The sequence below is a fragment of the Myxocyprinus asiaticus genome, chromosome 46, assembly GCF_019703515.2.
Source record: "Myxocyprinus asiaticus isolate MX2 ecotype Aquarium Trade chromosome 46, UBuf_Myxa_2, whole genome shotgun sequence".
In the NCBI taxonomy this organism is placed as follows: domain Eukaryota; kingdom Metazoa; phylum Chordata; class Actinopteri; order Cypriniformes; family Catostomidae; genus Myxocyprinus; species Myxocyprinus asiaticus.
The window spans coordinates 6,403,030-6,504,930 of NC_059389.1; the positions used below are offsets into that span (position 1 = coordinate 6,403,030).

At 39.1% G+C, this 101,901-nt stretch overlaps 2 protein-coding genes across 4 annotated transcripts; both read left to right on the plus strand.

The window, feature by feature from the left end:
• Positions 1-41,429: 41,429 nt before the first annotated feature.
• On the plus strand, positions 41,430-52,469 carry LOC127436007 (high mobility group protein 20A-like). 2 transcript variants are annotated; one of them, XM_051689884.1, is made up of 9 exons: positions 41,434-41,648; positions 42,099-42,174; positions 42,673-42,882; positions 43,286-43,418; positions 48,239-48,276; positions 49,330-49,405; positions 49,487-49,702; positions 51,767-51,899; positions 52,019-52,469. In XM_051689884.1, the coding sequence occupies exons 2-9, from the start codon at positions 42,109-42,111 to the stop codon at positions 52,020-52,022; spliced, it is 876 nt and encodes a 291-aa protein (XP_051545844.1). In that variant the 5' UTR covers positions 41,434-41,648; positions 42,099-42,108; the 3' UTR covers positions 52,023-52,469. The 2 variants fall into 2 exon arrangements, with proteins under 2 accessions (XP_051545845.1, XP_051545844.1); XM_051689885.1 differs by lacking the exon at positions 52,019-52,469 and having other exon boundaries at positions 41,430-41,648; positions 51,767-51,903.
• Positions 52,470-56,977: 4,508 nt separating this feature from the next.
• Positions 56,978-101,471, plus strand: peak1 (pseudopodium-enriched atypical kinase 1). 2 transcript variants are annotated; one of them, XM_051689847.1, is made up of 5 exons: positions 56,978-57,165; positions 88,387-91,651; positions 93,979-94,196; positions 96,012-96,745; positions 97,309-101,471. In XM_051689847.1, exons 2-5 carry the CDS (start codon positions 88,473-88,475, stop codon positions 98,464-98,466), a joined length of 5,289 nt encoding a protein of 1,762 aa, XP_051545807.1. In that variant the 5' UTR covers positions 56,978-57,165; positions 88,387-88,472; the 3' UTR covers positions 98,467-101,471. The 2 variants fall into 2 exon arrangements, with proteins under 2 accessions (XP_051545807.1, XP_051545808.1); XM_051689848.1 differs by lacking the exon at positions 56,978-57,165 and adding an exon at positions 70,257-70,278.
• Positions 101,472-101,901: the final 430 nt, after the last annotated feature.

The following is a 101,901-nucleotide window of genomic DNA, read 5'->3' on the forward strand; positions in this document are numbered from 1 at the left end:
TTGTCATGCAAGCGTGTGCATGTTTACGTCCGGTCGTATGAGCGCTCATTGAAACTGAGTGAGATCACACAGTGATCACAGTGTAAGCAGGGCTTTATTGTTGCTTTGAGAAGAGACATCCAAGGAGACTTGTTCAAGACTTGGTTGAGACCATCTTGAGCGTGTTTACAAGTAAAGAAAGAGAGGAGAGTGGTTTATCAGCAACAGGAGACTGCATCCTCTTTACAGTGTTGTGCATCTCAACCAGCAGCGAGGAGCTGACCTACTGTATATATAGCAATAGCTAACAACTAACAATACTTTTACAGCATGTATTAATCTTGATTAATGTTCATTTCTATCTATACATTAACATGAGGCAATATATTGTGAATGGTAATTAACAATGAACAATAGTATATTTAAATGAAGCATTAACCTAGATCAATGCTGTAAAAATGTTTTCATTGTTAGTTTATTATACCAAATGCATTCACTCTGGTTTATTAATTGAACCTTATTGTAAAGTGTTACCAAAAAGTGACTAGTTCCACATGTGTGTAATCAGAAGTAAGGTGTTAACAGAAACATGTTTGTTGTCATGCAGATGACGTCTCTGACATTATTTACACTGCTGCTGTATATCCAACTTAAAATTGTATATCTTACCAAATCTGTATACAAGCCTAGCATTGTTTATTCATGTTCACAGAAACTTAGATAAGCTACTGCTGTTTCTGATGTTTATTATCATTTCTTACTTTCATAGTCATCAATGTAACTGCATGCATACTGTAATGGGTTGAAATGTTAAGAGAAATTTGTTGTATTATGCATTTGACTGGCTTGCAATGAGAGCTGTTCCTGAATGTTTCTTGTACTGTATGTGTGTGTAAAGGGGGAGAATGTGTGCAGAAGGGATTCACCACTGTTTCATGTGTGTTTCACTTAACAATTACAGAGTGTACGACGTGGTTGTGGCCAACAACAGCCTTAAATAAACACATTGTTTATGAGATCGGTCTCCTGTGTCTTCACTGTGATGCTACAATACATTTTAAATCCCTTTTCTGTAAACACCTTATATAAAATGCCATTTTCAGCATTCTCTAGACCGGTAGTGGCTATGCGCACACTCTCTAAACCAGAAATCAAACATGCCGTCTTTTACAACTAGCCCATAAGGGACTTAAATATAGATCTGTTTCTCACCCACACCTATTATTTAACTTCTGAAGATATAGATTAAACCACTGGAGTTATATGGATTACCTTTACGCTGCCTTGACGTGCATTTGGAGCTTCAAAATTTTGGTCACCATTCACTTGCATTGTATGGACCTACAGAGCTGAGACATTCTTCTAAAAATCTTTGTTTGTGTTCAGCAGAAAAAAGAAAGTCATACACATTTGGGATAGCATGAGGGTGAGTAAATGATGAGAGAATTTAAATTTTTGGGTGAACTATCTCTTTAATTATTCTTGGTTAATTTTAGTTGATATTAATACAATAGTCCATTGTTAGTTCTCGTTAGTTCATATTGTATTAACTGATGTTAACATATACAACTTTTAATAAAAATAAAAAAATGTAGGCTATTAGTAAATGTTGAAATTAACATTAACAAATGCTGTAAAAGTATTGTTCATTGTTAATCTTGGTTATTCGTGTTAATAACTGGAACCTTATTGTAAAGTGTTACCCAAAAATGTAAAAAAAAAAAAAATTAATCTAAAGTAATTTCACACAGTACAGAATTTGAGATGTGGCATCAATAACGCTGTAGTGGGAATTTTCATGACTAAAAATGACAAAAATGGTCCACTGTTGGACATTGTTAGTAGACAAATAAAAAAAAAAGTTGTAGAGTATGAAAAATGTTTTAACAAGACTTTAACGGAAATAAACATTACATATTATAGTATACTAGCCTATTTAATAATAGCAAACGAGACATATACAAAATTGCTCAAATTAAATGAACATTTACTCAAAATTCACCAACAAATGTTTAAAAACATAAAATGTGCATTATCAATGGTTATCAAGAGGACACTTATCTGTTAACCACAGATAATCTCAAAATAGCGATATCCGCAGATATTTAATGGGCCTGGCCGATATATTGGTCTATCTCTACTCCGAAGGACCATATAGCATCAAAAACCTATATAGCGAAAAACTATTCTTGATTGAAAGAGGGCTACTGCAAAGAACCATTGAAGAACCTTTATATCAGAAAGTGAATAGAAAGAAGCATTCAATTTAGTGTCTGAAATTCAGTTTCCAGGCCACTTTATTGCAGAATTGAACATACCATCTTTGTAGAAGCTCCCATTTTACTCTCTCTAACTCTCACTCTTACATTTACCACAGTGTGCAGGAGCAATCAGTCTTAAACAATCCTCTCCCAGACATCTGCAACAGATCAGGGTCATCCACACCTGCAAATAAACCCTCGACCATTCTATCTATTCCGTGTCCTTTACCATTAGACTAAAACAGCAACCGGTCTGAGTCACTCCTTGACATTTATTGCCATAATACACACAGGCACATACACACACCATCATGTTTAATTGTTCAGTGTCTGAGTGATTTACAAGCAGATCATGCAAGACTGCAGTATCAGCCCTGACCGGAATAATCTAAATGGACAAATACAATGGACACACACACACACACACACACACCGAGTGTCTGTCCTGAGAATTCTGTTACAGTCAGTGGTCACGATCCAATCAAACTTCCCTGAACACTGTAAATAAATCTATGGTAGGTCCCGCTATTGCAAATATAGTTATTCAGCACACTCTTAATAAAATCTGCCATTGCACAGCTTAATCAATAAACAACACTGACACCTTAAATAATCTAACCGCAGAGCTGCAAGATTACAGAGTCCAGATCTCCACCAATCATCTGTTAGTGGGATGCTTTGATTAGAAAGTGTTTTATTGCTGATTCTGGTTCAAATCCTCTGCAGAACAAAATGGAAAACAATTCAGTATAAATTTGGATGTTACAACTAGAATATAAAGATCTGACTTTAAAGAACCCTTTTCATATTTCCAGGTTTGCAACATGGTAGTAAAGGGCCTGTTCACATGAACAATTATACTCTGGTGATGTTTGTGCATTATTATATTCATTACAAGCTAGTTAAATAGGATTCAAAGAGTTTTAAACAACCTAGTCTCATAGAATGAACGTTACTATAACAAGATTTTAGCCAAATGACTTTTACGTGCTGCGTTCTACGTTTCGCCACAGTTAGCCAAACACTAGAGGCGCTACAACAACTGTGCACTTTATTCACTTTCACACAAATCACGACTACTACAGCTGATTATGACTTTATAAACACTTATTTTTCGCTCTTTTACTCACACTGCTATTTTATGAAGCTGAAACACTTTTACTATAACGTATCATTTGAAAAAACGATACATTTTAACACTTGTATTACAAACCCACCTATATATAAACACTTATTCTTACATAATTAACATGTGCGATAGTTTATCTGATAGAGTGTAGGACTTTGGACTGAGACTTGAGCCCATACAAGCACATAAGCTGTCACTTGAGACGACAATGTCTTAAAAATGACACAAAAAGACGTGGTTGCTTGACACTATCAGTTAGGTTTAGGTGTTGGTTTAGAGTAAGAATGTCTGTTTTGTTTACCTCTCAGTTTCTTTTTTAAAACACTATTGGTTAGATTTAGGTTAAAGTTTTAGGTTAGGGAGGTACATTTTACTCATTAAAACCTCTATCTAATGTTCACCTTGAAACCTTGTCTGATTACGACACCATTTCAAATCAAATCAAATCAAATCAAATCCCTTTATTGTCACACAGCCATATACACAAGTGCAATGGTGTGTGAAATTCTTGGGTGCAGTTCCGATCAACATAGCAGTCGTGACAGTGATGAGACAGTGCCAATTTACAATAACATCAAATTAACACAACACAATTTAAACATCTGTTATACATAATTAAACTCGACTTAAAACATCAAATTAACACAGCACAATTTAAACATCTGTTATACATAATTACACAACTTAAAACATCAAATTAACACAACACAATTTAAACATCTGTTATACACAATTACACTCAACAATATACAAATAATAACATACACTGTACAGTATACAATATGCTGTTTTTGTTTTTTGTTTTTTACTATATAGATACTATATAGATACACATTATTCAATAAAAATTAAAATATATATGAAAAAAGTATATATATAGAATGTACAGTATTGTACTGTATTGACATTCAGGCTGTCGGTTGATAGTCAGTTGTTAAGAGAGACATAATATAATGACAGTAATATAATTTATGACAGTCCGGTGTGAGATATAAGAGTAATAAAGTGCAGGGATGATGTATTTTGATCGTGGGAGATCAAGAGTTCAGAAGTCTGATTGCTTGGGGGAAGAAGCTATCATGGAGTCGGCTGGTGCGTGTCCTGATGCTGCGATACCGCCTACCTGATGGTAGCAGTGAGAACAGCCCATGGCTCGGGTGGCTGGAGTCTCTGATGATCCTCCGAGCTTTTTTCACACACCGCCTTGTATATATTTCCTGGAGGGAGGGAAGCTCACCTCCGATGATGTGTTTGGCAGTTCGCACCACCCTTTGCAGTGCTTTGCGGTTGTGGGCAGTGCTATTGCCGTACCAGGCGGAGATGCAGCCAGTCAGGATGCTCTCCACAGTGCAGGTGTAGAACCGTGTGAGGATGTGGCGGTTCATTCCAAACTTCCTCAGCCGTCTCAGGAAGAAAAGGCGCTGATGAGCCTTCTTCACAACGACTTCAGTGTGGACGGACCATGTGAGTTCCTCAGTGATGTGGACACCCAGGAACTTGAAGCTGCTGACTCTCTCCACTGGTGCTCCATTGATGGTGATTGGACTGTGTTCTCTGTCTTTTCTTCTGAAGTCCACCACAAGCTCCTTTGTCTTACTGACGTTGAGGGAGAGGTTGTGCTCCTGACACCAGTGTGTCAGAGTGTGCACCTCCTCTCTGTAGGCTGTTTCATCATTGTCAGTGATCAGACCTACCACCGTCGTGTCATCAGCAAACTTAATGATGGCATTGGAGTTATGTGTTGCCACACAGTCATGTGTGTACAGGGAATACAGTAGTGGGCTGAGAACACAGCCCTGTGGGGCTCCAGTGTTGAGGGTCAGTGATGAGGAGATGTTGCTGCCTATTCTAACCACCTGGCGTCTGCTTGACAGGAAGTCCAGGATCCAGCTGCACAGCGAGCTGTTTAAGCCCAGAGCCCGGAGTTTCTCATCTAACTTGGAGGGCACTATGGTGTTGAATGCTGAGCTGTAGTCTACAAACAGCATTCTCACATAAGTGTTCTTTTTTTCCAGGTGGGAGAGAGCAGTGTGTATTGTAGATGCAATGGCATCATCAGTGGAGCGGTTGTTACGGTAAGCAAACTGCAGCGGGTCAAGATTGAGTGGTAATACAGAGCAGATGTAATCTCTGATTAGTCTCTCAAAACATTTGCTGATGATGGGGGTCAGAGCAACAGGACGCCAGTCATTTAAACAAGTTATTTTCGATTGTTTTGGAACAGGCACAATGGTGGATGTTTTAAAGCATGTGGGGACTACAGACAAAGAGAGGGAAAGGTTGAAAATGTCCGTAAAAACACCAGCCAGCTGGTTCGCGCACGCTCTGATGACGCGGCCCGGAATGCCGTCTGGACCCGCGGCTTTGCGGATATTCACCCGTCGGAATGATCGGGTTACATCCGCTACAGAGACGGAGAGTGAACTAACCTCTGTAGCTTCGGCCGTGAGAGCTCTCTCCGCGAGGGCGGTGTTATTTCCCTCGAAACGAGCATAAAAAGTATTTAGCTCATCCGGTAGAGAGGCAGCGGTGTTCATGGCGGAGTTTTTATTCCCTTTAAAGTCCGTGATGATGTTAATTCCCTGCCACATGCTTCTAGAGTTGGTGGTGTTAAACTGTCCTTCAATCTTACTCCTGTACTGGCGTTTTGCTGTTTTGATAGTTTTTCGGAGGGCATAACTGGCTTGTTTATGCTCCTCCGCGTTCCCGGAATTAAAAGCGGAGGTCCGCACATTAAGTGCTGCGCGAACATCGCTGTTGATCCACGGCTTCTGATTCGGATAGATTCGCACAGTTCTGGTCGGAATCACTTCCTCTACACACGTTCTGATGAAGCACATTACGCTATCAGCGTAAAGCTCGATGTCGTCATCAGAGGCGGACCGGAACATCTCCCAGTCCGTGCGATCAAAACAGTCTTGTAGCATAGAGTCTGATTGGTCCGACCAGCACTGGATCGTTCATTTCACTAGATTTTGGGGGGGTTGGCTGAATAAATTAATTGGTATTTAATTACAGGGACTAAAAACGGTTCAAGGAATGAAAACGAAAACCGAAAACGAATGAAATTATTAGCAGAACGTAACTGAAAACCGGAAACAAAGTGATTTTCAATTGTTCCAGAGTGAAAACTTTATTTTTAAATGCTGGTAATCGGTTATAACTGGTTAATTTAATTCCGATATTTTTTTCATGAAATCAAAGGCCAAAGGGTTTATCACAGTACATTTTTGGAACTACACCACTTCATGTTGCATGAAAAAATTATATGTGCTTTGATCCTGAAGGAAACATCACACATTTCTTTGCCTAGTTGCCCATTGTGGATGTCGCATTCTCTGAATGAAGACATTTTTAACAACTATGTATAAATACTACTTGCAGTATACATGCACAGCTAATCCAGATACAAGGAAAACATTATTAGAGGTAAAAAGTACTTTTCTCAGTTGTTTCCAAGTCTTCACTGAATTATTGTAAGATATGATGCATTAATACAGATTTGATGCTGCCGGGATTTGACCGAAGCAGATGTGTAAATAAAATTATACTTAACTGTTAATTAACTGTATGCTTGTTATGATTTGTATGTCGATAAATCCACCACACAGGGGAAAAAATGTATAGCTTATTTTCACTTATTTTGGGCTTGTTTTCCCAGACCATGATGCTTGTTTCTCTTGCAAGATCTGGCAACACTGTAATTGGTATTTCACCTTTTGGTAACCTTTTGGAAAGGAGGCTGCGGAACTTCTGAACCAGAACAAAAAAGAACAGTTTTTGCTCAGAATGAGCCGAAATTAAAAACATTTAGTTTTTAGTCACTGCTTAATTAATCTAGTTATGTTTATATGTTTATAATATAGGTTTGCCTAAATAAATTTATAGGTACACTACTGGTCAAACGTTTTGAAACACTTGACTGAAATGTTTCTCATGATCTTAAAAATCTTTTGATCTGAAGGCGTATGCTTAAATGTTTGAAATTAGTTTTGTAGACAAAAATATAATTGTGCCACCAAATTAATTTATTTCATTATGAAGCTAAAATTTAATTTAAAAAAATGTTTTTGAAATTGATGACTTGGACCAAATAATAAAGAAAAGCAGCCAATATGCCCAACATAGATGGGAACTCCTTCAATACTGTTTAAAAATCATCCCAGGGTGATACCTCAAGAAGTTGGTTGAGAAAATGTCAAGAGTACATGTCTGCAAATTCTAGGCAAAGGGTGACTACTTTGAACAAAATCCAAAATAAATCAAAACTATGTTATATTTTAGCATCTTCAGTCACAACATAATTCCCATAGTTCCATTTATGTTATTCCATAGTTTTGATGACTTTACTATTATTCTAAAATGTGAAAAAAAAAAAAAAAAAAAAAAAAATATATATATATATATATATATATATATATATATATATATATATATATATATATAATAAAGAATAAGTGTTTCAAAACTTTTGACTTGTAGTGTACTTAATTAATCTAGTTATGTTTATATGCTTATAATATAGCAGCGTAATATCTGTTGCCCAATATTTGTAGCTTTGGTGCTGCTGGCTGAAATATTCAGACGGTCCCTTACCACACCCTCTACAGTTTTAGCATGTTTTAGCACAATGTGTGGACTTTTCAGATGGTCCCTTACCCTAGTAGGCACAATTTCCAACGAATATGAAGGTTAAATTAAATACGGGACAAATAATTTCATCTTTAAATACGGAACGATCCCGTATTTTACGGGACGGGTGGCAAACCTACTTGGGACTACCCTATTTCTAGAATTCTATTATTTATGTAGAATATATGTAAAACATAAATTGCGTTAATACATATGTCTGTTTGCGTTTTGTGACAGATGAAGTGCGTGCATCCCCTACTGAGTCAATGAACGAGGAAATACTGACATTATTTTGAATTCATTGAGCGAAAAAACAAACTCTTTTTCTGTGAAGAGTTTTAGTAAGTGACTTAAAATTAATTAACAAGTAATCTGATTACAATTTAAGAGTAGTAATTAGTAATTTGTAGTGAATTACTTTTTTTGAGTAACTTGCCTAACACAGCCAAAACTTTAAACCTAAACCTAACCAAGAGTGTCATAAAAAGCAAATGTGACATGAAAAACGCAATTGCTGTAGAAAAATCAAAAGCATTTTGCAGAAATGTAGGTAAAGAAACGGGTACTGCCTAACATTTCCTTTTCTGTTCCACAAAAGAAAGAAAGTCATACGGGTTTGAAGAAACTTGTTGGATGAGCAAATTACAGAATTTTCATTTTTGGGTGAACTATCCCTTTAAGATTATTTAATCAGGAACATTTCTTTAAATCTAAGAAATAAAAGTTTAAGGCCTCCAACTCTACAGTGATGTAACAGACTGACAGTAAGCAGCCCTACTAAAATCCCTCTCTCTTTGATCCAAATGTTTTCGGTGGTTCTGGGCTCTTGAATGATGACTCTAAATGCAAGTATTGATTAACTCTCATGCTAAAAATGCAGAGTCTAAAACTCTGCTGCTTAAAAGCTTCAAGTGTTTCTCCAGAGAACAGTACAGTCTATTTTTATTCAATCAATGACTGCGGTATTCTAGAGCAGGACCCTGAGTTCGTCTGGGGGTGGGGAGGTTCAAATGTTCTACTGCAAAACTTTGGACTTCCTATTATCTCAGACTGAATGGAAACATCAAAAACAGAATATTGCATCTCGATTGATAAGAGTCAGTAGCTCTACATGGTTAGGCCTACTGAAAACATCCTGATGTGTGTCATAGACACAAAGACAATGTGTGTCTGTTTAGACCTTAAATCAAAATGGCGCTAGCGTGAATAAGGTCTATAGTATATACTGTATATAGGATAAGTAGTGGGTTGACAATTTAAATGCAATGGAAAAAAAGATACCCCTTTATTTTTTTTTACTTGATGAATTCATTAATTAATTTCATTTATTTAATTGGTACATTCATTGGTTACATTCTCATTATAAGAGTTTTGGATTTAAGTATCTTATTTGTTCCTGAGTATAAGCTGAATCAATGTTAGCGCTGGCTTGAAAAAGGTGCTGTGCAGGTCTGGCCACAGTCAATTAAACACTGCCAGAGCTTGCATCCGCCTCCCTTGTCTCACTGAAGTTCTCTTACGGCTTTTGACATTGCATCAGGAGTATAGGGAATGTCCTTCTATACGACCTAGTTGGAACCTTTTACAATAACACCAATTCTAACATTGGCTATGGTGTTTAAGCTCCACTCTTTTAGGCGTGAAGCTGTAAAAGAGGGTGCACAAATTCCTCCGAATTTTCTTCCTTCAAAACAGCGATTCATCTCTCATCTAGAAGCCTTCTACTACTTCGCCATCAACATACACAAGTCGCGGGCAGGATCTTCACGGCAACAACAAGACTCTCCGCTCCCTTGCAGTGTTAACTCTGACTCGCAACTTGACGCTTCACTGGTGAACGGGCCGTTTCAGCATCCTGATTCCCCGCAGCGCTTCGGCAGGAGATTTGTATCCTTATAAGCTATTGTGATATTGTGTGTGTGTGTGTGTGTGTGTGTGTGTGTGTGTGTATATATATATATATATGTATGTCTGTATATTATACTGTATACTAAAAGAGCCGCTTACGTGTTTGCGTCTTTTTATAGATGTCATTCCATAAGTGTTCCTTGTCTGTGAGGGCATGAGTCTCAAGACGCTTCCTTCGCGAATCGCCCTCATTCTGAAGGACAATTCAGCCTCCCGCGCCCTCCCACCCGCCTCTTCTGTGACTCCCGAGGGATCATACGAGGAGGCATGTGGGGCCGCGAGGTCGAGCAGGATAAATTTAAGGTGGACCCTGTGCTAACACACCCCGCAAGCCCCTCAATCTCCATATGCTACATCTATGCCGATACAGTATGTACATGACAAGCTTCGGCCTTCTGCAGGAGAACACGACCTTGCCACGTTCTGCGGTTTTGATGCTGGGGATGATGTTATGTCTCGCTGCATCTGGCGAGTGGTCAATAGAGGACGTTGCTGCCCCTTCCCCCGGTGGGGGTGAGGAGTGTGCACGCGCCACTGATAAGGAGATGCTTCTCGTCTTTTCAAGGGCAGTTGAAGAGCTTTGTCTCGAGTGGTCTCCTCCAGATGAACCTGAAAAATCTCACCTTGATGAATGGTTCTTGCAGTCCACATGCCGTCAAACGACTGTGTTCCACAGATCTGCCCTGTTCTTCCCGGAAGTTCATAACGAATTAACAAAATCCTGGCGCGCACTCTATTCAATTCACTCGCCCAGCAATTCCACTCTCCTCACTAAAGTGGACCATGGGGAAGACAAAGGTTACGCCCAACTACCCCCTGTGGAAGAGGCGGTAGTGGCACATCTCTGCCCAGCGATGAGTAGGGCGTGGAAATCACGCCCCGTTCATCCTTCCAAGCCACGTCGACTGACGTCTGCACTGGCTGGAAAAGCATACTCAGTGGCGGGCAAGCTGGTTCAGCACTCCACGCGATGGCAGTGCTCAAAGTTTTCCAAGCAAAGCTCCTCAAGATAATGGACGAGCAAGGCTACGATCCAGAGACGAATGTCGCCACCGAGCCACCGGTAAAACCACACAAACCATGCCCAAACGAAGGCAGCTGCCTCAGTGCAAGCCCTGCGCCAAGGGGAAACCCCCCCCCCCCCAGCAAAAGACACATAATGCTGTTCCCCTCTTCCCCACAGGTGTTTGTCCAAAAAGGAATATTGTTGTTCAAAATGTTGTTCATTATGTTGTTTCTCTGTCTCACATTCAATCACATGCAATAAGGAATGCAAAAAAGAGTATAGTGCAAGTTGCACATGCACGAGACACTCTTCAATAAAGAGCTTTCCCACTTCAGAGCCCACACATTATGCACAACCACTTCCCAATGGTGAGCGGCGCATTATATCATACAATGAACAAACCAAATTGCCCTCTGAGCCGTTATGCGGACGTGTGGCGTGTGCTAAAAATGATTGAACATGGGTATACGATCCAATTTGCACGTCGGCCGCCCCGTTTCAAAGGTGTTCCGTCCGAAGACGTGCCGGTGTTACGAGCTGAAATACACAATCGTCTCGCAAAGTATGCGATAGAGGTTGTTTCAGATGAATTAATAAGCCTGCTGTCCTGCTGCGCGAATACGTGGCAAGTCCTCATGGGCGTGTCAGAACTGGGTGATAAAAGGATCGAGCATGGTCATGCAATTCAGTTTGTACGCCGGCTACCTCGCTTCACTGGCGTTTTGCAATATGTGGTCCGACCACAGGATGTGCCGGTGTTGTGCGCAAAGATTCACAGTTACCTAGCAAAAAACGTGATAGAGACTGCCCCAGACTGCGACACACACAGCAGGATTTACAGCTGTTATTTCCTTGTTCTGGAGAAGGAAAGTGGGCTTCTTCCCATTCTAGTTCTGAGACGCTTGAATCACACGCTCACGACGCGCCCATCCTAAATGTTAGCTCAGAAACATATCTTATCGCACATCCGTCCTCAGGACTGGTTTGCATCAATAGATCTGAAGGACGCGTACTTCATTTACCAATCGCACCGCATTACAGGTGGCTTTTTAGATTCGCGTTCGAGGGAACTGCATATCAATTTAAAGTCCTTCATTTCAGTCTGTCTCTGGCTCCCCGCATGTTCACGAATGTATCGATGCGGTGCACGCCCCATTGAAAGTGAACGGTGTGCATGTTTTGAATTACCTCAGAGAGTGGTTATTACTAACCAATCAGAGGGACTACTAAGCAAACACAGAGACTTGCTGCTTTGCCATATGGAAAATCTGGTCTAATGTCAACTTATGACACACTTTTCCCCAGCCAGCAAATCTCCTTTTTAGAAGTTCATCTCGACTCTTAGAGCATGCGTGCACACCACACAAACGAGCGCTTTCAGACCATTTTTCTGTATCTGTCTCAGTTCAAACTGGAAAAACATTACTACTGAAATCATTTCAGAGAATGCTGGGTTTTATGGCGGCAGCATCCGCTGACATACCATTAGGTCTGTTACACATGAGACCTCTCCTGTACTGACTCAATCGATGTTCCACATTGTGTCTGGAGCCTCGGGCGCATGCGCATCGCAGTGACTCACCACTGTCTGGCTGCTCTAGCACCATAGACAGTGCCGAACTTCTAGCAACAGGGTGTTATGCTGGGTCAAATTTTCAGAAGAAAAGTGCTGAACACAGATGCATCCAACACAGGTTGGGGTGCGGTGTGTGATGGACGCCCGACTTTCGACACCTGGACAGGTGTGAAACAGGCTTGGCATGTCAACCACCTATAGCTACCGGCTGTCTTTCTAGCTCTGAGAGCTTTTCATTCCGACATAGTGAATCACCACATTCTGATTCGTTCGGACAACACAACAGTAGTAGTATATAATTCGCCAGGACGTGCTGGCCCACGTATGGCCGGCGAAACACAAGTACATTTCCCCTGGTGTGCCTCCATTTTGTCATCAGCAAAGTCAGAGTGAACATGGAAACAATTCTGTTATTTGCGCCAAAATGGCCCATTCAGTCCTGGTTTCTGGAGATGGTGAAAATACTGGACGTGCCTCCATGGGAAATACAGCTGAAGAAAGGCCTTCTCTCTCAAACACAAGGCACAATTTGGCATCCCCAGCCAGAGCTGTGAAGCCTAAACGTGTGGCCTTTGAATGGAGCACAGCGGTTATGAACACCATTTTACAGGCTAGAGCACTGTCCACGAGATGCCTTTACGCACTGAAATGGAATGTGTTCACTAATTTGTGCTTTTCACACAGCAAAGACTCAGTGAACTGCCCCATACCTGAAATGTTTACATTTCTTTATTCCAATATTACAATTCTGTTGTCATGACGACATATCGCTGGTAAGCCATTTTATCGCATGTAGAACAAATCATGTAGAACAGAAATTGTATCACACTAACAACATGCTAACATGTGTAATGTTTACATCTTGTGGCTATACTTTTGAAATAGTGTGTATTTTAATGTTTATGGACACCCCATTCACTGTCATTGTAAGTGCCTTATTGTTTTATATATATATATATTGTGGCAGGGTGAGCAAGAGACAGACACAGTGGGTGTGGTGTCAAGCCTCGGAGGCATTTATTGGAAACAATAATAAACATAAAAATGTCCAAAAGGGGTAATAAAGTGTCCAAGGGGTAATAGTGTTCATAATAAAAGGGGGAATCTGGCATCCTCGTGGTGAATGGGGCTCCGTGAAAGGGGCAGGGTAGTGTTCATAGGAAAGCCCAGGCACGGGCTGGGTCAGTTGGCCGCTCACGCTCCCCTCCAAAGTCCACGGCGCATGGGGTGGCGGTGTCACTGGCAGCCTGTCTTCCCAGGCCCATGGCAAGTGTGAGGGGAAGGCGGCCCAGCATCTAGCCCGTCAGCGGCAACATGAGCAGTTCACCCCCGGGAACTCATTACGGCATCCTGGGGTCCGAAGTACGGGACCGGCAGCGCGTCCACTCATCCAATCCCTCCCAGCTCTTGTCCTGGGCGTGCAAGGATGCCAGTGTGTGCACACATGGAGATTTGAAGCCGGCTCCCCGAGAAGAGGTGCGCACTGCGTTTTAAAGACAGCAGTGATGAAGCATTATCCCCATCAGGTGTGCTTCATTCACCGCTGACCAAACGAGGCTTATTATTTATGCACCTCTTCTCGCTCTCCCGCCCAACTCCCGTTGTGAGCCTGGCTGAAGGGCGGCCATAAGAGGCGGGGTGATGATGACGAGCCAGAGGAGAGGATCATTCCACCACATCCCCCCCTCAAGCGTCACCCCGTCGGCAACTCCTCCCACACTCACATCCAATCATGGAATCCAGAGCCGGAGGTGCACACTCTTTAGCCGCCCACACGGGAATGCTACTTCCTCAACCAGGCCCTATGGTCGGAGTGGAAGTAAGGGGGATACCTTTCCGGGCCAACTCCTCCTCTCACACGCACCCAGGTGGGAACAGAGATAAAACACAAATTAATATGACAGCCTCAGCCAGCTACAGGTTAAATGCTTATTAAGTGCTACTTACCCATTGCTGCAGCTGGGAGGCCATCTTCGTGTTTTCTCCATCCCACTCCAGGCTTTCCATCGAACCGGCGAATGAGAGGAAGAGTGACGTAACTGTTGGTGCCCAAATTTGCCATTTTTGCCCACAGACAGACACAGTGGGTGTGGCATCAAGCCTCGGAGAGGCATTTATTGGAAACAATAATAAACATAAAAATGTCCAAAAGGGGTAATAAAGTGTCCAAGGGGGAACAGTGTTCATAATAAAAGGGGGCACTGTGAGTGTATGTGAATGAAGTAGAGACAGAATTGTTGTCGGCAGAGTGCGTGAGAAGGTGGCATTTGTTAATGCAGAAATAATGCCAAAACTCGGAAGATTTTTAAATGGAACCTATGATGACCATACACCCTCTTTTCACGAACATGTCCTTTTTCCTTAAAAAAGCATCTGGTCGGATTTCTAGATTTCCTAAATGTCCGGGATTTGGTTATTTTTATATTGAAGTGCACAACAAGAAACGCAATGAAATCTAGCGCATCATATTCGTGGATTCTCTCTCTCTCTCTGCATGCTGTATGTCTGTGTCTCTCTCTCTTTCACACACACACATACAGGGTGCGTGCAGCGAACGCTAGAGTCCAGTAACTTTACCATGCAAATGTGTGTGTGTGATTGTGTTCTCATCTATTCAGGCTTGCCATCGAAACCTAATGTCCATACGAAGACATTAGTGAGAAAGTGATTTACGTTAAGTAAACACAGACTGTTCTTCCACTTTTGACTGTTGTTAGTGATATTATAGTACTTGGTAATGGGAATAAGTTGCAAAGCAGAAGTCTGTTGCATCCGCATTGGAAGAACACGCTAAGCATAATGGGTAATTTCGCTGCCTGTGAAAAAGGTGTGTGTGTGTGTGTGTGTGTATATATATATATAAATGAGAGACGAGTCAAAATTAACTGTCGTACACTTGTGATGTAGATCCACTTTGATTCATGTGCATGTTCATATGCGTAGAAGTTTTGTCTTTCTCTGCATAATAAAGTTCAAGTTTGGTACACTCTGACTTCTGAATTCTTACAGCGAAACATGTTTGACAAACAGAGGACCTAAATATCACAGATTGAACTTTGGCTGGATATCAAACATGGAGGAAACTTTCATTTAGACAGTTTTTCATCAATACAAGTTTAGAAGAATTAAATATTTTACTAGATAGGTAAAGTTTGTTAAGACAAAAGAAGTGTACTTGAAGTACCCGGATGATGCACTTTTTCAACCGTCAAAACGGAAAGTTGAATGTTGGACACATCATACACTCAGCGCTCGCAGCTTGCCGTACATAGCGGAAGGGGTGGAGTTACCTGGCTGCGCTGTTGGTCTAACAAAACAGTTGTAAATAATGAATAATGCAGCAGCAAGCGAAACTTCAGTGGAAATGTAAGTTGAATGCTTTACCATCACCCCAAGCTGTGTGAAAATGTGCGTTGTTTAAGATAAAAGTGTTGAACTGAGGTTGGCTAACAAGCTAAAGCTAGCAGCAACACATCACGTGCGATTGAAACGTCACTTCCGTCAGTTGTTAAACGGTGAATGCTTCCGTGTAGTAAAAAGCTGTTAATTGTTCCACACTTTGAAAATTCATATACTACATGGCTGAGTGCATAGTATATTTTGTTAGTTCATAGTGTATAGTGTGTCGTTTGGGACACAGCTTCTGCCTGTTTGAACATTCAGTCAATGTAAGTCTATGGGAGTTTTTTCATTTTTGATCGTCCGCTGTGCAAAAAACTTATTTTCATTTGGTTAGAAAAGAAACAGGTTTATAGGGCCACGTACACACTGCAAACAGTGACAACCGTATTTAAATGCGGGAGTGAATCCCCTAAATTTAATTCCATGTGTGTACTGAATACAGGAGTTACTCCTGCAATTGCAATGTGATAACATGTGATAACAATAGCAACGCTGCAGCATCTCGCCCCTGTGAACAAGAAACATGAATGCCACCAGTTTAACTGATTTGTGTTCGCTATTTTTGAGCAAAGAGATTATCCACCAGAGATATATTATCATCCGCGCTCTCTCTCTGGACTGTAATGTACAGGTTATCCCGAGACTGCAGGGCTGATGAAAGAAACTACAGAGGAGAGAGACAGACTGGAATTTAAGAATGAATGAAGACACGTATTTCTGTTTGCGTGATTTGAAAGAGGAGAAGACGGACACATCTCGCATGTGCTATTAATCACATCATTAACAGCTAGTTCACTTCTGTACCACTACAAGGAATTTATGAAAATGTGGTTGTAACTACCTGAATTTCTTTTTCCTGAGTTAATTCGGTTGTAGAATATGTTTGTCACTCCCGTAAATTTCAGAAATGTGTGTCTACAGAACAGGATTAAGCACTCAAAGGTGAACTGAGTATTTAGCTGGAGTGTGTACATGGCTTAAGTCTGAACAGTCTGAAGGTATGTGCCAAGTTTGGTGGATGTAACTCGAAACCTCTAGGAGTTAGGCATTTTGATCTTGGTTTAGGTATTTTGGAAAAACCCTAAACCATGTCTGTAGAATAATATGTCAAGCCAACATATGGTAATTTAAAGGGATAGTTCACATTATCCATATCCTTTTTCCATACAATGAAAGTAAATGGTGACTGAGGCATATGGCTTTGGAACAATATGAGGGAGAGTAAATGGTGACATAATTTTCATTTTTGGGTGAAATTATAGACATGGTCTGGGAATGCTGGAACTACAGTCCAATTCTGACAGATTTTTTATGATTTATGTGCTTTATAGCTCATCATTGTGTTGAAGTGGTCCCTCGCTCTCTCACTAAGGGGTGAAACCACAGAGTTGGACTGCTGTGTGGTGCGGTTTAAGTTTGGCAGCTCTCCTCAGCACCTGAGCTCTGTGTCACAGCTGCTAATTACTGCAGTGTGTGACACATGGCTGTAGTACACACAGACACACATACAGATCTCTCTCTTCCTAATCAGCAATCAAGAGCTCAAACGCTCCTCCACTTCAGATCATCCCAGATGCTCCAAACATTTCCACCAATTTGCTGGACAGCGTCTGGACTGTGATTTTCATCAAAACATGCATGTTTGATTTCTTTTCCATTAAACGAGCCCAGCGCCTAGTCTGATAGTCAATCTTTCATAATTAAAGTGAATAGAGGTCCTTCCCTGCTGAAAAGACCGGCTTAGACTAGCATGAATTTCCAGGTTTAGCTAGTTAAAAGGCTAGTTAAAGGGTTCACCCAAAAATGAAAATTCTCATAATTGAATCACCTTCATGTTGTTCCAAATCCATATGACTTTCTTCTGTGGAACACAAAAGAAGATCTCTTTCTTTAATTAGTAATCACACCACTTACGAACACATTGAGCAGTTTTAAAAACACAAACACACCCTCAATCAGAAGAGCAGCAATTTAACACATGAGATCAGTGTGTGTAGGGGTCAGATGGAGAAGCCTGTGTTTCACAAGCTCTGAGCATAGAAGACATCTGTGTTTCTCATTCAACATCTAAACATCTGTGAGATAATGCATTGGGCACAAAGCTCAGGCTGAACACATCTGGATGTTGTGTTGTAGTGGCTGAAGCTCAAAGATGGTTTTAGAAAGTTGCTGGTTCAGTCCCTCCAAGGAGTGCTATGAGCTTTCACTATTGCGTTCCTGAACAAGGTTCTTAACCCCAGGTTGCTCCGGGATGGAATTGTCACTCTAATACGTTTGTGGCAACATCGGGGAAATTATTTTAATTGACCTTGGTTGAGTGGCAATAAATAAAGATTCTATTCTGTGGATATAAATTGGTATCTGAGAAATTGGCTGTTGACAAATGTTTTATTATAAATGAAAATGGATTAAAAGTAAGGCTATCGATTTTAATGCGTTAATTCAGTGTGATTAACCCTTAAATGCATGGGAATTTCACCAAACACTCTTACATACTCAGGTCTTTAGAGACCCGGCACATATATCTATCAAAAATGGATCTACAACATGCTCAGATAGTGTAAAATTTTCAAAATATTGTCAAAACAATTGGAAAATAATAAAATATATTTTGAAGTTTTATTTTTCATATATCAAATAGAAAATGCAACAAATCAGGACAAATCTAGAACAGGATTAATTACTTTCACACTGGCTGTCAAACACATATTGAGCTACACATAACACATAAGATACACATAAGTTACACATAAGTATTTTCTCAGGCACTTGTTGAGTCTAAATAGATGCACAACTTACAGAATTCCAGTAGTACACCCAAATAACAATAGTCATATCATACTTTCCATGTGTTGTACTTGCTTTAGTTTACTTCCATGTTGTTTCTTCATCGAATAGCAAAGTCAAATGTAAATCAAGTCAATCACTGAAACAATAGTGCCACCTTGAGTTAGAAATAACATGCGTAATTCACCATTGTTGCACAGAAAATCAACGTGATCTATAGTATTTATTTGTATGAATATTGTACAAATTTCTGTCGCAATAAACAAAGAAATAGATATCCAGTGATTATCTGATTATCTAAACTTATTTAGGTATGAAAATCATTAAAAATATAATTTATGTAAGTGCAAAAAAAAAAAAAAACATACACTATTACATACATGGGGTCTCTAATGACCCTACACACTTTTGGTACTTTAACCATTATCAAAATATGTATTCATTCATTCATTCATTCATTCATTCATTCATTCATTCATTCATTCATTCATTCATTCAATCAATCAATCAGTCAATCAATTATGAGTGGGGCCCTGGGTAGCTCAGTGGTAAAATACACTGGCTACCACCCCTGGAGTTCGCTAGTTCGCTAGTTCGAAGCCCTGGGCGTGCTGAGTGACTCCAGCCAGGCTTCCTAAGCAAACAAATTGGCCTGGTTGCTAGGGAGGGTAGAGTCACATGGGGCAACCTCCTCGTGGTCACTATAATGTGGTTCGTTCTCGGTGGGGCGCGTGGTGAGTTGAGCATGGATGCCGTGGTGAATGGCGTGAAGCCTATGTCTCCGTGGCAACGCGCTCAACAAGCCAAGTGATAAGATGCGCGGGTTGGCGGTCTCAAATGCGGTGGCAGCTGGGATTCGTCCTCCGCCACCTGGATTGAGGCGAATCACTACACGACCACGAGGACTTAAAAGCACATTGGGAATTGGGCATTCCAAATTAGGGAGTAAAGGGAAAAAATAAAAAAATAAAAATATGTGAATAAGGGGCTGTTCAAACCAAACACATATTTGCATCTATCCATGCTGTTTTTAGTTGTTTTTCTACGTAAACGTGCTAAACAGACGTCTTTGACATTTGTGCCGCATATTGCAGTTTCTGGTGTCTCACACATGAGCACCACATTATTTTAAAGTTCTTTTGTCAATTTAGAATGAACTTCAACTGTTAAAAACTGTGTTCTGCGGGGTCACGTGACGCCATGCAAGGAGCAGATGTGTGAGCAACGAGCTCTGCGCACTTTGCTGAATTTTCGATTCTTTTCATATTATAATCTGGTGAAATTTGTTACACCCAGTTACACATTTGCTCTTTGTTGCAAAACATGGCAAAGAAGTCAAAATCCTCGGGCTCGGGAGACATTAAAAGACACTTACGTGTTCAGGACAGGCCTATAGACCGGGGACTCGATTTGGATGGCGCGGCGGGAGAAGGAATCCAGCGTCAGTTGTCCAACATGTCGGTGATGTTGACGAAGATTCTTGCTGACTTGGAGGATCTCGCAGTAATACGTTGATCAATCACGGCGATGGAAATAAAATTCTCCGAGTTAGGTACAAGAGTGACTGATGTTGAAAAACGAATCGATTTTCTGGAATCTTCGGAGAGGGAATTAACCGCTAATCCACCCGCGACCAAAGCTGATCTGGAACATCTCCTTGAAAAGCTTGAAGATCTTGAAAATAGAAGCTGCAGGAATAACGTTCGAATTGTTGGAATTCCTGAGCATGAGGAGGGCAGAGATATGGTGAAATTCCTAGACAAGTTTTTCCCGAGTCTGCTCGACATAACAGGTCACAAGCTGGAAATCGAGCGAGCTCACAGATCTGCTGAGGGAGACAGGCCCAGATCAATTCTGGCCAGATTTCTGAGATCATCCGATAAAGATCTTGTGTTGCGCCAGACGAGGAGCAAAGGAAAGCTTTCTTGGAAGAACCATAATATTTTCTTGTTCCCGGATTTTGCGAGTTCGACAAGAGACAAACGCGATCGGTTCAAGGAATGTAAGAAACTCTTACATCAGAAAAAGATCTCGTTTGCTCTGATGTTTCCGGCCAAACTGAGAATAGAAACGAAGGTCGGTCGCAAAGTATTTACATGTCCAAATCTGGCAGTGTCTTTTATAGAATCAATGACTGAGTAAACCATTGGATGTTTCTCATGTGAGTGGGCCTGACTCGCTGTAATATCTCTTGAGGATGCTGGGCGACATTTTGGATTTTTTGCGTTGGCTCCGCCGAGCAGCTGGAGCTTGTTTTGTGAATAACACTTTTCCTTAAAGAAACTTTTGCATTGATAAAAGATTACTTTTGCATTGAAGTTCCCGGACAGATTGAGAGTGGACACTACGGATGACCGCAAAATATCTACATGCTGCTCACACAAAGGATGTTTTTTATGAAGTCGACGGATTATGTAAGTCATGGTATATACTTTTATGCAGCCTCCGAGTGAGTTGACCCGATCATCCGGGGAACCGGGATGCCGGTTTTGTTTCTTTTTGTATTGGTTCCGCCTAGCGGCTGGAGCATGTTCTGTTGAATAACATTCCTTTGGAACAGCTGTGGATTAATCTGTTCATTCTTCGTGCTTATTCCTCCTGCTGGCTGTAGTTGTTTTGTTGAGTTTTTTTTACGGGATATTGGAATGATTACATCATCCGCTGAACTCATAACAACCAGCTGACTGAACATTTGTTTGTCTGTCCGAGGAACCTGAATGGTTTTATATCAGCTGGAATTTGTTTTGTGGAAGATCACACCTTTAAAACAGTTCTGTGAATGAATCTACACGTTCTTAGTGTTCATTCTTCCTGTTGACTGGGTTTATTTTACAAAGTATTTTCTGTTATGTAATTTTGCCTCACAAATTTGTGAGGCAAAATTTAGCAATCCGATGGCAAAGTTGTCGTGGGGACTCGTGTGCGTTCATGGACCTTTTGAGTTTAGAGAGATTGTCGCCGGTTGGCGCTGTCGTGCGCGGGGTTAATGTGCACGTTTTTCTTTTTTCTGTTTGTTTTGTTTGGGGGGATGTTCGGCGGTTGATTGTATCACTAATGGGGAATGTGGTCTATATAATTTTGTTTTTGACACACAATTTATTTTTTCTACTATATCAAAATGTCAAATGTTAATATGAGTGTACTATCTCTCTCCACATGGAATGTAAATGGGTTAGGGCACCCCATAAAAAGAAGGAAAGTTATTACTTTTCTTAAACGTAAGAAATATGAAATAGTGTTTCTTCAAGAAACGCATGTTTCCCCGCAGGAAGCTGACAAATTTGGGAAGATATGGGGTGGACATGTTTTCTTTAGTGTTGGCTCAAGTAAGAGCAAGGGAGTCATTATATTGGTAAATAAACATCTACAATTCAAATGTCTCAAACAGATTAAAGATAAATTAGGAAGAGTAATTATTGTGTTAGTTGAAATTCAGGGGCAAAGGTTGATTTTGGCTAATATTTACGCACCTAACGCTGATGCTCAGGGCTTTTTTATAGATCTTGAAGGGATGTTGCAAGCCGCTGGCACCCCTCATGATATAATATTGGGAGGAGACTTTAATATTTTGATGGATTCAGTCCTTGAGCATAGTGAAGCAAAAGTGTGTAAACCCCCTAGAGCAACACTGACACTTCACAGGATGTGTAAAAATCTTGGTCTTACAGATATTTGGAGACTTTTGAACCCATCTGGTAGGGACTATACATTTTTTTCATCAGTCCGTAAGATTTACTCTAGAATAGATTTATTTTTGATATCCAAATCCCTCATTTCATCTGTTGTTGATTGCTCAATTGGAAATATCTTAGTCTCAGATCACGCCCTGGTGAGTTTAGAGGTGATGCCACATATAGAGAAAAATAAATCTTATAGTTGGCGCCTTAATGTGTCCCTTTTGCAAAATCCTGATTTCCAACAAATGTTAAAGACTGAAATCAATGTTTATATGGAGACCAACTGGTCCTCGGTATCCTCTGTGGGCGTGGCTTGGGAGGCACTTAAGATGGTTCTTAGGGGTCGGATCATACAGTATGCCTCATTCATTAAAAAATCCAAAGCACAAGAACTTGTGGAGTTGGAAGGAAATATTAAAAGTGCAGAGGCAGAGCTGAAGCGCCATATGTCAGCTGATGGCCTCAGAGAATTGACCCGACTGAAATACAGGTATAATACTATTCTGTCGCAGAAAGTGGAGTTTTGGTTGTTCAGGGCAAGACAGTCATACTTTGAGTCAGGTGATAAAGCAGGAAAATTTTTGGCTAGATATATAAAGCAGAGAGAGTCTTTTTCTATCATTCCCTCAGTGAAATCTGCTTGTGGTGAAATATTTACCTCAGCTACTGATATTAATAATGCCTTTAAAGAGTTCTATCTTGATCTCTATAGGTCCACGTCTTCATCCACTGATGAAGATATTAGGAACTTTGTGGAACCATTAGATCTCCCTAAACTGACGAATGAGCAAAAAAATTCTCTTGATTCTGAGATAACCTTGGAGGAGCTTGCTGAGGTAATTAAAGCCTTGCCTACAGGCAAGGCTCCGGGGCCTGATGGATTTGCTGCAAAGTTCTTCAAATCTTATGCTACAGAACTGGCTCCACTTTTGTTAGAAGTTTATACAGAATCATTAAAGAATGGAAAGCTTCCGCCAACCATGACACAAGCCCGGATCAGTTTGATTCTAAAAAGGACAAAGATCCAAGCGAGTGTAAAAGTTACCACCCAATTTCCCTGATCCAGTTAGATGTAAAAATTGTGTCCAAAATTCTGGCTAATCGATTAAGTAAAGTTATGACATCACTTATACATATAGATCAGGTGGGATTTATTCGGGGCCGCAGCTCTTCTGATAATATTAGGCGTTTCATCAATATCATGTGGTCAGTAGCAAATGAACAATCTCCGGTTGCTGCCATCTCTCTTGACGCCGAAAAGGCGTTTGATATGGTAGAATGGGATTATCTTTTTAAGATTTTGGAAAGGTATGGGTTCGGGAATACATTTATTGGTTGGATTAAGTTACTTTATAGACACCCTGTAGCAGCGGTACAAACAAATGGATTAATTTCAGATTATTTTACTCTGGATAGGGGCACCCGGCAGGGTTGCCCTCTTTCCCCATTATTGTTCTGTCTTGCCCTGGAACCATTAGCAGCCACGATAAGAAAGGAGGATGATTTTCCAGGGGTGACGGCGGGAGGTGTAACGCATAAGCTTCTGCTTTACGCAGATGATATTTTATTATTCGTCTCCGACCCCACTAGATCCATGCCTTGCCTCCACAGAATTATTAACTCCTTTTCCAAATTCTCAGGATACAAAGTCAATTGGTCTAAATCCGAAGCTTTGGCTTTGACAGCGTACTGTCCAGTAATGGCTTTTCAGCCGGTTGCCTTCATGTGGCCCAAACAGGGAATTATGTATTTGGGAATTTTATTCCCAGCAAATTTGTCTGATTTAGTTAGTTAATTTTGATCCCTTAATAAAAAGGTTTTCAAATGATGTGGACAGGTGGGCTTCATTACACTTATCGATGATTGGGAAGGTTAATGTTATTAAAATGAATTGCATTCCAAAATTTAACTATCTGCTACAATCTCTCCCTGTAGATGTCCCTCTCTCTTATTTTAAGCAATTTGATAGCATAGCGAAGTCCTTCATTTGGAATGGAAAACGTCCCAGGTTAAATTTTATTAAATTACATAGGCCGATTGACAAAGGTGGGTTAGGCCTACCCAAGATTTTATTTTATTATTATGCATTCAGTCTTAGACATTTGGTTCATTGGTCGCTTCCACCTGAGAGAGCTCCTCCCTGGTTTTGTATTGAAAAGGAAGTTCTTGCCCCTATCTCGCCACTGCAAAGCCTTTCAATTAAACTAGCTGGAGAGGTTAAGTCGCACCCCGTTATTTTGCATTTGCACTCGATATGGACAAAAGTGTCCAGAGTGTTTAATTCTGATATTTATTTAAAATTCTTTATAAATTCTTATATATGGCTGAACCCTAAACTATGTATTAATAAGTCCCCTTTCTGTTGGTCAGATTGGATTGTGAGGGGGGTTAATGCACTTGGTGACCTGTATGAGGGTGGAGTATTGAGGTCTTTTGAAAATTTGATTCAACATTTTGGGATTCCCAGATCTCAATTTTATAAGTATTTACAGCTGCGCCACCTGCTCTGCTCTGTTTTTGGGAGTAGCATACACCCCCCTAGAGCGGCAGATACTCTGGAAGTGGTGATTGCTGCTTTTGGGAAGCGTCATGAGGCATCAGTGTATTACTCCTTGTTAATTCAGAGTCTGGGGGACAGAGCTTTAAATTCTCTTAAAAGATTATGGGAGAAAGATTTAACCTTGTTATTGGAGGATGGAGTGTGGGCAAGGATTCTAAAAAACATAAAGTCTGCAATTAGAGATGCAAGGGTTCGCCTTATGCAATTTAAGATTTTACATAGATTTTATTGGACCCCCTCTAGATTGTATAGGCTTGGTCTTAAGGACACACCCATCTGCTGGCAATGCCATACTGAAGATGGAGACACCATCCATGTTTTTTGGGGGTGCCTTAAGATCCAAGAATTTTGGCTGAAGGTGCAAAGTTTTGTGTGTGATGTGTTGGGCACTCAGGTCTCATTCTGCCCCAGACTCTGTATTTTGGGAGATAGGGAGGTCATGGATTTGGTAGATAAGTACATGAAGGACTGGGTTTTGACTGGTGTGATGATTGGTAGACAGGTTATTTTGAGGAGTTGGAAGTCGGATGGAGCACCCTCGTTCCCGGAGTGGTGCGCGAAGATGGGGAGGGTGGCTGCCTTTGAAGAGGGGTCGAGCATTAGGATGGGGGTTAGGGAAACTTACAATAAGAAATGGGGCAATTATTTAGCATTTTTGATGGAATCTCGAGGTGGGGCGGTGAAGGGAGTATTTTTTTTATTATTATTATATTTGATTATTGTATGTTATTTTATGTTGTTGTTTTAGTTTTTTGTGTGTGTGTGTGTTTCTATATTCTATTGATCACAGGGGTGTTCGTGGGGGGGTCAGGGTGGGTTGAGAGTTTGGTAGGGGAAGGGGATGTAGTGGGGGTTTAATGTTAAAGGTTTTTGATTCATTATATAGATGTTGTTGTATTTCTTGTCAATAAAAATTTTAATAACAAAAAAACTGTTCTGCTCTATTCGTTGCACTGTCTTCTTTTTTAGTGCAAAAAACATGTTCTGTCTGAAAGGACTCTAAGTCTTTTAGAAAACTTTAGCTATTAGTTACATGAATGCTACACATGCTAAATAAAAAAAAAAAATAAATACTTCTCTCAATGTCATCAGAATTAAATGGTTTGGTGCTGTTTTTGCAAAAACAACAAAAAATGTATTTTCTGTGCTTACCCCTGAGATTAAATCCTGCAGGCAGAGGTAAGCAGAAATGCATTCTTACAACTTACAATGAATGGAATATAGAAGTGCAATTGAGGAAATTGTAAATAAAATGAAAGTAAAGGTTTAGATTCATATTCTGCATAAACAGTATGGCATATTTAATACATTATTGTTTGTTTTTAGGTCTATTTCAGTTATTGTACAGTAATACTGTATTTTGTATAGCAGACATTTTTATTTGACTTACAATGTATAGAATAATAATAGCACACTGTAGCTGGTAGTTTGATTTGCATTGCAGAGCACACAGGCGCAGCTTTCATCTTTGAGTTTTCTACTGACATATTGTTAACACTGACATATCGTAATTGTAATACAATTGTGTTCACTTAACCTAGGATGTGGCATTTATTTCATTTTTATTCTTGACTGGTAATATTGTTTAACCAACTTAAGCTTAAGCAAATAGTATATGAGGTATATTTTATATATGAGCCTAGAGTCAACTCAGACTCGGCCTCTTCTGGGGCGGGTTGCACCAACTATATGTAAGTTACAGCTTAGCCTAGTTGTGGCGTAAATGGGCACTAAGTCATAATTTATGCACTACTAAATATGTGAGTGTTGCATCATTAAACTTCGGTAGAATGTTACCCTATGTATAAAATAAATATTTAGGGAAGCCTCCGACCAGGAGTAATGGTTGGAATGAAAAATCAGACTGATATTTTATGACATCAATGAGCTCATGTTTTGGTTGACAGGCTTCAGTCCTTTCGATATATATAATGATGTTGGAATTTACACTCATTTACATTTACGGGAGAAAACATTATGTAAAAAACGTACTTTTTCAGCATGAAACCAATATAATGGTACACTTTCCTGTGTACGCCGCCCAATGTCAAGTTTCAACATACGAAATAGATATTAAAATGAATAAATGTCTGTTTTTCCAGCCTGTTGTATTAGTATTTATTTATTTATTGTCATGTATTAATTTTAGATACAGTTATTAAATATTATTATTTACATAGGCTAAATTTTAAAAAAAATTATTAGGTATCATATTTTAATGGGGATATAATTTATTACAGCTGACAGTTACATGAGCAAACAAGGTTTGAACATCAACCGTAACAAGATCAAACTGAAATTCATGGCTTTTTAACACTTCTGTGTACAAATTTGAAGGCTGTTTATTGGATCAATACAGGTAAACATCATATTATGTGACTACGCATTACTTTACAGAGAGCTTATGACCTACTAGTTACAGTAAGTCTTGCCTTATGAACAGGTGGTGCAACCAAATTAAGCACTGACTTAGTTACAAACTAACTAGTAGTTATTAAGCCCTTAGTGAGATCTTTACATCTCAACTTAAGTGAGACCTTACGCACAGCTGGTGCAACCCTACTCTGGTCTCGCTCTTGACTCGGATTCGACCCTCTTCTTTTCTCGGCCTGGACTCAGACTTGGATATGCTAAAACATTAATTCAATTTTCAAATTCTTAAAAGTATTATAAAACTATAATTTTCAGTAGTTTAAGTGGCCCTAGGCATTACTCATACTTAGGGTTAGGGTTTTTACAAAATCCCTTAACCCACGTATTAAACTTGTCATGCATCATTTGTTCTACAGACATAAAATCATCATCAAATCACGCAGCTTAAGGAGAGGTGTGCTATTACTTTTAAAAGTGTTCAGACTTAGAATTTTTGCTTGGGGAACAAAATAAATCCCATCGGCTTACATTGAAAGAGGGACCTGAGCCATATCAAGGGGCCAGAATATTATAGCGACTTGCAGGGGTGTAGATTCCGGGGGGATAGGGGTAGGTAACCCGCCCCCCAATAATCAAAACAAACAAGTACAAGCCCCCCCATTATTTATACCATGATCAATGGAAACATGTAAATGCTTCACGCTGTAACCACTCCAATGTTCAAACCAAATCTACACCCTTGGCGACTTGGGAGTGGGCTTGTTTGACTTTTGCCAGTAAGCAACCAACTAGCAACCACCCAGAAATCTTTAGCAACCACATAGCAACACCATGACAACTACCAACAACACCCTAGCATCATGAAAAGCACTACTGACAGTGTCATCAGAAAATTTATAAATCTAGTTTGCAATAATTCTTCATGGAGAATTCCAGTGCCCTGGAGTTCAGTTCTAGAATGAGATGCAGGGACTCTAGCTGAGTTTAGTTTCAGGCACGCAGTATAATTTCTGTCAGTGACTCCCTTGAGTTCTGTTGGTGGCATATATTGATCCTACAGCTCAGTGTGTGAGTGAGTGACAGCAGCTCAGCATAGCAAGAGACACTGTTTACATGAATCTCCAAAGATTTACCACCATGTTGCCTTACCATGAATAAATTAGCATCTCATTTTTTACAGTAAAATTAAGCATATTAATACAACTGAAGTTCTAAGAACAGTAGATAATTGCTTATGGACAGACTGCTTAATTTTCAAGACCCTTCCAGGGTGCAAAGTTAATGGGGTGTTTGGATAAGAATTTTTAGCATCAATCAATATAGGCTACTGCATCAGAATTTTAACTGTCAGCCAATTACAGATTTCTGTGACACCTCAGACACATGTATTCGCCCACGGACCATTCACAGGCCGTCTGATCCATATTACACACAATAGTGGCAGGAATATTTCCAAATGGCAAGTTCCAATCTGACTGGATGTCCTTACAAAAAATTTAAACTAGCCGCAAACTTGCCACAGATTTGCTGCTAGTTATTTTCACATGCAAATGAGCTTGTGATTCTCCGCAAATGTTTGCCAGAATTTTGCAGCTCTTCACCAGTAGTGGTGAACCTCTGGCAAACCTTTGGCAACAATGGACAATTCGCTGCAAGTTTCCCACAAAGCTCATTTGCATGTGAAAATTATCTGTGGCGAATTTGCAGCAAGTTGGTGGCTAATTTGCAGTGAACTCTCAATTTTTGAAGAGTGGCTTTTTCTGGTCCATTGCATTGTTGTGACGGTAACAAATATCAAGGGGCTGTTAGCGTTATCTCAAAAGTTCTGTGCCATTAAACTGGATGTGTTATTATTCAGGTAAGTTGCTATGAATATTTTAACTTTACCTTGCTCAGCAATATTCTCTTAAAACTGTTGCTCCGCCAAAACTTAGGCCCTGTCCCAAATGGCACACTCCGCCCTTGCGGTCTTCCTCTGAGTGCAGACTTTGATGGAGTAAGTGAGTGCAGACTGATGGGGTGCTAGTCAGCAAGTCCATGAGGGGGCATGAGTGCTTACAACAATAAAATGTATAGAAAGAACAAAAATATCTATAAAATACACACAGCCACACTTCTGCAGGTATAAATATCACTGCTAGACCGAATGTTGTTATATCAATAAATATAAGCCAACTTACAAGCTACAGCCATGTGCATTCAATTATTCTCTCTGGTATTTTAGAGACTCACAATAATTCTAAAATTCTCTTTGAAACAACAATAGCAAAGGTTTAATGTTGTTACTTACTTTTATGAACTAAAAAAAAAAAGAAACTTCTCCAAGAAAAACCATTCAATAAATTGAATGGGAGTAAATCCAAATCTCTGGAAATGAACGAACACATTTTTGAACCAGTTACACTAAAAGTGATACTATATACACATGATAAGCAAGTGATCCACCGTTGACAATCATTAAAAATCGATTATTAATATACATTTTTAATGTGATTGATCGTTGTCTCGTCCGCCATTTTTTTCCTCCAACTCGTAAACTCCAGTCTGCTGTGATTGTTCAAGAGGATCAGTAGTGGTGACTGTTGGGTAATAGTCCGCTGTGGAGCCCGAACTGACACAGCCGAAGGGCGCATTGGAGGTGCAAAGGGAGCGCTCGCAAGCACCCCTCGGAGCGCTAAAATGTCAAATGGGACACCCAACGGTCTCGTGGTCTTTGCAGGAATGCGCAAATGAAGGCCACGAGACAGCAAGTCAACATCAAATGTGCCATTTGGGACAGGGCCTCACTCACAGACAGCTCACACTAAAGTCCGCTATAGTGCCCCTTGTGGCAACGTTGATAATGCATCATGTACTTCCGCTATGAATTGTGGTCTTAAACCGTTTTGGAATGCAACAACACAGAAAGTTGAGCTTGCATATAGAAGCATCTGCATTTCCCTACAAAATTTTGATTGGGGTTTAACAATTTCCACGCAGAAATTGCTTATAAATTTAACAGACCATATTTTCCAGAAAAGGCTACACACAATTAGTGGTGGCTTTAATTAGAAATTCTCAAGTAAAATTAACTTTGCAGTACTCTGTTTCAAGCAAATTTTACTCACTCTTTTTTGTGGATATTTTACACAAGCAATGTCACACTGAAGTTATGCTTTAAAAACTGTACTAGCATATCAATGTTTTTATACGTACTTAGTCATGTAACACATGATACATGGCAGCCTTCAACGGTGAAGCTTATTGCATGCTATGTTATCTATTAGACTAAATCACCTTGCTTTAATGGTGATAGAAACAAGATGTAGAGCTGCGTACACATACCTAAATACTTGGTGCACTTGGAAGACGGTAACAATGAATCAACAGATCCTTTTTTTTTTTTTTTTTTAATCATGAATGGGCAATTTTGAGAAGAAGATGAACATCAGACTTCACAAAACAAAAAGTTATCAAACGCAACAACAAAATCACCAATAAAAATGGTGTAAATCAACTTGCAAACAGTGAAACCATGCAAGCTGATTAATTATTCAAGCCCGGTGCATGCTGGGAACACCAGCTTAGAAAAGTTAAGTAAAATTTACTCAAATTAGCAAATAAATATGACAAAGTTTTCTATGAAACATGATGACGCATTGCAAAGATAACAAACAATCATAAATAATATTTACTTATGAGCTAGAGCAGGGGTTTTCAAAGTCAAAGACAATGGGCCTCCCTTGTGACACAAGGTACACAATGAAAAAATAAATGGAATCCAGACTTCCTAAGGCAACACTGTCTTTCCAAACAGATCAGACTGCTGCACAGCCTGCACCGCCACCCGCCGCTGCTTCCATGAGCCCAGCACTCACTATAGTCAACAATACACAGTGTTTGTGATGATTATGATCTGTGTGTTGACACTCGTAAATAAATAAAAAATACATTTTTCTCAGAGTGTTGATGTGTTTTCGCCTTATTTAGCAGCGTAAATCTAGAAAACTTTTTTATGTTTTCAAATTTAAAAGTTGATCAAAGCCTTCTGGAAACATGCAAAGTCTTTGAAATATAATTCAAGGTCAAGTTGATGGAGGAAAAGTGCATAAAAAAAGAGGGAGAGTGAGAACCTTTTTTTTAGGTTACAAACTGGTAATTACAAGGGTATTATGTTATAAATGTAGTTTATGAGGACATTTCTAGTGTCCCCATAATTCAAATCACTTAAGGTAAGGGGATAGAATCTATAGTTTGTACAGTATAAAAATCATTATGTCTATGGAAAGTCCTCATAAGGATAGCCGCACCAACGTGTGTGTGTGTGTGTGTGTGTGTGTGTGTGTGTGTGTGGGCGGGCAAAGGACTATTGAATAAAAACTCTTGGATTCGTCGATCTGGAGTGCAAAAAATGGGCTGTGCTGATGTTGTCTAAGACTTGCTCCCTCTCATCCTGTGCCATGTCAGAGATGCACCGACCCACTGTGTTGTCAGAGAGTGGAATAGAATCAAGCTTAGAAGCCGCTGCCTCTCCAACCATCAAGGAACACATGTCTTTGGCTGCCTGCAGAATCAATGTCTCTCCGATGTTATGTGCTTTGCCTGCCTTGGCAATATGCAGCACAACGTGATATGAAGCTTCAGTGGCCTTTACATTTAATTTGACAAATTCTCCGACAACTTTTTTCTGACCTTGAAAGGCTTAAAGTTTTCTTTGGAAAAACTCAGGATGTTTTCCCGCTACCTCAGCATGCTTGGTGTCAAGGTGTCTGCGGAGTTTATCAGGTCATATGCTGTCATTAGTTAAAATCTCCTGACAAACGACACATAAAGGTCATGGTGCATCAACTGATCCTGTCCATGTAAATCCTAAACTTAAATACTGCTCATCATATCATCGTCTTTTGGGTTTGACCCCTGAAACTAAAGGATTTGAATTTGGTGGTCTCAGAAACCGCTCTATTGTAATTACAGACTAAAACGTCACGTCTGCTTTATTGGCGGGCTTGACAAATATCAGAGTATCTTCACAAAGATTCTTGATTTTTTTCAGAACTGTTTAAATAATGTTTTAAATATAATACAATAAACTAAACACACACACACACACACACACACACACACACATATTAATTATTTAATAAAAAAAAAATTACCACACTCTACTCCCTGACATGCTCTAGTGCCCCCATGGGGAGGCGCACCCCACACTTTGAAAACCCCTGAGCTAGAGCATTAATTTTTAATGTTTAAATGTTTAAATAGAGAACAATTTTACTTAATAAGGATTTACTTAATATTTTCAAGTTCATGCTAAAACTAACATATTCAATGTAGAAAGTACTGAATTTTTACTGCTATATTTATTTCACGGCAAAATAATTTTTTTAGTGTATGTTTCGGCCATTAGAGATATCGTTGAGCAAACCAGTATATTCTGGCTTTTTTCAGGGGCAGGGGCGTGTCTAGGGGTGGGCTAGGATCAGACGGTGAAAGGTTGCCCACCCCAAAGATAAAAACTGTCATGTGGACTGTCATTGGTCGCTTTACATGTTGGCCCCTTCTGTCTAAGTGGGCGGTTCTTGGCTAGAATAAGCTGCAGTATGGACCAGACTTTATGCTGACAGTCAAAAGTCTGGCTATGTGACCCTACCACACATGTGACTAATTTGATAAAAAGACCAGCTTTGACAAGCATGAATCAATTCCATGCTGGTCAATGCTGGTTTGGTGCTGGTCAAAAAACAGCATGATCTTGTTGTCGAATGAAGTCTTTCTGTGGGGACACCAGCACACCAGCATCTAAAACACAACATATGCTGGACTTTTCCACAGGGTATGAGAACAGTGATGGAAAGCAATCATTCGTTTCTGCCCTTTCATGAAGGTGAGGCAGATTTTCAGATGGCTTTAATCTTCAGATGCCGCTGAGCTGCTGTAATTATGAGTGCCTCAGAAAGGGAAGATTAACACTCTACTTTTCAATTAACATCCTGGAAATGTGATTATACAGCAGCACGTCTCTCAAGGGGGGAAGGTTTGTCCTGGCCTCTTGATTCCTCTTTGCTGTCTTTGTTTTAATGGCTCTTGGTAAAACAAACAGCAGAGAGCATTTCTGGCTTCATTAGAGAAGAAACTAACACTTATCACATTCCCCAAAAGTTTCAGAGCTAGGGAGAGTTGGGAAATGAGTGTGTGTGTCCGCGGATTAGACTGCAGGATTAACATTGATGCAAAACAATGAAGAACCAACAATTAAAACAGATTAATTAGGGGGAAAATTTGCCTCTCAGGGGTCAATACAAACACTCCCGCAGCCCTGGAGGAACGAACAAACAGCTCAGCACTAAGAAAGCTTACTGAGCCCCAGATAAATTAGCTAACAGCTGTTCTGTTCTAAATGTCCTCTGAGTTGCTCTTGTTCTTAAGTGAATGTTTTGGTTTCAAGAAGAGCTGGTTCCTTACTGAGTGCCTTTTTAGAGTTATGCTGGTAGGATCATCACTTTCTGAGGATTTTAAGAAGAGATTTATAGTGTGTCAAATTAGAAAGTCAGGCTTTCTGGATACATTTACCCTTTTTAAATGTGTATATACTCTCAGAGCAGCAGATGTCACTACATTTATTATAAACTTGGAACCGTGGTAGAACCATTTTTTTATGACACCTCAAGTGTGAATAGTCGAACTCTGTACTTGCAATTGCATGGGTCAAGCACTTGCATCTGCATTTGCATAGAGTATATTTCTTACTAGTGTACAGTGTTTATTATTTGCATAGAGTATGTTTATTACTTGCGTAGAGTATGTTTATTAGTTGTGTAGCATACGTTTCTTAATTGCGTAGAGTATGTTTATTAATTGGGTAGAATATATTCCTTACTTGAGTAGTGTTTATTATTTGCAATGTTTATTACTTGCATAGAGCATGTTTATTAGTTGTGTAGCATTTCTTATTTGATTAGAGTATGTTTCTTACATGCATAGAGTATGTTTATTACTTGCATAGAGTAGGTATGTTTCTTGCACAGAGTATGTTTCTTACTTGCTTAGGGTATGTTTCTTAATTGCGTAGAGTAAAAGTATGTTTCTTTCTTGTACAGAGTATGTTTCTTGTGTAAAGTATGTTTCTGCATTGAGTATGTTTATTACCAGCGAAGAGTATATTTCCTGTGTAGAGTATGTTTCTTAATGGCCTTAGAGCATGTTTCTTACTTGAGTAGAGTAAGTTTATTAATTGTGAAGAGTATGCTTTTTTACTTGCGTAAGAGTATGTTACTTATGTTAATTATGTTTATTACTTGCGTAGAGTAAGAGTATGTTTCTTGTGTTGAGAGAGTATGTTTTTTACTTCTGTAGAGTATGTTTGTTACTTGTATGTTTATTAATTGTGTAAAGTTTATTTCATACATGCATAGATTATGTTTATTAATTTGGTAGAGTAAGTTTCGTACTTGCCTAGAGTATGTTTATTAACTGCGAAGAGTATATTTCTTACTTGTGTAGAGTATGTTTCTTAATTGCCTTAGAGTGTGTTTCTTACTTGTGTAGAGTAAGTTTATTAAATGTGTAGAGTTTGTTTTTTTACTTGTGTAGAGTGTTACTTACGTTAAGTATGTTTATTATTTGCCTAGAGTATGTTTGTTACTTAGGGTATGTTTATTAATTGTGTAGAGTATGTTTCTTAATTGTGTAGCATAAGAGTATGTTTCTTACTTGCGTAGAGTATGTTTCTTAATTGTTGAGTGTTTGCTTGTTATTTGCATAGAGTATGTTAATTACTTGCATAGAGTATGTATGTTTCTTGCATAGAGTAAGTTTGTTACTTGCTTAGGGTAGGTTTATTAAATGTGTAGAGTTTGTTTCTTACTTGCATAGAGTATGTTTATTACCTGCAGAGAGTATATTTCTTATACCAGGTCCACGACATGGCCTCCGAGCCAGAGGTCGACGACATGGCCGCCGAGCCAGAGGTTCACGACATGGCCGCCGAGCCAGAGGTCCACGACATGGCCGCCGAGCCAGAGGTCCACGACACCGCCACGCCTGAGCCTGCTCCATGCCATGTCACAGCAATGCCTCAGCCTGCTCCATGCCACATCACAGCAACGCCTCAGCCTGCTCCATGCCACGTCACAGCCACGCCTGAGCCTGCTCCATGCCACGTCACAGCCACGCCTGAGCCTGCTCCATGCCACGTCACAGCCACGCCTGAGCCTGCCCCATGCCACGTCACAGCCATGTCTGAGCCTGCTCCATGCCACATCACAGCCACGCCTGAGTTTGTTCCACGACATGTCATGGCCACATCTGAGCAGTTGGACCTGGAGATGTTTCCCACCCTTGTACCCACCCTAAGTTCTCCTGAGTAGGCAAGGGGAACTTTCATCCCTCCGGTCCGTCAGCTCCACCAGGGACCTCCTTCCCTACAGCTCCGCCTTAGTCCTCAGTCCCACTGGCTCCGCCTCAGTCTTCCGATTCCTTCAGCTCCGCCTTGCTCCTCCAAACCTCCAGCATCCCCTTGGTCCTCCCTGCCATCAGCTCCACCCTGACCCTTCGAGTCTTCGGCTACTATGGAAGGTGTCGCCCTTCAAGTCTCTCATGGCTCCGCTTTCCATGGCTCCGCCCCTCAAGTCTCTCACAACCCCACCTTCCACAGCTCCACCCCTCGAGCCTCTCAGGGCCCCACCTTCCATTGACTCTGCCCTGATCCCATGCCCCATATCCTGTCTCACCAGGCCACGCCCCATGCCTCAAGACTCCCCCCCCCCCCAGCTCCCTACAGAGCTTTGGAACTATGTCATGTTTAATGTGTGTGTTCATGTTTTGCAACATCATTACATAGAGTATGTTTTATTACTTGTGTAGAGTATGTTACTTAAGTGTGTTTATTATTTGCAAAGAGTATGTTTCTTGCATAGAGTATGTTTATTACCAGCGGAGAGTATATTTCTTACTTGCATAGAGTATGTTTCTTTCTTGCGTATAATATGTTTTACTTGCATAGAGTATGTTTCTTACTTGCGTAGAGCATGTTTCTTACTTGCGTAGAGTATGTTTAATACTTGCATAGAGCATGTTTCTTACTTGAGTAGAGTATGTTTCTTACTTGCATAGAGTATGTTAATTAGCTACCTAGGGAGAGTATTTGTTTTACTTGCGTAGAGATTGTTTCTTGCGTAGAGTATGTTTATTAGCTACCTGCTGAGAAAATATTTCTTACTTGCATACAGTATGTTTCTTACTTGCGTAGATTATTATTATTACTTGTGTATAGTATGTTTCTTATTTGCCTACAGTGTTTATTATTTGCGTAGAGTGTTTTTATTACTTGCATATAGTATTTTCTTAATTGCCTACATTATGTTTCTAACTTGCATAGGCTATGTTTATTTCTTATGTTGAGTATATTTCTTACTTGTGTAGAGTATGTTTCTGGCCTTAAAGGCGACCAGAGCCACAGGTGTGTGACGCATGACTGATTCTGAGGGCAGCACAGCGTTTGCACTTAAGAGCTGTTACTCCCCTCCATAAAAGAAATCATAGCACTTTTTAACACACACACACACACACACTTTCAAAATGCCCTTAAAGGGTCATTCTTCACATTGGTGTTTCAGAGCTACCAATCAATATCACTCTGATGCAGAACTCTGGGTCTCTCTGGGTCGGGGTCGGGCTCTCTCTCTCTCTCTCTCTCTCTCTCTCTCTCTCTCTCTCTCTCTCTCTCTCTCTCTCTCTCTGTGTGTGCTCTACTTGCTAGGAAGTTTTTAGGTACGTGTCGTTTGGCAAATGTTCTAGCTAGCATAATGAGAGGAAGGGTAAATATTTTCCAGGCAAATTCTGCCATCTGGTTGGCAGCTGGGACTTCCTGGTGGCAAAAGAGAGAAAGAGAAAGAGAGAGAGAGAGAAAGAGAGAGAGAGAGAGAGAGATGACATACTTTTTGCAGAAACTTTCCATGTTGTTGCACAATATATTTATATACTTCTGCATCACTGTGTCTCATTCACCCAGTTAGCATGAATAAGCTAATAGCAGAGTCTATTCATATCATCTTAAATCGTGTGGCTTGTAGAGGGATTTGTGCTATCACTTTTGTAAGCAATAATACTTAGGATTTTAACTTGGCGGATGATAAAACATGCAAACAATATCCGATAAACATACAAGTGGCAAAAAAAAGTATGTGGACTCTTTGGAATTACCAGCATTTCTGCTTTAAAAATTCAGAAGCTTTGTGAAGCATCTAGGTGGTCTTTTGCAAACTTGAGACGTGCAGCAATGTTTTGTTTTGTTTTTGGAGAGCAGTAGTTTCCGCCATGGTGTCCTCCCATGAACACCATTCTTGTTCAGCGTTTTTGGTAGAGTAGACACATGAAGAGACTTTAGCAAGTTCAAGAGATTTCTGCAGATCTTTTGCTGTTACCCTTGGGTTCTTTTTTACATGCCTGCCACGATTAACGAGCCAGTGCCCATGCTTGCCACGGTTATTTTGTATTTTTGCATTATAATTCAATCATACAACCTTTTAGGCTGTTTGGAAAGTTTGGAGTGCATCTGGCCTGTGAGCTGTGTTTTCTTGCTCTCCTCAATCAGGCGTGAGATGGATATGATCTCACAAAAATCTCTTTCTCCCCAAAGAGACACTTTTAAATAACACTTTAAAAGAACCTTTTAATTTTTCAAACTTTTTCCAAGAACCACATCACTTTGGATTTCAATGGTGTAAAAAACTCATCTAATGGAATTTGCCCTGGAACATTTAAGGTCTTCGATAGCGCCGTTCTTCATAAACTCCTGACACTGTTAATCATTTTCAGCATTGCCGGAGACGTTTTAATGTATTTCCCTTTGAGTGTTTAAATATTAAGATTTCATTAGTAAGAACATTGCTGTGGTTTTGTTCTGGGCTAATTACAATAATCTGCCACAGTGAATTATGGCCCTCTTTGGCAACATCACACACATTTTGAAGGAGTCGAGACATGCACACACAAGAGAAATAGAGAGATTAAAGATGACATTTTCTTTATATCAGAGAGTTCATTAAGTGTAACAGTCAGCAGATTATAAGAGCATCTGATCTGCTGACTGTTTATATGCAAAACATCAGAGACATCTGGACTGACGGTCTGTGTCCTCTAAACTGTTTTGACCTCTGACATGTTCAACTCCGCCAGAAATGTTCTCTGAAGTTTTATCCTCCTTCGACCTGATATTCATGAATTAACCATCAGGATTAATTGAACTGTCAATAAAAACATAAGTGTAGTCTCAAAAATTGGTCTGGAGCTAATACTTTTAATTCAGCTATGTGTGAGTGTGTTTTTAAAAAATAGGTGATATTCTGAACAGACATTAACACCAGCCAATAGACTCAAATGGCTGTCAAAAAGCTGTCAGAAACACAGGTATAAAGAGATCCATACATCATAAAGAGAAATTCAGTGTGAGGTTCTGACCCAGTTCTGCTCTATGAAATCTCACCTGACTGAACAGACGTGGAATACTTGCAGACATACACTGGATTTTGGATTTCTGACCTCTTAGAAGAGAAAAAAAATACAATTGAGGTCTAAACAAAAGCTTGAATCTCCTTTGCATCATTCTGTTGATTAAACTTCAGATTTACTTTTTAAATAAAATGCAATTCATGATGCTTTTTTGAGACATAGGCGTTTGAATTTATTGCTGGTATATGGCTATATGACAGACAGACAGACAGACAGTTAGATAGATAGATAGATAGATAGATAGATAGATAGATAGATAGATAGATAGATAGATTACTGTAACTGATCAATAACCTTGAATTGATTAATTCCCCAAATAAGATCATGTAATTTTATGTCGACCAGCCCACTACCGCCCCCTATTGGTCATTACACACTAAAACACAGCTACTTAATTCTTCCAAAATGATAAAAATAAACAAGAAAAACATTCAACCAAGGGTCACCTCATTAACTGCATGAAATGATGTTTCCATTACTGAAGCCCTGAGGCCTGAAAGGTAGCTGTTGAAATACAATCTGTCAGTGAGAGATCATTTCTATGGAACCTGTAAATTGAACCCTCAGACCACATGGATTAATTACACCCTTCAGCTAATTTCTGGACTGTCTGTAATTCTTTCTGACATACTGGAAAGTGTTTATGGAAACATGAATTGTCTTCACCCCCTAAGACACACAGACACTCACTCTGTATTTCACACCTTCACTCGGCTCTTTAAATTACCAAGAACTACTGAAGAAGGTGCAATTCTGCAGATTTCGATTTGCGGTTCAAGTGCGGTACAACATACCAATCTTTATAAAAAGTCTTTCTCTGACAGAAGAATACGTAATTTTCATGTGTATTTAGAAACCTCGAAATATTTTGCAATGTAGAACAGTAACACGCATTTTAATCAATGTGATTATAATTGTCTTCTTGAACATGAAGCAGGCCTATATGACCAGAAGATGGCAGTGCGGTAAAAATATTACATCTCTAGAGCAGAAACTAACCAAAAAGGAAAGTTACAAAGTGGGCGGAGCGTAGTGGCTCGTAAATATGACGTCAAATGGCAAAAGGACAAATTCACAAAAGCATCAAATCTTCAGTCTGTGTGTGTGTGTGTGTGTGTGAGCTGCCTGTTACTCCTATTGTCTCTGTAATGTAATGTTATATCTTAAAAACAAATAAATGTTAAAGCTCTTAACACTTTATGCTTGATACTGTAAAACCATAATATTTTAATGTAGGATCTCCTTCAAACACTCTGAGAAACTGTCTGAATCTCTTTTTTTTTTTCTTCATTATTTTGTTTAATTTATTTTCTTTAGGACAATAGACCAATCCCATTGTTTACAAAATTTTCAGCGTATGCGCAGTAAGTGGTGGCAGAAAGCCGTCAACTGTTGTTAGATTTGACAGATTAGACAATTAAATGAAAGTACAACCATCAAAACCATCATATATACATAAATATTCTTAGCTATACAGTTGTTAAAATGCTAAGCGTTAATAACATACCTGTAATAATGTTCGCTATAAATGTTTGCACCATAAGTTGAAATGATCTTCTCTGTCCAGTGAGCACTGTTGATGGTTTGATGCCACAGCTGCCTACGAGAACCCCCGAAATAATTTTTTAACAATGTAATTCGATAAAATGTTACTGTTTGTGCACGTTTTTTGCCACGTCTTCCATGTGTGACGTAAGCGGTGATGTTGCCAAAGGATTGGTCTATAGAACTTATTCACAGTAGCGGCAACTTTGATGTTTGACGTGAATGAAAACGAGGTCGTGAGGGATAGACTAACAGTCTCTATCTGCTGTATAAAGATATAAAACTCGTAGATTACATCGCATTTTCCACAACTCATGTTTTCCGTGTTTTTTGTCAACTAAAAATTGATTGGAGAGATGGGTTTTTTTTTTCAATATTTTATCAGCAAGATGATCCAAAACACTTTAAAACTGAAGTATGTAATTTCTGCGACACTTGCGCAACTGAAATGGAACTGCAAAAATAAACAATGTTTTCAAAACGCCTCTTTATCTGGCGTTGATCGAACTAACAAATAGCCCTGCTAATAGCGCCTGTCTGCTAATCTTCGACATGTTTTACACTAAACAGTAAACTATATTTTCAAGTGTACTACTCTAAAATTGCTGTTATAAAAGATAAATCACTGACAATTTTGGGACAGGTAGGTGTCAGTTTACGGGCCCTACCCATTCATTTATATGGTATCCACAAACAATGAAGTGCTATTGTAACATGCTAGTTGACCATTATGCTCTTTCCTATGGTAGAGCGGCAGAGGTTGGTATCTCAGTATAAAAGAATCTCTTGTGATAGTACGAAGGTATTAGAGTCACAATAACTGTAATAAGTCTGTTGTTTTGACGAAAACTAAAGTTACAGTGGCAACTTCTTCGTTGTGGCTCTGTGATCTTTGGGCCACACAGTGCCCTCTGCAGGAGCGGAGTTGTTACGACAGCTGCACACACAGTGGCAAGTTGAGGCTGCAAAACGCCTCTAAATTATCTTCAGTACAACCAGTGTAAACTAACGCGTTTCTCTTGCGTTTCAAACAACACAGCTGCATAAAAGCTGTTTTACTGGGGTGGAGAGGAGGAGGAGGAGGAGGAGGAGGATGATGGTGATGCTTGTAATGTTGAGGAAAAATCAGGGATCTGGAAGTGTAGGGCGCGCATGAAAGTGCCGTTTGGGCTTCCTGTCGTGGCGTGATGACGTCAACCGGCTACCTGCATTGTTTTGACTCGGAAAAATTTCCTCTGTAAAATTCCACAAAAAACGCCTGAAAAACACAGTGAAGCCACAGTAATAATAAAAAAAGGACTCAAGCTTCAGATCTGACGGCAGGTGAGATGATTGATGTTTGACGGTGTTTACATTATTCAGAAGCACCTCTCGGGTTATATATATGTATACTGTATGTTCTATGACAATCTTTACACAAAGTACTATGGTGGTACCATGGTACTGAATCATTACCATGCTTAAATACCGCGATTTTTCATGGTACTCAAAGGAATACAACGATATTACCGTGGTTTATGCCCAAACAACATCAACTTGGCATTACCATGGTTCCGCTTTTTTACCATATTATATTGTACCATGGTATTTACATGGTACTCCAAATGATTTCAAAGAATTATTACCAACATGTGCAAAAGACCATGGGATTACCATGGTAAGTTTTTTTAAGTAGATCTCTATGATGTTTAGGCTAAATGCTAAACGACATATTTCATCCATATGGTGGCCCCTTTTTTTTTTTTTACATCACTGTAATGTTTGGCACTCAAGGTCAGAGGTCATGGGGGACCAGAGTGGGTCACCAGGGGTCAACACGGACAACAGCAGCCAGCGGAACGGGGACGAGGTAAGCAGATCATGTGATCGATGAGTTAATTGTATAGTTCACCCAAAAATGAAAATTCTCTCATCATTTACTCACCCTCATGCCATCTCAGATGTGTATGACTTTCTTTCTTCTGCTGAACACAAAGATTTTTAGAAGAATATCTCAGCTCTGTAGGTCCATACATTGCAAGTGAATGGTGGCCAATGTTGATCTGTTTCTCACCCACACCTATCATATCGCTTCTGAAGACATATATTTAACCATTGGAGTCGTATACATCACTTTTATGCTGCCTCCTTTATGTGATTTTTGGAGCTTCAAAGTTCAGGCCACCATTCACTTGCATTGTAAGGACCTACAGAGCTGAAGTATTCTTCTAAAAATCTTTTGTGTTCAGCAGAAGAAATAAAGTCACAGACATCTGGGATGACATGAGGGTGAGTAAATGATGAGAGAATTTTCATTTTAACAGGAACCATCCCTTTGATGTGTCATGTGAAATGATGTTTTTGCCAGAAACCTCGCCGGAGCAGCTGGACGAAAGGCAGGAGAAGAAAGAAGCCGCTGAAGGACAGTAACGCCCCCAAAGCTCCGTTAACAGGATACGTGCGGTTTATGAACGAGCGCCGCGAGCAGCTGAGGGCGGAACGACCAGACATGCCTTTCCCAGAGATCACCAGAATGCTCGGGAATGAGTGGAGCAAATTGCCTCCTGAAGAGAAACAGGTGAACCTTTTATTTCCATGATGTCCCTGATGTGTTTTTAAGTTATCCATGTGGAACCTTTGGCAATCTCTCTTTGTCTATGTTTAATGTATAACATACATGAGGAACAGGACTTTGGTCCAGTGAGATTTTAATGTAGGTGGGGCTCCACAGTACGACGGCACAGAAATAGAAACCAAGTCGTTTCACTGTCGAGCCTGGTTATGACAGAAATTCAGATTAACGTGGAAGAGATTTTAACTCATGGTGCTTTATTGCATTGCGCCTTGTTAGGACAGTGTATAAAATCAGATGAAATGACACACGGACTGCCATCAGAAGTGTGTTGCTTGTGTGTGTGCATGCTTTCATATGATGTTCAGCTAAATTTACACACACTGATATACATCTCTCTCTCTCTTAGCGGTATCTGGATGAAGCAGACAGAGATAAGGAACGCTACATGAGGGAACTGGAGCAGTATCAGAAGACTGAAGCTTATAAACACTTCAGCAGAAAAGTGCAAGAAAAACAGAAGGGAAAGAGACACAGAGGAGGTACAAACATACACACCTATACTAAGGGTTGCCACTCATCCAGGATTTACCTGGATTGGTTTTTGACCATCTGTCCTGGAAAAATTCAATTCCATTCCAAATGTCCAGGAAATGTAATATTTTCCTGACGTGTTCACACATGTGAACCCTTGTTTATAAGCACACTATGCAAGGAAGAGAATCAAACATGTGAGTTCTTATATGAGTCTTAAGAAATTAATTTTTCATAAGAAAATAATTTTTAGTGAACTGGTTTGTTCAGATGATTGAGATTGAGAATTTTCACTTTTGTGTGAGCAATTGTTTAAACTATAGTCTACTTACTTTAATGCTTTAACATGTAGAACATTCTGGAAAACATGTCCAAAAAGGAAAGTCCTTCCTTTTACTGTAAGATCTCTTAGGTTCATAATACCTAACACTCAAAAACAAAACAAAAAAAGGGCTATTTTTTAAAGATTTTTACATTTAAACCAAAAGAAATAAAATAAATGTACACTGGCGGCCAAAAGTTTAGAATAATGTACAGATTTTGCCCTTATGGAAAGAAATTGGTACTTTTATTCACCAAAGTGACATTCAACTGATCACAATGTATAGTCAAGACATTAATAATGTGAAAAATTACTATTACAATTTGAAAAATATATTCAGAACTTCTTAAACTACTTCAAAGAGTTCTCATCAAAAAATCCTCCACATGCAGCAATGACATGCTTTGCAGATCCTTGGCATTCAAGCTGTCAGTTTGTCCAGATACTCAGGTGACATTTCACCCCACACTTCAAATCAAATCAAATCAATCAAATCACTTTATTGTCACACAGCCATATACACAAGTGCAATGGTGTGTGAAATTCTTGGGTGCAGTTCCGATCAACATAGCAGTCGTGACAGTGATGAGACAGTGCCAATTTACAATAACATCAAATTAACACAACACAATTTAAACATCTGATATACACATAATTACACTCAACAATATACAAATAATAACATACACTGTACAGTATACAATGCGCACTATATAGATACACATTATTTAATAAAAATAAAAAATAAAAAATATATTAAAAAAAAGTATATATAGTAGTAAATATAGAATGTACAGTATTGTACTGTATTGACATTCAGGCTGTCGGTTGATAGTCAGTTGTTAAGAGAGAATATAATATAATAATAATAATATAATTTATGACAGTCCAGTGTGAGATATGAGAGTAAGAGTAATAAAGTGCAGTGCTGATGTATTTGATCGTGAGAGATCAAGAGTTCAGAAGTCTGTTTGCTTGGGGGAAGAAGCTGTCATGAAGTCAGCTGGTGCGGGTCCTGATGCTGCGATACCGCCTGCCTGATGGTAGCAGTGAGAATAGCCCATGGCTCGGGTGGCTGGAGTCTCTGATGATCCTCCGAGCTTTTTTCACACACCGCCTTGTATATATTTCCTGGAGGGAGGGAAGCTCACCTCCGATGATGTGTCTGGCAGTTCGCACCACCCTTTGCAGTGCTTTGCGGTTGTGGGTGGTGCTATTGCCGTACCAGGCGGAGATGCAGCCAGTCAGGATGCTCTCTACAGTGCAGGTGTAGAACCGTGTGAGGATGTGGCGGTTCATTCCAAACTTCCTCAGCCGTCTCAGGAAGAAGAGGCGCTGATGAGCCTTCTTCACAACGACTTCAGTGTGGACGGACCATGTGAGTTCCTCAGTGATGTGGACACCCAGGAACTTGAAGCTGCTGACTCTCTCCACTGGTGCTCCATTGATGGTGATGGGACTGTGTTCTCTGTCCTTTCTTCTGAAGTCCACCACAAGCTCCTTTGTCTTACTGACGTTGAGGGAGAGGTTGTGCTCCTGACACCAGTGTGTCAGAGTGTGCACCTCCTCTCTGTAGGCTGTTTCATCATTGTCAGTGATCAGACCTACCACCGTCGTGTCATCAGCAAACTTAATGATGGCATTGGAGCTATGTGTTGCCACACAGTCATGTGTGTACAAGGAAAACAGTAGTGGGCTGAGAACACAGCCCTGTGGGGCTCCAGTGTTGAGGGTCAGTGATGAGGAGATGTTGCTGCCTATTCTAACCACCTGGCGTCTGCTTGACAGGAAGTCCAGGATCCAGCTGCACAGCGAGCTGTTTAAGCCCAGAGCCCGGAGTTTCTCATCTAGCTTGGAGGGCACTATGGCGTTCCTGTAGCACTTGCCATAGATGTGGCTGTCTTGTCGGGCACTTCTCACGCACCTTACAGTCTAGCTGATCCCACAAAAGCTCGATGGGGTTAAGATCCATAACACTCTTTTCCAATTATCTGTTGTCCAATGTCTGTGTTTCTTTGCCCACTCTAAGGTTTTCTTTTTTTAATAAAAGTACCAATTTCTTTACATAAGTGCAAAATCTGTACATTATTCCAAACTTTTGGCCTCCAGTGTACATAAACGTTTGCTAAAAAAAATTTTTATTAAAAATTTACAATACACATTTCAAGCTTTACAGGTTTCAGTTTTATAACAAATTTCCATCAAATTGAATTTGATGACCTTTAACAAAATTAGTAAAACTTAAAATATCTAAGACATCTAACTTAATTTTGTTAAAGATTACTCAATTCATTTTTATGGAAATTTGTTATGAAATTGAAACCCGTAAATCTTGAAAATATCTTTTTGAAGTAAATGTTTATGTACATTGGCGACCAAAAGTTTGGAATAATGTACAGATTTTGCTGTTTCGGAAGGAAATTGGTACTTTAATTCACCAAAGTGGCATTCAACTGGTCACAAAGTATAGTCAGGACATTACTGATGTAAAAAACAGCACCATCACTATTTGAAAAAAGTCATTTTTGATCAAATCTAGACAGGCCCCATTTCCAGCAGCCATCACTCCAACACCTTATCCTTGAGTAATCATGCAAAATTGCTAAATTGGTACTAGAAAATCACTTGCCATTATATCAAACACAGTTGAAAGATATTTGGTTCATTAAATGAAACTTAACATTGTCTTTGTGTTTGTTTTTGAGTTGCCACATTATTTCCTTTGGTTTAAATGTATGCTTTTTTATGTAATACATAACTTTATACTTAATACATACAGTACATATTTATATATTTTAAAACATTTGTTCAGTGGTAACCATAAACTAAAGAAAACTTCTTAGGGCCAGAATAAGTTAATAAAATGTTAAACCTGTACACACACACAAAATTACTATAAATTAAAATATATATATATATATATATATATTTTAAATCCATCAAATTGAAATCTTGAACTAAACTCAGCAAAAAAAGAAACATCCTCTCACTTTCAACTTAAAAAGATTCAACAACTAAGACATAAACTGAACAAGTTTCACAGACATGTGACTAACAGAAATGGAATAATGTGTCCCTGAACAAAGGGGGGGTCAAAATCAAAAGTAACAGTCAGTATCTGGTGTGGCCACCAGCTGCATTAAGTACTGCAGTGCATCTCCTCCTCATGGAGCTGCACCAGATTTGCCAGTTCTTGCTGTGAGATGTTACTCCACTCTTCCACCAAGGCACTCGCAAGTTCCCGGACATTTCTTGGGGGAATGGCCCTAGCTCTCACCCTCCGATCCAACAGGTCCCAGACATGATCAATGGGATTGAGGTCCGGGCTCTTCGCTGGCCATGGCAGAACACTGACATTCCTGTCTTGCAGGAAATCAGAACGAGCAGTTCGGCATTGTCATGCTGGAGGCTCTTGTCCAGCCTGCAGGAAGGGTACCACATGAGGGAGGAGGATGTCTTCCATGTAGCGCACAGTGTTAAGATTGCCTGCAATGACAACAGTCTCAGTCCGATGATGCTGTGACACACTGCCCCAGACCATGATGGACCCTCCACCTCCAAATCGATCCCGCTCCAGAGTACAGGCCTCGGTGTAATGCTCATTCCTCCGACCATCACCCCTGGTGAGACAAAATCATGGCTCGTCAGTGAAGAGCACTTTTTACGAGTCTGGTCCAGCGAAGGTGGGTTTGTGCCCATAGGCGACATTGTTGCTGGTGATGTCCGGTGAGGACGTGCCTTACAACAGGCCTACAAGCCCTCAGTCCAGCCTCTCTCAGCCTATTGCAGACAGTCTGAGCACTGATGGAGTGATGGATTAAAATACAGTGTTTATATGAAATAAAAATAAAATCTTAAAATATTAAGTTTTATTTAATTTTGTAAAAAATTTCACAATTCATTTTGATGGAATTCTGTTATGAAATTGAAATGCATATCTTAAAAATAGGCTAAAATATTTATTTGAGTCTATTGATGTTGTTGTTTGATTCAGTTATATGCTATACTGTATATGCAGTCATTTCCATGTCAAACAAGTAGCCTAAACAATCACAAAAAACATTTTTATTTCTTGTATGATGACCAGCAATTAATGTTTTCATCATTGATCAGGTGTCCAGGAATTTTACAAGGCCAAGGTGGCAACCCTACCTATACTCAAGAGATACACTTTTTCCAAACTAAGCAGAACACAAAGTCAGTCCTCTCTGAAAGTAAACATGCTCCAATGAAGCGGCAAAATCACACACAATCAGAACATATTGGTGTATGTTATATAGCTGAATGTGAAGCGGGAGTTTACGTAACACAATAAAAATAGAAACCAAATGACTAGACAGAATGTTTTGTCATGCATCACAGTCGCAACTGGTTTAGACAAAAACAAACGTGGAAGAGACGATTTATCGCCTTACACATTATCACATCGTCCCTGGTTTGGACACGGTGTAAGACAAAGAAAACTGTCAACGGTCCGATTGTAAAATTCCTCTCTTTCTTCATCAGATGCTGGGAGGCAGGCGCCTGGTGAATCCCTTCATGAGGTAAAATATTTATGACTGGGCCCACACGGAAACTGTACTCATTTTTCCACATCATGGAAAACCTGGAAATATCAGAGAAGTGATATTTGGAATTGGAATTCTCTGGCCGCAGATTCCATGCATGGCTATCTATGACTGATCTATGATGGGTTTCAATTTCACTGATTTCCTCAACGTAAAGCCGCAAATATCCTACTCCATTTCCATCTAAAAACTCTGTTTTCAGTTTACTAAAGTAAATGTTTTCCAAAGTATGCAATACTGAGCCTTTTTGAAAGTCTTTGGTGGAGGAAAACGCTGTACCAGTGTGGATGTGAGGCGTAAAGGTGGCGAAATGGATGTTTTCGTGCAAAAACGTATTTGTGTGCTTAAAGGAATATTCCGGGTTCAATACAAGTTAAGCTCAATCGACAGGATTTTTGACATAATGTTGATTACCAGAAACAATTATATCAACTCGCCCCTCCTTTTCTTTAAAAAAAATAGAAGCAAAAATCAAAAAAAGTTGCAGTGAGGAAGAGAATGAGGCCAATTTTTGGAGGGTTTAAGGGCAGAAATGTGAAACATATAATTTTATAAAAGCACTTATTAAAAATAAAAGTGATATAAAAAGCACATTAAGTCTTCTGTTAAAACTCATGTATTATTTGAGCTGTAAAGTTTTTACAGTCATTTGAGGGTTTTAGGGTTTGTTGACATTTCATCGTCATGGCAACGAAGTTGTAAAATTGGCTGTAACTTTACACAGAAAAGGTAAAGTGATTTTATCACACTAAAATCATGTTAACGCATATTGTCTTGTGACTATATTTTGAAATAGTGAGTATTTTAATGTTTACAGATTGCCCCATTCACTTCCATTGTAAGTGACTCACTGGAACCCAGAATTTTAGTAGGGAAAAGTAAGGACGAGTCAAAATAATGTTTTTGGTAATCAATATTACGCCACAAATGCTGTCGATTGAGCTTTACTTGTATTGAACCCGGAACATTCCTTTAAATGAGCTCTTAAACTACAAACTTCACCCTTCTTATTCTCTATCTGTCTCTCAGAAGGATCTAGAGATAAAGGATCGCTCTGTGTTTGATATTCCCATCTTCACTGAAGAGTTTCTGAACCACAGTAAAGGTGAGAGCAGAGTGCTATTCAGTGTGTGTTAGTCTGTAATAGTGTTATTTCATTGTGTGGGTGTGTGTGTTTGTGTTTTAGCGCGCGAGGCAGAAATGCGTCAACTGAGAAAGACGAATATGGAATACGAGGAGCGTAATGCAGCGCTGCAGAAGCACGTGGAGAGCATGCACTCGGCTGTAGAGCGTCTGGAAGGAGATGTGTTGCAGGAACGCTCGCGGAACAGCCTCCTGATGCAGCACCTGGACACCCTGCGCTCAGCCCTCACACACAGCTTCTCTGCCGTCCCTCTCCCTGGTGAGACGCACACACTACCAGCTGTGTTTAGTGGTAGAGCTCGGTTCGTTTGGAGGTTCAAATGAACTGATTCCTTCGAGTCATCATCACTTTAAAGTGTTCTGTGAAGGCCCCGTCTGGCATTTTGCTTATTCTGTTATAGGGACTAAATAAATATTTAATGAAACACTGCCATTTACCACTGTTATTGAGTTAAGTTACAGAGTTTCTGACCACTTTGATTCCTGATTGATTCAAATAATTTTGATATGCTAATTGTGATGCTGATTCTGATGTGCTTCATTAAAAAGAAATGACTCAAAAGAACGATTAACTGACAAATCGGACATCACTATGGATTGCGAACAAGTTTTTACTCTACACAAGCAATATCTAGCTCACTTTGTTAGAACAGAGAAAAACTAGAAGATTATATATTCACGATAGGAATTTCCATAACATTTCCATGACTTTTGAGATTTTATTCATTTCAATGAATTTCCCTGGCCTACAACACTACATTTTAAAGGAATATTCCGGGTTCAATACAAATTAAGCTCAATCAACAGCATTTGTGCCATAATGTTGATAACCAGAAAAATGTACTTTGACTCATCCCTCCTTTTCTTAAAAAAAGAAAAAATCGAGAATACAGTGAGGCACTTACAATGGAAATAAATGGGGCCAATCCGTAATTGTTAAAATACTCACTGTTTCAAAAGTATAGCCACAAGATGTAAACAATATGCGTGTTAACATGATTTTAGTATGATAAAATCACTTACTAAACTTTTCTGTGTAAAGTTATATCCAATTTTACAACTTTGTTGCCATGACATGACCTAAGTGACTGTTAAAATTATTTAAACAACTTTACAGCTCAAATAATACATGAGTTATAACAGAATAATGAATGTTAGTGCTTTATCAAATTAAAAGCTTCACATTTCTGCCTTTTAAACCCTCCAAAATTTGGCCCCATTCACTTCCATTGTAAGTGCCTCGTAAGTTTGATTTTTGCTTTTGTTTTTTTAAAGAAAATGAAGAATGAGTCAACATTTTATTTTGTGGTAATCAACATTATGCCACAAATGCTGTTGATTGAGCAGAACTTGTATTGAACCTGGAATATTTGTTGAAAATTCCATGAAATTTCCAGGTTTTCCGTGACCGTCTGAATTCTGTATATAAATTTGGGTGAATTTTAGTTGCATTTAAAGATTTCATGAAATCAAAAGTTTTTCATCTTATAGTCTATGTCTGTTAGCGTAATAAAAAATGTTGCTGATAAAATGGTCTCTAGAATGAGAATATCACCTCACCCTTGTTTATAAAAACCACCTGCCAACAACTTGTAATAGCATGTTGCAAATAATGGTTTTGCCAGACATAAACAAAAGACTATTGGCCATTAAAAAAACAAAACCTTTGATATTACCCACCCAAATTTCCAATATGTCAATAGGAAATACTCATGGTGTCTTTATTGTAAAAATGTTGTGTTCCAGTTTGAAACTTTCACACTAATTTTATTGTGTTTTATCCAAATTATTAAAAAGCATCAGTTCAGGGACCTGGGTAGCTCAGCGAGTATTGACGCTGACTACCACCCCTGGAGTCGTGAGTTCAAATCCAGGGTGTGCTGAATGACTCCAGCCAGGTCTCCTAAGCAACCAAATTGGCCCGGTTGCTAGGGAGTGTAGAGTCACATGGGGTAACCTTCTCATGGTCGCAATTAATGGTTCTCGCTCTCAATGGGGCGCGGAGAGTAGCATGAGCCTCCACATGCTGTGAGTCTCCGCGGTGTCATGCACAAGGAGCCACGTGATAAGATGAGCGGATTGACTGTCTCAGAAGCGGAGGCAACTGAGACTTGTCCTCCGCCACCCGGATTGAGGTGAGTAACCGCGCCACCACGAGGACCTACTAAGTAGTGGGAATTGGGCATTCCAAATTGGGAGAAAAGGGGAGGGAAAAAAAAAAGCATTAGTTCAAAATAATGATTCATTCATAAATCAGACGTCACTGTTCTGTGGCAGATGTTGCTATCTAGCACCCCCCTCTAACTTGTCCTTGTTCCTGCAGGCAGTGGAGAGATGCCCACTCTGGATTCCATCGACTCTTACATGAAGAAGCTTCACGGCATTATTCTGGCCAACCCACAGGAGCACCAGCACCTGATAATCATCGTCAGGGATGTAGTCAATCGCCTGGACAGGTAGCTGCCTACGGCCATGTTCTCATTTCTTAATAATTTTATCTGATCTTGCAGCAACATTTAGCATAAATATGATTCAAGTGTGTGATAATGCAATGCTGTTTCTGATTGTCCGGCAGGTAATTTAGAAGCTCCGCCCCCATGTGCAGTAGCCCCAACTTCATTCCTGCAACGACCTACTTTGTCAGATGTTTTGTCAAGGAATTATACAAATGTTTTGTATTATTTATTTTTATTTTTTGTACAATGCTGTTTTTACCTGTTAGTTTTTTAATTTAGCAGTTGATTTTTGTTATGCATTTCTACCATAAAAAATCCATACTTTTCGAGGGATGGTGCGAATTCTTCTGCATGTATACACATCTGTGTATTATGATTTTAAACAGAATTTTATACTTGTCATTTCTTTTATATTACATAAATGAAATGTTGTATTTGTGTGAAGAGAGGCAAGTTCATCTGTAGTTTGGTGTCTTTGTGCTCATTGGACTTTTGAGGCTGATATGAATTTCCAATATATGTACGGTCTTGAATTCAGTAAAGCTCATTTACAACAAATGTATGACGACATTGATGAAAGTTTGATCTTATTTTTCTCTCTGCTTCAGCTTATGCGCTTGATGGTTTTTATTAATTAAATAGATGTAGTTTCCTCTGGGATGCAGTGCTGTAGACGGCAGTCTTCGACTTCTCAGCACAGACGGTCTGCTGAACTGCACACGCCAGTGCTGAACAGCTGTAGCCCAGTTGGGTTAAAGCAGATGTGAATTAATTAAGGGGTTTGTATTGTAATGAAACTGATGTCTGGGGTGAGATGCGGAGACTGGTCCAGCTGCAGGTGTTTTTAAGTAATGTGAGTTTTATAGGGCTTTATAGAGCTGAAGGCCTGCTGCTTTTAGGCATGATGGACTGTTTCAGCTAACCTTTAAAGGAATGTTTTGGGTTCAATACAACTCTTTTGAAAGCATCCATGAGTGTCGATTACCACAATAATTTTGACTTGTCCATCAGTTTGTAAAAAAAAAAAATCACATTTACAGTAATGCACAATGGAGGTCTAAGGGCCAAGGCATTGCACTGGGATAAATGTGGGTCAATGACATGATGCTCTTATTTATTTATTTTTTTCCAGATCTATCAAGTTACTCAAAAATACATTAAAAATGCAGTTCTGTGTCTTAAAGTAAACATTTTTTGAAGTGGTGTAACTGTATGGAGACAGTAAAAAAAAAAATTAAAAAAAAGTCTCATTAAAAGCTGAAATTCTTTAAAAAATAAAAAATGTTTGGCATAAGTATTTCGGAATAATCTTTGATTATTATATCTTTAAAAAAAAAATATGCAGTGAAATAATTTTGTTTTAAAATATTGTTATTTGACTTTTGTCCAACAAATCAAAATCTGGTGGTGTAATCAGCGTGCAGGTAGTCATTCTGTTGATAGAGCGGACAACTTTTTTTTATCAGATATTTTGTCATTTTTATGAAAAGGCACATTATGTTCAGGTCAAATGGAGCAACTGTAAGAAAACTTCTTGAAATTAGTGACAAATTATATTTTTTTTATTTAGATTTTTGTTATTATTATTATTATTAAGTGTATTCAAGGTGCAATGAAAGTATTTTAATCCCTTTTTATTGATGGTAACACCATTTGAAATTTTTGAAGTCATCAAATTTTTTTTTTTTTTTGTTTGTTTTTTTTTTTTTAATGCTAGAAATGATTTTCAAAAATGTATGAAACCAGCATGGGCACGAATATTACTTTTCAAACAAACTTGATTTTTAAAAGATTTCTAGTTCTTATAATCTCCGGTAACCTCATTTGTCAATTACCAAGTAAAGTTACAAGACTTAAAGGGATAGTTAACGCAAAGATTAAAATTCTCTCATCATTTACTCACATTAAATATTGATCTGTTTCTCACCCACACCTGTAATATTGCTTCTAAAGACATCAGTTAAACCACTTGAGTCTTATCGATTACTTTCATGCTGCATTTATAAGCTTTTTGGAGCTTCGAAATTTTGGTACCCATTCACGAGCATTGTAAGGACCAACAGAGCTGAAATATTCTTCTAAAAATCTTTGTTTGTGTTCAGCAGAAGAAAGAAAGTCATACATCTGGGATGAAATAAGGGTGAGTAAATGATAAGAGAATTTTAGTTTTTGGGGGAACTATCCCTTTAAACCTTTATGTGTTAAAACAAGCCTAATGTGATAAAATGTCATGTCTGTCATGACCATGTAAAGCTGGTTAAGCCTCGCACAATATACAAAGATACAGTACAGAATAAATATAATGCTTTAACAAAAACAAGAGCTTCACATTTCTGTGATGCCTTGCACCCATAGACTTCCACTGGAAATTCATTAGTGTAAATGGGAATTTTGTTTTTGTTTTTTGTAACAAAGAAATTAGATCATTTTAAGATCAGGCTTTACATTCACTAAACTGTAATACAAATATCTCACAATGTTGCTCTATTTACAGACAGGAGAGACTGGCTACAGCTGCATGGGACTCTCTGGGACATGCATACTTTCCTCTCTGTAGTCATCTACATTTCCTGTCAGACAGCAGGACTTCCTGTCATCTGTCAGGAATGTTGTGTACATTATGGCACAGGAGGTCAGATGCCCTCACTTCCTCTCAATCCGAATGTCCTTCTGCACAAAAAAACTTAAACTCTCAAGATTACATCTCATTAAATTGTTCGTCTTTAATCTCACTTTCATCCAGTGTTGTCTGTGTTCTGGGGTACAATTGAATACAAGAAATCATAATGATAAAATAAGATTACTTCATCCCCTGCAGATGCTTTTCCTTTTAACATATGGAGAGACAACAGAATACAGAGATTGAGTCATGACATGTGGAGCTAATTTCCTCTCTTATACTGTACATCCACCCTGAGCCCACAGACAATAGACTCACACAAGGCACAGACTCACAGACAATGAGCTCAACATCACTTTCTCTGAATCAGCTGAGCTCCGCCCTGTCATGGGGGAAAAGGATTTTCCTGTATTTCCGAACTGGTGATGTTCTATTTTTAATACTTTTTTCATCCATCATTTCATTATTCTATGATAAATGACTGGCTGTTCTCAAATAGCTCAATAAATACTTCTCTCTATCATAAATTCCATTCAGACATGATCTTTGAAACAGCATGAGGGTGAGACAATTAGGAGAGAATTTTTATTTTGAGTGAACTTTCCCTTAAAAAAAAAAAAAGAAAAAAGGTTCCGGGTTCAAAGTTATGCTCAACTGACAGCATTTGTGGCATAATGTTGATTACCACAAACAGTGAGTGAGGCACTTACAATGGAAGTGAATGGGGCCAATTCATAAACATTAAAATAATGTTTCAAAAGTATAGCCAAAAGGCATAAACAACATGAGTGTTAACATGATTTTAGTGTGATTAAATCACTTACTAAACTTTTCTGTGTAAAGTTATGGGCAATTTTACAACTTTATTGCCATGATAAAGCCGTAAACCCTAAAATGACCATTAAAATGATTTAAACAACTTTAAATCTCAAATAATACACAAGTTTTACAGAAGATTTAATGTAAGTGCTTTTATAAAATTATAAGTTTCACATTTCTGCAAACCCTCCAAAAATGGTCCCCATTCACTTCCATTGAAAGTGCCTCAATGTAACCTCGATTTTTGCTTTTTTTTTAAAGAAAAGGAGGGACAAGTCCAAATAATTTTTGTGGTAATGAACATTATGCCACAAATGCTGTCGACTGAGCTAAACTTGTACTGAACCCGGTATATTCCTTTAAGTGGTTAATTTCAGGCGGTTTGTAGAAAAGGTTTGTTGTTTGTTTAGTAATAGCATCAAAGTGAGTCATATAAGCACTTTAGTTTTATGTTTGGTTTCACATTCAGCAGCATTTGTTCAGCAGAATTGAACCAAAATGCATTAGCTGGCATTACACTGAGGTTTCTGAAATGATGATGAGGCTTTAAACACTTTCAGCAGTAGGCTTCCATTATAAATGCATTACTGTTAATGCTTTTATTGTTCATTTTTATCAACTAAATGACAAGTCTAAATTGTCTGCGGTAATTGACAGCATGCCATAGACATTAAGTTGAAAACAACCTGGAAACTACTTTTAAAGGACTTTAAATGAATTCTCAAATTAATATTGAAAACACATACAAAGAAAATAGTCTTTGTGAAAGGACTTAGACTAAGCAACAAAGATATACAGAGCCCCTAACCAACCCCTTCCCTACCCGTGTGTGGAAGTGCCGCCCACTTCTGGAGCTGGCCCAACCCCCTTCTGGAGTAACTCCGCCCCATTCTGGGGTAACCCCCGCCCATTGTTTGCGTTACCCCGCCCTCTTTTGAAAATTCTGCTCCGATTTGGAGATCTCCGGGCTGCAAATATACCTACTTAAAATCATATGGCTGTTTTTTTTTTTTTTTTTTTTTTACAAACTGTTATTCAGGATAATATAAAATGTGTGCCCATCATTAAACTGATGTCATTAAACAAAACATAATGTGCATATACATATATAAATGCATAATATACAACCATTTATCTCTTTTTGTGTTTTATTAATTAATTGATCATGTTTCACGTTTTATTTGTCATATTTGCTCTGCATTAGTGTCTGAAAAATTCATTTAGCGATTTTATTATTCACTTGTGGGCGGGGCTAAAGCCATGCTTGAAAACGTCACTAGTAGGCGGGGCCAAGAGATTGACCGTATACATTTCTACAGAATTTCTAATGAGCTTGTAATTCTGCCTTATATGCTTTTTGCTCTCTAAAACAATAGAACATTTGCATGTACTTTGGCCCATATCTGATGATATCTTATTTTACTTTTCTGTAAAATACTACAGGTTTCTTCAAATTTGTCAACAAAACATCTCTGGCTCAGTTTGCCTCAGATCATAATCCAGTTTTAATATTATCCATCATCATTATTAATGTTATTTAAATCTTTCTCAAATTAAAAACAGCACCACAAAACTGCTGCTTGGGAGCAAGGCGCGTTTCCGACATTCCAACACGGTGTGCGCGTCCACAGCGCCCTGCCCTCTGCGCGTCCCCGTGCAGCAGGGCTCGAGCCGTTAACGGAGCGGTGGATCACCGACGTGTGATCACACATTTCTCTCGACCAAAATATCCATCAAAGCCCACAATCAGTTTAACGACAGTTCCGCGACACCAGGATTATGACAGCGCCCGCGGATTCGTAAGGAGAGCGTTGTCGCTGGCTGAAGGTAAGAGCAGAAAGTTCGTACGGAGTTTCACGGAAAGATCCACACGGCGCTCCGCGAGACGCAGCAGCAGCAGCGCGTGCGAATGGCGCATTTGGACGCGAAAAACCCAGTCAAACGCGGGAGACGTGTTCCATAGACTGGGGTGCGCGCAGCAATTGATGATCAGTTTAACGTCTCTAACTGACTTTAATATTTAAAAAAGGCCCTCAGTTCACAGAAACGCTCGTGCTGGGGTCATTTAACGGTTAAACTGAAGCAGGACGCATTCACTGATTTCGGTATGTAAAGGCTTCTGGAGAAATTAGTTTATGGAAAAGATAAAAGTGTCATTTTTCCAGGAAACTCCATGAGGAAAAATCAGACGAGATATGAGAGCCGGTTCTGGAGAATTCCTCAGTGTTTCTGTCACGTCAGGATGTGTGTGAGATGCTGTTTGTGTGAGTTTATGAGGGGATTTCTCAGATGTTTAAAGGTATAGAAATGTGTGAAAAGGTTGTGTGCTCTGACAGTTGTCATTATGGGTGAGTTTTTCATTTTTCCTCACCCTATTCATTGCCAGATAGATTAATATAATGAAATAAGCTCATATAAACTCACACATCCATATCATTTGTATGTTGTTATGAATAACCATACTCCATGTATGATCCATGAACACAAATGTACATGGTACTGCCAGAATATACAATAGTTACTACAGCTATTGTTGCAAAATCATACTAAATTAAATTGTGACGTCATTTAAACAGTGTAAGAAGCTGTCATTATTGCTTGGTTAACTCAGTTTTACTGTAGTAACAGTCACTTTGTCACTTTTAACAGTTTGGCTTATCCCATGTTTACCATTGTACATTTTTGTAATGGCCAGGGGTGGAATAGCTTAGTTAAAAGTGTCAAATTCAGGAGTACATGTTGTCTTTTCGTGGGATATTCAACTAACTGTTGAATAGTTGTCAGAGGGTTGTAATTTGGTCAGGGAAGGATTTTGAGCCCCAGGGAACAGGTGTGATCCAGCAGCCTGGGGAGGGGTGTGTGCGCGCACACACATGCGATTATGCTTCACAGTGTGACTGCATTGAATCAGATCAGGACCTGACTGAGAACAGGGTGTTGAGGAAAGATCAGATTGGATTAACCAGACCCGTTCATCCCTTCATCTCATCTCCAGCTAATAAAACTCACCCTGTTTGTGAGAGTAAGTCACATGTCAGAGACTACCTGGGTTTCCAGCCAACTATTTTTATGTGCATTTTGAAATTGCGCATAAGAAATCTTGAATGGAAACACTTGATATGCGCCTACACGTTTTACATTTGCTTAAAATTTAATGCGTTAGGAGGAGGTGGATTTTCTGGAGTTTTGCATTAGTTAAAATGCGCATTAAGGTATGCGGCCTGGGTAGCTCAGCAAGTAGAGACGCTGACTACCACATGCTGAGTGACTCCAATCAGGCTTCCTAAGCAACCAATTGGCGCGGTTGCTAGAGTCACATGGGGTAACCTCCTCTGGTCACTATAATGTGGTTCTCGCTCTCAGTGGGGCGTGTGGTGAGTTGTGCATGGATGCCTCAGAGAATAGCGTGAAGCCTCCATATGCGCTACGTCTCCACAGTAACGCGCTCAACAAGCCATGTGATAAGATGCGCGGATTGACATCTCAGATGCGTAGGCAACTGAGATTCGTCCTCTGCCACCCGGATTGAGGCGAGTCACTACGCCACCATGAGGACTTAGAGCGCTTTGGGAATTGGGCATTCCAAATTGGGGAGTAAAAAAGAAAAAGTAAACTTTGTCATATTTCATCAACACTATATCATCATGATCAACAGTTTATCTTTAGTGATAGTTTGTCATAAATTTCCGATATGGCTTAATGATTGCCAACTGCTCTGCAACAGCTGGAAACACTCACAAGCCCCCACATGCGTGGAGAAACTACAACAGTGCCGCATTTTCACTCTGAAGGACGCAGCGCATGCATTTGTTTAATCAGATCATAATCTTTTGATGTTTGATCATCACATTAGGTCATATCACGATTCTTGTCTTTCCACTCCAAAATTTAAGACTTCTTTAAATAAAAATTAAGATTTTTGTTGTATCATTTAAAATATTTAAGACTTTTTTTATGACCTTAAATTTTAGAAAACTGAATTTAAGACATTAAGACTTTTTAAGGATCTGTGGGAACCCTGTATAATAATATATTAATAATTTTTAAAGTTACCCAGTCAAGAGCAGTGAGTGTTTTATTGTTTTCTTGTTATGGTTGTTTGATTATTATAATGACACACTAGACAGCAGCAGGTCTGTTAGGGGCCATTTACACGACAACGTTTTCAACTAAAAAGGAAAACTTTTTATGCGTTTTGGCTGTTCGTTTACACAACAACAGCGTTTTGGGGCCTGAATACGCAAACCTTTGAAAACGGTACCGTTATCGTCTCCGTGTAAACATACAAAAACGCGAATTTGTGAAAACGATGACGACATGCGCGCGAGTACTCAAAACAACGCGCGAGACATTCAAAACTACAATGGTGGACTACAGGACTGTGTTTGTGCTGCTCAAGACTTGTAGTAATAAAGCAACCTCATCGTCTGTCCAGACTAAATTGCTCGATGCTTTCGCCATCTTCATTGTTTGTATTCACCGCTCTGTGGAAGAATGCTTATGTGCGCAGGCACGTAGTGTTTCTATACAAAGAGATCGCCAACTACTGGCCTGGCATGCATAATACAGTGTTTTTAGTCGTTTTCGCTGATCCGTGTGAATGGGGGTCGTTTTGACAACGTTGTCGTCTGTACGCGAAACTTTTCAAAAACGCAAAGGAAAAACGTTTCCGTTTTTAGTACATCGTTGTAGTGTAAACGTACCCTTAGATTACATTTCTACTTACAAGTAGGGCTGCCCCCAAGTCGATGAGAAGAGTTTTGGTCGACCAAGTTTTGATTGGTTGGTTGGTCGCAGAATAAACTCCACAGAAAAACAACGTATTACCGCTGGTTGGACACTAGGTGGTACTATGGGGTCATTTTCATTAAGCAGGGTTAGGGTTAAGCCTACACAATAAAGCAAGACACCTTGATTTCAAACTTTGAACTTTATTTTGTATTTATTTTAACAAAAAATTCAAATGAAACTGGAAAAAAATAAGTGCAGTGTTGTTCAACTTTTTGAAAGATGGTTTTACAACAGTTGTCAACATCTCTCTGGCGAAGAACCTACTTCATCTGTGCATTCTCTACCGGACGGGTATTTCATATCATCATGTGTGTGAATAAATTAGTTTTGTTCCCTCCTTCACGATATATATATATATATATATATATATATATATATATCGCAATACCCAATTACATCGGCAACCCCTGGACTGAGGAATCGGTGAATATTCTTGCATTAGTGATTTTGCATTGAAAATTTAATTTAAAAAAACAAACTTAAATCAAATACATTTCTAAATTCAAATTGCACTCCAAACGAAACAAAAAAGCAATTCAAATAATGAAGTGATAAAAGAATAATATATATATATATATACACCTTTCCATTTACCGTCAGGCAAGTATCTGTCTAAACAGGCAGGTGGAAAATTACTTACACAAACGAAGACAATTATAAATGTAAAAATAATAATTATGATGATATTAATCACTGAAATATAAATCATGGTTCGAGGTGAACGTGTTTTTGTATTATGTTTTAATCACAGATGTATAGGTTGCAGAGTTGGTCACAATAAACTGCTCTGTGGAAATAAAGTGAACTGAACTCAAAACACCTCCTGAGCTGAGATGTCTGAGGTCATTTACAGCATTCTCATAGATGATACTGTTCTTGCAAAAAAAAAACATTCAGAAGACATAAACAAAGATTGAGAACCTTTTAGATGCATGTGTTCCACGAGACTGCACCCTGTACAAACATACATGTGCATAGACGGCTTTTCTGTCATCTGTTCCTAATAATATAATAAAGTGTTTCTTCAAGCGCGTTTCTGTGTGTCTACAGGCAAATTATTTGTAATATTAGTTTGAGAATAATAATAGCCTAATAATAATAATAATAATTTCATACATGGGAAAACGAGCCAAATATCATCTTGACATCGTCAAAGGCATGAGATTGGCGATCACTCTGACCATCGTCAATCCCCGAGATCATCGTCTGTCGGCACAACCCTAATGTGCATTTCTCTCTATAAATTAACTAAATGTTCAGACAGTCTCCTTGCTGGTTTTTCCGACACATTCAGAATCATTACCGCTTTTGCCGGTGGCGCTGCGGCTCGCTTCGTGCGTGCGCTTGTAAAATGATTATTTTTAAGACTCATTATTACAGTTTAGCATTTCTCTGTGATGTAGAACAGTGTTAGCAATGTTACTTATTCTTTCTCAGCCGTGGAACTCAAACCATTTTCTGATTTAAGTAATTAAATTAATATCATAAATGTGCGACTAGTCGACTAATGGCTTAAATTAACGACTACTATTCATCGAGGAAAATCTTTGGTCGGGGGCAGCCCTACTTACAAGTCCAACATTTTAATACAAATCTGCTTTTTTCTCCGCTGTTTAAGTTCACTTTAGACATCACTCTCTGTGTTTACATGAACACTTCTCCAAGATGGGCATTTTGGCTGAATTTTGAAATGTATTTGACCGTTAAGGTGCACCTTACCTTGAGCATTTTCACACACTCACACACACACACACACCCACACACACGCATGTTCAGCACACACACATATGCCACCTGTCAATCAAACAGGGCGCAGCTGTTACTAGATTGCTAGCGAATTATAAAATTACTTAAAACAGCAGAATAAGAATATGAACTTTCTAATAAGTGACACAGGCCTAGGCTATCACAAATATAGCTGTTTTTTTTTTTGTTATTGACGTTTTAATCAATCGGATTGTCCGGTCGGGCAAGTACGATTCTCTTTCACTTGCCCCTTCAAAAATCCACTTGTCCTGGACAAGCGTTAATGTCGAGCCCTGCCCTTAATTCACACCGTGCTTGTCTCGTATTATCTCAAGCAAGCTCTTTACTGACACTTTTTCCAACTTCGTTAACAATTACACTAACAAGTAAAAAAACTTTATTAGGGGCAAAATTGTTTGGTGTGATGGAAATTGTAACTTGAAAAAATGATAGATATCATTTTCACGCAGTAAGTATTTAAATGTGTTGTTTATTTGATTTGTTGTTTAGATGATCATAGTTTTAAACGTAATAATTTGTATTTTATAATGGATTTCATAGATTAATATTGAAAGGCTTGGTCTGGGACTAGGATAAATAATAATATCTATAAATAAAAAGCATTTGAAAAGTACAAAAAATTATTGATGAAGGCCTGGTTAAAATTTTCTGTCAAGTTTAATGTAACCTTCAAATAACAAAAAAAAAAAAAAAAAATTAAGTTTAAATCTGTTAGTTTTAATAAAAATTAACCCTTGAAATTGCCAGAAGTTAAAGAAACAGAAACATCACAAAATAAACACACAAAATACCAGAATGTGAAACACACAACACATAAAATGCCAGCATACAACACAGCAACACATAAATACAAAAATACTAGCACACAAAACACCAGCACACAAAAAAGTACCAAAATGCAAAACACAAATGTGCTCATATGCACAATGCACTAACACAAAAAAAGCTTTCACAAAAACATTACAGTACGCATTAAATTTCAGTTCAAATTCTCAATTGGATCTTTTTTAATGTGTCGTGTTTCACTGTTTGCATTTCAGTAAAGTTACATTTGACTATCTTTGTTAAGATTGTGAATTCATGATAAATGGCAATGAAGAACATTTGATGATTGTAAAGCTGATGTGGTCATTCACCTCCGCACACTTGCGTGTGAAAAGGGCATTAGTGTTTGTGTAAAATAACAGGTGGTGTGTGACTCACACACTGACATAAAAAGTGTTTGTTGGGAGATGAGTCTGTGTTATGTAGCTGGTGACAGACAGAAAGACAGACAGACAGAGCTATGGGAGCATTTTGCCTCAGGTGTTTGGTATGAGACACGCATAATCTCTAGTTTCAGCCAGACAGGTTTAAATATACACCTCTACTAACCCTGTGCCCAAACTCTCCCACAGCGCTCGGACTCTCAAGTTCAAGTTCAGTGAAGCTTTATTGGTCAGAGCAATGCAACGCAGTATTTCATTTCTGCGCATTTAACTCTCTTTTGCTTTACAGAATCCTCTCATTGATGACTGTTAGTAACCTTATTCTGTGCTTTATCATCTACCAAAACAGGATCTGAGAAAATGTGGTGGTTGCTTGTGCAGAACATAAGGCCCCTATATACAGTACTTCAGGAGAAGTTGTTCTTCGTTCAGGGGTAAAAATAAGTTCTCAACAGCCGAGCGATGGTATACTGTTTGTGAACATTCAGGCACTGGCCGTACCGCTGCTGGAGGCATTTAGAAGCACATTTAAGTATGAGGACGGTACATGTAAAACCTAAAAAATGTGACATTAAAATGTGTTATCGATGACTTTATGCCTCATAAATTCACACTAGATCAGAAAAAGAAGCTGTTTTAACCAATTGATGATGATTTAAATTAATATATATGCAGTAGAAAATGATTAATTTGTCTAGTTTACATTCTGAATTCATGATGCTAATGCACTAACATGCTATACACAGCCATTATTTGCACCAGTTAAACTCTCTTATTGTAATTTATGATGACACTGATACAACTGCAAAGATGGATGTATAAAAGTGTTATTGTGCAGAATAAAGACAAAAGAATGATAAGATATCTTTGGGTAGATGTGTCAGTGGCTATCACTGCAATTTGTGCACATGAGTGAATGGGCACTTAAGAGTATTTGAGTAGATTTGATTCCTTTGGTAGACTAATTAATTGAAGAAAAATTGGTCTTGGACAATGTCTCTAAGGGAACGAATTTTCAGATGTAGGTACATTTGCACTAGCTCGCTAATAACTACATGCCAGTGTGTTCATGTTGACTGATTCTGACTGACTAAACAATGTAAACAAAATTGGCTGTCGGCCTCAAGGTAGGTGGAGCTCTAGGTCACACCTACCGATGATGTGGACCAATGGCAGTAGCAGCCAGTAAGAGGTTTTTCCAAACAGTTCACCCAGGCGAGCTGTTACGAACCACTGAAATGAAAGCAAAAACACATTTTTGGCCAGATGATTTTCTAAATGATGTCACACTTGTTCATATGAAGTACATTGGGGCCTTTAATGTCACAATGCTAAATTGTTCTGGGTGATTGCCAGGGCATTGCTATGCGGTTGCTAAGGTATTCTGAGTGGTCATTAGTGCATTGCTATGTGGTTGCTAGGGCCTCGTCAGATGTTTGATTGGTGGTACTTACTGGAGTGGGGAGAAATCGTGATTCTTGAGACAAATTATTTAAAAAATATATATATTTTTCTCCCTGTTGAATTTTTTTTTTTTTTTAAATTACACCTTTAGCTTAATATGCTAATACAGTGATGCATAGATATTGGAAACTATATTTGTGCCGAGTTCCACCGAAAAGTTTCATCTCTTTAATTCCTCATGTTTAGTCATGTAATGCACCGCTGCTACAGCCATCAAAGCGCCAGTTGTTCATTGACGGATGTCAAATCCTCTGCTGTGGATAATTTTCTTGTTGATGCAAAATCCACAGGTTTATTTGTAAGTAGGGATGTTAATATGTAATCGATGATCGATTGATTAGTCGTTATTAATTATTTGATAATCAAGCATAACGATCAGCAACACAGAATATAAAACACAGACACGCATCCTTTGCTTCCTCATTGTAATAATGGAGCGCTTCTCTATAGATCAGGGGTGTCAAACTTGGTTTCTGGAGGGCCACAGTCCAGCAGAATTTAGCTCCAACCCTAATTATACACACCTGAAGCAGCTAATCAAGGTCTTCAGGAGTGCTTGAAGATTACAAGGAGGCATTTTGGAGCAGGGCTGGAACTAAACTCTGCAGGGCTGTGGCCCTCCAGTAACTGAGTTTGACACCCCTGCTGTAGATGAACATTTTGTTTATTGCATAAACCGTGATAGTTTGTTAAAGTACAACATGACAACAACCACTACAAGTACTACATACTTTACCATCTTCTTCTAGTTTTATATATCAATGCAAATTGGGATTCAGCCAAACACATACTATGGATCGAATGATGGACAAAGGTTGTGCAGTTGTCATAGGTTAGATTTTCAGTCATTGTGACATTGTAATATCAGCATCAGCAGTTCCCATAGCAGCAAGGTGCTAGTTAGCCGAGGGTTCTTCTAGGTGAATAACAGCAAATCGTGACAGGATCTGCAAAAATAATTGTATCTATCATGATGTGTTTTCATTCATGATGGTTTGAAACTCAAGCAGGATTATTTTACTTACTGACCTTGGAACATTTTACTTGTGTGTATCCATTCAGTAGATAACTTGCACCATCTGCTTGTCATAGCACCTCAGGACTTAGTCTAAATGTTATTTACGGGCAGGTTTTATGATCTGCTAATCCACATCAGGAATATTAGGCTTAATAATAGAGGGTGATGTCATGCATGATGTCATTACTGAGATGTCTTCGGCATCATGATGACAATGTGCTTCTTTTTGAGTGATCCCTCTGGAAATCGTGATATCAAAAACACACTTCTCCAGACGGACTGCACTTATTTGCCCTAATTGCTGTGGAGATTGTTCGACCTTGCAGTCATGGAAAAGGAATTTGCAAGAGTGTTTTGATTGGCTCGGTTTTCGGGGTTATGGCCGTGCTGAGGACTTGCCTGGTCCTCTCACGCTTTAGGCCACACCCATATTATATTGCCTCACCCACATTATCTTAGCTCCACCTCTGCTGCACCCCACACCAGCCCCAGAAAACAGCGCTGACGTCTCAGGCTGCATGCAGAGACTTTTACAATCATAAAGCAAGTTTCCAGACTCATTGCAGGCCACCCTGAACTTTCCTGAAGGAAACTACATTTGGCTCAGCATGAAAGTCAGGAAATGGAGAATGAACTAGATTTGCCACAAACTAGCGACTTCTAGATATCTTCAGATCTTTGCAAAACTGCCTAAGGACAGAAGTAATAAAAGATGTTATCAAACAAGTGTGAGTGAGAGAGAAGCAGAGCCCACGGGCGTTCCGAATAACAGAGGGAATGTGAAACTCCAAAGGAAAGTGAGAGAGAGTGGAGGCGGTATGAGGTTGGCGTTCAGAGCTGTGTAGGCTGAGATTGCGTTAATGTTGATTTTTTTTTTTTTTTTAAAGCTGAAGCGCTGCCACTCGTTCACTCTAAAATTTCCCATCAGTGTTGCATAAATGCCTTCCATTTCTAACACACATAAATTCTCACACACCTAAACAATGGGTTCTGAGCTGTACATGCACGGTTTAGGCCTGAAACACTATGCAAATATGTGAACACAAGCTCTTCTAGCCACGGCAGCTCAATATCACACATTGTTGCATTCTGAAATGCAATTCATAATGTTTGCAGTAATGTCTTGAGAGAGTATTCGTGGCAGAGCAACAATTTGAAGCAACCTGGTCTCATAGAATCATGTACTATACCCAAATGTATGCGAAATGATTTTTATGTGCTTCGTTGCATGTATCGCAGCATTATCCTGGTGAAATGAACACCAGAGGTGCTAAAACAACAGTGACTTATTCACTTTCACTGAAGTCACGAGTAAAATGGCAGATCATCAGTTCATAAACACTTTGCCTCGCACAGTTTTGTCTTATGACTAGTGTTGTCAAAAGTACCGGTACTTCAGTATGAAGTCGGTACTAAAAAAAATAAGATTTTATGATACCACTGTTTATGTTATCGTTAGTTCCAAGCACCAATTCATTTCGGTACCCGCACCCTGTCTGACTGACACACGACTACTTTCAAATGCTCACGCTTGAGAGTGTGCTCTGTTAATCCTTTTAAACTGAAATGTACAGTTAATCAAATTAAAATCGTGACATGTCCTAGTGTGATTATGAAACCGTGAAAGGCTGCAATCTTAGTCTGCATGAGCTGCGTGCTTTAAATGAATGTGTGAAGCAGACCGCTAATACACTGGAAACTCCACAGACATTGAGAATCATTTGCATTGTATGAGATGACAAAGCAGAGCACAAATCCACTGTGAAGCATGCAGCACATGTAGACTATACTGTATATTTATATAATTCAGTCACAGCATTTGCGCTTTTAACGATCACACTGAGCCATGTAGCAGACTTATTTGTCAGAAGAAGTGAAGCTTCCATCAAAACCACACGTCAAAATAAAAGCATGATTCAAAATAAAAGCTAGACGCCTGAAATTGAAGAAATTGCAACAGAAATATTTTACTGTATATTAAAATATAATATTAATTGTAGTAATAGTATTAATAATAATAAATCATGATTAATAAGTAATAATATTAAGCAATATATCACAAGAAAGAGAACTGTTGTACTGAATAAAAGTGAAAAAAAATGCAATGGTATGTTGAAAAGTAATTGTTCTGTTTTTTACTTGTTAATAGTTTTTAAAACTTTTAAGAATTAATTTGATTAGATACCATTTTGATGATGAAATTCAGTGAAACTTTAAAACAAGGAATTTTGGAATAATTAAAATTTTTTGGGGAAAAATAAAACCGATATCAGTAGGGTTCTACTTAAAAACACTTAAGCAATGCATACTAAATTGAGAAACATGCATTTCTTTTAATTTATTATATACATTGAAATTGAAATTTAACATTAAAGGTGCACTATGTAAGATTCAGAAACCCTTGTTATTAATGACACCTGTGGCCGTTAAGTGAACTGCAGCCAGTTACCTTTTGTTCGTGCTCGCGCTCGTGCACACACTCCATAGAGACGCGAGTGAGCATCGACCAAAACAGTGACGTAACGTACAAAGAGGCAACGTGATTCACCAGCATCATGCTGACAGATGAGGTAGCATAATTAAAATTACACAGTTATGATTGTTTTACAACAAACTTTGAGACTATATTATATTTGACTCTCCAGTGCTGGAACAGGGCTAAAACAATGTGTGGATATAGGTCTGACTATCCGAGACTGTAGTTTGAAGTAATCACTTTTCTTTGCATGATACATTGACTGCATTTATACGATAGCCTATGTCGGCGATAGCTAGTTAGCCAGCTTTATCAATAGCTGTTAGCTAAATTTGGTGGATGATGACAGTAGCTGTTTATAAAATAGACTGTACATTATAAATATGTTGACACAATTCAGTATTGATGTAATTCCATCACAACTGTCATTTTGATATATCGATGCGCTATTGTTTTATAATAATAGAATGTATATATTTTCTGTATAACCAAGTTACGTTACACTAATGAATGGGTCTTTTTGCATTATCTTGAACATTGTCTAGCATTCATTTCATGTGTTATTGTAGTTTAGCTAAAATTACACAGATCAATCCTTATGGCACTATATTTCACATGCTTTGCAGTTATGTAAGCTTACCTGTCCAATAAGAAGAATGGCAATTCAGGGTCGGTTTTGATCCCCAAAACTTGAAGCTGCTGTCTGAGGCAAGGCTCTCGGGAGTGCGCATAAACGTCACATCCTTTGGACTTTCCCGGCAAAAGCGACCCGCTCCCTTCGTATGAAAATCAGTCTTCAGGCTTTAATAGGCAACCTAGGAAGTCCGGGAAGGGCTCATTTTTTAAGTTGCGTTACAAGCCATTCACACATTTGCAAAAAAAGGCCGAATATTACATGAAAATTGTTACATATTGCACCTTTAATTAAAGGGGTGTGTTCAATAGCACATTACCATATTAGCATATTTTTGCTGGGTATAGAAAATGGTATCGAGAACTGTTAATTTAACTTGTATTTAACTTGTAATTTAACAGACTACTAAAACTTTGGTATCATGACAACATATGAAATCAAAATACATTTATTGTAGTGCATAACTTGCACGCCTTGCATGGCGATTCATTTTAACTTTTGCATTACGTAACCAATGACATTTACAAGCTTATTTGAATGTGATCAAACTGCTTAGTAGCTCAAATGATAGAGCTTGCACTTGTGATGCAAAGGAACGGGGTACCTGAGCCGAAAGTGTCATAGAAGCACCACCAATGACGTGGTTGCTTCAGCATTGCATTTTTCATCTCGCATTTGCTTTTTATGGCACTATTGGTTAGGTTTAAGGTTTAGGGTAGGGAGCAAGGGTTTCCCCCCCTAGATTTTCCTTGTTCCCCCCAGAAACTTCTGACACCATCCTCCTGGTCCAAAAAGAGAGACCAGGGCTTGAAATTAAGCACTGTCATGTGCTTGTCCTTCGGACAAGTAAATTTGGTTATTCACTTGTCTGAGTAAAGAAGTTGCTTGTCTGGAGACACAAAAAAAAAAAAAAAAGGACGTAAGAAAGAAAAAAAAGAAAAACCTACATCGTCATCATTAACACCTAATAGGAATTAAGAAAACAGTGCAGAAAGATGGTAAATCATAACTCACCCTAAAACCTGTATGAATTTCTCTCTTTTGAGGATCACAAAATTAGATTTTTGGCAGCATGTTAGTCATAGTCACTATTCACTGTCACTGCATCTTTTTTTTTCTCTTTTTTTTCATACAGTAAAAGTGAATTGAGACTGAAACTAACATTCTCCCTAACATCTCCTTTTGAGTTCCACAGAATAGAAAGTCAGACAACATGAAGGCAAGTAATTATGACAGAATTGTTGGTAACACTTTACAATAAGGTTCCATTCATTAACATTAGATAATGCATTAGCTATCATGAACTAACAATGAACAATATTTTACAGCATTTATCAGTCTTAGTTAATGTTAGTTACTAAAAAAAATATAATTGTTAATTGTTAGTTCATAGTGCGTGAACTAATGTTTTCATAGACAACATTTTTAATGTATAAAAATGTATTAATATACTGCATGTTGTTTGCTTAGGAAGCCTGACCGGAGTCACTCAGCATGCCCTGGATTCGAACTTGTGACTCCAGGTGTGGTAGTCAGTGTCTTTACTTGCTGAGCTAACCAGGCCCCCCAGAGCCAGCTTTAAGTATGTAGCTACAACAAGTTGGACAAACGTTTGCATACTTGCATATAGAGTATGTTTCTGGCCTTAGTATCTAAAGGTTGTTGATTTATATGGGCTCATTTATCACTAAGGGACCTCCTGTCCCTCAGGAAGTGATGTCAGAACCCCCACCCCATTTTATTACTCCCATAGGAAGTGGTGATTAGTCTAACAGGAGTGTGTGTGTCTTTGAGTGTGTAACTCCTCATTTAAACAGCTGTAGTACACACACACACAAACACACACTTTTGGAGCTCTCAGTAGTGTAAATAATAGAGCTGCTCCCTTATAAAGCATTAAAAGTGACTCACAACCCCAGATGAAGATGCCTTATATAGAATTGTACATTTGTTGTTTAGATGTCTACCTAACGTAATTCCCTACCATGTGAAAATATGGACTTGCTTTTCTTTGTCTTGCTTTGTTTATCACTATGGAGATTTTGAGGTCATAATGCCATAATTGGTTCTGGATGTTGATTGGCCGATAGTGAGACCATTATGGTGACTGAGGAATGAGGGAATGAGATCTGTTTTCCCAAAGCCACATCCTGTGAATACATAAACACACACACACACACACTGAACCAAACTCATGTCTTTATTAATTCAGAATCAGTTCTCAAATTTGCATTCTGTTCATGGTTAAGAGTTAGTTAAAATGCGTTCAGTGTTATATTAGTCAGCCAAACCGCAGTCAACTACCAATTACCTCAGAAATAAAAATGTTTATGCCCCTGCAAGGACCCTGCTCAAACACACACTTGTACACTCACACACACCGTCTCGAGTGGGTGACAGAGCTGAATTCCTCTGGTTTTTATCACTGTAGCTGCTGTTTAGTCTTAGACAAGGTTGGAATGTGAAGTGGCATGAGAAAATATCAGCACACACACACACACACACACACACAAGGCACAATGTACAAACACACATCTGTATGTGTGTTAATCACATTTCAATCTTTTAAACAGAACAGCATGTAGCACACCTAAAAATTAATGAAAAAGGGTTTCTTCATATTATTAATGTCGGGCATTGAGAGGGAAGGAGGGAGTTTATGGTTTGGAGTTGAACAGTGTCTGTTTGTGTTTATGTAGTCTCAGGCCACATCCACACTAGTCCATTTTTGTTTAACTTTTAAAGACAGACCAACCATGAGCTCCGAGGTTAATTGATGGTATATGCTCTTGTTGAACGATCTCGATACTTAAATCCCAAGATCGATCTTTCACTTTATTTGTCAAGCCTTTATTAAGCAAGTAAATTACTCACATGTGCAATCAAATCTCACATTATGTGACTAAAAATGTCTATGATTAGCCACTGGCTAGTAAATGTTCAGATTTCACTCACCAGTGATTGAGAAGTATTGTGGAGAAGTTATGAGCACAGAGGTCCTTTGTCTGCATGTTGAGAGTAAAAGTTTGGTTTGACTCGTTCTGACGAGATCTATATGTAATTGAATAATGTCTCTTTTAATGCCATTTCTGTTTTTTTTTTTTTTTTTTTATTTTATTATTATTTTTTTATACAGTCAGTTGTTGATAAAAAAACAACAACATTTAATTATAATCACACATGGATGCGCTAAAGAAATTACACGTCTTCTCTCGCTATATGCGCTTACTGGCTGATGCCGCTAGTCTTAAAGAGACAGTATCGATTAAGCACGTGTTCTACATATCAATGTAAAAGTAAACGATAAAAATTTTACAATAATGTACTATATATGCAACATAAAATATGCAATTTCAAGGTGTTAATTCATGGCATAGACTGAATTTGAAAATTTTACAGCTAAAATGTGACCAATTTGATGAAAAACCAATGATAAAATAGAATTTGGACAAATATTTTCAAATTGTATCTTTGAAAATAGAAAGTTCCTTTATAATTAAGAGCATTAGCTGAGAGTGAATTTCTTTTATATGTAACAAAATGGACGTTGGAACAGAAATGAACCCATATGAATCGGAATCGAATCGGGAAATCTTATCAATATCCAACCCAATTAAGTACACAGTGTTTGTCTTTTTGTCTGATGTTCAAACACTTTTTTTGCTTCAAATACAATTTTCTAATGGTGTAATTCAACTTGGAGCTGGCTTGTTTGGTTCATGGTTTAGAACTCATTTATAAAGTACTTTATGAAATCCCTGTGGAAAAATGGATGGGGGAAAAACACTTCCGGAACCAAGACAGCTGAAAATGTGAGCAGCACTGTTGCACTCTTTAGTGACGTGGTGAAATGTACAATGTAGGAAGAGCTCTATCACAGTCTCTCTCTCCTGTTCTCTTGCTGGCTGTCTCTCTCTGTTGTGGTTCAGGTATTGATTACTACATGAAACTTACAGACAGATTCAGAGCCTCTGTATGTCTGTGTGTTAGAATTCTCATAGTGTTTCCTCAAGACAGCTGCTTTGACCGGCTTACTGTATACAGGAAGATCACAGGCCGCAGTGGACCCCAGGGGGATCGGTGTAATCCTGAAAGCTTTTATATCATCCGACTTCACCCAGTCCTTCTCCATCATGCCCTGCTCACAGTGCCCTGTTACTGCAGCTTTGCAAGAGGATGCTAGGAATCAGAGAACATGGCTGCATCACTCTCTCAATCTCTACTGGTCAATGACTTTGTCCCTAAATATTAAATCTAACAGAAACTGCATTCACATCTCAGTTTACTTCTGTTAAGTGATGCATTTCCAAAGTGTCCGCCCAGTTTTTCAGTCGTGTTGGTTCTGGAAGTATTTCTCCCATCCATTTTTTCCATATGGATTACAATATTTCCATACAGATCAATATTTAAGTCATAAATCAAAATGTGAAAGGATGTGAAATTGGATATTAATAGTACAAAAAGACAAAAATATTGATCTGCTTCTCACCCACACCTATCATATTGCTTCATTGCTTCTGAAGACATGGATTTAACCATTGGAGTCTTATAGATTACTTTTATGTGGCCTTTGTGATTTTTGGAGCTTCTGTGGTTTGGTCACCATTCACTTGCATTGTATGGACTTACAGAGCTGAGATATTCTTCTAAAAATCTTTATTTGTGTTCTGCAGAAGAAAGAAAGTCATACACACCTGGGATGCATGAGGTTGAGTAAATTATGAAAGAATTTTCATCTTTGGGTGAACTATCCCTTTAACATCTCTAATGAAGGAATGCAATCGACGTAATCAAATTAAAAATGATGGAAAAATATAGAACTATTGATTTTAAGTCGTTGATTACAGGTATAGAAACCCTCCGTTTTAATTTTATTGCAATATGTTGCTACAGTTTGTTTGCTTCAATAAAGCGCAACAGTGCCCGTCCACTTTTTCACCTGCCAAGGTTTCCGAAAGTATTTTCCCCATTCATTTTTTCCATTGACTTTATATAAAATCCTTCATAAAAGTGTTGTAAGCCATGAACCAAACCAACCAGCTCCGAGGTGAATCACGACAACATCATTAACTTTGTTTTAAGGCAAAAAAGTATTTGAAAATCGGACATAAAGACAAAGGTACAAGGCTGTGGCATTGTGAATGATGTAATTTAATAAAAAAAAAAAACAATGGGAACATATAAAACTATTGATTTTAGGTTTTTGATGATAAGTATAGAAACAATATATTTTAAGTTTATTGCAAAATATTCAGATATGTACAAATATATAAGTAGTTTAAGGCTGAAGGTAGTCAGACTCGATTACATCATTCTCAGTGCGTCATGGGAGTGGGTGGTCGCTTTGGGAGTGGTGGTTGACTGTGTTCTCTGATTGGTGGATCTTTCTCTGCTGTACCATGGGTAATGTAGTTGTTTACCAGGAATTCCGCTATCAAAACCTGATTTTTAAACAATCTGTCCGTGAAATAACACGGACAGATGGCTTCAACGGAAGTATATACCATCGATGAACAACCTCGTAGCTCACGGTCTGTCTTTTATAAGGTTTATAAGTTATCGGTGAAAACCTATTAATCTATGTAATAAATAAGTGGATTTTTATGTCAGGAACCAGACTGTTGTACTCTTCTCTGATTTGTGGATCATGAAAAGTGGGCTGTTATCTGCAAATATCATCTCAGCCCATAGCCTTCATTTTTGATTAAAGATTATGATTTCCCCCCTCAGTAGAATAACGTGCACTGAATCGTGTACAATAATACCTAGTATTTACTAGGACCGGGGGAAAAAATCAATTCTGTTACAAATCGTGATTCTTGAGCCAAACGATTTTAAAATCACATCCCTGATGAAAAATAGATTTTTTTATTTAATAAAAAAAATACATGTTTATCTTAATGCTACAATGATTAATAGATAAATATTGAAAGCTATATTAGTGCAGAGTTCCACACTAACAGGTTTTCTCTCTGAGAAGTTTTGTCTCTTGTATTCTTTATGTTTAGTCCTTTAGTGCACTGCTGCTACATCCATCAAGCCAGAGACTTTCATCAAGCGCCATTTGTTCACTTTCGGACGTCAAAATCCTCTGTTGTGATCAATGTTCCTGTTTTTATGCGTAATCCAAAAGTTTTTTGAGAGATGTTGTGGAGGATATTTGTCAGAAGTAATTCTGCAGATTCTGTCTGACACTGCTTTAATAAATAGTTTAGCTTTAAAAAGGCTTATCAAACTGTTGGATGCCGTAAACAATATGTCGTGCCCCTGCAGTATTTATAATCAAACAGCCAGGATATTCATGCACAGTGGCAAGTAATTTTGCACATTTATCTGCCACTGTCAAAACGAAATACCGGCTAGACACAAAAACGCATGCTTGAGGAAACACAACCGATAATATTTTGAAGAAAAGACAAAAAAAATGCAGGCGATGAGCGTGTCTGATTTGCTTTTTCGTTCATTTGCGCTTTATTGCCAATGCACACAGCGCTACCGTGTCTCGCGGAACAAGCGCTAATGGGGAGTTCTCACTTTCTTTCTCTGTCAGTCATCTGGGAGCAGTTTATAAGAATAGTGTTGTCTCTGAGAACACTGCATAAAAACTATCTCAGAATGCACATGCAATGTCATTGGGACTACAGGCAAATTGTCATGTGTGTCATAAGTCATTTCAGCCCCAGAAATGGTTCTTGAACAAGTTTACTCTTTAGCCTCCATTTGTAATTTTGTGTGTTGCAAAATTTTCATTATGAAAATATTAATAGCCTATGGTAATATGTTATATTTTATATTCTAAAATAACAAAATTAGTTTGATAAGTTAAAATTATATATTGTATATATTCATTTGTTGAATACAAATGGACATAATGCAGCCTTATACATGGGTTCCTTTGCACAAACAAGTTGCCTAGCACAGACAATGCACTGACTGGTCGATTGGTAGTTTTAAATTAGTAGTTTTGAACATCCCCAGGTGCGGACTGGCCATCGGGAGCACCAGGCGTTTTCCCAGTGGACCACTGGGTAATTTGGGCCGGCCTGCTGCTGCGCAAGTACCGGCCCGTCCTACAGGCAATATAGGTGGCCATGGTGGGTGCCAACATGCCCACGCATACTTTATAACAAGCAAACATTTAATAAACTGCAAGACAAGCCAATACAATGGCTTTTATTTTGGAATAATGTAATGGCTTTTATTTTGAAATTGCTTGCACATCGGCGCACACATCCGTATGAGCGCATTAACTCCGTACCTCGTGTGGAGCTCATTATTTGATATACAAATCACAATAATTGTGACAACCAAAAACAACATATTAAGTAAAAGATGAGCTCTGAATAACAACAAAATGACAAATAACTGCAAGTTATAACAAATACAATAACGGCAGCGTAAATAAAATTGGCAAACAGTAAAGCTATGAACATTACATTATCATTTGCATAATTTATTCATACCGCTAAGCATTTCTGGGAGCTGAAGCGCGGCTTGCTGAATAATGCTCACGCCTGATAAACATGCAGAAAATAAGTCATGAAAAATATTACTTTGTGACTATCTGAGTCTTTGAGGCTTACTTTGTTTAAAGGATAGCAGAAACAGTGCTTGTCAAAGCATAGGTCTTTTCACTTTTTCTCAGGAATAATCTGGGAAGGAATTAAAACACTGCAGATATAAAGATACAAACTCACAGAGTGAAAATATGAAAAGTAAATCTGCAAAATATCTGCAAAGATCTACACTTTTTTTTTTTTTTTTTTTTTTTTACATATGTTTATATTTATATATGTACATATTCTGGCCAAATTTGTCTTCATTTCTTTTTTTTAATAAATATTTGCACAGTTATGTGAGTAATTGACATGACATTTTAAGCACTGTCATCAGTGTCCTGCTGTGTGACACTTTCTTCATCTAACTATTTTAAACAATATTTTATGATCTTGTATAGCTATATATACATATATAACATATTATTATTAAACTTGTTTCCACAACCTCATATTAACTAAGACAATAATTTATTGGCACTTCTTGAAAAAAAGTTGAAAGCTGATCAAGATTGAAATGCTGACTAGTCACAGCACCTAAAATATACACTTTCCCTTGTAATTTCATGTACATTTTAACCTAACATCTGTATGTTGGGAAAAAAGTTTTCTGACATGTTATTTTTCTGATCTATAAAGTACTTATTTTTTGTGCTTTCTCTAAAAAAAATCACTCATCACATTTACATTGGTTTTATATGTATTAAAGTTATGACAATTTTTGCACTGTGGGGCCCGTTGTCATGACTAGCAGTCAATAGAAATGTATTTTTTTTCAACATAAAAATTAAATGAGCCGGTGTTATGGTGTGGTGTGGTGTGTTGCGGGCCGGGTTTGGCGGGCTGCTCTGGGCCAGAAAGTCCAGGGCCACTTTTTAGTCCCAGTCTGCCCCTGCACATCCCTACCTTTTACCTGCAAATCATATATTACAGAGTGAAAACGATTGTAATTTCAGACACAACTGTTCTTCAATAGACATTTCTTTCTGAGAAAAAAAGTTCAAATCGCAATACTTACAGAATCGCAATACATATTGAATCGGCAAAGAAATATCATTGTAATATCGAATCGGGAGGTATGTGGCAATTCCCAGCCCTAGTATTTACAATAGTAAAAGTCAAAGTGTACTTCTTATTGTACTTGATGTTGTACTTTAGTGGTGTTTATTAGTTTGCGAAGAGATATTGTCAAACTTATCTAATCATAATATTGTCTTCTGAGTGATTTAGAGCAGCTGTTTGTGAGTGTTATCTGGGAGCCGTATTCATGAATTTCCTGTCCTAGTTGCACTGAGCACATTTTTCCTCTTCAGTGAACCTCAACTGTTCGAATTATTTTAGTTCATGGGTTTGTGTTTCACGCAGGTCGAAGATGTAAGGAATTGATCCTCTGCTGTGAAAGGAAGGAATGGAATGAGGGAGGGAATGAAAGAATTAGATGAAACTATTGTGTTGTAAAAGATGAGTTGGTTATGTAACTCTCCCATATGGAAGCTGCATGCACACTCCAGGGGGATGTCAATGTGAGTGTGCACACGTGTGTGTGAGTTTTCTCATTATTATTCACTGTGTGATTAGAGTAAAGCTTTGATCCTTTATGCAGCTCACTGAGGGAATCTTACATCCTTTGATGATACACGCACACATAAACAACGATTAATCTGCATCAGACTGAACCTGTTCTTCTTATAACACTGTTAAACATGAGAAACATTGTTGTTTCCATTTAATTTAGTAAAAAGGCTGACCATCTCTGTGTTCAGAAAGTGAAGTTTAGACAGTGTTAAATCAGATTACAAGAAAATTAACTTGGCAGTTGGATATTAGAACAAGGTTACAGGACAAAGATGATCAATAATTTGTTAAAGTGGACATTTATTTTGAAATTAAAGAGTTTGAGATTTTTAGGATTTCATTTCAGGCCTCCTCCTTTAAACAATGCAAGTGAATGTACTCCATTTTTTGACGGTCTAAAATGCATATTTAGTGTGCATCAAAATAATCCACACGACTAATAAAGTTCTTCTGAATGCAAAAGATTGATTATTTTTAGAAACTAAAAAATACTTATACTTTTTAACTACAAATGTTTCCTGCCTCCTCCTCCACGTGACGCGTGACCTTACCAATGAGCTTACGTCATTCCTCTCATGAGCACGCATCACAGAGATGTACGGAAGTGAACATTTGTAGTTAAAAAGTATTGTTTTGTTTCTAAAAATAATCAATCGTTTGCATTCAGAAGAACTTTATTTGTCGACTGGAGTCGTGTGGATTATTTTAATGCATCCTAAATATGCATTTTGGACCGTCAAAAAATGGAGGACATTCCATTCCAAGGCATTGTTTAGAGGAGGAGGCCTTATATGAAATCCTAAAAATCTTAAATTCTGTTTTGATGAAGAAAGAAACTCAGATACATTTTGGATGGCCTGAGGGTGAGTAAATTATCAGCAAATTTTCATTTTTGGGTGAACTATTCCTTTAAGGCTAGGGTTTACTTCATATTTCTGTCTTGCACACAGTCTAGTGCACATCCTTTAAAGTAAACTTTTTTGACCGTGAGCCTATATGGACGCGTTCGACGAGCACTATGACTGCTTAGTTATATTCTTTTAGCAAAGGTACTGCCGAAAATCGTGACATAATCAAAATAAGAATAAGGCCCCTCTCTGACACGTTTGTGTATATTTATCACCGAATTTTGAATTAAGTAAAAAGTCACGTCCCACCTGATCATAAACGATCATCGCTTTCATGATCATTCATTGCTGTCACTTCCGAGTACTCATGCCCATCCTTACGCGAAACATACCAGCACGTGGAAAACCGAAGTATACTTCGACCTGTGGCAAAATCAAGATGCCCAGAAAGATTCTCTTCAAATTGTTGCTTCGCCATGACAGTAGTTAACCTGAAAGAAAAGGCTAACAGTGGAAGATTGTTTATGCAATTGTCCACAAGCGCAGCATGAAACTGTAAGTTCCCATGATGCATTCTCTGTGGCTGAATATGCACTCATCATACTTGAGATTCAATTAGACAACAGGGAGCCAAACACCAGCAGCCATCAGTGATGACTGAAGGAACGTAAAGACTCTGTACTGCATTTTGCATTACACTGATAGAGAATGGTTTCTGCTGTCCCAAGAACCCTGAAGATCCCATTGGTCATTGAGTAGCATCCTGTACCAGAGGATTCATTTAAACATCATTAGACGGCAAAGAACTTTTCCTAATGGATCTTACCCCTAATGTCTTTTCCAATTTCTCTCTCTCTGCTTCCCACCGACTCTGGTTTCTTAGGCTAATTTGTTTAGGAACATACAGGAGATCATGTTATAAGTACTTTTTCTGAGTGTTTGTTTATGTGGATGCTCTTTCAATCATATTTTCTATTTTAAAAGCCCATGAGCACCATTCGCATTCATAACAGAAAGATGGAGATTAATGATGTGTTAGCAGGTGCTGTTGTTTATTGTAATTGCGTGTAGTTGGTCTCAGATGAGTCACTGTAGAGGAGCCTAAAAAAATCAGCTTCTTTTTTGTTATCCATGGGATCAGGCTGATCTTGGAGCCATCTACTTTCCAGATTGTAACGAAAACGGAAGCTCAGACATTCTGCCTAAAATCTCTGTAAGAGTTTTCACAAATAAATAAATTTGCCTTATACATTGGAGCTACATGGGAGTGAGTAAATAATGACATGTTTTTTCGGGTGAACTATTCGAAGTTTCACTGACTAACCACTAACCAGTGCCATGATGATTCTAAAAGCTGCTGGACTTTTTTCTAGTTCCGCTGTCCATGAGAAACTACCAATACAGGCATTCCAAATGAATAACAGCAATTTTAAGTGTTAGTTGGAGTAAAAATTAGTTTAGGTTCAACTTGTGCAGTTGTTGGCTTTGATAACATAGTTTCACGGCATCCATCCACTCCTAAAACTTTGACAAGTGAGGAACTAAAAGACTAAGAAGAGCTCGAGCTTTAAGAGCTTTGCACTCGCACTGCTCTGTCCATTGAGCCATATCCATCTACAGAGCCAAACAGGTGCATTAGCCGAGGTTGTGCCTCTGCCTGTGTATTTGACGCTGCTAAACCAGATACTTCATATGCGTTGCTAGACTTCAAAATCAGATGAACCACGGTACAAATGCGTATCAACCCGTATAATTGAGAACCAATTGATATACTCCAAGTCTTGATAAACGTTTTAATGCAAAGAGGAACTTGACGTTAGATTTGATTATTATGACTGATAAATGCCCCCATTTGTAACCTAAGGCCCCCCTCTCTACTAATTTGCTCTCAGCGCCCCCTGGCATCCTTTGAACGCCCCCATTGAGAAACCCTGCTCTAAAGTATCATAACTATGAAGCCACATGCCTTTTTTGACAATTTTTACAAACTTAATACACTAAACATCCCATTATCTACTAAGAACATACACCGATGAGAGTGAGAACACTAGAGACCAGGAAGCGAAAACAGGCGTTTGTTATGAATCATGGAACACTTCCGTATTCAGGATAAGGGTGAGTTCTTTGAAAGGTGCTGTAATTATCACTCATACCATGGAGATGTGCTTGGCTGCAAGTTGTGAAGAAGAGTAATTTTGGAAACAGCAAAACATTTCAGGTTTGATTGCATGTGCTTTTAGGTTGCCATGGTAACCCAGCAAGACTTGCCAGTGGTGTTGAGTTGGTTCCAATCAGTCTTTTACTAGCCCACTGAACACACACACTCACACACACCTCTGTAATAAAATGAATAAGGGATGTGCACAGGAGGGTGGCTACAGTGGCCCAAGCCACTGCCCCTTTGCTCTCTTGGGCTGAGGTGCCCCTCTGTAGAAAGTAATTTCATTAGCATATATTCTTTTTGCAGTTGCTTTTTCCACATGCATCAAAGAGATTTATATATGGGTGTGAAGAAAGTTGAGGGAGTGCCCTTTTTCTCAGTTTGAGCCACTGCCCCTCAAAATGTCTGTGCAGCGCCCTGAAATGAACATCCCCATTCAGTTGGTTTTGGTTTAATTAGTTGGTCATGCCATTTTCTGTCCAGTATCTCCAGTTCTGTTCATATTAATGTGGTAATAAGCTATGTATATGTATTTGTGCATTGGCACGCCTGTGTGTGCATTGGCACGCCTGTGTGTGTGCATTGGCACCAGAGCGCTAGATTGTCAGCTCACAGAAAAGCTGAAGAAAATGAATCTGATGATTTTTTTCTAAGCATCTTTTAAAAACACTGTTCAAGCTGGTTTTCTTGGACTGTAATGATCAGCAATAGAACAGGGCATCCATTTACTGTCGGCGCTACGCGACATGCCGCAAGGGATACTTCCAGTGTAGACAGCGCCATTGATAAGAATGGGAATCGCTTCCGGTGTAGACAGGATGTAACTCTAAACCTGCTCTATCTACCGAAACTCTGTTAGTTGTATCTTCTGTAACTCTATATCTGTTCTAACTCTATATCTGCTCTTGCTACTGTAAGTCTATACCTGATCTATCTGCAGTAACTCTATATCTGTTCTTTTCCTGTAACTCTAGATTGTGTAAAAAATTTATTTTTTCCATTAAAAAAAATCTTTTTTTTTGGTTGTTGTAATTATAGTCCCACATGAATTTACAAAATGTATATCAGGGTAAGTTTCTTGCTGGCATGATGCACAGAAGAACTAAGAACCATGGTATGGTAACTTGATGTTAAATATGTATTTAAATTTCTAGGCCTTATTAATGGTCCTTTCATTAAGCTACTATGAAAATTACTCTAATTAATAAACTAATACATACATAATATGCAATAAACTGTTAAGCATTGTATAGCTTATATGAGTGTGTTCAAGTTAGGGTTGCACGGTTTACTAACGACGTATCGCGATACCAAAAAATCATCTTGTTGCTAATTTCGGTACCATATTACAGTATGCTGTCATATCATGTCTATCAGCAAAATTATATGAGATGCGACAAATTTGAGATGAAATCAATGACCGTTTGAAAGTAAAATAAAAAAAAACCTCTGGATATGGCCAAGTGTGATCATTAAACAGATGTAATTTAATTAAATGATATACAGTCACATGTGCTGCATGCTACAGAATGAACAAGAGGTGCCGCTCTGCTCTGTACTATGATTCCCACACACACACAGGCGCACTTTGTAGTATTAAATGGTTGTATTATTATTATTATTATTATTATTATTATTATTATTATTATCTGTAAGCAACATTACAAATGCAAGCAGCCTTGTGCCACAGGTAATCTGATTTGTTTTTCAATAATGTTAACACGTTGTCTTGTATTACCATATACAGTATAGCCTACGAAAAAATTAACGATTATTTGTTTTATTCGTGTACTATAATGTACTTTTCTGTGTATAGTTAAATTGTTTTCCTTCTTTGAAATATAAATTTAAATACTTTTGATATCACGAGAAAAAGGCACCACCAACAGCAGTAAAAGACACACACAAAAAAGACATTTGATATAATTACGGGACACAGTTGTCTAGCATCTGCAAAGAGCATCAAAAACTAGCACGGGTGCAATAACATGGAGTATTTTCACAAAGATTAATTGCATAAGTTAAATTTAAATGTATTTATTTACGTTTAGCAGGGAAATTGACAGCGCAAATTATGGTTACAGGCCATTTGCAGCAGTCGGGTTGTGTGCGTTCATATGCGGTTTCATCAGATATCATCTTGTGAGTTACTGAATACATCTTTAGAGCACGCATTAGTGTGTCATGTGCTCTTTTTCACCCATTCTGTTTCTGATGAGCTCGCTGTACTGTACTCAACAACAAACTCAGAACAAGAGAGTCGTGAACAAATTACTCTTTTGAACCGGATCTTTTTCATTAATCACCCAAAAAGAACTGAGGGTTTGAACTCAGGAGCTCAGATTAGCAGTTTGAATCAGATTCACATTCTCATCAAATCAGCCATCAGTGAGCTCACAACTGAAGTGCAGACATTTCAAAATAAGAGTCCCATGTGTATTTTGGGCTTCTTTATAATTAAAAGTCCCGTATCTCATATATATATATATATATATATATATATATATATATATATATGAGATCAAGCTTTTGACACTTCACAACTATTACACGAGGTGCAAACATTCATTGATGCTCAGGAAGACAACACACTACTATATACATACTATACTTTATGTAATTATCTGTAATGTAGATTGTGAAGAGCAGTATAAAATAAAAAAAAAAACATTTTATCTCTTACATTTGTATAAATTATGAAAGGGGTGTGAACATTTATGAGACAAAAGGAAATGCAAACTTCTCAACTATATACTGTTTATTAAACCTCCAATTAATGGGTTATCAGCTGTCTTCCTTTTCTTCTGCTTTCTATCTTGTTTCTGAACAGCAGTCTAAATCGAGCAATTTTGTGATTTGGTGACTAAAAATAGCCATTTGGCTCCTTAATGTTTCAGTTTAGGAGCCAGTGGCTCCTAAGTAATTTCTTTAGTCTAGAGCCCTGATCAGTTGCACTCCCACCTCCTGCTGCTCCGTGCACATTTAGAGACAATCTTTGTACACTTTAAAAAAAAAAAAACAATAATAAAAAAAAAAACACAATTCACTCAGTGGTTCTGCTGCATCGTGTTATTAGATTGAAAAAGTTCCGGATCAAAAGCCTACACGTTGTACTTGCAGCCATACGTATCATCACTTATTTTAGGTGGGCATACGCAAAATCCTTAGAAAGATAGGTGGGCATACGGCGTATGCCTGCGTATGCCCTAGACTACACTACTGCTCTAGCTGCTGTAACTCTAGATTGCTCTGGCTGCTGTAACTGTTTACCTGCTCTGTGCTGTAATTATAGATTTATTTTAGCTTCTGTGTTTACCTTCACTCTCTACTGTAACTTTATATCTGCTCTAGCTGCTGTAACTTTATACCTGCTCTAGCTGCTGTAACTCTACAAAATAAAAATAAAATCCCTTTATTGTCACTCAACCATATACACAAGTGCAACAGTGGGTGAAAGTCTTGGGTGCGGTTCCGAGCAACATAGCCGTATGACAATTACAATAAAAATCTGATTTACACAACACAGTTTACACATCTGTTACACAACACAATATACACCTAAAAATATACAATATACAGTATACACAAAATAAGAAGACTGTATACAATAAAAATACACTGTGAACACAGCACTGCGGGGCTCCAGTGTTGAGGGTCAATGATGAGATGTTGCTGCCCATTCTAACCACCTGGTGTCTGCTTGACAGGAAGTCCAGGATCCAGCTGCACAGAGAGCTGTTTAAGCCCAGAGCCTGGAGTTTCACATCAGCTTGGAGGGCACTATGGAGTTGAATGCTTAGCTGTAGTCTACAAACAGCATTCTCAAATATGTGTTCCTTTTTTCCAGGTGGGAGACAGCACTGTGTAGTGTAGATGCAGTGGCATCATCATTGGAGCGGTTGTTGCGGTATGCAAACTGCAGTGAGTCCAGTGAGGCAGGCAGCACAGAGCAGATGTAATCTCTCATTAGTCTCTCAAAGCATTTGCTGATGATGGGGGTCAGAGCAACAGGACGGCAGTCATTTAAGCAAGTGATTTTGGATTGCTTTGGTGCAGGCACAATGGTGGATGTTTTAAAGCATGTGGGGACGACAGCTAAGGAGAGGGAAAGGTTGAAAATGTCCGTAAAAACACCAGCCAGTTGGTTCGCGCATGCTCTGATGACGTGGCCCGTAATGCCGTCTGGACCCGCGGTTTATGTATATTCACCCATCGGAAGGATCGGGTTACATCCACTACAGAGACGGAGAGTGAACTAACCTCTGTTACATATGCTATAGCTGCTGTAGCTCCATATCTGCTCTAGCTGCTGTGACTTTTTATATGTTCAAGATGTACTCTGTCTCATCTAGCTGCTGTAACTCTACATTTGCTCCAGATTCTGTAGCTGTTTACCTGCCCTAGCTGCTGTAATTCTAGATTTGTTCTAGCTACTTGAATTCTAGATTTGCTCTAGCTGCTTTGTTTACCTTCACTAGCTACTGTAACTCTATATCTACTCTAGCTGCTGTAATTTTATACCAGCTCTAGCTGCTGTGCTCTGTCTCCTCTAGCTGCTGTAACTCTACATATGCTATAGCTGCTGTAACTCTACATATGCTATAGCTGCTGTAACTCTACATATGCTATAGCTGCTGTAACTCTATATCTGCTCTAGCTGCTGTAACTGTAACTACTATAGCTGCAACTATATCTATTCTAGCTGCTGTAATTTTATACCAGCTCTAGCTGCTGTAACTCTACATATGCTATAGCTGCTGTAACTCTACATATGCTATAGCTGCTGTAACTCTATATCTGTTCTAGTTGCTGTAACTCTGTATCTGCTCTGTCTGGTGTAATTCTAGATTTTCTTTAGCTGCTGTAACTAGATATGCTGTAGCTGCTGTGTTTACCTTCACCAGTTGCTGTAACTCTTTATCTGTTCTAGCTGCTGTAATCTACATTTTCTCTAGCTGCTGTAACTCTAGATTTTCTCTAGCTACTGTAACTCTAGATCTGCTCTAGATACTGTAACTCTAGATCTGTTCTAGCTACTGTAGCCTAATTCTACATGTACTTTAGCTGCTGTAACTCTACATTTGCTCTAGCTGCTGTAACTTTAGATTTGCTCTAGCTACTGTAACTTTAGATCTGCTCTTGTTACTGTAGCCTAATTCTAGATGAAGAATTAGCTGCTGTAACTCTAGATCTGCTCTAGTGCTGTAACTGTAGATTTACTCTAGCTGCTATAACTCTATCTGCTCTGCTCTAGCTGCTGTAACTCTACATTTGCTCTAGCTGCTGTAACTCTATATTTTCATTCATTGAGCGTTGCACACATCGGTGGCTCTGGAGAAAGTGTTATGGTGGGTTTCAGATCTGACTTGTTTGTGTGATGTCATCACTCAGGTATGTGAAATATGAGAGAGATTCAGTAAAGAAACCAGAGAACAGCAAACATAACATTTCTGGAGACAGAGAGATGGAGACAATTTAACTGATGCTTGTCTTTAATCCAAAGTGCTTTACAGTACACTCATTACAGGATCAGTCTGTTTGATCAAGACCACAATGATTATAGTTCATGAATCACCCCTTACAGCTTCAGTCCCCATTCACTTTCTTTGCATCTTTTTCCATACAATTAAAGTGAATAGGAACTGAGGCTGTTAGAGCTACAAATTACTGTAGTTGTTGTTTAATTTATGTATTTGTGATGGTTTTATTTTCTTTCTTTAGCCCATTTTAAATTAGGTATATTTATTTACTGGTATTTTATTTATTGTTCGGTTGGCTTTTAATAAAGCTGTATAAAGCTGAGTGCATACTCAAGAGTCATATGATCTTGGAAAAAAGAACAGAGGAGATGAACTCTGCAGAGGGAAATGAAGGGTGGAGAGATGTTTCTCCATCTGTTTGAAAGTCCTGAGAACATACTGTCTCTCTCTCTCTTTCAATCTCTTTGTCTCTTTCTCTTGCTTCCTGCCTCTCTCTCTCTCTCATTAATCTCAGATGTTGTGCAATGGAATGTTGTTCTCAGTCTGTAGATGGATTTAGCAGAGAGCACAAAATATATCTGCCCCTAGACACAAACACACATTCACTAATGCACACATGACAATAAAAAGGAACTTTTGTTCCTTCAGTTTTGCAATGGCTGTATTTATACAGGTGTAGTTGACGCATGTCAATCTTTTTTCTTTTTTTTCTTCTTTTTTTTTTTTTCAACATCAAGATTTTAGGTTAATATTAATATGAATGTATTAGGGAAAGTTTATGTTTAGGTCCTATTGCATAACTGGTCACTATTTCTTTATAGTGAAATATTTTAAAAGTTTTTCACTATTGTACTGTTGATTCATGCTGTATCAACTTTCCAAAAGTAGGTCTATTTTATGTCAACTACCCAGAGACAGGTTCATTTTGTCCAACTCTATGTATTTTCCATGATATTTGGTTTGATTACTTCTAGTTATGATTTGCAGATACTGCTCTTCTAAAATATGTGGCATTTCTGAAATAGGCGACAGGTACAGACCTGCTAAGTAATTTAACTGCACTAGCTTTAATTAAACTCAAACATTTTTTAATTAATTATTAATACATAAAATAAAAAAATACTATTCAGCATGGGGCATTTCTGCTTATGATTTAATGTAGGGTTTTGAAAGCCTGTGCGTGCATGCGTGCGTGCATGCTGTGTCTGCAGTTTTGAGAGTGTGGGGTGTTCTATGGCAATATAGAAGACCTGACCCCTGTGACCCTCATTGAGAGACTTTGCACTGAACAAAGGCCATACAGCAGGTCACAAATTAGTTTGTAAAAGTGTACAAATACTCCTTACTCTCTAATTCACTTTTCCTGTATCACATATGTACAGCACTGAAATGAGCTTTGAGTGGGCTATTCTGTTGCAGTATATGCAATTGTAGAAAACAATACCATATTACACACATTAGTTCTGTGATATCATTCAGCTGTATGTAGTTGTGTGGTACAATTTTCTGAAAGTGTCCTCACAAATATAGTAAAAACCACTTTAATCTGACTGAAAAAGGTTTATAAATAGACCAGCTAATATCTTAATTCAAATTAGATTTAATTAATCTAAAAATGCCCAAAGGTGCTTGTGAAGAGCAGGCTCAGGTTTAGTTACGGGTTTGGATGTAGTAATTATAATTACCATATTTTATAGGAGACCCTCACAATAGGTATACAAGTTTGAGTCTATGTAGGTCTGTGTTGTCAGGATGTCATAAGGCATTATGATTACCTGCAACTCCTTTGCATTGCATGTGATACAAAAATAGACCTGTGAGTGTCTGACAACCTGTATTTGTGAGTGTGTGTATGTTAAAGAGAAAGACGCTAGAACTTCATGGTAAACTGAATGAAACTCTGACCCCTGTTGTAAAAGAGTGGTCAGTGCAGACTCTCTTCACAACCTACCCTCACTGTTTATGCTACATATAAACAATTATTTCATTTTAATGTTTATGTGGTGGCAATAATATTATTGTGTCAAAATAGCACGGACTGACAGTGTTTTTTTTTTTTTTTTTTTGCAGGTGTTGAGAGCACAGTTTGTAAACTGTGTGGGTGTGAAAGTCAGCCTAAAGTTTGTGTGTGTGATGGATGGTTTTCCTGTTCATTGATGCTGCAGCACTGCTCTGCAGTCATGTCTGCATGCAACACCTTCACTGAGCACGTTTGGAAACCAGGGGAGTGCACAAACTGCTTTAAGCCCAAGAGCCTTCACCGGCCTCTAGAGCAAGCCAATGAAATCAAAACGAACGCTAATGCCAAACTTGCCAACATCAGCCAGAGGAGCATCTCCTCGTCACGTGCAGGCCAGGTCCGCCCACCTGTCGCCAAAAAACCTACCATTGCGGTGAAACCCACCATGATGCTGCCATGCTCCCCACCAGGACTGGACTCTGAGGGAAATGTGGCCAGGCTTGTGGAGGGAGGGCAGGTCAGTAAGACCTCACCTTTCACTGTCTGGAATCACAACAGCCTGAATAGCACAGGACCTGTAGGAACAAACAACAATCAAGGAGAGGATTTAGTTGGGCAGACAGAGGCATATAGTGCTGTCCCTTCACAGCCAGCTAGCAGCAACAGCAGCGGACTTACGGATGTGCTGAAAGAGATTGCTGGTCTGGGATCTTCTCCAAGCTCCAGCAGAGATGACTTCTGTGGTCGGATCTGTAGTTCGTATCGGCGCTCGTTAGAGAGGGGCCTTCCAGCTTCAAGTTGTTTCCATGCTGGGAGTGGTGGCCGAGGAGCTATGAAACGTGTTTCCCTCAGTGACAGTGCAGAGATTATCAGCTCAGAGGGAGGACGTTTCTGTTATCCAGAGTTCTCCAGTGATGGTGATGATGATGATGAGGACAATGAGAGTGGTGATGAGGATGATGATGAAGAGCATGACAGTTGGGATGAAAGTGATGAAGAGTTGTTAGCGATGGGGATCCGAATGCGAGGTCAGCCTCGTTTTGCACATTTCCGTGCAGCCACGCTGTCCCCAGTTCCCTTCGCTGTAGGGAAGAAATGGAATACAGTACCTCTACGTAATCGCTCGCTGCAGAGATTCTGTGCAGTGGATTACGATGACAGTTATGATGAGATTCTCAATGGATACCCATCTGTGGACTCAAATGGAGCTCCTGCTCTTCTCTCATACAGCTCTGAACACCAAGGCAGTGGCTTTCTGTCCACCTCCGAGTCCACCACTTCACCTGAGTCCTTGACTTCTCTGCCCGAAGAATCCTGCACAGGCAGTAGTAGGTGCACTGGTGACAAGAGAAATGGTCTTCCATTGTCACCTGGCAAAGAACATTCTGCCAGAGGACTGAGCACACCAAAATCCAATGAAACACACAAAGCTGTTCTAGCCATCCGACTGGAAGAACAAGAAGACAGTCAAAGAGAGGGTGGGGCTCTCCCACAGGCCCTTCCTGGCCAGCCAATCACCATCAGCTTCAGCCCAACTGAGGAACAGGCCAAGCCCTATCGAGTGGTGAATCTTGAGAAGGCTCCAATCTGTAAGCCTTACACCGTGGTAGATGTGTCTGCCTCTATGGCCACAAAAGACAATCACACTCACTCTAATGAAAGCACTCCAAAGCCAGGCTGCTCCAGTGTTGCATTCAGCCCCTCCACCGACCCCAGTCCTGTCTCACCCACCTCCCCTCAGTCCCCCAGATCTACCGTATCACCTGTGGCATCTCCATCCCTTTCACTGTCTCCATTAATGCCTCAATCTCTTGCAGTTTCTGCCTCTGCAAGACCTAGTGCTTCTCGCACAAAACCTGGCAGTATCCGTTACCAAGAGGTGTGGACGTCTTGCACCAGCCCACGACAGAAGATCCCTAAAGTTGATTTAACAAGTGGCATTGCCGCTCCAAGACTCATCAACCACAAATCAGCCCCCACTTCTCCGACTGCAGGCTTCGGCTCTGCACGAACAGTCCCAACAAAATCCCCAAACTTATCTGAGATCAAATTCAACAGCTACAACAATGCCGGCATGCCCCCATTTCCCATCATTATCCGAGATGAGCCTGCATATGCACGCAGCTCCAAGAAAGCAGTGAAGGTTCCCATCGTAATAAATCCCAGTGCTTACGATAACCTGGCTGTGTATAAGAGTTTCCTGGGGCTCAACGGTGAGCTGCCCCATTCCAAGCCTGGGTCAGGAGAGCGAGTGGCCAGCCACACATATGAGGAGATTGCATCCTCTGAGAGTGCACAGCCCTCTCCTACTGAGCAGACACCTCAGCTGAAGCACTCACCAGACACAACTGCTAACAGGGAACTGAGGACAACCCCAGCATTAGCACAGACCGTGAACGATGGTAAAGCCAGAACCACAACAGGTCTCTTTGCCTTTCCTGCTTGTAACCTGAGCCCCTGCCCTACCTCTGCTGTTTTGACCCACAGAAGTCTGGATCACAATTGTAATCCAAGTGGTGAGCAGCCACCAGAGGGCAGCAGAGAGGGCCAGGTCACATCCAGCAGAGGTTCAGGTCAGAGAGAGAAAGCAAGTGCAGTTCTGTCTCAGATTGTGTCCTCAATTCAACCACCGCCATCTCCTCCAGACTCCCCTGCAGGAAAAAGTAAGACCTGCAGCATAGAGGAGCTTTACTCGCTTCCACCAGATGCCTCCAGAGACACTCTTAGCAGACCCAAATCACTTCACTGCTCTGCAGAACCTCACAAAGAGACGCGATCCAAACTCTTGCCCAAATCCCAGAGTGCCTCTGCTGCTGTCCCCCCCACTAGCCCCAGATCTGAACCTAGTGCCCCGTTCCCCCCAGTCCGGTCCAGCTCCTCTCCTTACCACTCAAGCAACCTGCTCCAGAGACACTTTAGCAACTGGACCAAACCAGCTGGGGCCAAGCCTAGTGATGGTGAGACCAGCCCAGGTGCAGAGGGCAGACGTTCAGCTGATGCCAACAAGCCTAAGCGCTGGATTTCCTTCAAGAGCTTCTTCCGCCGGCGGAAGGATGAGGATGAACAGAAGGAGAAAATGGAGCGAGAGAAGGAAAAAGGGAAGCTGCTGGGATTAGATGGTACGGTCATCACCGTATTGCCCCCTCCACCTGTACAGAGACAGCACTGGTTTGCTGAGTCCAAGACAGATGATCCTCACCAGAAACCTACGATCATATTTACTTATAAATCAGAGAGCATCACGGGTGGAGAAGAGGCAGAACTTCGGGTTGAGGAGCACCAAGAGACCTCAAATGTTACAGGGGAAGGCGGAGCTTCCAGCCTATCAGCTCCACCCAAGAGCAGAGCCAGTCTCCTTATAAGCAAAGTCATGAAGTAAGCTATCTTTTTCTGTTAGTTCTTTCTCTCTTCCTCTAATCTCTTTTTTTAATCTAGTTACAAATGCTCTGGTCTTACCTGTCTGCTTTACTCTCTGAATATGTGTTTCTTGTTGCTTGGCATCCACGTAATCCAGTGGTAAATGAGTATTTTCATCACAGCTGTGCTGGTGTTGGGCCAAATGTTGCCCTCATTGGACACCTAGGGGTTGCTGTTTTAATGCCTCTTCAAAAAGTCTATGCTGTTGTGGGTGATCAGATTGATACAGTCATGATTAAACAGTGATTCTATTTCATCTGTCTAATACAGTGGTTATTGTCTGAATGTTTAATTATTTTAATTTAAGACAAAAGGGTAAAACATCAAACCATGGGAGCACAAAATTCTACTCAAATGTTTGCTATGTTTATGTGTAGTAACTTGCATTATGTATGCTAGTTTAGCATATTTTGCTAGATACAAACTATATTTTAGGATTTGTACTTGGATACCAAATAGAGTATCCCCAAAAAAAGTTATTTTATCCAATGGAATCATTTAGGGGTCCAAGAATGTTCAGATTTGATGGAGTAGGTTTTGCCACAACACATTAATTATATGGTTGTTATTACTAACAGTACAAAGTAGTAGTATGATTAGTAGTTTTCTTTGTCAGATGGTTGAAACAGCTTCCTTTGTCACATTAGATTGTACACTTAACTGTAATGTGCTGACGTGAACCGTGTGTACTTTGACCCTGATATTTCAGTTGTGAGCTGACGAATAGCCACAGGTATTGTACTGTTAAGGGTTAATCATGTGGAGAAAAAACATTCAGACCGTATGTTACAGGAAAGAGAGGAGAAGGAGAAAGTAAAAACAGAATTCAAGAGTCTCTGTTGATTAAGTGTTTGAAAGTGAGAGATTCTTGTTTCTTTAAATTACATTTTTACTGTGTCTAATGGGTGACTGTGAGCCAATATAGTGGGTAACATTAAACCTCAAATACTTTTAAATAGACCAACACTTTACTGAAGGTCTTAACCGAGTGTTTGTTTCAGCTGGTCTCTGTGTGTGTGTTTGTAGAGTGTTAAATGTCTCCGTAAGAGAGAGATACTTGGGACACGTTGGTTCAGATTCTTCTGACAAGTTCAAACACTGGATATTTACTCATTCATTAGTTTAAAACCGCTTTGTTCTGGTGCTGCTTTGTTTACTTTTTTAGTATATGGGTTATCATATATATTTTTGCATTAATGTTATATGCAATTGATGTGAATTTGGAATCTAATATTCATTTTGGAGAGAACACCTTCCTTGTTATTATAGACTTTCGTTTCTTGTGTGTCATAACTTAATGGAGCAGAATATTTTTATATGTCTAGACATGCTCTGCCTGCAGAAACTTTAGATTTAGCATTCCTAGATGGGTTATTTAGGACAGTGAAGTTGGCACTGGGATATAGGAGGGATGCTTTGGAATCTAAGCAGAGGACAGTTTTGTGTATTTTGTGATTAGTCCAAGACAGATTGAAGTCACCATGCTAATTAAAATTTAATCTTAAACTAAAATGGTCTCTCCCTCATTCATACAATATTTGAATTAAAACTTTTGGGTAAAACTTAACTTGAAGCCTGTATTTAGTGGTTGACTGAAATGTTTTTAATGACTGATGAGGAGGTAGGCTAACAGTGTAAATTGGCCAAGCAGACACCATTTTTGAAAAGAATGGCCGATTAGACTTACACTAATATATCTTTCACTAAAATTGTCATGTACTAGGGATATCTTTTTCATTACAGCATTTATAGTAAATTACATTACAGTGATTGCATTATACACTTTAAAGGTAAAACTATAAACAGGTAAGTGTTTATTATATGAAACAATATAAATAAATTTCAGTGGCCAGTGCTGATGCAGATATCAAGAGGGCAGGTTGGCTAATGTGAGAGATCATGCTGAATAATGTATACAAATCCCAGTTTAAAGACAGCAATTTACTTTTTGTAAATTTTTTTGTAATTAACAAACATGGCCAAGCTGCCGTAGTTATCAGCCATTTTTATTTTATTTTGGTTAAAATTATTCACAAGAACATAAAACTGACTATTAAGTATACCAAAATATATATATTTTTTATTATCACAATTTTTTTCTTTTATTTATATTATTTGATATTAACTGTGGTTAAAATTATTCACGAGCATAAAACTGATTATAAAGTGTAACAAAACAATGCATTATATATACAGGGTTCAAGTAAATTTAACATAATTTTGCTTAAATTCAAATTTTGCTATGTGTGTGTAAACTAACAAATTATTTTCTCTCCCTCATGCAGTCAGCTTCCAGTTCAGGAGACTGAGACATCCTCAGCCACCTCGCTGCCTGCTAAGCTGGAGCTGTCGCCCCTGCGTGAGCAGTCTGCCTGCTGTCCGCCCCCAGCATCGCCCACTTCACACAGCGGCAGGCAAGCAGAGCAAGAGGAAGAGGGAACCGCTCACACCATCTCTCTCACTCCTGCATCCAGCAGCTGCAGGGCTACGTACACAAACCTGGGTAAGTCATATACACACAGAGATGTTTGATGGGTCACTTTCTGTGCTCTGTTCGTGATTTTTGTTCTGACCTGATTCAGCCGGATCATGCTGATATATTTAGGTTGTCATGACAGCAGCGTGTCCAGAGCATCTCTAGATCCATAAATATCAGACCGCTTCTCACTCGTTCTCTCAATTTTATGTGATTTAGTTGATTTTGTCTCCGAAGTTTGTGGCGAAAAAGGTACGTCGCACTCTCGCTCTCTCTCTCTCTCTCGCTCTCTCTTGTCTCATTTTGTGTTTATGGTCTTATGAATGAGCCATAAAGAATAAATTAGATGTTGGAGTGTACAACTATGATCCTTTAAAATACAAGATATCATGATCTGGCAGAAGTCACTGTGTGGAGCTTAGGGATTTAGTCATTTGGAGATTTTAATGGCCACAGCTCTAAGAGATCGAAAGATAATCAGAGCAATTCAATTTACATGGAGTTTTATTAGTCGCAAAAACATTGTAAGTTAAAAGAATGAATTTTGAGCTCAGACACGCTGATATGAATGGCCTGGACACTTCTAGGTTTCTGAGGCATCTAGACTTTGATTGGTCTTCTCTTTATTTTTTTCTTTGTAAGGTGACGTGATAGTACTGGCTGATTTAGTCAAGATGAAAGCAGACCGATGTGATTGTTCTGCCGGGTTTTTGCAGAACAGTTTTACTGTAATAAAGCGTAAGTTGCTGCAGGATGCTTAAATAAATTCTGCATTGTTATTGATGGACAGAGTTAAAGTGGAATTGGATTTCAGAGACCGACATTGAGGGCATTTTCACATTAGAGCTAGACCAAGTCAATTTGGTATTTAAAATTCAATTAATTTGATTGTTGTGAAAGCTGTTTTCAACATGGAATAGCACCCAAGTGTGCTTGAAACGGGTGGTCTGGGTTATGGTTCATATGGACTAGTGCACTTACTGTTCATACCAATTACTGTTTGTAATTGGTATGAAAGCAGTACAGCCTAATTTGCCAAAATAAACTGCTATTTATTATATAAAATTTGACTGTTGCACAATCATCATTACCAAGATGATTAGAAGAGGTTTACTTTGGTTGGCAGTGAATACTTGTTAAAAATATTGGCCAGTGAAAACATAAATTACATTTTCTCCACCTAAATCTTAATGTAGCTACAGTGACACTAATAGTCACGATAATATTGTCGTTAATGAACCAATTGTACGGGATCGGTGAAAAATAATACAAATACGATAAGAGATCTAGAAGGAATCGAATTTTGGTTCAGAGCAACCAATCTGTTGCTGAGTTGAACTTTGAATTCTTGCTTTATATGTTCTCAGATCTGATGACTGTAACCCTGAAGACCTTTATAAACTCTGAACTTTGCAGCCATACTGATCAGTTTGGGGTTAAAACTACTGCTACTAATTTTGTACTGTTGACTCGTTGGCCGTTTGGTTGACGTGACCTACAAATTCCACGTCCTGCTAAAAGGGCCTCAGAAGAAGCCACAGTCTGAGATTATTCGGAGATTAAAGCAGATTAGTGAGGAATGTTAGATGAGGTTCCATGCTATTAAATAATTCCTACATTTTAACTCGTCCCAGCAGAGTAGTGTGTGTGAAATGCTTTTTCACTGTGCATCTCGCAGAGAGAGAAGCTGTAGATGTAGGGCACATTTGATGGCAGAGTCAGGGTTTTGTCAAGGTTAGGCATTGTGAAGATGGTAACTTCTCAAAAGGAAATCCAGTAAAACCACAATGCACATGCTCAGTTTGATCACTCCTAAGGTTTGTCAACTCTCTCTCTTGGCAGGCCAGTCCAGGGCCAACATGATCCCTGTAAAACATCCCAGACATCCTAAAACATCTGATGACACTTCAGCCTCTGACCCAGAGGTCAGCGAACCCACCTCTAAAGCCACCCCTCCGCCCCTGCCCAAAAAGTCAGTCCCACGTGTTCATACAGAACCATCTGCTCTAGGTAGAGAACTCGCAGCCCCGCGGCCCAAAGGAGAGGCAAAACCAGGCGGAACCAGTCTGAGTGTCGCCAATCCACTCTACGATCTTGAGTCCACATGGGATACGGCCAGTCAAAGTTCCTCGCTTAGCTCAGAGGCACGACATCCTGATGAATCTGGAGATTCCCTGGAGCGTCCCACAGGTGGGCGGAGCCTGTCCTGTCTGACCAATAGCAGCTTCATGCAGGCTTGTGATCGTCGTGGCTACCGCAGTACAGAAAGTCTAACGGCCAGGACGCGAGGGGCTGGGAGGCCCGCTAAAGCACAGAAACAGGTGGTTTATAGAGGGATGGAGAGCTGGGAGGAAGTGGTCGGGAGAATTCGAGGGCTGCACACGGATACGTTACGCAAACTGGCATCAAGATGTGAAGATCGATTCATGGCTGGACAAAAAGATCACTTGCGCTTTGGGACGGACAGCTGGTCTCACTTTCGGCTGACTGCAGGAAAACCGTGTTGTGAGGCAGGAGATGCCGTTTACTACATGGCATCTTTTGCCAAAGAACCTCTGATGAACTATGCTGTCAAGGTAAAACTTCAGCCTTACACATACATACATACATGAGATAAACAGATGCTTAAGAGAGACAAAGAAAAATTATAAGCTTTGTTTCAAGCCCTACTTCGCTGTGTAGTGTCTACATAGGCAACAACCTTCTAAGGCAGCATTCTAATTTAAATGGAACCTCATAATTAACTGATTTGAGATGCTCATCATGGGCAGCAACTCTGACTCGATTAATGCTCACAGCTGATTTTAGTACATTCAACTGTTTTCTATCGGTACCTCTCAGATATTGAGTACAAAAATTATTATTATTTCATCCTCTGTCATGGATGAAATTTTCACTGAGCTCATCGCAGTGTATTCTTGGATTGCCTTATGAGCAAAGGATACACTGATGCTGTCTTCGATTTTGACCATAACAAGGCAATTTTTCTGCCTACTGTTTAGAACAGCCTTTGCATTGGGAACGTGCCAATGATGCCTAGAAATGTTGCCTAGGTAGGCAGCTCACTAGGTTTTAGTACAGAGCAATTGTGTGGTGTAAAGGTTTTAATTAACGTGTTTTTTTTTCTGTCTGAGCTCAGATCTGTAGAGGTGTGGTGAAGGAGACACAGCAGCAGTTTTTTCACAGTCTGGCAGTTCGACAGAGTATTGCCGTCCACTTCAACATCCAGCAGGACTGCGGCCACTTCCTGGCAGACGTTCCAGCCCGCCTGCTGCCCTGGGAGAAAGAAGAGGACAGAGATGATGAGAGAGGCAGTACGGAAAGAGGAGAGGAGGCAAAAGCAAAGGAGGATCATGCCGAGGCAGCAGGTGGCAAACTGTGCAGCCGAGTTGTGGTGATCACACGTGAGGTGCCATTTCAGACGGTGGCTGATTTTGTACGTGAGGGCGTAGAGCGTCACTCACGAAACCCTGAGCTGTACGAACGTCAAGTGTGTCTGCTGCTACTGCAGTTGTGTGCGGGACTAGAGCACATGAAACCTTACCATGTCACGCACTGCGACCTGCGACTTGAGAACCTCCTACTGGTGCACTCCCAGCCCAGCAACCCCTGGAACCTGGAGTCGCTGGAACCCAACAACAACGCTGCATCTGGACCGTCCTCTGCAGCTGCTTCTGCTTGCCCCGCCCGTCTCATCATCAGCAACTTCTCTCAGGCCAAACTAAAGAACGTGGTGCTGGAACCCGCTTCGATCCGAGACCAGTCCCGTCTTGCTCCTGAGCTTCTCTCTGCCACTCAGTATCGCAAATGTGATGAATTCCAGACCGGGATACTGATCTATGAAATGCTGCATCGGCCAAACCCATTTGATGAAAGTCCGCAACTCAAAGAGAGAGAATACTGCAGCTCTGATTTACCCCAGTTTCCCTTGCGTTCCCTCTACTCGAACGGCCTTCAACAGCTCGCAGCATTGCTGCTCAACCCCAACCCTTCCGAGCGCATCCTGATGGCAGACGCCCGGGCATGTCTACAGTGTCTACTTTGGGGTCCACGAGAAGATCTGTTCAATTCGTTGAACCCTGGTGCCGGGCCTGTCCAACGCCACGTTGTCCTACAGAACTGGTTGGACCTGAAGCGAACGCTGATGATGATCAAATTTGCTGAGCGTTCTTTGGACTCGGGTTGTGGCGTGAGTCTCGAGGACTGGTTGTGCTGTCAGTATCTGGCCTTCGCTACCACAGAGTCTCTCAGCAGAGTGATCAAAATCCTGCAGCAACCACAGGGCGTGCTTATCTGATCGCAGCCAATCCCGCCGCAGAATGACGTTGCAATGGAGCGCAACAGTGCCCGCCCACATTTTCAGGCAATTTAGTTCCAAAATATTTCTTCCATGCAAAAACAACCAGCTCCAAGGTGAATTACAACATTCCAATTTTGCTTTTAAGCAAAAAAGTATTTGAAAATCGGACATAAAGACAAAGTTATAAGACTGTGTATTTAACGTCTTTCATGAGGGCATGAACTACAATCCCATGAAGTATTGCAAATGATGCAATCAAATTTAAAACCATTGAAAAATATAAAACATCAACCGAAGCATATTGCTCGATTAACAATCTCGGAGTTCATGTTAGGTCTGTATTTAAAGATTTATAAGTTATTGTTAAAAAAACCAATTAGCCTATCGAGACAATGAATGGCATGTTTACTTCCGGAACCTGACTGTTGCGCTCTGTAGTGACCAATGAACTCTGTGGCACAGGCTGGGACATGTGCACACGTGCGCTGTACAGATGTGTGAGGTTTTTTTAATAATTTTAATTTGTTATTGAATGTGTTTGCATTTGGTTTACCGTGCAGAGTAAACATGAGTCAAAACAAACCAGTTTACAAGATGAAAAGTGGCAACGTGAAGTCATATTTACAGATAATGGCACATTTATAGAGCTGCTTTTTTGAACAAAGTAAAACTGCATAAATTTTGTGTGTATGTGTGCGTGTTGTGGGTTTTCTGGCGGTGTGTTTAGTTTGGCTTTTGACTCTGCTGTAGGGACTCGTGAATATATCAGCAGTAAACCACTGATCCGACATCAGCTGTATCAAGATTCCAGTCACTCATTAAATTCAGATTATAGAAATACAGTAACTGTAACATATTACAGTGTGTTTAAGGGCCTAAGGTGTCACTGCAAGATAGTGTACGTCTGTGGAGAAAAACGAACATTAGTTCACTGAATGAATAAATGAATGGATTTGAATTTATAACATGCCTTACTTTATATATCTATATGTGTGTGTGTTTGTGTGAGAAAGAGAAACAAGGACGGAAACAAACTTTCATCAGTCATTTCACTCATATGTTGTTATATCAGGATCTGATCGAATCATACAGATTAGTTTGAGGTTACAGATTAGATTAAGATATTTTTCTACCATAACAAGAGCACTGTAAAGTTTACCAAAGACTAAACACTCTGAAAAACACAGAACAAAAGATATTTTTCATTTTACATAATCAAGAAGAATATTCTAATAATCTCCCTCATAAAGAAAGTGTCCTTATGCAACTACAATAAATGCAGTTTGGTTCTTAGACGAGCATTCGAATCATAGAGATTGGAAGGCGCTGAACTGATCAAACTAGAGTCACTCCAGATTATGATCGTAGTGTCCACACCTGCAGAAATTGAACATTTTTAGGACAACCCAAACCCTGACCTTATGACCTTGCCGGAATGTCATTAGGCATTCTGGACATTTGTGAATCCTTTCTTTGATTTATGTGCAATCATTAAATAGTGTTCATTTTGTTACAGTATTTTAAGATACAGTATATTTAATGCACTTGATATTCTCAGCATGGTGTTATTCTTTTATCTTCCTGCTTCAGTTTGGCACATAATTAACGAGAGCGAGAGCTCATAGATCAAACCCCAGGAGGTGTGAGAGTGTATGTAAGGATATTTGATGGAGTGAGAAGCATTAGTCTGAAGCAGTCATATTATTTTATACTATAGTTTGTGTTCGAGCATGTAGATAGACCACCCACAGCAGGTTGTTTGGATATTTACAGAAGAAAAAGGTATTTCATGATTGATGGTGCATTAGAAATGGTTCATGTGAGGTCATTGGATTGTCTCTGTCAGTCATAAAAGGAGAGCGGGACCATTAGTTTACACCCAATAGCGCATCTTCCATTTCCAAAGCGGCAGTTCCAGTTCCATCAATTTGTTAAAAAGAAGCAAACATATTGTGTGTGTGTGTGTGTGAGAGAGAATATGGTGTGTGTTGTGCTGAATGTTTGCGGGTCACAGCGTAGGCTTGTTTTTGGTAGTCAGAGAGCAATATATTTGTATATAATAATTTGAGTTTATTGAAAACTATAAAGATCATTACAGGAGTTTTAACTTGATGAAAGTGTCAGCAGATGTCTGTAACCTGGAGAAAGTGTGTGCATTTGTGAGAGAACGTTTGTGTTTTTGCTCATCCACCTTCAGTTTATCTGATTTTATTCAATCAACATCATTTCACAGAAATTATGTATTTACTGTTATTTACAAATGTTTATTGCCAGTGATGATTTCACAACTGCTTTTTACCTACATGCATATCTCATGGTATTTAGCTCTCCATTACTGAGTTAACTGCTCATAATATAATATGAATGTTTTTAAACCAAGTGTTTTTGTGTTCCCTATAAAGTGTATGTTAAAATCCTGCTGTTTTTGTGTATTGCCTCTAGAGGGTGCAGAAATCACCCATGCTTATGCAATATGGACCTACACTTCACTCTCCAAGTGTGTAATCTGATGCCCGCTGTGTCATTTCCTCATGTCTCAGCATTTTTATGATTCACACCTCCAAAACACACACTATGACTGTTCTTGCATCTGTTAAAGGAATATTCCAGGCTCAACAAACAGCATTTGTGGCATAATGTTGATTACCACAAAATATCATTTAAAATAAGAATATTAAAAAGCAAAAATCGAGGTTACAGTGAGGCACTTACAATGGAAGTTAATGGGGCCAATTTTTGGAGGGTTTAAAGGCAGAAATGTGAAGCAATGTATAATTTTATAAAAGCACTTACATTAATTCTTCTGTTAAAACTTGTGTATTATTTGAGCTGTAAAGTTGTTTAAATCATTTTAATGGTTGTTTTTAGGGTTTATGTCGTCTTGTCAAAAAGTTGTAAAATTGGATAAAACTTTACACGGAAAAGGTTAGTAAGTGATTTTATCACACTAAAATCATGTTAACACACATATTGTTTATGTCTTGTGGGTATACTTTAGAAACAATGAGTATTTTATAATTTACGGATTGGCCCCATTCACTTCCATTGTAAGTGCCTCACTGGAACCCACATTTAATTTTCTTAAGAAAAGGAGGGACAAGTTGATTTTTTTTAGGTAATCCACATTATGCCACAAATGCTGTTGATTGATCTTAACTTGTATTGAACCCGGAATATTCCTTTAGTACACACAGACACACAACATATTTCATGATAATGTATTTCAGCTTTTAAAAATGGACCGAATTAAGGACTGATTTATTTACAAAAGCAAAACACATGAATAATGATTTTGTTGAGTTTTCAGGTTTGCATGGGAAATAATAAATGTATCCTCTTGACCAGTCAGGCTTTCTGACAGGCTTTTTCAGATTCTATTTCAATTTTATGAATTTCCATCTAATTGAATTGGGCAATCTTTAAAAAAGGTAA

What these genes read in the sequence shown, in the direction of transcription:
- peak1 (XM_051689847.1), top strand. Translation starts at nt 88,473, where the DNA reads ATGCTGCAGCACTGCTCTGCAGTCATGTCTGCATGCAACACCTTCACT. An exon ending in GGCTACGTACACAAACCTGG is followed by an intron (nt 94,197 to 96,011) that starts GTAAGTCATATA and finishes CTCTCTTGGCAG; the next exon opens with GCCAGTCCAGGGCCAACATG. An exon ending in TGATGAACTATGCTGTCAAG is followed by an intron (nt 96,746 to 97,308) that starts GTAAAACTTCAG and finishes GTCTGAGCTCAG; the next exon opens with ATCTGTAGAGGTGTGGTGAA.
- LOC127436007 (XM_051689885.1), top strand. Translation starts at nt 42,109, where the DNA reads ATGGGGGACCAGAGTGGGTCACCAGGGGTCAACACGGACAACAGCAGC. An exon ending in TGCCTCCTGAAGAGAAACAG is followed by an intron (nt 42,883 to 43,285) that starts GTGAACCTTTTA and finishes TCTCTCTCTTAG; the next exon opens with CGGTATCTGGATGAAGCAGA. An exon ending in CTCTGCCGTCCCTCTCCCTG is followed by an intron (nt 49,703 to 51,766) that starts GTGAGACGCACA and finishes TTGTTCCTGCAG; the next exon opens with GCAGTGGAGAGATGCCCACT.